General features: G+C 43.8%; 3 protein-coding genes across 12 annotated transcripts; 1 reads left to right on the forward strand and 2 right to left on the reverse strand.

Moving 5' to 3' along the window:
* Nucleotides 1–19,083: 19,083 nt before the first annotated feature.
* Nucleotides 19,084–28,492, reverse strand: LOC116656832 (cold-regulated protein 1-like). 8 transcript variants are annotated; one of them, XR_004311823.1, is made up of 3 exons: nucleotides 28,182–28,282; nucleotides 20,872–21,262; nucleotides 19,084–19,677 (listed from the first exon to the last, which is right to left on the reverse strand). XR_004311823.1 is itself a non-coding variant. In XM_032457767.1 (2 exons), exons 1-2 carry the CDS (start codon nucleotides 28,464–28,466, stop codon nucleotides 19,663–19,665), a joined length of 300 nt encoding a protein of 99 aa, XP_032313658.1. In that variant the 5' UTR covers nucleotides 28,467–28,492; the 3' UTR covers nucleotides 19,084–19,662. The 8 variants fall into 8 exon arrangements, 1 of the variants encoding a protein (XP_032313658.1); XR_004311822.1 differs by lacking the exon at nucleotides 20,872–21,262 and adding an exon at nucleotides 26,553–26,608 and having other exon boundaries at nucleotides 28,182–28,261; XR_004311824.1 differs by lacking the exons at nucleotides 20,872–21,262; nucleotides 28,182–28,282 and adding exons at nucleotides 26,553–26,608; nucleotides 27,395–28,169.
* Nucleotides 28,422–32,977, forward strand: NXPH3 (neurexophilin 3). Its single transcript, XM_032457766.1, has 2 exons — nucleotides 28,422–28,818; nucleotides 31,195–32,977. The coding sequence occupies exons 1-2, from the start codon at nucleotides 28,765–28,767 to the stop codon at nucleotides 31,897–31,899; spliced, it is 759 nt and encodes a 252-aa protein (XP_032313657.1). The 5' UTR covers nucleotides 28,422–28,764; the 3' UTR covers nucleotides 31,900–32,977.
* Nucleotides 32,978–48,830: 15,853 nt separating this feature from the next.
* Nucleotides 48,831–111,414, reverse strand: SPOP (speckle type BTB/POZ protein). Of its 3 annotated transcripts, XM_006174952.3 has the most exons (11): nucleotides 111,222–111,412; nucleotides 78,977–79,022; nucleotides 68,305–68,448; nucleotides 67,562–67,683; nucleotides 65,504–65,655; nucleotides 65,256–65,383; nucleotides 58,676–58,853; nucleotides 55,885–55,940; nucleotides 55,264–55,386; nucleotides 51,528–51,670; nucleotides 48,834–50,098 (listed from the first exon to the last, which is right to left on the reverse strand). In XM_006174952.3, the coding sequence occupies exons 3-11, from the start codon at nucleotides 68,380–68,382 to the stop codon at nucleotides 49,954–49,956; spliced, it is 1,125 nt and encodes a 374-aa protein (XP_006175014.1). In that variant the 5' UTR covers nucleotides 68,383–68,448; nucleotides 78,977–79,022; nucleotides 111,222–111,412; the 3' UTR covers nucleotides 48,834–49,953. The 3 variants fall into 3 exon arrangements, with proteins under 3 accessions (XP_014406310.1, XP_006175014.1, XP_006175015.1); XM_014550824.2 differs by lacking the exon at nucleotides 51,528–51,670 and having other exon boundaries at nucleotides 48,831–50,098; nucleotides 111,222–111,414; XM_006174953.3 differs by lacking the exon at nucleotides 78,977–79,022 and having other exon boundaries at nucleotides 49,954–50,098; nucleotides 111,222–111,413.
* Nucleotides 111,415–124,938: the final 13,524 nt, after the last annotated feature.

Here is a 124,938-nt window from a genome sequence, read left to right on the forward strand (position 1 = left end):
ATTTTTTGTAGATATTCTTTATCAAGTCGAGGAAGTTCCCTCTACTCCTAATTTACTGATAGCTTTTTTTTTTTTATCATGAATGGAAGTTGAATTTTTGTAAAATGCTTTTTTCTGTACTTATTGATAAGATCATGTGATTTTTCTTCTTTAGCCTGTTGATGTGGTGGATTACATTCATTGATTTTCAAATGTAGAACCAGCTTTGCATATCTGAGATAAATCCCACTTGTTCATGGGATAAAAATTCTTCTTATACACTGTTGGATTTGGTTTACTAATATTTTGGGGGTGGGGCAGGTAGTTAGGTTTATTTATTTATTTTTAGAGGAGGTACCGGGGATTCAACCCAGGACCTTGTGCATACTAAGTATGTACTCTACCACTCAAGCTATACTATCCCCCCTTGATTTGCTAATATTTTGTTGAGGATTTTTGCATCTGTGTTCATATTGGTCTGTAGTTCTTTTTTTCTTGTGGTATCTTTGGTTGGTTTTGGTATTTGGGTAATGATAGTCTCATAGAATGAATTAGAGAGTACTCCCTCAATTTTTATCTTCTGAAAGACTGTAGAAAATTGGTATAGTTTCTTTAATAGTTATAGGCCTATTCAAATTGCCTACTAGTGCTCTTTTCTTAATTGATGACACTTCTGCCCACACTGGCTTAGAATCTTGGCTATCATTGACTCCATCTCACCTCAATTTCTAACTGCAAACCAAATGGCATCTACTAGTTCAGGTCTCCTTCCCTCTAGAGTAACTGAGGGTTTAGAAGTCAGGCTCCAGGAGACTAAAAGTGTTGTCCCAAATGACTGCTCACAGGCTGTGTGACTTTCAACAAGACACTGAATCTCTCTGATCTCAGTCCCTCTATCCATAAAATGATGAGGGTTGGTTGTCACAGTCACATATCATAGCGCACCACTCAGGTCTGCAGTGAACAATATTTACATAGTCAAATGCTGCTTTTTAGTTGCTTTTGTTTGTTTCTATTTGTTCTTGTAAACAAGGATCAACTTTTAGGCAAATCATGAAAGACTTGTCTGTCATTACAGCCTAGAAAATAAATGTTAATAACTTGATATCAAAAGTGTAGTTCACAGTGGCTGAGAGGTGGAAGCAAGAGAAGAGAGATGGGGACCAATGTCCACACTTCCAAAGTGGAGAATCACGGTGGGCTGAGCAAGTAATAGAGTTCTTGATGTGTTATGTTCAATGTTGCAGGATTGAGGAGTGAAGGATCTGAGGACAGCAGAGTGTAACTACATTTGGGAGGAGAGGAGGAATTGGGAGGTTGAGAGTCAAATCCTTATCAATCCTAAAAGGCGACCAATTAATAATGTGTAATGTTAATACGGCAAGGAAGAAATATTTAAAATATTTAAAATAACAGTATAAACACTAGAGATAAGAAGACAATCACCAGAATATCGAAAAATAAAAATGATTAAAATTTTCCCTGGAGAGTAGGACCCCAGATGGGGACAGGGAGAGTCCTTTTTCACTTTAATCCCTTTAGTTTAATTTTTAAACCATATGCATATATTACTTAGTTAAAACTAAAATGTTTAAATAAATTATAAATTTCAACTGAAGAATTTTTTACAGTTTTCTTTCAATTGTTTTCTTTATTGAGGTATAATTGACATATAATAAGCTGCAATTGTTTAAAGTGTGCATCTTGATAGTTTTGACATATGTATACAAGTGTGAAACTCTCACTATAGTCAGGATAGGAAATATATCCAACACCCCTAAAAGTTTCCTTATGCTCTTTATTTTTTAAATTAATTTATTTAAGAAAAATTTTATTTTATTGAGTTATAGTCAGTTTACAATGTTGTGTCAATTTCCAGTGTAGAGAACAATTTTTCAGTTATACGTGAACATACATATATTCATTGTCACATTTTTTTTTCACTGTGAGCTACCACAAGATCTTGTATATATTTCCCTGTGCTATACAGTATAATCTTGTTTATCTATTCTACATATGCCTGTCAGTATCTACAAATCTCACACTCCCAGTCTGTCCCTTCCTACCTCCCTCCCCCCGGCAACCACAAGTTTGTATTCTATGTCTATGAGTCTGTTTCTGTTTTACATTGAAGCTCATTTGTCTTCTTCTTCTTTTTTTTTTTAGATTCCACATATGAGCAATATCATATGGTATTTTTTTTTCTTTCTGGTTTACTTCACTTAGAATGACATTCTCCTGGGACATCCATGTTGCTGCAAATGGCATTATGTTGTCATTTTTGTGGCTGAATAGTATTCCATTGTATAAATATACCACTTCTTCTTTATCCAGTCATCTGTCGATGGACATTTAGGCTGTTTCCATGTCTTGTCTACTGTAAATAGAGCTGCTATGAACATTGGGGTGCAGGTGTCTTTTTGAAGTAAGGTTCCTTCTGGATATATGCCCAGGAGTGGGATCACTGGGTCATATGGTAAGTCTATTCCTAGTGTTTTGAGGAATCTCCACACTGTTTTCCACAGTGGCTGTACCAAACTGCACTCCTACCAGCAGTGTAGGAGGGTTCCCTTTTCTCCACAGCCTCTCCAGCATTTATCATTTGTGGACTTTTGAATGATGGCCATTCTGACTGGTGTGAGGTGATACCTCATTGTAGTTTTAATCTGCATTTCCCTAATGACTAATCTTTGAGCAACTTTTCATGTACTTATTTGCCATCCATGTATCTTCCTTAACAAAAAGTCTCTTTTAATCTTTTGCCCATTTTATATTAAGCTAAACATGAATTTATACTAATGTCTCCAATTCTAATCCACAAATCATTCTATCATTCTAGCCTCCTCTCCTTGCTTACCTACACTACTACACAGTGAGAAACCTGGCTCTTACAATCCACTATCCATTTACTTAGTTGTTCAATTCCAGTATACACACATACCGGTATCAGAATTGTGAACCTGTACCCCTCCAAGAAATAACTATCAACTAGAGTCCAGTGCTAATGTAAAGTTCCTTCTGACTTCAGTCTTATAGATGGGACTCACTCCCAAAGTTCCCAGTGCTTTTTCTCCCCATCTCATTTAGTGAGGTTGTTTCATACCATTTGTAATATTTTGTCACATTCTTCATTCTTTCCTGACATTTCTCAACTTCCTAAATGATTTTCTAAATTTGCATGCATTATGGCTTTCTCTTTGTGCTGTAAAGTTCCATGGGTTTTGACAAATGCATAGTGTCATATGTCCACAATTACACCATCATCATCCTAAAACAAAATCCCCTGTGCTTCACCTGTTCAACCTCTCCTTCCTCCCTACAAACTCCTTGAAAACATTGATCATTTTTGAAGGTTTTATTTTAATTTTTTAAATTCTTATTTTTTACCGAAGTGTAATCTATTTACAATGTTAGTTACAGGTGTACAGCAGAGCCATCCAGTTATACACACATATATATATATATTTTTTTTCAGATTCTTTTCCATTACGGCTTATAACAAGAAATTGAATATAGTTCCCAAACATTGATTTTTGTTAAAAAACAACAACAAAAAAACCCCTATTGCAATAGGTTTATCTTTTCTAGAATCATATAATTGGAATCATACTATATGTAGCCTTTTCAGCCTGAATTTTTTTTACTTAAAAATATGCACTTAAAATTCATCCATGTCTTTTCTTTCATCACTAAATAATATTCCCCTGTGGATGTACACAGTTTGCTTATCCATTAATCCATTGAAACATCTTGATCCCTTCCAGGTGTTGGCAATTATAAAGAAAGCTGATAAAAACATTTGCGTGTAGGTCTTTGTGTGGACATAAAGAGTTCAAATCAGTTGGGTAAGTACTTAGGAGTGTGAGTGCTGGGTCATAAATTTAGCTTCACATGAAACTGCCAAGCTGTCTTCCAAATTGGCTGTACTGCTTTGCATTCCCACCAGCAATGAGTGAGAGTTTCTGTTGTTCCATATCCTTGTCAGCAGTTGGTATTGTCAGTTTTTAATATTTTAGCCATTCTAGAATTTAATTTGCAACTCCCTAATGGTAAATGATGCTGAGTATGTTTTCATATGCTTATTTGCCATCTGTGTATTTTGGGGAGGACATGTCTGACCAATCATTTGCCCCTTTTTAAAACTGGTTGGTTTGTTTTCTTATTGTCAAGTTTTAAGAGTTCTTTGTTTTTTTTGGATACAAATCTTTGTTCAGAAATGTGTTTTGCAAATATTTTTTTCCTAGTCTGTGGCTTTTTTTCCCCATTTTCTTAACAGTGACTTCTGAAGAGAAGATTTTTATTTAATGAAGTTCAACTTGTCAGCCTGTTCTGGTCCTGATTTTGGTGCCATATCTAAGAAATCTTTGCCTAACCCAAGGTTATAAAATCAACAATATTTTGTTAATAATTAATATGTTAATAATAAAGTTAAAATCTTTTCTGTTATGTTTTCTTCAAGAAATTTTATAATTTTAAGTTTTCCATTTAGGTCTTTGACAAAGTTTGAGTTTATTTTTGTATATGATGTGCTATATGGTCAAAGATTTTTGTGTTTTGGTTTTAGAGGGTTGTTTTGGCATATGGATATACAATTGCTCCAGCATCATTTGTTTGTTTGTTTGTTTGTTTATTAATTTATTTATTTGGGGGGGGAGTAATTAAGTTTATTTATTTATTTAATGGAGGTACTGTGGATTGAACCCAGGACCTCATACATGCTAAGCACAGGCTCTACCACTGAGCTATGCCCTCCCCTGAGCTATACCCTCCCCTCATCATTTGTTGAAAAGACTACCCTTTTCCCACTGAATTGCTTCTGTACCTTTGTCAAGATTCAGTTGGCCATATATAGAAGTGTGGGTTATTTCTGGACTCTGTTCTGTTCCACTGATCTATTTGTCTATCTTTAAATAATACCATATTGTCTTGATTACTACAGCTCGACAGTAAGTCTTGAAATCAGGTAGTGTTAGCTCTCCAACTTTGTTCTTCATGCAAAAGCAAGGCTAGCGCAGTACTCCGTCTAGGGCTAATCACTCCCCATCACTGAAGTAAGACCTTCCCGGGTAGTCTGCGTGAATTATGAGTTTGTGCAGTCTGGCTGGTGGGAACAGGCACTATTCCCAAATGGACACTGTTCTCTAATCCTCTTGGATCGTCTTTCCTGGCCGTGGGTAGTGTTTTCACTCCCATGTGCTGATCGGTACTCTAATCCTCCAGGCGTCTCCTCTGTAGATCTGGGGGTGGCCTCGGAGCAGATGTCTCCTCTCAGGTACTCTCTCCTGCTAACTCTAGATGCCTTGCTCTCCCCGGGCTGTCACCGCCACTCCTCCTTTCCAGGAGACCCTCTGGCTCTGCCTCCATCTCTCTCCCCGTGCACGGCCTGAAAGCCCTCTCCAGGCAGGAGCTGGGGCATCTTGGGGCCTGACTCATTGTGTCCTATCTCTCAGGGATGGCTACCTTCATTGCCTTATGTCCAGTGCCTTGGTAATCTTGTTTCACATAGTCTGTCTGGTTGTTTTGTGTTGTTTTGAGAGGGAGGGCAAAGACAAATCTTGTCACTCCATCCTGGGCAGAAGCCAAAGGATTTTAAAGTCTCTTCCAGCTTTAACTCTTGCTGTGTATTATGACTTCTGGATGATCTCCCTCTCCACTCACGTCTCCTTGCTGGAGGGGGGACGGCAGGCAGGATTTGGGGGCTCATGCCAGCAGAGAACGTGAACTCAGGGGGACAGAAAGTCACATGGCTTGAGCAGAGCAGATGGAAGAGGGGTGGGACCCAGGGAGGAGCTGAGGAGAGGAGACCTCGGGGGCCCGGGGAGTCACCCCAGGCATGTGGTGCAGCGACGGCTGAATCTGGCTCTGACTGACCCAGATCTGTCTGAGCTCAAACTCTGACTTTCTTGCAACCCTGCCTGCTCAGAGGGCCTGGCAAGAAAGATTAAAGGGGAAGAGGAGGGTTTGCATGGGGCCCAAGCCAAGGGATCCTGCCTGAGGCTCGAAGCCCCGGGGAGGAGCAGAAAGGGAGGCAGACCTGGGTTCTCCTGGGCCCAGAAGGGCCTCTTCCCTCCAGAAGACTGAGGGGAGCCCCTGCTATGTGACAGGCTTAGTCCTGAAGGTCTCCAGGAGTCTAGAGCGCCTACACAGTACCCTGTGTGGTGCTGGAGGCTGGGGGCTGGGGGGCAGGTGTCTCACGGTAAATACCTTCTTGTGCCCCCGAAGATTCTGGGGGTGGGAGTTGGTGTGGTGTTGTTGTGTCACCCTGGCAACTTGCTGAAAGGGCAGATGCTCAGCACCTCCACCTCCACGCTCCCCCGCCGGAGATTCAGATTAAGTGGGGCTGGGCCTTTGAGCCCCAGGTGATGTTGTGGCTGAGATTGGTCCAGAAATCCATTTTGAGAGGCGTTGCTCTATGTGGTGGGCATCTTTCACCCAAAAGAGTGGCTGGGGAGTCGAGACCAGGTAAGCAGGCAGAGGTGCACTTGGGAGGGGGCAGCTGTCAACATCCCTTTAAAGTCCCTCCCTGGGCTCCCTCCCATCCCAGATCTTATCTCTGGGTGCTGTCCCTGGATGGAGCTTTCTCCGGGGCACCTCAGGATCCCTGGGGCAGGAGGAGGGGGCAGATCAAAGGGCAGGCGCCCCAACAAGGGAACCTGAGATGGCTTCTTTGTCTGCATCCTGAAGAGGCCCAGCCTGAGACAGGATGGATGGGAGCCCTGGGCCAGCAGGTGGGGAGGGGGTGTGAGTGGAGAAACCAAATCCTGGTGCATTCACTGTGGACAAAAGGAAGGGCTTGGACAGAGGCTCAGGCTCCTCTCACAGCTGCTCTGGCTGGAGGCTTCCGGCAAGGTCTGGGGACATCTGGGTCAGGTTCTCTTTGGGGGCAGGAAGAGCCCAAAGCGGGTGGTGGTTTGTACATCTATTGGTTGGGGACCCAGGTCCACTCGCTAAGCCCTGCTTTTAGCTGATTCCAAGTTACCCACACCCAGGAGGGGGCCTGGGAGCAGAGCTGGGGGGGAGACTGGATTAGGAAGTAGTCCCTCCCAGATTCTCAAATCCCAGACACCCCCCGACATCCCCAGCCCCCTGGGAAAGTAGACTAGCCACTTGGGTGTAACACTATCCCCAGGCTCGGGGCTCCCCCACATCTGGAGCCCCAGCTGCTGACCCTCCATGGAAGCTGTGAACTCTTCCCCCCAAGCCTGCCTGCTCCCAACAACAGGAGCGAGGCCAAGGGAGCAGCAGCTGTCTGCTCGGGGGACTGTCTGGGCCACACGCGGGCGCCGGGGACTTGGTAGGGGGGTAAGGGGGGAGGATCCGTGTTTCACCTGCCTCTATGGTAATTTGGGGCCTTCCAGTTGGTGTTAGGGTTGTGGGGTATATTTAGGGGTAGAATTAGCCTTAACCCAACTTTGGTCTGAATTCAAGGGAACCCAGAGATTAGGACCCTCCAAACAGCATACTCCGCCAGGTTCCCCACTGAGACCAGTTGGGTCTATGTAGACTCACTGGGCCAAGCACCCAGTGCAGCCAGGCCAGGTCTGGAGGTGAAGGTGTTGGGGGCCGGCAGGGGAAACCCAGCAGCAGAGAGGACGCGAAGGCCCCAACGGAGCCTCCTCTTCTGCAGGGTTCTCTCGCATCCCTACCCCTCCCCTCAGCATTCTTCCTGAGGCTCGTTGTTCCCAAGCCCACCTAGACTAGTTGCAGAGTGTAACAAATTACCACAAGTTCAGTAGCTTAAAACAACACATATTTATTCGCTCATGGTTTATCGCCCAGCTTAGAGTCCGGGTCCAGCCTAACTGGATACTCTGCTTGGGTCTCGTGGGCTGCAGTCCAGGTGTTGGTTGGGGTGCATCCTTTCCTGAGTTTCACTTTTTCTGGGCTCTCATGGTTGTTGGCAAAATTCAGGTCCTGAGGCTGCAGGACTGAGGTTCCAATTTTCTTGTTGGCTGACAGCTGGAGGCTGCTCTCAGCTCCCTGAGGCTGCCTGCACTTCCTGCTCTCCCTAGAGTGCAGGCTACTTCTTCAAGGCCAAAAAGAGGCTCTCTCTGATGTCAGGGAAGGTCTCAGTCTCCCTTTTAAGAGCTCTCATCTGATGAAGCTGGTCCATCCAGAATCAGCTCCCTTTTGATAACTCATAAACAACTACTTGAAACCTAACTATATCTGCAAATCCCCTTCACCTTTGTCATTTTCTATTGGCTACAAGCAAGCCATAGGTTCTGTCCATGCACAAGAGGAGGTGTCCCCCTAGCCCTGCTTCTGCCAGGCCATCCACTGGGGGGGGGGGGTCTTTGAAACACGACTGCTCTTGGTCTACAGAGCTCTGCCGTCTCTGGTCTGTGGCAGTGAGAGTGCTGATGGCCTGGTCAAAGCTGATGCAGACTCTTCTTTCTTCTGCTTCCAACAGCAAAGGGCTGCAAGTGTACCCAAGGCATGCTGGGGGGAAGAGGTGAGGCTGAGAACTGGTTGCTTGGACCTTGTCCTCAAGGGTGAGGTTAGTCCCATAAAGAAGTCACTTTAAACCATTAGAAGAGTTCAGAAAAGCTGCTGGGGAAGACATGCTCTGAGCTGGCCCTGGTGGGATGTTGAAGGCTATCAAAATTGGCAGTGGGTGGGGGAAAGGCCCGCTCTGGTTAAGCGACAGCCTGATGGAGGTGAATTTGGGAAACAGTGTGGCTGTTGGCCACAGGGCTTTAGATGGAGAGATGAGACCAGAAATCAGAAGAGGGAGGGCTGAGACCAGCAGGCAGGCTGAGGAGGCAATGGGGAGCCACAAGCATGAACTTCTGAGAGCAGGGGAAGGACGCAGTGATGTCTTGCCATGGACGCCTCCTGAGAGGCTCGTCTCCCTCTCTAAACTGAGCCCCCACACTAAGAGCCAGATGTGGAGTTTTGCACTATGAACGCAACACTCAATCAGCAGAGAGGGGATTTCAAAGATCTTAGAGACAAGTCAGGGATACGAACATTAAACAAGGGACACAGACATTAACCAAGTCATCAATTACATCTAGAATATGAGCCAGGGGCAGAGAACAGGGCATTGTACGAGCAAAGACCTGGGCCCCAAAATAGTCTGGCCAGTTGGTGAAGGCCCAGGGCATGGCGTGTCTGGGATGTCACACCCCAGCAGAGGAAAGAGAAAGAACAGGAGAGAGCCTCTGAAAGCAGCCTCCCTGTCCCCAGTTCTCATCCTCTCTCAAAGCAAAAGCCCCCAGCAGTGCTCCTCCAGGGTGCTCGGCTTGGAGCCAGCACACTCCCTCTGCCTGTGAAGCACCTGTGTGGACCCTCCTGCCCGGGCGCAGAGTCCACAGCCTGCTGAGGGCACAACCATGTGTCCCCAGGCTTTGGGAGCCCCTCTGTGTGACCATGGCAGTCTCAGGGGCCCCGCCTCACTGCTCGCAGCTCCACACATCCAGCCCCAGATGTTCCCATGCCTCATCGCCCCAGACAAAGCCCAGACAGCTGCACAGCTGGTCGGCCTGCGGGACAGCGGGCCTGCCAATAGCCCTGGGAAGGAGGGCGAAAGGGGGACACCTCAGACAAACAGAGCTGGCTCCCTGCGCTAAAGCATACACAGGTCGGAGGCCTGAGTGAGCAGGCTGGCCCGGGGCTGGGCTTAACCCTTTCTCTCCCAGCAGGGCTCCAAGGAGTCTCCTATCCACTCATCTCTGCCATTCCTCTGCCTCCAGCCAGGTTCCCCGCCCCTCAACCACCCCAGCCGACTCTTCTGGCTGGACAAGGGAAGTTGTTCCCTGCTCCCTGGGGGCAGGTTCATTCATTTTCATAGCAACAAGACACAGGTCTCTTCCCTAAGGAGTCAAGGTCTGGAAGTTCTTTCTGTCGTCTGACCTTGCTCCCACTCTCTGACTCGGTGACTGCTGTCCACCTGCTACAGCAGCTGCTGACTGCCACCCCCCACCACCACCAATCTCCAGTTCCCTGCAGCCTCCAAGCGAGAAGCAAGAAATAGGTCCAGGAAGAGCAGGAGAAGCGATAGAGGCAGTGTTGGAGGAGGCTCTGGAACCTGTCCTGAGGGTGTTGCCTTGCTCTGGAGGAAGCAGGGTGCAGCAGGTGAAGCCTGGGCTCCCATCGCAGCCCCCCGCCCATAATAATGCGGCCCTAGACAAGTCACCGAGGTCTCTGTTAACCTGTTTGTGAGACGGCAGTGAATGTCAGAGCTGCCCTCCTGGGGCTCAGAGAAAGAAAGAGTTCAGTTTATGCGAAGTGCCTAGACTGGTACCAGCACCCAGGAACTGCTCCACCAGGGCTGTGTGTGACTGCTCGGACAACAGCAGTGCCAGCACGCTCCAGGCAGACTGGTAACCATGCTGGTAGCTGAGGCAGACACTGAACATGTAAGCAATTAGCATACGAGACCCTCCCAGACTATGAAGGTGATAGGAAGGCACTCAGAGCGGGGCTATTAGGGGTTCTGGACAGATGGGTAAGAGGCAGCATGGGGAGGGCTGGGGTGTTAGAGAGTGGCCATTTGTCCATCTCTCTAAGTCTGTGTCCTGGTGCCCGAACAGAGACTCAAAAGTGAGCAGGCACCAGGCCCTGCACCCAAGACCTTGCCGTCCTGACAAATGATCAGAGAGACGCAAGTTACAGGAGCGCAGAGCAGGCCTCCTTAATCCCTGGGCAGGCAGAGGGAGAAGAGAAGCTTGGGGCTATTGGAGAGAACGTTTGAGGCTGGGATGAGGTAGGGAAGCCCTGTGAGACCAGGTGTGAAAGGCTCTGAATGCCAGACAAGGAGTTGGGACATTCTCCTGGGGCAATGGGGAGCCATGGAGGGTTTGAAGTTAAGAAGTGACTGTTCAGATGTGGGTTTGGAAGGACCACTCTGGCTGCAGTGAGAAGAGATTGGAAGGATTGTCCTGGGGAGAAGCAGGGAGCCCAGGCAGGGGCCAAGCCTTTGCTTTTTGGAAGAAAATCAGTAGCTCCTGGCGACTGACTGGACCCGCAGAAGAGAAGAACTGGGTTTCCCTGAGCTGGACTACAACTCACCCCGCCCTGTTCAATCCAACACATCTCAACACATCTGCTGGGGGCAAGAGACAGCCGTGAACAAACTAAATCAGGATCTCGAGGAGATCCTAGCCGGTGGGGGAAAACAGACACTAAACAAACCGCACTGGGAGTGGTGGCTTCTGAATTATTAAAGGAAAGCGGGACGGGCTGTCTGCTCTGGACCTGAGCTCCCTGAGGGCAGGGGCTGTGTCTCCCCCTCACACCGGAGATGCCTAAGCTGGGAGCAATGCTTTCTCCATGAGTCTGGAGGCTCCCTAAGAGATAGCCTGTTTCCTGCTGGTGCCGGTGCTGTGGTCCGGCAGCCAGGCGCCTGCCCGCTCCCCACACCTCCCTCGGGGCCAGGAACAGAGGGAGCGGGTCATGTCATCCTGAAATACTCTCCAGCCGCCCACCATTTCCTGAACTGAGCCCACTGTTCCCAGGGTGGCAGGGCCACCCGCTCTGTCTCTGCAGCACCTCTCAGGGTGTGACTGGGCCATGGGAGGATTGGCTCCCCATGGAGAGTCTCCGCTGGGGCTCTGCCCCTGCTGCCCTCTGTCCTCTGTCAGCTCCAACCTGACCTGCCTGCTCTCCCCCAGCTGTAAGCTCACTCAGCTGCTGACGTCAGGGAAGATGGCTGATTGGGTCCAGACGGGCGCTGGGCAGAAGCCAACGGTCCACGCTCATCCTCAGGAGGGGCCTGAGGGCAGGACCAGGTTTGGAAGAAGACCCAGGAGAGGCTGCTAGAACAAGGAGGGTCTAGGAACAAGAGCTGGGAGACACAGCCCCCAGCCTCTGTCCTCAATTCCCGTGGGTCTTAGGCAAGCCCCTTCCCTTCTATTAGCCTGTTTACTCACAAGGTGATGGCCTGGGATGGTACCACAGCCCCTCGGACCTCACTTTATTTTTTTATTCCAACAAGGGCAATACAGCTTGGAAAACTGTAAGGTCAGGAGACTGCATGTGAGAGCCCCAGGCAGCTAGATGAGAGGAAATGCCATAGAGAATGAGGGATTTGAGGCTGACACTGAGACAGATTTTTCTGGAGGGAAGGGGGATGAGCCCCTGGTCGGGCCCTGTGTCACTGCTTTCCAAGGCTCCAGCAGGAGGGACCTGTGGCCAAGGTAGCATCTGTGGATGCCTCCTGCTCTTTTGCAGGGATGTCAGGACTTCGTCCTGGTCAGGCTGGATTTTCCCTTCTGGCACTCATGAGATTTGACCTTCGACCTTCGGCTTAGTCATGGGGCAAATCTGACTGCCCACTGACCCCACACTGATAGGATTGTGCAGACCCCAGTGCCGGCTCTGAGCAGGGCGGGCAGTCTGATGGGGAAGACACAGCCTTCGCCTTCAGGAGCCAAGTGGAAGGGAGGAGTCAGCCCCTCCCTCAGGGAAGGGACCTATCACACAGAGAAATGACCTAGGAGTCAGGCAAACACCAAACCCCCCTCCTCTGGCGGCAGTTGGACCCCCAACTGCGTGTGAATCTGAAACTGGATCGCGGAAACCGAGCTGGCAGCATGCCCAGCAGTGAATGCCATGTGTTGGGAAGCTCACTGGGGTGAGGAAGTCCCCGCGCATCCCCCTGCCCCAGCCTGTCTGCGGACATGTGCTTGGGTGTAAGGGCTGGGTGGGAGACTGCACGCGCCTCTGTGGGCAGATGTCCTGGTACCTGTGTTCAGGCCTGGGAGATGGATGTGCTGGGGGCGTGGTCCCTCAGTGCTGGGGAGTGTGCTCCACCCAGAGGCTGACGGAGGCTCTGCAAAGGTGTGAGGTGCAGGTGTGTGCACGTGGCATGAGCCGGGGAAGCAGATTCCCAGGGGAGTGGGGAGCCTGGGCTCAGCGTCTGTCCCATGAGGTCACGCTGGGTGATCTGCACGCCCTCCCTGGACCTTGAGCCCCCTGAACTCAGGGAGGCGTCGAGGGCTGCGTGAGCCTCCCCCAGCTCCATCAGTCTGCGCTCTGAGTGCTGAGGAAAGCCCCAGGGGCCCTGCCCACCCACTGCCAGGCCTCCTGTCTGCCCTTGATCTCTCGCCTTGGCGCCTGAACAACTGCGCCTGACCAGTGAATGCAGGCTGGGCCAGCTGTCACTGTGACATCCATTCTCCGCGGCGGGCTTTGGAGCTCCCACCCAGCTCCCCAGCACCTCTCGCCCTTCTCCTTCCTTGCTGCACCCATAGCTGGCAGTCAGGCCAGGGGCCATCTGGAAGCCTCTCTGGCCATGGTGTCTCATGGGGTTCTAAGCCTTAATCCACGAGCTCAGAGGGACCAAAGTGATAAGGAGTTCTGCTCCCAGCACCCCCAAAGCCCCACTTTCAACTGCCCCTGAGGATTCCTGGGGCCCCAGCCCAGACCAGGAAGAAGTCGGCTTATTTGCGTATCACTTACATCTGATTTGCATGTGCCTCCGGGTTGGCCATTTCTAAGCAACCCGGGAATTCAGATCATTCAGGATGCTGAGCCTTTTCTAGGGACCTGCTTCTCTCCATCTCCCCTTGACCCAGGTGTCTCCTAAGGAACAGTCACTCCTACACACACACATGCACACCTGCACTTGTACACAGGCACAAGGGTATACCAGCCTCCATCTGCATGCAGAAACCCAGAGTCCTGTGTCCCAGCCCTCTGCACTCTCACCTGTGCCCCATGGAAGATGCACCGAGTATGTACTCGTATGGGCAACTGCACAGATGCTCACATTTCTGTTTTCACACAGACTCAAAACTCACATTTATATACATTTGTCTACACGTGTGACCCCACAGCTCCACATAGGGGCCTGGGGGTTGCACACAGTCTGTGTGCCAAAGCTGGCAGCCAGTGAAGTGCTCTAAGCAACAGATCTCACCTAGACCCCTAGATGGGCACTCCTGTGTAATTGGCTGGGAGGAGGCAGCTCTGGTAAGGTGGCTGTTTTTAGTGGCTTTACCACCAGTGGGTCCCTGGGATACCACAGTCAGAGTAGCAGTCCTTTATTCAGAGTTTCATCTCCTCCAAAATATGGCTCCAGACTGCATTGTCTGCATTGTCTGCATTATCTCTTTCCCGCAACCCAGGCCTCCTGCCCTTATTGGTCCCCAAACATGGCTTCCTTGGGTGACCCTGTCTTCAGACTTTATTCACCCTGTTCCCCACCAAGAACACCTCCCTGCTTCCCTCCACCATAAACATTCACATCTTTGCTCTGCTGTGCTGTGCTGTTCCCTCTTCCTGGACAAGCTTCGTTCCCTGTCCACTGAGCACACTCCTATACATCCTTCAAAGTCCCACTTGGAATGTCACCTACTGGGTGAATCCATCTCTAGGATTACTTCTACCAGGCAGAAGTAAGCTCACTCCTCACTCTGCACATCCAGAGGCAGAACAGTGGGTTGAAGAGACGGGGTTGGCCCTGAAGATCTGTGTAGGGGATGTTTATGGGCTTGGGGGCTGCAACCCACCATTTGAAACGAGGGACAGGGGACTTTTTTGAAAACTCAAATTACATGGTGAATGCTTGGGTTTACATTATATTTTGTGTTTATTTTGAGGGGAAGAGCATAGACACCAGATTCAGACAATGTGGCTCCCACCCTTTCTACTGTGTGCCTTTGGGTGAGTGTTACAGCTTCTTGGGGCCTCAGTTTCCTTGTCTGTAAAATGGACGCACTGCAGGGGATTATGAGGACTCAGTTAGAGCTTGAACATTTATGGCCCAAATTCTCATTTTATTGAACAGTACAGACTAATTTTGCTCAAAAGGTTTTTGCTCACTTCTCAGTCTCCCCACTGCACTAGAAGTTCCTTTATAGCAAGAGTTATCTCTATCTACAAAATGGGGATAATAATAGGACAGACCTCATTTGTTTATAGTGAGGGTTAAATGACTTAGCTCACGTAACATGCTTAGAAGAGTTCCCTGCACTACTCAGTGTTCAGTATTATAGTTCTTACTGCATACTCTATCGTGTAATACTTACAATAGCCTTGTGTTTTTGGAGCTACTGTTATTCCACTTTACAGGTGGGAAAAGTGAGGCTCAGAACATGTAGGGGCTTCCTTGCCAAGGTCACACAGTGAGCAAGTATCAGAATCTAGATTTGAATCTGGATTGGGCAGAGTCTTAACTGCAGGTCAGGATGTGACAGTTCTGGACAGACTGATCAAATGTCCAGCCCAGGACTTCCTGATACAGCTTATTTGCATATGTCCACAACCCTTACTGTGTCCTATAGCACATAAGCCTGTGCTCCCTCTGGACTCAGCAACTGATGACAGCGTGGGGCACCGGCCGACGGAGGCTCATAGCTACCACTCTGAGAACAAGATTCCACCTGAGGTGGGGGAGACAGGGTGATGGCCCGGGTGAGGTCTTTCTCCACACTGACCCAGGGTGATGGTCATTTGGCCCCTCCCCACATCTCCACTCAGCTTCCCAGCCCAGAGCACCTGGCTGGAGAGACACTCTCTATCTACCCCAAATGTCCTATAGTGAGTGCCAGGACAAGGGTCCTGGAAAGTTTGCCCCGGAATGTGCTTCCCTACAGCTCTGAAGGCCAGGCCTCACTCACACCACTGCCCACTACATACTCTGATGCAACAGCCTAATGGGGGCCCCCAGTTCTGTTGCGGAGAGCCCTGGGAGCACAGAGAACCAGGGAGGCAAGGACACATGGGGTTCCCCTGTGGCAACTGGATTCTTCCAAATCATACAGCCGGCTCCCAGAACCAGTGGGAACCTCTTTCCCTGGTCTGTTGGGGGCTTGGCCAACAAGCAGCCAGTGTCCTTGGATATCCTGCTGAGGACCTGGTCCCACCCATGTGCCCCGTTAGCTCCAGAGAGGATGGCAAGGGTGGCCCAGATGGCCAGGATCCCAGGAGGGAAAAGCTAGGCTGGGGCCCAGCCAGCTCTGGGTTTGGGGGAGGCTACAGGGAGAGAGAGGGGTGGCAGAGATTAGAGGCAAGGGCATGGAAGAAATGATTTCTTGAATCTCTTCAGGCTTCCATCCAGCCTGCCCTCTTCAGCCCAGGCTTGGAGAACCGGACACTTGAATCCTGTGGACACTCTGGCGTGACCAGGGCTGTAGAGAGAAGGATCCTGTGGACCGGGAAGCAGTGGACAGCGGGGCACGTTCAGGACCTCAGCGTCAGCAAACGGCTCAGGACCGCGCTGAGCCTGGCCAAGTGCGGAGCCGCCGCAGCGCCCTCTGTTGGCCAGAGGCGGAGGCCGTCTGTTCACAGCTCTGCAATGGTTGGGGGATAGGGGCTGTGGGAGGGACTCAAGACCAATACAAGGTCCCTAGTGTCCCAGGAGTCAGCGCCCATTGAGGTGATCATCCGAGCTGGGAGAACCTTGGAGGCTCCTGCTTCAGTCCCTGTTTTGTTGCTGGGAAAACTGAAGCCAAGAGAGGGGAGATGACTGGCCCCCAGGGGGCTGGGGCCCTGGGGCTGGCTAAGTCCCAGTGGGGGTGCCATGGAATGGCCGGGGATTTCCCCAGTCACCCCAACAATGCGCCTCACCAGCTGCCCCAAATCAACCTACTTCCAGGCCACTCCAAGCTGGTCTCCCAGCACCACCTCTGCCTCCCACCCCTTCTACCCAGAACCCTCTTATAACAATTCTAGAACCTTCCTGTCTCCCCACCAACCCCCTCCTCTGCCGCCATACCCTGTAGTCTTCTTCAGCCCCCTCACCCCCCCGCCTCAAGAGACTACCCGTGCTCCCCGACAACCAATTTCCGACATAAAGCCGCCTGCTTTTCTCTCATTATTTTTCCCCCAGGAAATGAAAACTTTAATTTCTTTCTTTTCTTTTTTTTTTATTATCTTTATTGGATTTTCTTTTTAATTACAAACCACAGTACTACATGTTCTTTGTAACAGCTAAACAAACCAGAGGTATCTAAAGAAAAAGTTGATAATCTCCTCTCTCCCTTTGCAGCCCCACACCCCCGAGATCACTAATGAGCTGAAGGAGTGTTGTTTAACCTTATTTCTCTAAGGTTGTCCACCCAACAGGTAGGAAGAATTGCAACCTACTACGTATTGGGCCCTGTGCTGAGCCTGGGTTGCTGGGGAAAATAAGGCCACGATGGCAGCCGCCCTTATGGGGCTTACATTCCAGTAAAGGGAGGAGAGGCAATAGGGAGTAAATAAGAATAGTTCAGAAAGTGATGAATTCTTTGGGGTGGGGGGAATGGTGGGGTGATGGGATGAGAGTGATGGGATATGAGGCAGGGACCAAGCTGCCAGGGAAGGGCTCTCTGAGGAGAGACAGTTGATTTGATGTCCAGTAGAGGGCGCTGTAGGCCACTGTGAAGCGTTTGAACCTTATTCTAAAGGCACCGAAACTGAGCATAGGAAGGGGTGGCACAGGGACCCCTTAGGTGTTCACTGGGTGGAGAATGGATTGAAGGTGGGCCAGTATAACTGCCTGGAGACAGAGAGAGAGAGAGAGAGAGAGAGAGAGAGAGAGAGAGAGAGAGAGAGAGAGAGAGAGAGAGAGAGAGAGAGAGACAGAGACAGAGACAGAGACAGAGACAGAGACAGAGACAGAGATTCCTTCTTATATAAAAATGGGCTCAGACTACATAAATTGCTCTGCCCTTGTTCTTTTTCCTTCCAGGCTTCCATGTCAGAAAATGCATCCCCAGTTCCAAAGGGGCAGCAGTTCACACTCTGGGCAGCCAGCACCCCACAGCCACCGCCACAGCCCTGGCTGTTAATCAATCTTTTAATTTTTCCAACCCAGAGGGTAAAAAATACATCACAGCAATTAGAGGAGCAACATTAATAAAGTAGTATTGGCTGATAACCCAAAATATAGAATAAATATCCATGAGGACATATGGATTGAAATAAATTATTGAATATATTAATAAATGGGGGAGAAGAGAGAGATCTCCAGTGCAGAAGAATTCCAAGAAAATGATGCAGCTACTTCATCTTAAAAGAAGGGGCATATAATCCCCCACGCCTTAACTGCAGGCTGCACAGAACCACTTCCTTCTAAACAGTCTGGTATGGAACGAGGCAGGCTAGGGAGTAGGGGATAATTTTACAGGGAAAAAGCTTGACAAACACGGCTTGAGTCAGGCGATCAAGGTCAACATCAGCTGTCACAAGTCATGTTGACAGTAGGTACCCTTGGCATGTGTGATGAGAATGGCACTTTACCACTGTGGTAATCCTCCCTGAAATTCACAGCCCCAGTCGATGAGAAAAAGATCAGACAAATGCCAGTAGAGGGGCATTTGCAAAAAATCTGACCAGTATTCCTCCAACTGTCAAGTCATCAAAAACAAGAAGAGTTTAGAGGGGTGGGTATAGCTCAGTGGTAGAGTGTGTGCTTAGCATGCCTGAGGATTCCCCAGTCACTATTTTAAAAAAAATAGTCCAGATGAACAAGTTTAATTGTCATAGAAATATGTTTCTTTTTAAGGCTTTTCTTCCATTAAAAAGGGATTTAAAAAAAAACAAGAAAAGTTTGAGGAAAGGTCACAGCCAAAAAGACTAAATGCAATGAAGCATCTTGGATGGGATCCTGGATCAGAAAAAGGATATTAGGTAAAAACTTGAAAATTTGAATAAACTGTGGACTTTAGTTAATAATAGTATGTCAGGGGGAGGGTATATCTCAGTGGTACAGTGTGTGCTTAGCATGCAGGAGGTCCTGGGTTCAATTCCCAGCACCTCCATTGAGTAAATAAATAAACCTAATCACTTCCCCCCCAAATAATCATATATCAATATTGTTTCTTTAATTGTAACAAATGTACCATACTAATGCAAGTTGTTAATAATAGGGGAAACTGTATGGGGTAGGAGGTGGTCTATGGGAACTTGCTGCTCAATTTTTTTCTGTAAGTCTAAAATTGTTCTGAAAAAATAAAGTCTACTAATTAAAAAAATACATATCTCATTGTTGTTTTAAATTGTGTTTCCCTGACGTCTGCTTAGGCTGAGTCTCTTCTCACTTCCATGTTCTGTCAACCGCTTGTTCATACTTCTGCCCATTCTTTATTTTTTACCTTTTTTCTTACTGGCTTACAAATTTTTTTCATAGTAAGGATACCAACCATTTGTCTGTTACACATGCTACAACAATTTTTTGCAGTCTGTTGTTGTTGGCTATTTTATTTTATTTATGGGAACTTACATCACTCAGAAATCTTTTTTTCCATAACCGAATCTTTCTTTTGTATGGCTTCTGGGTTTCCTGTCCCCACAAGTTTCAATAATTATTCTTCTGAATTTTCTTCTAATATTTTTAGCTCTTATTTTTCACTCTAAAACTTTAATCCATTGGGGATCTACCATGCAGGTGGTGTCAGGTAGGAGTGGAGGATTTGACTTTATTTTCTTCCAGATGGATCACTGATATGGCAGCATCTTTTATTAAATAAACCAACTTTCTCCCTAAATTGACATTCCCCTGTGACAGAAAATAGATCCTTAAATCTTCTCCTGAGAGACTGTTCTCTGTGGTTCTCCATGCTGTCATCAACATCCAGCTCAAAAGCCCCCACACACCTTCTCCTTAAAGGCTGTAATCCATTCTTTCCAGCTGGAATCAACTTTTTCCCCACCTGGCCTCCCATGAAATTCATTCATTCAATTGCACGCACATTTATTGAGCTCCTCCTGAGTGTCAGGTGCTGGACCAAAGAAGACTGTCCCTGGCTTCTAGGAGTTCACGGTCTGGGGAGAAAGGGGGGGAGAACAACGTGAGGACAAGTGACTCTGGGGGTACAATGGTGGGAGAGACAGCAACTCCATTTCAGAAAAGCTTCAGGAAGGAAGTGATGGCTGAGCTGGTGAAGTGTCTAATGGTGAACAGGTGTTCTCCAGACAGCCAAGGTGGAAGGTGGGCAGGGAGGCAGGAATAGCATGTGCAAAGGCACTGAGGCACGACAAAGCCTGGTGTGTTTGGGGAGCTGCAGATGATTCAGAAGCTCCAGAAAAGGGATGCAGGTAGGGAAGAGAATGAAAGGGGCAGGCTGGGAAGGTAAGCAGAGCCAGAGGACCTGCAAGGGGGCCGCAGAGTCTGCCCTCTCTCCTGAGAAGCCCAGTGTTGCAGTGAGTGTGCCAGCTCTCACCTCCTAGCTCCACAGTCCACCTGGGCTATCCTTGACTTAGTTCTTTTCTTTCAGTTAGCTACTTTTTTCCTCTATAAAATGAACTCATTTTAAAGGGACACTTTGTATCACTTCCATAAATGGGAAACCAGTATCCCTTGCTAAAAATAAAAGAAAATAGAAGAAAAGTCTTAAAAAGAAACATATTTCTATGACAATTAAACTTGTTCATCTGGACTTTTTTTTTTTTTAAGGAATCTCCCAGCCAACACAACAAATACCTCACTTGAGGACACGCTGGTGTGGTGGGCAAAAGCGTGCACTCTGCAACCCGAGCCACCTGCATCCAAATCCTAACTCTGAAAAGCACCAACTGTGAACCCTTGGGGCAGTCACCTTACCTCCTGAAGCCTCAGTTTTGTTGTACAATTAAATGAGAAATTTTGGGTACCATTTAGTGAGTGTAAACAAGATGCCTTGGCTAGTTTGGGGCTGTGGGAAGCCTTCCAAGCATTTGAAAAGGAGAGGGACACCATCTAGTTTGCATCTTAGACATCAGTCTCCCTCTGGCTGTGTGGGTGGGTAAGGAATGGCTGGGAGAGACTAGTCCTGGCTGCCGTGGTCCCGGTGAGCAATGATGGAGTCCCGAAGCCTGCAGTAGGATGGAGGAGATGCCACTGGACCTCGGGAAAAGAGACTGGAGGCAAGACTGGCACCAAGATTCTAATGAGGTGGATAGTGGGGCCCTTCAAGGAGTGGGGAACATAGGAGGCCTTGGATCTGTGGGTCAGGATGTGTTGAGTATGAATTTGCATACCTTGAGTTGGTGGAGTCTGTTGAATCCTGTGTTTATAGTTGGTTGACTTCGGGTCTGGTGATCAGGAGTGAGTAGGTTATGCCTTTGGGCTCAGGTCAGACCCCCTACACACATCCTCCCCACCAGGCCTGCAAGGGTCGGGGCAGGGCAGGCCAGTGCTGAGTCTGCATGAGTGTGACAGCTATGGTGGTCCAGGGCAGAACACCAGTCAGAAAAGCGTCTCCAGCGGCAACCTTCCTGCTGCCTCTCCATGTCTTCTGCTGGTCCGTTAGGCCTCCATGGCTGCAGCAGACCCCTCCTGGACGTCACTGGGATTGCAGCCCCTTTCAGGCTGTGGCCATTCGGAGGCTCATTCTCCCCACGTACATTGAAATACTGGGGGTCTGGGGCACTAGAGGGGAAAAATGACAACCCCAAATGGGGTAGAGGGAAAAAAAACGAAGGAAGTCCTCCTCCTGAACTCTCTGGGGTCTCATCTGGCTACCACCCCAACCTTGCCCCTTTCTCAGGGCCCCTCCTTCCCAGGGTCCCATTTCAGATCAAATCTGGAATCGGAAGGTCTTGATTCCATCCCCTCAACAGAAGTCCAAGTCAGTGCGGCTCTGGGAAGCCCTCCAACCTCCCGGATTCCCCTGGCGGTGTCTGCTCTCCATGCTGCTCTCTGCCCTCACCCATCCCAACAGTGCAGGACTGGGAAGAGAGAGGAGTTCCTCCAGTGGAAGTCGCGGTTGTCCTTCCCTCCGCCGCCAGGCGTCACCACCGGCTTGGAAATGGAAGGCTCAGCCAGGCCGTCAGCCCAGCCAGCCTTTACTGGGAGGTGGGGGTACCCTGCGGGATGGAAGCCTCGACCCTCGGGGTGGCTGCCACTGGATGCTTGGGACTCAGTGTCCCTCGGGGGTCCGGAGGGCCGCACGCCCCTGAATTCGGGAGAGTGCGGCCGGGAGTGGAGGCAAACCCGAGGGCCAGGGTGCAGGTGAGCGTGGGAACCCCGGCTCGCCGGGCCTCTAACGTCCTCCAGGCGTCCCTTCTGAGAAGAGGTAGCGGGAATTTCTCACTACAGACGTTATACAGACCCTTTCACAAATAAAGCGTCTGAGGCTCCGTTTCCATGCCCCAGGTGGCACGACCCCTCTCCCCCTCTCAGTTGAGGGGGTTTCCACACAGACCTGCCTCCCTGCAAACTCCTGGACCCAAAGGCGACGTGTGAAAATCTGGTTGAATGAATAGCTGAATGTGAATATAACAATAGGTGGCATTTACCGAGCACGTACTATGTGACAGACGATTTTCTCAACAAGCCTGTACTTGGATACTGTTATTATACCCATGGTGGGGGGGGGGAGGACAGGCACAAAGAGGTGAAGTCATTTGCCCAAGACACGGTGGCAAATCCCAGATTGGGACCCAGGCGATCTGGCTCCAGAGCTCGATGGTGCAACACCGCCTCTGAACGGCACACGCCTTTCGTTGTCTCAGGGCGTCTTCATCAAGCGCCTTGGCGCCAGGCACTGGCCAGCAGAGAGGGGGCACCGGGGGCGGGGGCGGCCTCGCCTTCCTAGCGGGGCGACGCGCCCACCGGCGGCGCCGCAAGTGCCCAGCAGGCGGCGCGCTGACCCCACTCGCGTCCCTCACGACACGCCCGCGCCGTCTCCATCGCCCCAGCGGGAGTCGGCGTGGACCACGGCGACCTGGGTCCAGCCGACAGGTGGAAGACAGATGAGCTGGTGCCAGCTGCAGGCTCCCTGCCAGGTGCCCTGCAGTCTAGCGGTCCAGCTCAGGCCCTGTTTTCCCCCCTTCGCCTCTCACCTGGGAAGATACTGACAGGTAGCAGGAAGAAGCTTGGCCAGTCTTCTTTTGTTCAAGTGCTTCGCTGTTCACAAAGCATTTCCCACCAGCTCAATGCAGACAAAAGTCCAAGGTGCACTATGTGTCCAGAGGAGAGCCAGATGTCCTCACACTCACCCAGTCCTCACCCCATGGAGGGGCAGTGTGGTCCCTCTTTATAGACAGGCAGCTGAGCCCCAAAGAAGACAAGAGGTTCCCCCAAGATCTCCCAGACAGCAGACCTCAGAGCCAGCCCCCGAACCCAGGGCTCCTGGGCTCCACGTCCTCCCCTTTTCCACTTTGCAAGAGCACGTATGGGAGCCTTTACAGCCAGAGTGAGGTCCCTTCTGGCTGGAGAGTCCTTTGAGAGGCAGGGATGTTGACAAAATGAGTCCTCAAAGCCTGAGGCAGGAGGCAGGCATGGTGTGGGACTTGAGTGGGACTCCGTCCCCTGCCCTATTCCCCTCTCTCTTCTGTCACTCCTCCCTACATGACCGGCTCTGGCAGCCCCATTTTGCACTCTCGCTGTGCTCTGTCCTTTGCAAGCTCCTCATACTGTCACCTCTGGTAACCCCTGAGCCTCCCACACTTCCCAGTCCTGTCTCCATCTGACCCCTACTCTGCCCCCAGCTCTCACTGCACCTGAGCACGTGAGACACCTAACTAAACCTGTCCAGGACCGGGTGCTGCATCTCTGCCTGCCAAACTGCCCTCTGTCCTCTGTCCCCCAGACTGGAATGCTGGGTGTCATCTTTGATGCTTCAACCCAGTCCTAGAGTCTAACTCCTTTCCATTCCACCCCTTGAACATCTTTTGAGGCCATCCCCTCCTTCCCATCCCTAGGGTTTCTGCCTTAATTCAGGCCACCATCATTTCCCAGCCTCCCGTTTTACCCACTCTCTTAAATCTCCTGCCACTCGAGTGGTCTTCCTAGTAATTGTCCTAAAGTGCAAATCTGCCCCCTATTCAAAACTTGTAAATTAAAAACTTGCAATAAAAAACAAAAATAAAAACATCTTAATCAGGGGGAGGGTATAGCTCAGTGGTAGAGTGCATGCTTAGAATGCACAATGTCCTGGGTTCAATCCCCAGTACTTCCATTAATAAACAAACAAACAAACCTACTCCCCCCCATAAATAAATAAATAAAATTGTACAAAAAAAAGTCTTAATCACAGGATGAAGCCCCAAACCTAGACCCATAAAACTAGACCCATAAAGCCCTGGGCTATCTTTCCAGCTCTCTGCGTCCCCTGCCCCACGACTACCCTCCCTGCCTGCAGTTCCTTCAAAGTGTCTGGGTCTTAGCGTGGCTGCTCCCTCTGCCTGGAAGGCCCCCCCCCCAGCACCATGGCTGACCAAGGCCTTCAGCCTTCAGACCCCAGCTAAACCGTCACATCTCACAGAGCTCTCCCTGACCCCTTCCAGGTAACCCAGGACCTCTCTTTAGTTTCTCTCTCACTCAGAACTGGCTCTTCTTCTTCCTTCATACCACCTGCCAACATCTCAAGATTTTGTGTTTGCATATGCTTAGCCATTTAATCCCATCTTTCCCAGAGCCCCAGTTCTCCACGAGAATAAGGACTGCCATCCCTCGTTCACCAGCTGTACCCCCACACCCAGACAGGGACCCGACATAAAAGTAGACATCTGATAACTATTTGTGGAACAAATGAGTCTTTCATCTTGTTCTCATCAGAACCCCATTCCCAGGCTTGCTTTCATCTCTGGCCTTTGCATGAGTTGCTTCCTCTGCCTGGAAGGTTCTTTCCTTCCCCTCCCACCTGGGCTGATCCATACATCACAAGGCTAACTTCTCCGGGATTCGTCCTTGGACCCCTCTTTAGAATTAGGGTTTCCCTCTGGGCTCCCCTAGTCCCAGATACATAGCATTCTACCATAACATTTAAAAATGGCAAATGCCCAGGTAAACATGAGAGATTACTAGCAATGATGATCTATTCCTGCCTCTCCCCCGACCTCTCCACCCCACCTGGCTCAAGGGCACCTGCTCTCTGCCTTTCAGACCAGCCGGAACCCCATTTCCTATTCAGTCAAATAGGAACCTAGGCACCCCTGTGTTGTTTTCTTTCCTGCAGCACTGGGGAGGCAGGGAGGAGGGGAGGGAGACAGATAGGGTTCTTCCAAATATGAGACTGAGGCAGGTGAAAGCATCAGAGGTGCCAAGCAAACGGCCAGCCAACCCACATCCAGGGTGCGCGTGGGCACCAAGGAGGCTGGGGGCTGAGGGGTGGGGCTACAGCATTGAGTTCTCCCCCTTCATTGAGCATCTGCCGCGCGCAGGGTCTAGTCCAGTAGAGGGGTGGGGATACAGAAAGGAGAGCCTGAAGGGCAGACACACCTGGGGTTACCTCCAGCACAGCTGTGCACAGAGTTTACTGAGTCTGTGGTCTCTCTTCCCATCCTGGGAGCAGCTGGAAGGACCAAGGTTGGGTACAGTTGCACAAAGAATCTTTGCCAAACCCAGTGGTCACTTTTACGTCACCACTTGGCCAGGCTGCTCTGCTCCTTTGAGCTGCTGTTCATTCCTTCTTTCCTGACACTCCCCACACACCAGTTTATCAAAGGGAAGTCCAGAGACCACAAACATCAGAGTTACCTGGGATAGTGCAAAAATACATGGCGCTGGGCTCCCATCTGCCGACCCTGGGGTGGGACCCTAGTGTCTGCATTGTACAGTAACCTCTGCTGGGTGCACACAGGAGTAAGAGCTCCATTGCTCCTGCTGCTTCCAGGACCAGCCCACCCACCCTCCTTGCCCCTGTCTACTGGTTCCTATCTGGAATCCTTTGGGGCTGCTTTTCCTCTGGCCACCTCTTAAATGCCAGGGTGCCCAGGGCTCCTCCATCCAAGCCCCTTACTCTTTTTTGTATATCCATACCTCCAGTACCCCAGACGAGACTTTCTTCTGCTCTTGGTTGGTTAACAGCACACAGATTTGAGCGACCAAAGCTGACCCCCACCACTCTCTCCCTGGAGCCCACTCTCTTCCCCCCTGCCACCTATAGCACCCATCACAGCGAGCATCCTGCCTATGGCCCAAGCCAGAAACTTGGCTATCACACTTGACTCCCTTTCTCCCTTCCTCCCTTCTTTCAGCAACAACTAAATCCTGATTTGCCTCCTAAAGATGTTTTCAGTCTCCCCCTCCTCACTCCAGACCACTGCAGTTATCCCCTAACTGGTTCCCTCCCTCTCGTCTTTCCTCTTTCAAGTGAATTCTCCAAAAGCTTTCTAAAATGCAAATCTGACTATAATCACCAGCCTCCTTAAAACCTTTCAGAGAATCTTCAAGGTCCTAACCCATTGACCCGCACTGAAGACCTTCTATCAGCTGGTCCCCGCTTCTGGCTCCAACTTCCTCCCCTCTCCTCTGATCTCCAGTAACAGCAGACTGCTCCCAGTTCTAGCCTCCAGACCTTTGACCCTTCAGTCTTTACAACTCGGGCATCACCTCCTCCAGGAAGCCATCCCTCTCTGCTCCTGCCTCCATGGTCCTTGGTGCATCCATAGTACCTGGTAGAGGGATCTGTGATGCCACTCACCACACTGAGTTGTAATCATTGGTTTTCATGTCTCAGTTCTGCACTAGCCAGTGAGATCCTTGAGGGCAGGGATGGTGTCCCATTCATCTCTGTATCCCAGCCCCTGGCCTGGTGCCTGGCACCGAGGACAGGCTTGGCCAGTGGTTGATGGATGAATGCGGAGGGGAAACTTGAAGGAAGTGAGAGCCAGGAAGGGCCGAGAGGGCAATGAGGGCAAGCCTGGCAGGAGGCGCAGCCAGAGCAAATGTGTGGGAATGAGAAAAGCAAGCTTCCCTTTATTGCATGCCTTACCTGCCCACCAGCCCTTGTGCCTGTGCTTTGTTTGCACATTCTGTCTCATTTAGTCCCTGTAGCAACAGACCAGGAAAAGGGCATCAGAGAACTAAAGCAACCTGCCCAAGGTCACACAGCCAAGCCTGGAGTGGAATCCAGGACTGTCTGGCCTGAAAACCTGTGCTCTTTCTGCTGGGTCACCCTGCTCTCCTGGGCACAGGACCTTCTGGAGATGACCAAGGAGTGGGCCCAGCTATGCCTCTGCCTAGCCGAGCACCGGAAACAGCTGCCCACGCTCCGGCCAACAGCCTCCTCCTCTCAGCTGGACCAGAGGTTCAGAGGCCAGGCCAGGATTTATCTGTTCCTTCCTCTCCTGGCTTAGTGGGGGGTGGGGGTATTTGACTCGACAGGCACCCCGCCGCCACCACCACCACCAAGGAAGGGCTGCTGCATCCTGTACCACCCAGGTGCCTGGGGAAGGCAGGGGGCTCTGTGATGCTGTCTGGGTTCTGCAGAATCTGTCTCCCTCATCGCACTTGGCCCAGGCTGATATTAAGATTCATCTGCATTCCCCGCGCACCCGCCTGGCAGATGGTGGGGGAGGAGGCTGGGTGCGTGCTGGGGGCTGCAGCCAGAGACCAAGCTGGTGCCTCGAGGGCCAGAGCAGAGGGCCCACCCATCGTGCCCCCTGGGCCCAGCCCAGGCTGGGACCACTGCAAATGCTGGGGTACCTCCTCAATCTCACAGCCTCTGAGGGGGTGCTAGGATCTGACCTTTGATTTTTTTTTCTAGGGACTAAAGAGGCCCTGCAATTCCAGGAAGAAAACATGGAGATATGGGGTGTGGGGGATGGGCCCCACCTTTGAGAACCTCAGATGAGGGTCTTTTTCTTTCTTCTTGCCCTGGAGGTTTGCAGAGACCAGAGCGAGCCAGAGACCCTGCTGGCAGAGGAGCCCCATGTCCCAGCCTGTGACTCCCTGAATCACAGGGAGGGCAATAGTGAAGAACAGAGAGGGTCAGCCTCCAGGGAGGCCTTTCCCACCTCATTCCCCAGCTTCTCACGAGGCTTATCCCCAACCCCAGCCCCAGAATCCGGCCTGGCCTCTAGAAGACTTTTCAGCCCAGGGCTCCAGTCAAAAGTTTGCTGTCACAGCAACTCGACTGAGAAGTACTGGGGGGGGGGGAAGGGAGGAGGGCTATCCCAGCCCCTCTGAGTAAAGTAGAAGAGGAAACTGACATGATAACAAAAGGAGTACAAGCTAGACACTTAGAAGAACTTCCCTCAGCACAGAAGCAAGTCTTGCAGAGAGGAAGTGGACTTTGGGGTGTGGGGAGAGGCTGCAATAAGGAAGACGTCCTTTTCTGGCTCTTGGAATGGGTTTGGAAAAAATGATCTTTCCAAATACCAAGTCTCTTGGGGTTCAGGGCAGGGCAGCAGACTGATATCCCCAATGCCCGCTACCGGGGACAGACGCCCTCCAAGAGGGGTGGAAAAAGTAGGGTTCCCTATCCCCGGGCCACCACCCTCTCCCTTCCTCGCCAAGAGTTACTCCGCCCCCGCGTCCTGCCCGTTTTGTCCTAAGTCCCCGGGCTGCGGGCCGGCAGGGGAGGAGTTAACTCCGGAGGTACCGGCTGGGCTCACAGTACCTGCCGCCGCCGCTGCCGCCGCCGCCGCCGCCGCCGCCGCCGCCGCCGCCGGTGGGAGGGACGAGGAAGCCGGAGCCGCCTGGGCGCCAGGAGCGCTCCAGTCTGGCGGGGCGCTGCGCCGGGAGCGGCGGCGGGGCTCGGCGCGGCCAGGGGCGTCCGCCAGGGGGCGCGCCGCGACGGGGCGGGAGGGGCCGTCTGGTCTGGGGAATTGGCACAAGGACGAGCGCGCGCGCGGGTCCCCAACACATCTGGGAGACAGCGGCGACACTGGAACCGAAGGTGCATATCTGGAGCGGCTGAGCCATCGCGCAGCTGGGGCCCTTCGAGGCGCTAGGGGCGCACATCTGGGACCTCGAGAGGGGGCAGCGCCGCGCGCAACTGGACCAGGGGAGGGGGGCGGCGGCGGCTGCACAGCTGGACCTAAGGGGGCGGGGTCGGTCCTGGGCGGCTGGCAGAGCCAAGGGCCGCGGGTGGCCGGGCACTGGAGCATGGGACGGCGCGCCTGAAAGAGCAGGGGTGAGGAAAGGCCTGGGACCCCGAAGGGAAAAGAGGAGAGAAAGGGGCACGAGAGCAAAGAAGGAAGATGCAACTGACTCGCTGCTGCTTCGTGTTCCTAGTGCAGGGCAGCCTCTATCTGGTGAGTGGTCCGCGGGGAGCTGCGCGGAGGGGCGGGGGCCCAGAGGATTGGGGGAGAGCGCGGGAAGCTTCCGAGGCCAGAAACTTTCTCCCTTCCCCTCAACATCCCAGGGATGGAGGGGAAGCCTGGTGGCTAGGGGAGAGGGCGGGTCCGAGACCAGAGACTGTACAGAAAGGGTTAATTGGGGCGGGGAGAGGGTGCTGGGCTGGCCCACCCACTCGGCTGCTGGTGGCGGGAGGTGCGACGGGCACGAGGGAAAATACCCGAAGCCTGTCGCCAAGGGTTACTCGACCCCTTTCCCGGCCTTGGGCCGCGGGGCTGGGTAGTTGTGGAGCTGATGACCTGCCGGGGCATGGGGCGTGGGCTTTTCTTCCCTGACCTCGGGGATCCGGAGGGCCCCGGGCTCTGGGTCCCCCAGAGCACGAGCGGGTCCAGGCGGGGGGCGGCCCCCGCGTCCCTCGCTCCCGCCTTCCCTCCCGCTTCCTCCCTCCCCGCCTGTTGTTTTCCTCTCCTCTCCCGGCTGCGCGCAGCCCGAGCCCCACAGGACCTGGGCAGGCGGCTCCCGCCCCGGGCGCCCGCGGCAGCTGAGCGGAGCGCCCAGAGCCCGCTCCCCGTGCGCTCGCTCGTGCCTTCCCGGCGGCCCAGGACGCAGGGAATCCACCCCGACCCCAGCCCAGGGTTCAGCTCCCCCCGCCCTCGACCCAGCGCCCGCCAACTGCCACCTCCCAATCCTGTCGTGAAGAAGCCTCAGCCCCACATCTGTAGCTGCCCCTTTCCTCAAAACAATAATCCCCCTTTGCCACTGTGTGGAGAGCCTTCCCCTTGTCACAGCCCCAGCTGGAGCCCTTCTCCCCATCCTCCAGCCATTTAGCTGTGACCCCCGGGGCCAAGTACCACAGGTCTGCCGCCTTGAGCCCACCTCCCAGAGCCTCCGCTCCTGCTGTCCCTCTACCCTACCCTTGGGTCCTGACCCGCAGGGCCGCCACACACAACCTTGGGCATGGCCAGGGTCAGAACAGGGGACATCATCTTGGTGCAAACTTCTTTGGAGCCCTTCAGACCCCAGTCTCCAGCATCCTGCATCCTCACCCTAGGGTGGCCAGCAAATCCAGATGCTGCCCAGCTGAGAGGTGGTGCCCCTGGTGCTGATAACAAGACACATAGGGCAAGTACTCTTTTCAAAAGCTGAGCAAACCCACACCAGGTGGCTGTCCTCAGGAAACCTGGTCCGTTCCCTGATGCCCTCCTGAGCTGTCCTATGTTTGAGCTGGTCAGGCTGCCCAGCGGGCGCTCCCCACAGCGCCTCCAGGAAGCCTACCCAGGTGTTGCCTGTCACTAGAGTTGATGCAGCAAAGGCCAGCCGAGCCTCTGCGGAGCTTTACTGGAGATTCTGGGTGGGCTTGGGGATTGGAGAAAACCCCTAGAGAAGGACCCATCTGGTCCATGAGTCTGGGAGTTCAGTGGGATGGGAGGGATGACCCCATGTGACTTAGCCTTATAGTGATGTAACCTTTGAGTCTAGTGTCCCCATCTGTGAAATGGGAATAATAAGAACTCCTGCCTCCTAGTGTAAGTAATGTCCTAGCGTGTTATCATCAGCGGTCCCTGGAGGAGTGTTTGGCCTTCCTGGGTGTGGGGCTCACCCCAGGTCTCCCCTCTAGTCCTCCTACCAAAATCTAAACTGCATTTGTACTTGAGAGAGAATTTCAGTGGGTTCTGTTTTCTTTTCCATTGTCTGTTAGTTCTCTCTGAGGATAGAAACCATTCCAGGGTGGGGATGGTGTCTCATCCAACAGACTAGGAAGTCCCAAAAGGCAGGGGCTGCACCTGTGTCCAGCACAGAGATGGAGCTCCCCTATCTGTCATGGGGCTCTTTGAGGGCAGAGACTATGCCTCCCTCATCAGCCTGGGTATTTCACAGAGGCAGGGATTCCAGCTCTCCCATGACAGGGGTGGGGGCTGGTCTGTCAGCACAGGGACATGCTTCTGCCATCAGATGAGGGCTCCCCCAAGATCAGGAGCTAGGCCTCCCCTAATCAGACTGGGGACTCCCCAGGAGTAGGGGCCTTGTACCTCTGCTGCTGTGATCCACTGGACAGAATTCTCTGCCATCCTTCCAGACTTTGAATAATGGCCAGAGGCAGGGCAGTGGGGAGAGGAGGTAGGGGTGACCTCCATGTCAGAACATGAGATGGAATCACGACACAAGCCAGAGTGCAAACCCAGCCCCCAGCGTAAGTGGGCAACATGCAGAGGCCCCAGGTCAGAGTGGAAGAGGGCAGAAAAATGATGCTGGCAGCGAGGAGCAGTGGACCAGAATTCCTGGGTCTTCTGGGGAACCAGAGCACTCACTCTTCCCCCCAACTCCCTCCATAGGTCATCTGTGGCCAGGATGATGGCCCCCCTGGCTCGGAGGACCCTGAGCACGATGACCACGAGAGCCAGCCCCGGCCCCGGATGCCTCGGAAGCGGGGCCACATCTCACCTAAGTCCCGCCCCATGGCCAACTCTACTCTCCTAGGGCTGCTGGCTCCACCTGGCGAGGCATGGGGGGTCCTTGGACAGCCCCCCAGTCGCCCGAACCACAGCCCCTCACCTTCAGCCAAGGTGAAGAAAATCTTTGGCTGGGGTGACTTCTACTCCAACATCAAGACGGTTGCCCTGAACCTGCTCGTCACAGGGAAGATCGTGGACCACGGCAACGGGACCTTCAGCGTCCACTTCCAACACAATGCCACGGGCCAGGGCAACATCTCCATCAGCCTCGTGCCCCCCGGTAAAGCTGTAGAGTTCCACCAGGAGCAGCAGATCTTCATTGAAGCCAAGGCCTCCAAAATCTTCAACTGCCGAATGGAGTGGGAGAAGGTGGAACGGGGCCGCCGGATCTCACTCTGCACCCACGACCCCGCCAAGACCTGCTCCCGAGACCACGCTCAGAGCTCAGCCACCTGGAGCTGCTCCCAGCCCTTCAAAGTCGTCTGCGTCTACATCGCCTTCTACAGTACAGACTATAGGCTGGTCCAGAAGGTGTGCCCGGATTACAACTACCACAGTGATACTCCCTACTACCCCTCTGGGTGACCCCGGGCAGGCCACAGAGGCTGGGCCAGGACTGGAAGGACAGGCCTGCCCACACATGAAGCCATCTGTCTGGGTACTGGGCAGGGAAAGGAAGAAGCCTCGGGCGGGGAGCAGGGGTGGGTGGAGAGGAGGTGCCAAGTGGGGCCAGGGCCAAATCTCAAGTGGCAGGGAAAGGGTCCCAGCAGCTGGCCCCAACCTGATGTTGCAGAGTGACCCAGCACACAGGAGCACCAGCCATGGAGTGGGTTCTCCGGGCAGCCTCACAGGCTGACTGAGGGACAGGAAGATGCTGGGTGCAGGAGGCCCGTGGGGCAGGCAGACCAATAAAGTCATTGAGAGGAGCCTAAAACCTTGGCTCCCTCCCCTCCATCCTGAGAAAGAACAGCAACAAGGAGAGGGTTATTTCATCAGTGTGGACACCAAGTAGGCGTTGAAGGATGGCTGACACTGGGTGTCCTGGGAGCCAGCATGGGGTGGGGGTGGGGGGCAGGAGGAACTCTCCAGCCCCACCCAGTGGGCAGCCCTAAGCCTTTCATCCTGGACGGTGGACTGAGCTGGGCTTGAGGCTGAAGTGGTGATCCTTGGAGTCTGATATCTTGACAGATAGACCATCTGCCCAAGCCAGGCCACCCTTTTCCAAACTTTCTTCTTCTGCCATTGCTCCCCACCCCAACACTCATGCTGAAGGGACACCAGTCCTTAAGCTGAGACAGAGGGTGATGGTGGATCTCCCAGCACCAAGGCCACAGGCGGAAGCCCACCCGTGAGCCACGTGGCCCTCCTCTGCCCCATCCCTCACTAGATCCTCTGGGAGCTTCCTTGTTCAGCGCGTGATCCTTCCATAGCCAGCCTTGCCCATCAGACTGGGGCGCGACCGGATAGATGCCTCCCTCGTGACCGGCGGGGCCATCAGCAGCTCTGGGCAGGGTGAGGCCAGACTGCAGAGGGTGCGCCGGACCTGTTCTGTAGTGTCTGTCTGTGGGTGGGGGGAGGGGGGAGGTTTTGTGAAATCACCTGATTGTCGACTTCTGTGTGCAGAATCTTGTTCTTGGAGCAGGGAATAAAGCTTTCCCAGGGCGTTGGACTCTGAGTGGTCTGGGAGGTAGGTTGGAGGTGGGGGAAAGGGCCACAGGTACCCCTGTGGTCCAGCAGGCAGAAAGACAATACCTGGAGGCCAGAGTCGCAGGGCTCCAACAGCTGCTGGGGCTGATGCTCAATGATGGCTCCAAGGCTTCCCTCTCCACCCCCCTTCCAGCCACGAAAGATGGGCCAGTGCTGTGCTGGTGGGGCTGGGGGTGGCATCTGCAAAGCAGCTGGGAAGGAAGAGCCAACAGGCAGGATGGCCACATCAGGGTGTTCCTTGTTGCCTTCCTGGATCCGCCATCTAGGTGGGCCCAGTGGGGTGTCAGCTCTCTGTCAGTAGTTTGCTCTGTGGCCTTGGGCAAGTCCATTCCCCTCTCTGGTTCTCTTTTCATTTCTTCTCTATAAAATGAGGAGCTTGTCCAGCCCAGAGGTTCTGAAATGTGAGTGGGCCCCTGAATCACCTAGAGGGCTGTTAAAACCCAGATTTCTGGGTCCCACCCTATAGTTGCTAATTCAGTAGGTCTGGGGTGGGGTCTAAGAGTTTGCTTTTCTAACAAGTGTGCCCAGGGAGATGCCAATGCTCCCTGCCCAGAGATCGCACTTCGAGGACCACGCAGATGTCCTCTGAGTTCCTTCCTGGCTCCGGCTTCCTAGGATGACACGACCCCTCTGATGCTCTCCTCAGCTGTTATTCCCAGCTGCTTCTCCTGTGGCAGTCGCCTGGGAAGGGTCCCTTCAGAGAACCATGAGCACTGGGTTTCTGGTGTGGTGACATGCTAGGGAAGGAACAGGCCAGGGTGGAGTGGGGACAGAAGCGGGCTTGAAAGCAGCCATCGTCCTGCCCTGCCCTGCCCTGCCCTAGCCAGTAGAAGGGCTTCAGAGTGGCTGCCTGGCTGCCTGGCTGCCCAGGGGGAGGGGGACACCTCACCTGGGCCTGAGCTGGGCCCTTCGGGGCTCCGTGAGGGGAAGGCTGGGCTCCCACTACCAAGATCACAGTACCTGCTCGAGGGGGCCATTCAGGATCTGTATTCTTGGGAGGGCAGCACACAGGCCCCTGGAGTCCCTTTTGGCTGAGGAGCCAGAGTGAGGGGAGTCGGGGCGTGAGGTAAGGTGCTCTCACCACCCCCAGCCCATCTCCCCTGCCCACCAGCACTCAGCGCAGATTGGTACCCTCCCACTGCAGAGCAGAGCTGCACAGGGCCTAAGAGACCACCTTGCTGTAGTCCCACGTTGTACCAAGTGACCCAGGACGGTGAGTGACCCGAGCCCACACTCCTATTCCAGCCTCTGCCCTGCAGTGTGCGTCCAGGGGCCGGGCTGGGTCTCCGGAGCAGTCTTGAGACACTCCCTAACTCCTCCATGCCACCGTCTCCGTTCCCACCCTGAGGACAGGGCTTGGGCCCTGCCATGGAGGGCGTGGGCTTGCTGAAATCTGGTGCATGGTCCACCTGTGGACACACCCTGGACCCCGACTGTGACTGTGAGTGGCTCCCACAGCCCTGTGGGCAGGGCGGGCGCCGGAGAAAGGGAGGGAGGGAGGGAGCGCTGAGCGCGCCCCAGGCCCCTACTCTGTCTGGCCCTGGCCTGGCTGAACTGTCAGCGGGATGAGGGGCCACTCTGACCCACCCCCTCTGGCTCCGCTGCTCCTCCTGCGGAGAGCCAGATGCTGCCGACAGCTGGAAGGCTGGCCTGCCTGGCACACAGTTCTGCCTGCACAGGGGGTGGGTTCATTTTAATAACTTCATTTCACCCTCACGCACACTCTGCCGCCTCATCCCTCCTTTTTCACCTTCCCCAGTAACGCGGCGGTACTTCTCAGTTAGGATCGTGCCAACATATTTCCTCCCGAATCATAATTCTTTTAGAATAGCCCTATTATAATAGCCCTTTGTGCCCTATTAGTCTTGCCATCACCAGATACTTCCTCGTCCGCTTAGTCCCACAAAGGTAAGGGCTCCATCAAAGCTTCTGGCTATGGAGGTGCCAACCTCTGCCCCCTTGACGAGTAATGCTTGGAGCATCCGCCTGGGAGATGGACCCCCAGTCACTGCCAAGTGCTTGGACCCCCACTCTTGCCACTGGAAACTCACAGGAGAGCACATTGCTCGGGAACAAGCCTATCTCCTCTCCCAGAGGGAACCTCTAGGTCCCACCCTCACCCCCAAACCTTTGGCGTTCCCCAGCATCATCACCCTTCAGATCTAGCTTCTGGTCCTGAGGCCCTGCTCCCCTGCCCGCTCAACCAGGCTGGGGAGCTGGCCCAGGACAGGGTCCTTGTCTCCTCTGTTACAGTGGCGCCTCTGCGGCATGCCTACCAGACTAGGGGCTCTTTGGGGACAGGAGGCCCTGGGGCCAGGTTCTGTGCCTCCTTTATCAGATTGGGGTCTCTCTGAGGGCAAGAACTGCAAAATGGATGGAGAGGGGGAAGCTTGTTCTTTCTAAGCATTGGAACACCTGGAGGTCGCCTCTGTCCTCCGTCTTGTGTACATCTAGGCAAGCATTCCCATCTGGGCCTCAGCATTCCCATCTCTATGGGGGGGTAAGTCTTCCCAGCAGCCTCTGATGCTAGCAAGAGGAAATACATGTTAGGTCAACTGGCACTGATGACATCTTCCCCTTGATGGACCTCAAGTCAAAGCAAATGGGTGCCTGGGTTCCTCCTCCCTCCTCTCTCCTCCCTCCCCTCTCACTCTACTTCCCCGAGATGAGCAAGCAGGAACTGAGTCACCCCCTTTCCCATCCTTGGCAGAAATGCTAGTGACCTTGCATGTGGCAGACTTCCGTGGCAAGGCCCATTGCTCAGAGATGCTCGAGGTGGTAGGTGGGGAGGGAAGCTGGTGGAAGGGTGTGGTGGGGGATGGAGGCAGCTGAAGGTCATGTGTGAAGCGACTAGGGTGCTGGATTATTGAGTGGGTATGCATAAGGGGTTGTGGGAGACACAATGAACCAGTTGCTCCATGTTGGGAAGTGATCCAAAGTCATAGCTGGGCGTGGGAGAGAGAAACGTCACTTCTGAAGACAGTCCTGCCAGAAGAACCAGGGGCTGGGTGACAGGCAAGGAGAGGAGCTACTGGCCCCACTAGGCAGAGGCAAGATCGGGCGAGGGCAGGCAGCACCTGCCCATTATACCAAAGTCCTGGAGTGGCAGCTGGTAAGCTGTCCCCAAGGCACAAACGCCAGAGTAGAACAGGCACTCAGAGGCTGGGGGCTGGGCTCTGGTTCCACAGGAGACCCCATTTTCTGTTGGCCTACCAAGCTCAAGGCTGAACTGGTAACAATCCAAGCTAACGTGTCTAGTTCAAATCCTTCCAGTTCATCATCTCTGAGCCACCTGGCTAGATGATCCTAAGGGGCACATTAGCACCTTTGAGCCACAGAAGCTACCAAAAAAACTAGCAACGTGAGTGTTGCAGGAAGATACATCTGGATCCCAGTTCTGGGTCTATAACTTATTAGCCTTGGACAAATGACATAATCTCCCAGAGTTTCCTTACATGAAAAACTGGGGATCTATTACCTGCCTTGGAGCATTGTTGGGAAAATTAAATGTTACTCCCTCCTCCTTGTTTCTGGATGTGTGTTTCTGTTCACGTCAGGCTTGCTCCTGGTGTGGGTAGGTGGAAGTGCCCCAGCCTGGAGGTAGGAGACCTCGTTTCCTCCCTGGTTCTGTCCCTTAATTCATGTGGCAGAGACCACTAATAATCCATTTCCCCTTTCTCCATAGTAATGGAATTCTTAATTTTTAGCTGAGCACATGACTGCCTGAAAAAAAAAATTTTTTTTTTGCTTCTCTTGCACCTAGATGTGGCCATGTGACTTAAAATCTAGCCAGTGACATATAAGCCAAGGAGTTCTTTGGCAACTTCCGAAAGTCTTAAGATCGTTGATGTACACGTGTGCCCCTTCTTCTTTGTTCCATCCTCTGTCCTGCTGCCTGGAATGTGTATATGATTGCTGGAGCTCTAGCAGCCATCTTAGACCATGAGGGATAAGAGCCATACCCTAGAAGCTGCAGAGCAATGAACTGGAAGAAATCCTGGCCCCTGAAAAATTTGTGGAATAGAAATATCACCCCAGTCCTAGGCTCCTACCTTCACTTTTTATGTGAGAGAAAAATCGAATTTCTTTCTTACTTCTATCAAATTTCTATCTCATTGGGTCTCCGTTTCTAGCAGTGATGTCTAGCTCCACTTGATTCTGTCGATGTGGTTGAGTACTTCAGTTCTGTTGACCTCAGTTTCCTCACCTGTAGAAATGAGGAAATGCTCACATATGTTGCCGCACGTCAGAGAGGTTACACAGACTCACGGGCAAGAAGGTACTTGGGAAAGCGCTGGTCCTCTGCCCCCTCTCTGGCACTGAGGCGCCATTTGGGAGGCAGAACAAGTTGCTGCTGCAGTGCAGGGGGCCCCTGAGAGGCTCAGAAGCATTCACTACCCCTGTCTGAAAGGCCTGCAATTCCCCAATTGAGCCCCCACACGTCTGAGTCCCCATCCACGTTCTGATGTTGGTGACACACAATCCTCGTTAAGGGCCTGACTGATCCCAGCCAGATGGGATCCTAATTTAATTAAAACCCTTTAATTACCTGCAACAACACAGCTTTGGAAGTCCAAGGCAGAAGGGGGCCTGCGACGGGAGGGGGATCTTTGACAGGGCAGAGTAGGGGCTGCCCTTTCGTCACTCTGGGACCCTGGGGTTGTAAGGCGCTCCTCCTACCAGGGTGGGCTCAGGCTGTGCGGAGCAGCCGTATGGCCTGTGTTTCTGGCTTGGTCCATTGCCAAGCAGGGGAGCGAGGCAAACCAGGCACTTGGGAGCAGAGTCCCAGGCTCTTGAACATGAAGCTGTCAGTGTTGGGTTTGTGCTTACACTGAGACTAACAGACTGTCTGAGCTCAGACCTGAGCCCCCCAAGACCCTGGGCCTGCCGTGGACACTCTGATTCCTGGTTCTGATCCCGCCTGAACTGGCCTGGCTTAAGAAATAGGGGTACCTCTGGCTCCACCAAGAAAAAGCTCTGCCCCTGTGAACTCGAGGTCTCACTACCTGGGGAAGGAGATGAAAGGGAGTGACTTAGGTGGACCGCACAGGGACCATGTGGTTTCTTGGGGTCTAGTACGCAGCCTCCCCTGCCCCCCCCCTCGCTGGCTGGTCCCCATGAAAGCAGAAGGAAGTAGCCCAGGCCAGGCTGGAGCCTCCAAGCCTGGGCGGGGCAGACTCGGAAGCCTAGACCCGGTGAGCTGGGCTATTTCTAAGCCTCATGGACATAAGATGTTAATACCCTTCTGTTCTCCCTTAGTACTTATTCATCCAGCAAATATTGTTTAATAAAGCCTCTCAAAGTCCCAGCTGGTCTCTACAGGGCCAGATCATCAAGGGAAGAGGTTTCAGTTCACACTTGAGCCATAGCCTCAAAGGAAATGTTCTGTTGGGGTCAGCATGATGTCAGTGGCTAGAACTGAAGCAAGAAACTCCAAGAATGAACTCAAGGGGGAAAAGTAAGAGCCATGAGGCCACACCACTCCACACCCCAAAGGTTGTCCTTCCAAAGCTGAAGCTGAGGGGCGCTGTAGTTCGCTCTGATGAACTCCACCCCCCCCACCCCCTCACCCCATACTCAGAACTTTTGGCTCCCACCTTCCCAGCCCCTTCCTCTCTTCCAGCATCCGGCCTCCACTCCACACTCCACCTCGCTTCCTCTGTTATCTCCCAGCATCCACAGTCCTCTCAAAACAGCCTACTCCAATCTCTGACTCAGATTGAGTCTGGAGTGCTCTGTAACCACCAACTTGGGGGCTGTCAAGCGGATGTCCCCCCAGACTAACTAGAGACTTGGATGCAGGAGCTGTTGTTCCCCATCAGATCGGACACTCATGAGGGCAGGGGCTATGTGTCCCTGTCCAGCTGGCCCGGAGGCTCCTCAGAGGCAGGTGGTCCTTCCTTGGCGGTTACATCTGAACCCTGGTGGCCTGCACACCAAACTCTCCCCAGGGGGGACCATCCCTGATGGGCCTCATTGGATGGTGCGCTGAGGCGTAATCTCAGCCTTCGCTCTGCCAGCTTGGGAGAGGAAGCAACAACAGGGGGACAAGCTGCTACACCGTTGTCACTCCAGCCTGCCCAGGTCCTCCTGGCTGGAGGAGACGGTGGGCAGGAAGTGGGAGGGCAGCAGAGGGGGAGGGCAGCATGTGGGTTTGGGCACACTCCTCTTCCCACCTGCCCCAATACTGTGTGTTGTCTTCTCTAGAATGGTCTTCAGAGAACCGGGTTAGCTCCAAGGGCAAAGTGAGAGGCACTGAGCATTACAGGAAAAGCCTGGGTCTTCTAGCTCCTAACCCAGTACATGCTCTTTACTTGCACCAGTCTTCCTTGCTCCAGATCCCCTTCAGGACTTGCGGGGTGATCCTACCTGGGGACAGATAGCCTGCTAAGTCATAGGGAGCCTGGGCTCTCCTCCTTGGGGTCAGAGCAAGGCCATCTCCCAGCTGTGATGCATTTGGAGAGAGTTGAGTTTGAGTCTTATTTGCCATGTGATCTTGTTCTAGTCTCCACCCCTCCTGGCCTAGATGGCAGTTCCTCCCCATCTGCTCACACGGTCACTGCGGGAACAGCTCACTCTGGCAGTGGGGGCATTGTGTCCATGTAAGGCTATTGCCATGTAGCTGGCGCCTGGCCCTCCCCGACCCGCTAGGATTCATGAGCAGGGGGAGAGGGCTGGTTTCTCTTTCTTTGCGGGGGCGGCCGTGGAGCACGGAAGTTGAGAGCACGGATTCTGCAGCCAGGTTGCCTGGATTCAAGTCCTTGCTCTGTCTGTTCCTAATTGTAGACTTTAGGCAAGGTATGGAACATCTTTGTGTCTCAGTTTCCCCATCTGTAAAATGGGGGTGATCTTTACCCATCAGAGGGCTGTTGAATTGGAACGTGTAAAGCCAATGGAACTCTGGTACAGAGGCAGTACTCAAGGGGAGCTGCTCTGAGTACAGCCCCACACTATTGCCCTCTCTGATCCTGGCCAAGCCTGGGGGTGAGAAGAATGGCCGTGGGCACTCTCATTCCCTGCTGCAGGAAGAATGGGCAGAAAAAAACATAGGGAAGTTCAGAAGTCTGTCATGTCGACAAAAGATGATCCACACAAAATAATCTATGTTTGATTCTGGTCAAGAAACAGAGTCCTTGGTTGCATTCCTACTGCTCCCAGAATCCCACTTTTGCACTCCAGAAGCCCCTGTGGCACCACCCCGTTCCCCACCCGCCGAGACCTCTACTGGTAAACAGAACACAAAGCTCAGGGAAAGCAAGTGGCCAAAGGGCCTTTATTTAGAAGCAGAGCTAAACACCCCAGGCAGTCAGCCAAGTGTACTCCCCAGGCTGAGGCAGCCTGCAGGGGCCCCTCCTGCCCTGCTGCGCCCCATCCCCACCTCACCTGTCTTTATCACCTCCATCCAGCAGATCAATTTCTCATCCGCCTCGATGGCCTGTGGTCCCTTGCTGGTCCCCCTGGGAAATGGGTGTGTGAAATATGCCCATCTCGGACTGTGCCTCTGAGGGTGAATCCCTGAGGACTGGGCCTTGTGGGACAATTTCTTCTACATTTTGAGAAGGGTCAAGGGCATGGACTACACACAGGGCCTGGCAGTAAATCTTGTTGACTCACAGATGAACTCTGAACTCTATCATGGGAGCCTTTCGCAGGGACAGGGAGGAGGAGGAGAAGGAAGGACACAGGTCAAGAGGCAGTTAAAATCCTGCCGGGCGGCATCTGCAATAAATGAGAATGATGTTGTTTGGGGAGATCGGGGGTAGGTGGATACAAGAGTGTGGAAAGGTATATAAATGCCCCATTTACCAGTCCCAGCAGCTCCCAGGTCTGGGATAGGAGGGGGCCTGCTGCTGCTCAGTCAGGCTCTGCCATCTGCCACATCTCAGCGGAGATCAGCACTGGAGGGCTCGTTGTAGGCAGGGTTTTTTTTATTTTTTATTTTTTTATGTGGCAGGATCAGGCTCAAGATGTCACTCTGGTGAGCGGTACTGGAGACAGGGGAGAGAAATGTCTAGGAAAACAGGGGAGAAATAATGGAAGCTTCCATGCTCCGGGAGGAGGGAAGGACTGGGAGCAGAAAAGGAAGGAAATAAAGGAAAGAAGCCAAAGAAGGAAAACCACGTAGAAAAGATGGGCTTGGCTTAGCAGGTACGCATCATCCCTCTCTCCCTGGCCACTTGGGAGGCCGCAATTGCCCAAGAAACAGGGTTTCAGGATCCCAAAGTTACTTACATCTTCTCCCCAAGCCCTATTTTCACACCTACAAGCCGAAGTGCTTCTGCCCGGTCTCTTACCTTTCTCTCTAATGCCGAATGTCAAGCACTCTTAGCTTTCGGAGCTTGTAACCACGATGACAGTGATGATGATAAATGAAGAACAGAAGAGCTATTCCAGGTGACTGAAAGATCTGGCAAAAGCTGACTCTGTTCTGAGACTCCTCCACACATTACAGCAGGTGAGAGTCTCCGAGCTCGCCGGACACCGGGCTGGCCAGTCCACGCGGGTTTCTCTCCCCACAGGTAATTCTGCTTCAGGAGATCCCCCACACTCCCAAAGGTGCCTATTTCAGGGTCTTGTCGCAGATTTACATTCCAACCCAAGAAATCATAAAAAGAAATGGACTCAAAAGGCTACACGTGGCTTAGGTTAGGACCAAAAAGAAGTCCACGGCAGTAACAGCAGCAGCAGTTTACCTTTCTGGAGCCCACACATAGCAGTCACTGTGTTAAGGACTTGATATGTATTTACTCATTAAGGACTTGATATGTATTTACTCATTAATTTCCCACGAGAACCCTGAAATATACCCATTTTACAGATGAGAAAACTAAGGCTTACACAGCAGGTGCTTTGGGCAGGATCATGAGTGGTGGAGGGAGGTCACAGCCAGGCTCCTGGACTCCAGATGTTGTCCAAACACCACCCTTGGGTGGACCCTCAGTGCTGCCTGCACTCTCACTAACTCCTCCCCAGCATCTCGCTCCCACCACTCGGCCAACCCCCAACCCTTACCCATGAATTCTTGGCCATTGACCTTATTTCCTAGTTAACACTGAAAAACATACAAATCACCAGATGCAAGCTTGCTCAACTTCCCACTAGAGGCGAATTCACTTTCTGCAGGACTCTCTTCACACCCAGAGAGGGCGCCCCACCCATTCCTCCCGATGCCCACCCACTGCTTCTCCTCCCTGCTGTCTCAGAACCTCACAGCATTCTGCTGGTCCTTTATTTTTTAATTTAAAAAAAAAAATTATCTTATTTTTTGGCAGGGGGAATTAGGTTTATCTGTTCATCTGTTTATTTAAATAGAGGCACTGAGGACTGAACCCAGGACCTTGCACATGCCAGGCAGGAACTCTACCACTGAGCTATACCTTTCTCCATGGACGTTGGGACTTTTAAGTGCTTCCTTTCTACTTGATTCTGCCCATCCACTTTAAACAGGCTCATGTCTCTTCTATTCTATAGGAAAAAATTAAACTCCTCCCTCCACTCATTTCCCTCCTCCAGTCACTGCCTGAACTTTCCCTTCCCTTCACAGCCATACCTCCAAGACCCGCCTGTCCTCTCATTCCTCATGTCCCACCCACTCCTCACTTCGCCCCTACTGGGGTCCCTTCACTGAAAATGGCCCTGGCTAAGGTCGCTAATGACGCCATGTTGCTAGTTCCAATGGGCATTTTTATTCTGTCTCTTGTTCTACAGCGTCGGACACTTTTTAACAACTTGTACTGGCTCTCTGACATATGTCGTCTTCCTACCTATCTGGAGTCACTTCCCCTCCTCCTTTGTGGCTTATCCTCCTTTACCGGCCCTACAATGGAAGAGTTCCTTAAGGTTTAGTCCTGGGTCCCCTTCTCTCCTCACTCTATACTCCTCCTGGGCGATCCAGCACACCACAGAGCTTCCCAATTACACCTATAAACCAGTATATCCCAGAACTTCTCTTCAGTTCCGACCTCTCCTCTGAATTCTAGACTCATAAATTCAACAGCCCACATGACACCTCCATTTGGACTTCTCAAGGCATCTCATAATCTACAAACAAAATGAACTTAATGATCTGATTTCTCCGTTTATCTTCCTATTAGTCTCTATTTTGGTGAATCCATCCTAGTCACCTCTTTGTCCTTACTCTATCCAATCTATCATCAAGTTTTGCCACCTTGCCCCCTAAATCTCCCCAGTTGATCTCTTCTCTAGCCCTGTCACCTCTCTACTTCAAGTTCTGTTATCTCTTGTCTTCCTCCATCCCCACTCTCAACAGTAACTTTCCTGCACTTTAGCTAAAGATTTTATTAAAATGAAAATCTTGTCACCCCCACCTGCTTAATAAAACTCTTCCATGATTTCCCCACTGTTCTTAGTATAAGTACCCCAGTTCTACACGTGACCTGTGCAGGTCCTGCCAGATCTGGCCCCTAACTTGCTCTCACACTTCTCCACGCTCCAGCCACCCTGCCTTCTCTGGGCTCCTGGAACACACCATGTGCCCTCCTGACTCTGGGCCTCACGTATGTGATTTCTTCTGTGTGGAACGTGCCTCTCCAACTTTACCAAGCTGACAGCTCTTCAACCTTCAGCAATCACTTCAAAAGCTGCTTTCTTTGGGAAGCCTTTCTAGATCCCCCAGATGAGATGAATTCCCCACTCCAGGCTCTCACAGTGCCCTACACCTTTCCTCAGAGCACTCAGCATGGCTTGACATCGTGTATTTGTGAGATTATTAAGACACTCTCTCCCCATTAGACTGTGAGGTCCAATGAGGGCAGGGGGGCAGTTCGTTTTACTCACTGTTTATCCCTAGATACTAGCACAGTTCCTGGCACAACATATATGGAATGTATAAATGAATTTTCAGTAAAGAAAACAGAAAGAGCTCTAAAAATTCATTCTTAAAAGGCCAAACCAAGGCAAGGTTCTTAAATATCGGTGGGTGTAGGAGACCCTGGGGATCACACATTGTTATGTTCATGTTGATCATGCTCAAATGCCCTTTCCTTTAGCTTTTGCTCAGAGGTAATGGGGGCATGAAGGATACACTGTGGAGACCATGTTCTCTGGAATGACTAAAGATTACACGGGATAATGTGTCAGAGGATATGCCTATTTTTCATTAGTGTTTCAATGAAAAGAAACACTTCCAACACTAGTAAGAGATAGAAATAAAAATGTTTATTTACCCAGAGAGGTTAAAATGTATGACTACCGGTTCATGTATCAATGTCAATCTACCTATAAACTTCCAAAAAGGCAGCACTTCATTTCACCATTAAAAGTAGTGGGTGCATTTTAAAGTGCTGCCAGATAACAGGAAATAATGAAGCTCACAGATGTTGGAGGACAAATGTGAAACCACACCTGTGGTGTGCTGGGACCGGTTCGCACTGGCTCTACAGAGCCAATCGTTAAATTTCCAGGAATTTTGAGAGCTGGTTGTTAAGTGGCCAATTAAAAATTAAATTGTACCAGTGTACAATTAACAGCAATGGTAATAAATACTCAAAATTCATCTCTTTCTAGTTATGCTTTACTACTGCCTGTGGCTTGAGGTTACACCCATCTTCTGTATCTGTACGACAGAAGTACTAGACAATGGTGAGCTGCAAATCCCCTTCCAGCTCTGCACCCAGTTAATGTCATCTTCAGGTTTGGCATGGGCCATCGTAGGAGTATCTACACCATGTAAACTGGTAAATGCTCCCCATCAGGACTTACATTTTGAGGAACTGACCGCTATACCTTTCGTAGCACATCCCTGAACGAAACCACTGCCCACAAAAACATTTCAAGCATCTACAGTAGATGTGAAGCAAACTTTTTTTTACTTGGAAGAGGGATAGGTTAAAGTGCAGAAATGTGTGTCTGTCTTTAGGAAATCATTCTCAAAATTGTGTAAGGGTTGAAGGTGATTGCTTTCTTTCTCAATTTGAAGGTACAATTATTATACAAACATGACTTATTACAAATATCATGACTTATTACAAATATCAATTACTAAATGTCTGGTTTTATGGAACAACCTGTACACCATTACTTCTAGACAAAAATAAATATGTTGACTAAATTGAGACATAAATTCTTAAGAGTGGGTGGGAGAGAGTCCCTTCCTCTCTGCTCGCCAGACTTCCGGAAAGAGGAGCTTACACTCAAGCTATGTTTGCTTACTTTCTCATCAGTTTGGCTTTGGCCTCCACTCTTTGACAGAAACTGCTCTAAGGTAACCAGCCACTGACCTCCTTACTACTTTTCAGCCTTCAGTGCTGTGAGCTCTCAGCTTTGTTTCTTTGGGCCACTCCCCGGCCTCATCTGTGAGACCAGGGTAGGAGAGTGGAAATACTACTTGCCGCCTCAGTCCTGACCTAGCACAGCGTCTGCCACCTTCTAGGTGCTCAGGCATCGTTTGCCCAATCGGTGGCCTGAGTTTTAATCTCCGTGACCTGGATCAGTCATCTCTCTTCTCTGGATGCCTATTCTCTGAGACATGAAACCATGAACTATGTGGGGGTCCCTTTTTCCCCTTCAGTTTATCAAGAGCTCGCATGCTAGGGTCTTAATTGGGCTAACGCTCGCCCCTTTTCAGCTCAGTGCTTTGAGCCAGGGTGTCCACTTCACTGTCAGGCAAACTCTTCGATTTTCGCTTTCTCTCTGGTCCTCCAGCCTAAGCCCCAAAGCTATTCCTTTGCCTGCTGTTGCTTCTTGGCTCAGAGCCAGGTTGAGTGACCTTGAGGATGATACATTATCACCTTCCCAAGCTGTACAGTTGAGGTGAACAGGAGCTGCACAAGACAAGGCGGCCAGCATTCAGAACTCCTGTGAGATCTGTAAACTACAGGTCCTGGTGCGACATTCCCCTACCTGAGTTATGCATATTTTATCTGCAAAATGTTTTTTCCCCTAGAGTTGATCCCCTTCAACTCCTTAATCATTTGTGTTGCTTGTACTGAATTCCCCCAAGTCGAAAATTCTTTTTCCTCGAGCGGCAGGAATCAGAACCATTCCAGATGCCACCTTCCACTCCAGCATGACAGGATTTACAGAGGGGGAGTGATCATCTTGCTAATAGCTCAGCGGCATAAAGATCCCATCAGTCAACAACATTCAAGTTGCCACCCTCATCCGGAGGTCAAAGCTTCTGGTTCTCCCAGCTCATTATCCCAAATACTGATCATCCTGCACTTGCTTCCTTGCTCACTGTCTCCATAAGGCGTCCACCTATGGGGTCAAAGGCCCCAATGTGGCGCAGTCAACCTCTGAAATTAAAACGGGGGGGAAACACATCCACATTTGTGCATCAACATACATAAAGAACAGTGTGACAATACTCACCTGAATATTGGATTAGCAAGCAAGCCATTAGAAATGAATCTAAATGCTGTAGGCCAGAGTTCAGTGAAAAGTCATGAGATAAAGGAAACACATGGGGCTCAGGCTGATTAAAAAGATAATTAGTTGTGGAAAATATGGTTGGGCTCCAGCCAAGAATTTGTCTTTAACAAAGATAAACTGAAGGATCCAATACAGTCATGTTGCGGGGATTTAGTTGCTGTTCTTTTGTAAGAGTTGAAGAGCCAGAACAAAGCAAGTCAGTTTCAAAGTGCAGTTCAACGTCCTCCGCCGCCTGCCCCCATTTGTTGTTCTGCTCATAAACACACAAGCTGTTTCCTTTCATCTGCACAGGCTCACACAATATGGAGAATCCACAACAGATTTAAAAAATGAATGTGGAGTGGTGGTCAAGCCAGAAATCTTTGGGCCTAAGAAATAATCTTGATGTCCCTGGCTGGAATCTAAGAAGAAAAAAAAAGAGGATTCTCTTCAAAGATCTAAAAGGCCAGCAGATTTAGCAGTGATAAGGAAAAGAGAGGCATCTCTTACTTAAATGGTTAAACCCCATAAAGGTGTTTAGAGGCCTAACAACAACACAGAAGAGGTTCACTCTACATAAGGAATGGGAAAATTTCTCCAGGGATGGCCAGATACAGGGGGGCTGACAGTACGGAAGGAGGGGAGCTGGGGAATGATGCCAGATATGCTATTTGGACCTGGAACTGCAACTCCAAAGGTTCTGTGAAACTACTTGCCTGAAATATTGTTTTGATAAATAAGCCATATCCTTGTGGAATTGAAATCTCCAACTGTTCCACTGGCACGGACATCTCTGCAGTGACAGCACATGCCCCAGATTGTGGAGTTAACTTGAATTAAATTTCAGATGTGGGGGAGCTGAGGGAGGGGGTGGTGGCAGTGGGAGGTTTATGAACAGTATGCTGGGGCTCTGATGTTGTCATAACCAGATGGCTTCAAATGTATCATTTAGACAAAAACAAACACATCCAGAAAGAATATAGTAATGACAGGAGAAGCATCGAACAGCTTCACCTGTACCTGGAATCCTAACAGCTTTGTACCCATAGGAAAGCCCACGTTGGAAATCTCTTAAGTAGAGGAAAATTCCAAGAGACCTTCATCTTGTCAGAAGCTTGGTGCCAGAAGTGCTACCCTCCTGAGGATATAAATTCCTTGGACCCACAGCTTTCTGTGAATGAGGAAAAGCAAACCTGAAGCCTGGTTTGTCCTCCTGCACCCTCTGAAGAACAGTCCAGCAGAGGCACCTTTCCAGAGCTTTGCTCTTGCTATTTCCACAGGAAGAAAGTTTTACCTTTTCTTACCTAGACACTTCAGAAATGGAACTTTTTCCAGTTACTTAAATAATCTTTCCAGGGTATCACGTTGGAAGAACTGTTGCTCAAGTTGTGTGACCTGATGCATGTCCCTCTGAGTTTCAACTTCTCTCATCTATCAGATGGGAAGATGCTAGCTACCTATCACTTGTCCTACCAAACTCATCAAGGTGTTGGCAAGTTCAAATGAGATACTGCGTATGAAGGTTTGCCGAAAACCCAGACGTGCAGAATCAATGCAGTTACCTAAGAGACAATACGGGCAGAGGAGACCCTGTGTACGTCCTGGTCCCCATGCTTATATGCAAAGTGAGGACTCAGGAGGCCTGGGACAGCAGCCAGAACTCGGAGAACTGGGCACTTGCTGACATAGGTGACACTTAGGAGGAAACTGAGAAGTGCAATGGAGTGGCTTCTCATGAGGAAACCCTGTCTTTGATTATATTGATAATGGGTCATATCTACTCCATTCTAGGGATGGCAAGATAAATGAAAACTGGAAAACTGGCAAAGGCTAAAGTCACTGAAGGGAAATAGAAGGTGAAATACTTTGAGTATCCATCTAAGGTGTCAAATAACACACACCTTGGCCTCATGGCCAGGGTACCCCATGGTCCTGTCCCACACTGCTATAGGAAAGGCAGAGAAGCCCCGGAGCATTCTTCGAGCTCACTGGGAATTCAGACATTAATTCTTCTAAAAACACATCCAGTCAGTGATAGAACCAGTCAGAGAGAATAATTTCCCTTTATTGAATCTCCACATTCATGTCCCCTTGATATTTTTATATTTAGCTAAGGAGAAGGGAGATCAGGAGTTAGGTCTTAAAACACGTAGGGTGCAGCAAAGCCCACTTCCATTACCTGTGTTGGCATCAGGAGCCTGACCCCTCATTAGGATGTGGGCTGTGAGAGCCTCAAGAAGGACAAGGGACTGGCGATCGCTGGTAGCTCACAAAGGAAACTCGAGATTAGGGAGATGCAATAAATCCCTACTGCCTAGACATTTCGAGCATAATCTCTGCCAGATCAAGGATCAAACGAGGCCTTCAAAATCCCTTAAGAACTCAGACCCAAAAGACAAGACAGGTGAGTGAAACAAAAGACCAGAGATACCACACAGTACAAAATAGTAATTATTTATATTTTCAAAAAGAAAAAAAATTAACATTTGGAAGTTCTCCCCTGCAGGAAGGGGGCAAATTGGAAGGAACAGGACTGGCTCCTATGCAGGCGGCAAGTCAGGTACGGACAGCTGAGCAATCTGGGCTGGGAGTTTTTTCATACAGCATTAATAATAAAATTTCCTTTTCTCTTCTTTTTGCTGTTTTTGTTTTGTGTGTGTGTGTGTGTTTTGTTTTTTTTTTTTTAGAAAAGGAGGGGGGAGAAGAAATAAAATCAGAGAAAAATGCCAAAAAACATTTTCCACAATATCTAAAAACAGAGAATCATAGTTCTTGTCAAGACAGTATGAATTCTGGATGAATTATTTTTTCCAGTTTTCAACACCAATAAAGACTTTTTTGCAAAAGCGACCACATCAGAATATTCATCTTCTGGATCAAATAACCTCCTTCCCCTTTCACCTCCGCTTGTCATTTTTCATAAAAGGATAACAGGACATATGCTGTTCTTGCAAACAATAAGTGCTAACAAGAGAGCTCTTCTGATACTTGCATGGTGGTGAGGAGTTTTCGCAAATATCCAAGTTTTAGCACAGCTGGATGGACTAAAATTTCTCTCAACATAAATACTACTGGTACTGGAATCCACAAATTGATTTTTGAGAAATTCTGCAAAAATCCTTTCTTCTTTCCTTTTCCCTTCTCTTAAAACTAAATGTCCTTTTTAAATTTTCTTTTTGCTCCAGGCACCTGATGATTTGTTCTGCTCAGTCAGATGCAGACAGGTTTCTCCAAAGTACCACCGCAGGGATGTCCTCAAGGCCAGCGCCTAAGCTGAATCCCCACAGTATCAAACTCCGCCAGGCCAGGGGAACACAGTGACGCAGCAACAGGGTTTTCATTAGGTTGAACAGCCCCGAGTCCCGGCCCCTTCCCTTCCCCCACCCCCATATCCCCCAAGTTTATTTAGTGCTGTTTTAAAAGTCTGGGGCTACAATGCAGTCTTTTCCCCCCACAACAGAGTAAAAGCTCCACAGATTGCGCTGTCTACCTGGTGGTCAGGTCAGTGCAGCAACGGTGGCTGCTGCTTCTGGAAAACGGAGTCTTAAAACAGGCAGGACCTTAGGACTGCTTCAGGCGCTTGCGCGGGGGTCCCAGAAACGGGCACTGTGCCGAGGCCAGAGAGCGGTATGCCTCCGCCACCAAGTGGGGGTGCGACACCACCATCGACTTCCACCCCGAGGTCTCCAAGACATCTGAAGCATGACTGGGAGAAATGTGGAGAGACGGGTTATCAAAGGCGGAATGAAGGATGGACTAAACAGCCTCATTTCCCAGAGTCTGCTGTAACGGGTGTCAGTGCAAGAAACACTCAGACAGAACCCTTGATACACATGAGAATTTGTTTGTTGGACAGTGTGCAGACAGGTGACCAAGTTATGGCTGTCGTAACTCTGCAAACCAGGACTCTGAGCCACTACAGTCTCAAATACAAAACATGACATGTTCCTCAGGCTCATGTACATCATCCGTGCTCTTTATACGTACGCACTGGTGACGCCACTGAAGAGAGAGAGGGGTTCTCTGGGTCAGACAGCTCTGAGCTGCCGTCCGGCTTTGCCATTTACTAGTCCCATAACCACAAAGCAGATCATAGCCTGGGGCCTGCTTGATTATCAAAAAAGAGGATAATAACCACACTTCACTGAATGGTTAACATCTAAAAAGCACCAAGCAGGCGTCCAGCACTGAGTGAACACTCACTACAAGGAACATTATGCCGGGGGAGGGGGGGAGGATATAGCTCAGTGGTAGAGTGCATGCCTAGCTTGCACAAGGTCCTGGGTTCAATCCCCAGTACCTCCACTAAACCAAATAAACAAAAAAACACCTAATTACCTCCCCCCCAAATAAAAAGAAACATTTTGCCTCAACTGGTAACTTCTTCGAAACAATCTCACAAACGGACTTAGAGGACACTGTTTCCTGTTTCAGGGCATTTTCGGTGTTGAATAATGTTCACTCATCTACCGAGCAACCTCTTAGACCCGTCTCACCCCAGAAGTGCTGTTGTGAGGGCTTCATAAGGCCTGCTCTCCTCCTGGGGCTTTTGCCAACTTTCACTCCCCAACAGGCAAAGGAGTAGAACACATCCCACTGAGAATTATTTCAGAAAGTGATATGGCCAGGTCACTTGTCAATCAGGATGAAGGAACAGATCTACTGGAATGAACATTTCTCTCTCAAAACAGTATTTAATGACCTCATTGACTGACTTATTATGCCTTCTCTTTGCTCCATTCTGCAATCGGCTGTTGGACAATTTTATTAACTCATAACAATCATACTTCTGTTCCCCAGACATCTACATGTCTTTTTTTTAAGCCAGTGACTGTGAAGTAAAGGTGCTATCATCTTAGGGTACACAGCTTTTTCAGGCCAGCAAGTTATCATTTTCATCAATTCCAACCCTACAAGGTAGTAGAACACCTCACCCACCAACCAGATTAGACTGATGTTAAGGAAAACCATTTTCCAGATTGTCAAGCCGAAGGGAAAAAATGATTAACTCTCTACTTATTTCTAAAAGGTTAATGAAGCTGCTTGCCTGTTTTACTCACTAATTCAAAGTCTTTCTCATTTATTTTTCTAGCTCTCCCAACAATACTGAAAGAACTTTGAAGATGCCAACTCACTAGTTGATGAAATCCACTGCCTGAGTTTTCAACTGATCTGCGCTGTGGAGGTCAGCCAGGATGAGAATTTCTGCGGCATTCTCCACGGAGAGGTTACTGCAGAGGGCATCCTCACACATGACCTTTAAACGCTCCAAGGCATACTGTAAAACACAAGCACTGCTGTCGTCAGCGCAGGAATGGCTCTGGGCTGACTGCTACTGAAGCTGTTTTCTTCAGCTGCACCGTCACGTAACTGGATACTGGAACAAAACTGCACAGACCATGAAAAGGCTAAACGGCTGCAATTACAAAACATAACCATACTCTGAAGGCCGACATGAAGACACCTAAAATAACCTGCAGAGCTGCCATTCAAGTGCTAAAGTCTATTAGAAAAATAGCAATTACAGAACAGATCCACATCTTCAAGTTTTACCTACCCTGACTATGATGGAAGTGTTTTCTTAAACCGTCACTACCTACCCTTACAGTGAGGCATCACTCTGCTTCAAGTCAACAGGGACATCACATTCTAAACTTCTGCAGTCCTTTTATTTAGAGCCAGACTAGGGTGAAGCACAGTCCTTTCTACTTAAGCATTGTCTAGTGTCACCAGCCCGGCAGGGTATTCCAACTGCCCATCAGGCTGTAAAAGGGAGCCCCGTGGCGACTTTTACCAGCATCTCTGCCACTAGTTGTTCCTGAATGAGGGTCAACCAAAGGCCTCCTTTTCAACAGAAAAGGATAAATAGAGACTGATTTTATTGGCGTGAGGTTAGGATTCTTAGAGTAAAAGAACAAAGCAACAGAGACCCTGGATCCAGTTTCAGTCTAAAAACTTCCTATTTTCCAAGTAAAGGGTTCTATATGCTCTGGAAACAAAGGTCCAGGTTAATACTGGGCACACTGGATCTAGCTGATTTGTTTTGACGCAACTGTACTACTTGCTCTCAGATATATTATGAACTTACTAAGGAACTTTTTAGGGATAAGGAGGAAGAAGGGATAAAAGAAGGCACAAAATAAAATGTCATAATTAGTTCACAGGAGAAGGGTCTGCTCTGAGGGTGCCCACAGTCTCAGTATAGGTACCATCCTGGGAGCCTCAGAACTCAGTGACACAATTCTCCTCCAGGCTGAATCATGACACTCAAACCAGGACAATTTTATTTTTATGAATTCTGGGTGAGGAGGCATATCTGCTGGCACCGCGATCTCCTACAGCAGAAAAAGAGTTTTATTGGTTTCAGTGCAGCTTTAATTTTTTTACATTTGAGTAACTGGAAAATAGTTTCCATGGAAAACAGGAATGACAGTAGACAAGCAAGAAAGTAGGCTGCCGTTTTTGTTTTAAAAGGCTGGAAAAGGTTGAGTAAATGTTCAGTCTTTATCCAGCACTGCACAGAATATTCATCTTATCTTTTCTCAATTCATTCTTTTAAAAGGACTTTTACTGCGAATAGCTCCGATCCCTACTGCATAATTAGACAAAAGTAGCCATTTTTCTCCCTTGGGGAGAAAGTTTTTTTTCTTAATTATGCTTCTGAAAAACCTGCCTAATGGCAGTACTTACCCCAGAGGTTGAAACTGTGTCTCCCAGGCCTGGGCAACGTGTTTTGTTTTGTTTTTGGTCTAATTATGCATGTCCCCAGGAGACTGGAAAAGCTCAGAAGAAGCTGTTTTAGCCTCTTGGGTGAATTCTAGATGTTTAGATCCTTCCACGAAAAATTTCTTGTTCTGTTTTCCTGAAGCTCACCAAAAGGTGTAAAGGTAAAAATGTTTCAAATAAGCTTAGAGCAAAGACTAACGGGAAATTCTGAATGGAATTTGATAATGCGCCCTTCAGTTACTTCTCATTCATAAATTTAAAGCACTATTGTGATTCACATGCTACATCTTTTAAAAAGTAAGTTAAGACATTGTACTGAAAAATACCATCCCTGGAATGTCAGTGGCTGGTCCCCATGCTGTGTACGTACAGTAGGTTCTCAGCAGGTTCTCTGAGGAGCAGTGTTTAGCCCTGGCTCTGAGACGACCCAACTCTGAGCCTTTCTATTTCTGTCTAAAAACTGGACCTTATGGTACTACTCATCCTTATGGGAGCTAGAAGACGAGGCGGATAAATGCCTGGTATGCATAATTACAAGTGACTGCTTCACTGAAAATCAGACAGCGGGATGAGGCAGAATCATTATAAACTCATGTTTATAAAAAGCAAGCACTGGGCTGTGTCTTCTACTTCCTCGGAATTCACAGTGAGATTTTTCTTACTGTCTCCACTGAAACCAACTTTACTCTGTCAGAACTGAGCTAGACTGGAAGCGTGTAGGATGTTCGCTTTGCTTCACTGTACTAATAAAGTCCTGAAAGGTGATAAAAAGGATACAGCTATCATTCAATCCTTTTCACCTGTAGCACTGACTGGGTTTATGTGCCTCATCCTCTACAAACACTCCAAAAAGCTGATCAATAAAGATAAAACCTCCACTGTAAACACAGATACTTTCCCCGTCCTCAGGGGTGCAAAGGGAGGAGGAAGGAGACTACTCCTGGGGGCGAATCTCAGGAAGGCTCTGGTGCCCTTAGTTCAGAGCCAGCTTTGACCCGCAGATGGGGGCTGCAGCCTCACGGCGGGAAGAGGAGGCACCTCCAGCAGAGAACCCTCTTCCTCACAGGGTCTATTGCTGACTGGGTTTAAGCCCTTTAACCCCCTTGCCTCAACTGCTCCCCAATATGAGAAAGATTCCACGGCGTAAATAGCAATCCTTTCACCCTCCCCACCCCCAAGCTGTGTCTCCTCAGATCACAGGGCCTTGGAGGAACAGGTCACTGACCTCTTCTGGTGTATCCACATAATGAAAGTCAGTTTCCTAAAGTGTGTTTTGGGGAACACTAATCCCTGGAGGTGATCCCTGAGAATAGTGATTCCAGGGTTACTTAAACAGGAGAAATTGGTCTATCATATTCTCTTTTAGGAAACTCAGTGCACACCGATACACTAATGGTTCTGAGAAATCCTGCTGTGAAAGAGCAACACAAAAACCCCAATTTGACTTGGCTAAACTCAGTGTTTCATTAACCTTTTCCCCTCAACCTTATTTTGGGAATCCCTGGCCTGTTGTTTTAGGTAATCACCATTTTTCCTTGAGTCTAAGACCCACATTTTTATTTTCACGCTTTAACATTTCTCAAGTTGAAAAGTGTCTCAGTCAAAGTATACACTTAGTGCAGCAGCACCTCTCTTTCCCAGAGAGCTAGTCACCATCTTACAATTTTGAATGTGGCATATTTCAATAACTTCTTAGGTAAAAGTTGAAAATGCTAATAACCAGGACACTCGGTAAAAGTCATTCTCTTATTGACAAAGTTTAAAAAGTTAATGAACTCAAGAACATTCTGTAAATTATAAAGCCAAATTATAAATTATAAATCCAAATGTTAGTATTATCTAAATCTTTAATGTAACTGTGGTTAAATTTGAGATGGTGAAGAGAAGAGAGGTAAACATCAAACTTACCCTTCTTTTTCATATTTAGGGTGACCATATAATTTACCATTCAAAGCAGGACACTTTTGAAAATGCAAAGGGTGCTATTAATAACTGTGTTGGAACACAAGTGTTAACCAGGACTGTTCTGGCCAAACTAAGATACACGTTCATCTTACCCACAAAGCAACATAGAAACCCTGTCGTGAAACTCAAGAGGTCACAAAACCCCATAGTTTCGTAGTTATTTTTCTGTTCTTATCTCACCTTGTCGGCAGCTGCCAGCAAATCATCAGCCATTTTGTCGAGGTTCGGAGCCTTCCCCGTATAAATGAAGCACATCATTTCCTTAAAAACTTCAGGCTCCACATCATTGATTTCAACTCGATTCTATGCCAGAAAAATTAAAAATGAGAAACATGCCAAAGAACAAAATCCCTAAACGATTTTTGTGATTTTAAGCTCTAGTGAAGAGGAGCCTGTATCATTTTAAACCTAATATGAATGGAAAATTTCTCTTTGCCCTATTTGATTATAATAGCCTTTTCTCCCATCCTACATACCACCTTTGTTTTCTTTAGTACAACAGCAAGACAACTATAACTTTGATTTTTCACCATTCTTTTCCTGAGTAGAAACATGTCTAATATTCTCACCCAAGACTGTATGGATGATCTGCCTAGAATAGTGAGTCTGCTTTACCTAGAATGGTGGCTTCCAGACCACTTCTCTCTGCTCTCAGGAAGTGTCTGTCAGAGAACTATACTCCATTTTAATAGTACAATAAAGAAAAAAAATGGTCAGGAAAATAAATTTGCTGCCAAATTGGGAAATCATCTGATTCCAGTCACTTAGCTAAAAAGACACATCTCCATTCTGTTAACATACCTTTTTGCTCTCTTCCATTTCATGTTCAAACATGGCACTAAAAACTGGGGAACGAGCTACAAAGTGAAAAGGAAACAGGACAGACAGGGTTATCACACCAAAATCTCTTGGTTCTGTTATGAAGAAGAGATCATTTTCTTTCCTAGCCCATTGCTACAGAAATGGTGTTTTATATCAAATTATACCAGAATTGGAAAATTCCTTTCTTTTTATATTTACTGATAAGTGAATAATTATAATACATATGGGGGAAAAAAGAAATCACTCCTTTCAAAATAATTTCATATTAGTTCCATTCCAAGCATTCATCTTTCAAGAAAATTACTCAAAGTACCTATGTCAGATGACAATGGTATCCTCTGGGTAGATCTGGGGGCTCGAATGAAAGGTCCTTCATGGTCTATGAAGGGTGTCCTAATATTCGCATTTTTGCCTAGAACAATGACACCTACTCTCTCCACTTCCAGGGACCACACAGCAAGGAGGTCAAGAACAGGGCTCAGTGGCATCCACTAAACTAGATGAAGTGCAGGGTTGTTTACGGCAGGCTCTCCGTTCCTCCAAGCCCCATATTATCAACAGAGATGATAACACCCCCAGGAGGTGAAACACAGTGAGATATCCTAATCATCTGTGGCCCTTCAAAGCTCAATGCTACCTGACAAATTCTCGTTCCTTAGTATTTAACATCTCTTAACTTTTTTCCCTGGGGTGGGACTAATGAAAGGACGTTCTTCTAAGCCATGCCCATTCTAGTCTAACGAACACTATGAAAAATAAGTAAACTTAATTTCAACCATGAAATTAATAACATGGCTATGAACTAAAATTTTATCATGCTGCCCAACAAATCAGGGGTTTTGGTAAAAGTTGAGACTACCAATCTCTACCTGAGAGGGAGAACAGATGGAACACATAGTAGGAGTTTGAGCCAACAGGTAACTGGAACTTTGACCTAGTTGATGTAAGAAAAGACTAATTTTAGATCTGCCATCTTCTAACCACATAATCTTGGGTAAATCACTTAACCTTCTGAGCCTCAATATTTTCATCTATTCCAAAAGGATATCACTTCTCATTGTTCTTCCCTCAGAAGGGTTATAGACTATAAGGTACTATATAAATACATTACAGAAGCTGAAGACTAAAGGGCTGGTGCATATTGTATGCCTGCAACTTACACAGTATCGTACAGTATCTACAAGTCAATAAAAAATAAATAAAAATAAAAGGCTGGTGTTTTTAACAAAGAGGGAAGGGTCTAAAGTAGCAATATGCTTAGAGGGTTCAGTGCACAGATAGAAGCTGATGTTATGAAAATAAATAAAATCACCTAGGATAATAAGCAGAGTGAAAAGAGAACAGAGGCGACCCTCAGGGAACACCAGTGTTTAAAGGGATGGGAGAAGAAGAGGGAGGCCACACACTAGAAGCAGCCAGAGGACCAGAAGAAAGGAGTCAAATAACGTATGATCTAAAGAGTCCCTCAAATTTAGGAACCAGCAGGTCATATAACTTTGGAAAACTGCTTCTGTAGCATGAAGGCAAACTGAGGATAAGCAGGAGGAAAGGTTATAGAGAGGGAGAATATGCCAAATCAAGAAATTTAGTTCTGAAAAAAAAAGAGACAATAACCAGGGGGAAAAGCTTGCAGGCCGAGGGTAAACAGGCAACAGGAGAAAGAGAGATGACAAGGGTGTAATGGGCAGAGTAAGACTTCTGAGAAGGCAGCGTGAGATGTGAAACAGAAGCAGAAAGCACAGTCTGCTCTGGACACGAGGAAGAACTCCTCCGCTAGAATGCGGGGAGAAGCAGGCGAGGTGAGAGGCAGGCGCTGAAGGAGAAGGGCCTCGGTTTTCTCGTGGAAGAGTAGCAGGGCCATTTTTGGGAGGTGGAGAGTGGCAAAGGTTTGAAGTATCTATTATTGAGAAAAAGAAAGGGAGCTGACTATGTCTGCAGAAAGAGTTCTCAGCAGCGCCGAGGGCCTCGCTGGGCGTGGAGACACTAACCTAAGAGTTAATGACTTCCTTAAGCAATACTCAGTAACACCTACATGAGACAGGGAACGGGAAGGTGGTTAGGCTGAGCCAGACTGAGGTTTTGCCAGGTAAGTACTTTAGAATGAAGGAGCTGAGGGTCTTGGTAAGGAATGTGTTGTTGCCTGAAGGTTCATGCAGTTTCCCCTTACGTCTCATGGCCTGAATAGAAGAGTGTGGCTGAATGCTATGCTTTCACATGAGGTAAGGCTCTCAGTCCTGCCTTATCACTTCCTCCTGTGTGTCAACCTCTCTGGTCTTAAAGACTAAGGGCCTATTACTAGAACAAGGTGTGATCTTCCATGTTACTGGCAACATTTTCAATCTTCTAATACATTTGTATGGAAAAGAGGGCTAAGACCTCCAGCGCTGGGGACCTGGCTACGTGATGGTTTAGTCCTGAGTCCGGAATCCTCTCCATTACATTCTAAGTCCCTGTCTAGGGGCTGTTAACCTGCTCTTAATCAGGGTTTTAAATTCTGATCTCTAGGTGCAAAGGCATTAAATACATGTCATCATCCACTCCTTGAAAGTGGTGGTCTAAGTCCACTATAGACAGAAAAAACAGAAGTACCACTTTTATGGAGTGTAGAATTTTTGGTTATGATAACTAATATCACTACAATATAAAAATACGTTTAGTTGTAGTTTTTCTGTACTAGTTCAAAAAGTTGAAGTTATTCAAAAGGTGATTATGCACCCACTGTTTTTCCTTGTTTAACCAAAACTAAAGCTCCCCAGGAATAAATACCAACCTGCTAAGATGGCTTTGTGAGCCTGGAATTCCTGGCCAGCAACACACAAACAACAGTCTGTGAACCGGGAATTCTCCCACAGTCCTCCTAACTCATCTGCCAACCGGCACTCAGGAACCTTCACCATATTCATGGTGTTCTGGCCAGAAATGTTGACGGAATCTTGCACCACACTCACCTGTGAAAGACAAGAAAACACAATCCAAAGCTCTTGTTACCAGGATTTTTCTTCCCAGCAGGAGGAGAGATGACTTTTACCTTGTTGTTACAATACATTCAGATACTGATGTTAGTCATATTCTCTTGAAACCACCTCCACAAATCAAGGCTTTATCCTCCGGATCAAGTAATTTCCAAATTATCACAATCACACTTATTCTACACCATCTCAGGACAATGAGGAGAGCGCCCCACAAATCTCCTTCTCCTCCAAACTTCTAATAAGCTCTGCCTCCTCTGCCCTGAAAACCTAGGCCAAACCACCAGAGGGAAAAAACAGACAGAAACAAATATTAAGCCTCAAGTATTCACCTTATGAATATGCCTTAAGCAAAAAGTTATTTACAAAGAACTCCTATAGAAACTACCACTTAAATTAAACTCTCTAGAGAAAAGAATCTAATAAGGCTAAAAGCACTTCACTTATTTCAGTTAAGTCTGGAACATAAGAATAAAATGCAGCTTCTATAGGTCCTGGTGAATATTTGGCACGTCCTCACAAGTGCTAGTTTAATGAACAGGACTGGGCTTGGAAGATCTTGGCTAGTGGTTACTGGGTGGGTTTCTCACACACTTACATCCTTACTCAGTCATTTGTGACAATGACATACAAGACGACTGGCTCCAGCTAGACATGTACTTATTACAGCTTTGGAACAGAATGATTACAAAGGGTTTAGAGTGGAATTCAACTTGCCACTTGGCTTCAAGCAGCAGCATGTTTTAGCTGGTTGAATTAACTGTTTGATCTAGATAAAAACCCAGGTAACTTTTGGGTGGGTTAGTGAAACTGAGATGAATATGCTAGGATATGAAATAAAAGCGTTTATAAACCATACAACATTATAAAATAAATGTTAGTCACCAGACTGAAGAAAAGACCCAACAGATCAGTCTTCTGCTTAACAACCCTTGCTGTTTCCTCTCCTACATCATATTAGGTTGAAGCATTAAAATCAAAGCAGAATTCACAAACCTTGAGAATCAGCTCCCTATTCTTGCTGTTCCCATGAGTTAGATGAAGAAGATAGCTTAGGAACATCCTAAATGACCCAAATCTCTTTTAACCTTCAAGATGCAAGTCATCCCTTAAATGCAGTCATAAACCCAGAGGGAAAGTTAAAGCCCCATCCAAATGACCTGCAGCCTCTTCTGCGTAGGAGTCAGATATTTACTATCAGGTCAAGAAGTTTATTCATTTGTTTAAAACTAGCTGTTACGGTCTTGAGCAATGAAGCAGCCAAGTTAATCAATTATGAATGTGCTTAGCATCAGTAGCACATTTATCAGAGCCAGAGTATAACATTATTTTAATAGCTCAGGACCCAACACAAACCACCCCACAGAGACTGTCCTGTGTAGATCTCTAATTTGGTTCAGTCACTTTCTTATATTAACACCCTCACTTCTTTGATATAATATTAATATCAAAAGTAGAAGGTGCCTATTTCCAGCTGTAGCTTCAAAATATTGCCGATTAAAAAAAAAAAAAAACAACAACCAAGGAAAAGACCAATTAAACCCAACCTCCTCATAGGGAAAGGCAGGAACCTCTTGGGATGGCCAATGAAGGGAATGGAGAAAGCTTTTGGCACTGGGTTCCTAAGCTTGAATTAAACCAGGTTGACAGGAGCCCAAAGTCATTAACACTTGATGACAATTAACTAAATGGGGTAAAATGAACTGGCGAGAGCTAAGCTAAATTTCAAACAGTTGTTACTAGTGAACCCTGTGCTAGTTATATGTGCACTTGGTAATAAGTGAGGCCCAAAGACTGTGACTCTTCTCACTGGGGCAATTCCTCTCTCTAGGCACAGACAGGAACACAGCGGGAAGGAGAATGTACCTTTACTGTCTGAGCCAGGCTTGTTCTGCAGATATATGGATGCCTGCTCTGAATGTCTGGCACCTCTTACCACCATTAAATACGCTTAATTAAAAATAAATTTTAAATGGCATTCACAAATGAGTCTTCAGAGCCCAAACTTTTAACTTAGAAAGGGATTGTTTTCCTCTGCAAATGATGATGCTAAGACGATACCATTTTGAGAAAAACTAAAGATTTTTTTAATGCCTATCAAGTTGACTATAGAGACTCATTCAGAATTGCAGCTGTGAAGATGATGTGACTGTGACATTTATGTCGTCTTGGAAATGACTGCATGAAAATGTCTCAGGAAGGCAGTACAACCCTCTAAATTTCAAGTTGTAAAACGGCCTCACTTTTAAACTCAATTCCTTTTCTTAAAAAATTTCATAAAAGACATAAAATTTCATAAAAGATTGTGCCATTTCTTGTATATTTTGTCTAAACATAAAAAGTCAAGGTAAAACCAATGGAAATATATTTGTAAATTCTATATAATTAAAACAATCAAGAAAAGATAAACAGACTGTATACAGATTGTCTATGGCAGCAGCACTATTTCTAATCAAGAGACTAGCAACAATCTAAACGTCCATCAGCAAGGGAATGAATAAACTGATCAACTGTTGTTGAATATATGTATGTATATGCATGACTGGGACACTGTGCTGTACACCAGAAATTGACACATTGTAACTGACTGTACTTCAGTAATTAAAAAAACAAAAACAAAAACTTGTTGTGTAAATATACAACAGACCATCATCACACAGCACTAAAATTCAGTGAACTATAGTTACATCCATAATATAAATTTTAGAAACATAAGGTGAAAACAGCATGTCCTGGATGACTACATTCATTTTCACACCATTTTCATAAAGCTCAAAAACAAGCAAACCTAAACAATATACTGTTCAGTCACACAGATAATAAATAAGGGAATGATAACAAACAATTCAAAAAAGCTATTTATTATCATCCTGAGTAAGGAGACATTAGCTCTAAGGGATAGGGGACAAGCATATACAGGTCAGTTCAAAGTTACTGGTGATGCTGGGCTAGGTGGTAGGTTTACTACATTATCGTGTTTTATAACCTATAATGATGTTACATATTAAACCACCCTTTCTGTAGGTCAGGAACAATCAAACATTAGCATTTTCATACAGTTCAACTAAGATATCCAAATAATCCATTAATAAAGTGATAAAAAATTAACAGACACACATATTTAAAATTTGGCAAAAATACATATATTCCCAGGTTATGAAGGGATATTCCATGTTTGATAAGGAAAGAGATGTTTTAAGAGTTAACTAGTGTCTAGGTAGTTCATATTTGGTATTTCATATTTGAACTTTAAGGGCAGCATTACAAAGAGGCACTGGAATCTACTACCTGTCAGAGGCATATGCGTTGAAGGTGAAATGCACACATCTTCACTGCTAACTGCTACTTGTTTTCAATATAAATAAACGGAGAGAAGATCAATAGAAGCTGAAACATTTCAAGCAGATTTTCTGTGGTCCAAATTATTAAAGAGAACGTGAGAAGTATAAAGCTTTCATGAGCCTCTGTTTCATTACCGAAGTAAACTCTCTGTTAAGAAAACTTGGTAGAGCCCATGCTTCCTTGGGTGAATGGCATTCAGCTCCACTCAGGGTAGCACAGCAGACTAGAGATGGAAAACGGAGAGCTGGCATGGCCCTGACACTAATCTGCTGCACAATGTTAGGGAAAATTACCTGACCTCTCTAGGCACTGCTTCTCTCCCCTGTAACGTGAAATGAAGAGAAGAGAACCAACCTAGCTCAAAGGATTGTGCTAAGAGACAATTCAGGGAATGCTTTGAAAGTGCCTCCAAATATGTTAACTAAGGAATATCAACCTGGAGGACTCGCCACATTTCCTAGCAGACAAAAAGATCACTGAGAATTGAAAATGGTGTATTAACAAGACCACCCATTTGGCATTTGTCAGAGTTTGTGATCTAAACATACCACTTAAATAAAGCCCTAACGCACAAATGTGTAAGTCTCAGTTCTTTACCTTAGGATTCCCTCTTGTGGCCTCTGGGAACAGCAAAACAAAAACACCCCAAACCTACAAAACAACTGTACTTATTACATCAGGACAGGACAGAAGTGCCCAAGCTGAAGGCTGAGTAAGGAATAGAACAGTGGAGTACTCATAACCTAAACTTCTATGTGGATATCAACTTCATAATGCTAACTAAACCAGTAATGAATCAAATACAAATATAAACAAAATAAACTTGTTTATAAATAGCCCGTCGGATAGGAGGGATCAAAGGTCAAAGGGATAGAATTTGCACTAAAGAATGCTCTAGTTTTGAAAAGTGCTAAGAACTTAGAAGAGCTGCAGACATTTTAAAAACCCACATATCCAACCCCCCCCCCCCACGCAACTGTCTTGCGATGCTGAATGCTACTAAGTCCACAGAGAGTCTTGGAACAGAAACGAGTCTCACTAGGCACAAGCCCAAGAATGAGAAGCAACACTCAGCACCTGTGGCCAACAGAGAAGTGTGAGAGGAACAGATGGCACACCTGGTCCGATGGTAAGAAACCGATGGCATCAGCAGAACCCAGCAGACGTTTCCCTGTTCAACATCTCCTCATTTCCAAAGTGTCATCTCACTTCCCTTCTAAGTCACTAAGGCATTTCTAAACTTAACCACAGGATTTCTCCTAAGAGAATTTCATATGGGGAAGCGAAGGGAGACAGTGCCTCGGACTTAACCACAGGATAAGAGGTTGCCAAGTGAGGGCAGACCAATTGGTTTCCAAATCAAGAATGTCAACACAAGGGTTGGGGCAGATGGAATGGATTTGGGGGTGGGGGGAAGCATATAAGAAAAGTCTGGACCCAGTGCAGACCTGAAAATGCTGCAAAAAGTCTACGGTATTGCCTAAACCATCAAATGCATTATTTAGAGGCGATTTCGCCTCCTTTAGAGAATAGTTCAAAGACTGGCTTTCGTTTCCAACAGAAACTAGAATTCTATTTAAAAATTTTTTCTGAAATATAGGATCTCTAAGAAGGGTGAATATTAAACTGATGGCTTGTTTATATAACATCTAACCTCACACAAAACCACCTGTTTTCATTTCTTCACTTGAGCAACTGAGTGTGATCTGTATCTACTTGGATTTATGTAGAATTCAAATTCCAAGTCCATTAGATAAAAAAACAACTGCAACCTTTTATGTATTTTATAGACATTATCACCCTAGTATTTCCTTCTTTTACTTAGCAATTAAAAAAGAGAGAAGGTAGCTATTATGCAAACTATATGTTATGTATTCAGTGTGATAGTTTAATAAAACTAGACCTCCCAAGTTTCCGAATCACCAGCAACTATCCTGTGGAAATGTTCAACGAGCTGTGACTTGGAAAAGAAGCCAGCTACTGCTTGCCAGGCCTCTTCCACAAAAGGGCAAGATTCCTAAGGGGCAGCTTCCCTGCTGTCTAGATGGTGACATGCCTTTGGAACTGTTATTGAGTTAACTTGTTAACTCACGATGCACCCCTATTATTTGACAGAGCACACTGGCAGTTGGGGAACTTGCCTGCACCCTCCCCATGAAAGCACAGCAGTCATTCTCATCAAGTCATGCTGCTCAGGAAGTGGCTCCTTGACCATGCAATGTATAGGAACACCAACATCCTGGCTGACTGGAGGTTTTACTCATTTCTTACAATGTGAGCTTATGAGTAGTTATAAGTGTATTGATAACAGCATGAAATGACTAATTAGTATATACTTACTAAAGAAACTACTTTTAACTCACTCTCAGTTTGGGAATTTTACTGCAAGGCTTCTCCTATAAACCTGAAAAAGGCTCTTTAGGGAGCCTCTCACTGGGGAGAGAAGGACTCTCCTGACAGATAACTCTCTTAGCTAGCAATGAATTAGAGAGCTTTACATAACCTTTGGTCTAGAAAAAATGTTTCTCACCCTCCTATTTCACAATTACTCCAGCAAGACAAACTGGAGACACTCAACGCCTAGTAACAGTCATCCAGTTCAAAGAGCAGAAAAGGAAAGTGATCTATCAAACACACATGGACTTCAAACTCAAGGAGGAGCCAGAAAGCTTAAGGAACAAAAATACATATCTAGCTGCTGACCAGTCTCCTCAGCTTAAAGTAACAGTCCTTCTAAATGCTTTCTGAAAAGATTTCTGCAATGCAAAAGCCAGAAGCCTGATCAAAACAACTAAAACATCACACATAACCAGGACAATGCACAATCTTTGCTTTTAAGAGCAACAAGTGGAAAGCTGAGATGTCCAACAACCCTGAAATCATGAGACAGTTTTCAATCAGGCACATAAATAACATTCATGCAGCAGCACTCCACTTGGGGATCTTTCTCACTCTCTGTCCTTGATACCAAACAATTAAGTCTACGGATACCATTAGGTCTAGGAACTGCCACTTGCACAGCAGGGTAAAAGGACTCACCTCACAGAAGAGGGTAAGCTTGTCATCAGGGAGAAGCCCGTTGGCCTCGTCTAAGAGAAAATCTCTACGGATGAATTTCTTGAATCCCCAGTCTTTGCCTTGCACAAACCTATATGCCCGTTGACTCTCTGGGGTTAAAAAAAAACAGTTATATTTAGGGTTACTCAAAAAACCAGATCAAATTTACAACGTGTCAATGTATAAAGTTGCTAGATGTGAAAATAGAGTCAAACAAAGATAGCATTTACCCATAGCTTTGGTTTCTTCTCCCTTGGCATTCAGGATAGAGAATTTGAACTTTGCTCGAACTTCACTCTTTGGACAGCTGACCAGTAACAGGTAAAGTGACAGGTAATCTTTGCTTTCTTCATCTAGCCCTTTTGGGTTTACCCGCAAACACCTACCCAAAACAGGGGAAAAAATGTCGAAAGCATCCATGTTTGTAGGCTTGAGAAGTGACAGGTGGGAACTAGAACATCAGCATCAAGAGAGGGAGATGTTTACGAAAAACAAAAACCCAGGCCCCATACCAGGAGATTCTGATTCAGTAAATGACTACTCTGGAAATCACAGTTCTAGAGCAAACCGAGGCACCTTTTAAAGAGTAAACAACAAAAAGGGTTATCCTAGAATCTGACAACACATCCCTTGTATCTCTGCCTCTTTCCTCATAATCTCCCAAATCACTCTTTTTCCCCCTAAAATACTTTACCATTCAGCCTAGACTCAGTCTACTCTAATCCTCAGTCTCAGGAAAGGCAGCCCCTTATTTTGCTAGGACTGTAGCAGAAGGAAAAAAAAGTCAATGAGCCTTTCAATACCACTTGGGGAGAGAAAAAGAGTTCTAGAGAAATATGTGAACAGTAAATAATCTTTTATAGATATGTTATCAATCTGGCAATAATATACTAAGATTAAAATAAAGGAGGCAGTATGGAGGAAGCAGAGACAAAAGTAAACCCCCATTACACAGGGTAGAGTTCCAAGCTAGACTTCTAAATAGAGGCAGAGATGCCAATCTGTTACCAATGGATCAAAACAAAATTCAGACAGAATAGGTTCAACTGAGTTAAGTTGTAAATGTCATTAGCTGAACTGCATGTGATTCAGACACTGCTTCTACCACATATAATACATAGGCTGTATGTATCCTTAGGCCTTGACAGTGTTACGGCACCTCTCTCAAACAGGTGGCCCAATTCAGTGCTTCTTTAGGAAGTGCATATGCCACATACCTCACTGTATGTTGTGCTGAAGATATGGATTTAAAAACAATGCCTAAGAATAAGCCTCCTCTCAGAACCTAGTGGTACACTGCTTAATGTATGTGGCCAAGAAATACTAAATGACTGGAGAATTGCTAAACTCTTCAGTGGGTCATCAAAGGTCAAAAACAGTGGTTCACAGACACACATTCTGGTCTTTGCAGTGAGCACATGGTTGTATTCTTAACTGCCTGCTCTCCTCAGGAGATCACATGGTTTGGATGGGGTTGACACCTACTACCAGATCCTATTCCCCTTGCCACAGGGATCAACTGAGGGAACCTATACCTAAACCAATCAGGGCATGTATGACATACTCTTGGCCACACAATTAGTTCAAAGAAAGTTCAGACACTTTTGTTGGATGGTAGTGGGTTATGCCCATTGCTATTGACAGTCATTCTTCAATCACAAGAGAAGCTAGACTTGAGATGTCAAACAGTGTGGAAAGCCGGGCAGAGCACAGACAGATGGGGTCCTCAATCTAACCACTGGACTACTGGATCAAATTCTCTCCAAACCTAGCCACACCCTGGGCGCTCCAGTTACATAAGTAAATAAATCTCCTTCATTGTTTAAAAACAGATAACCTAAAAGTCAAGAGATTTTTACATTAAAATCTAGATTTCTTGCTTTTCTTGAAAAATGAGAAAATCTGGCAATGGTTAGCATTTATTTACACATAGCTAAAGTCAGCTGGAGCTGAGCAGACACCACATCTTTTAGAAGGATGCTCACTAGTTCCATTTTGCCAAGTGGTCAACACTCACACCAGGTGTGGGTATTATTTACAACACTGGCCCTCTTCACTTGTTTACATTACCCTACAGCCATTTGAGTTTGCTGATCCCTGATATACTCATCAAATTCAACAAATATGCAGTAAGTTTATCTATTACATATCAGACACTGAGGAGTACATTAAGAACAAAACAAAGTCCCTGCCATCAATGAGCTTACATTCTAGTCAGTCTCCTGGGAAACCAAGAACAACAGGCAACTTTCAGAAAAATGTTTAGAGCTAGATGTTTTCTTCCTCACCATTTCAGTTTATCATTGGCTCCTGACGAAAAGGTTGAACTTTTAATGACTTCACCCATTTCCTCCCGGCAAAAGCTAAAGTTATTGATGGTCCACATGTAGGAGAATTTCACTACCTTGATCTGTTGATAGAAAACCAGGAAGCAATTAAATAGGAAGTGGGGAACCTGGAAAACAGGCTGGAGTTCAGAAAATCCCTCCCTCTCTCTGCATGATCTCACAGGGAGACAGCACTACTTGGCCAGCATGAAGGCCCAGCCTTTTCTGTCCTTCATCCACATTTTAAGAAATCTCACAGTGACCAACTGATTTTATAACTTTTCTCAACTTCTGAGCAACACTGGATGAAAAGTGAGAAAACATGGACAAGGTTGGCAAAGCAGATGACTAAGCCATACCTAAAATGAACCTCTGTTCAGAGTAATGTTTGATGATTTAGATGTTGATGCCACAGCCTAGGGTTGGAAATCTCAGACTTGGTTTCCCCTGGAGTTTCCCAGCAGAGGAACACACTTCCAACAAGGGGGATGTAGGTGGATCTAGTTTCAAAGACTCCCCCCTTTCAACCTCTAGTGAAAAACAGCAGCCGAGGGCACTCAGATTCTTTGTGGATACCCAAGGAATGGAAAGCTGACTAGTACTTTATCTCTTTGTCAAGCATATCCCAGAGAAAGAAGGAAACCCAGTGTAGAAAAGAAATCTGATTCCTTTCATCTACCAAAATCCTCCCAGGATACACCTACCTGTGTGTAGCACCAACTCTCAGCTACAGGGCCACTCGACATTTCTGCCGGAGGTGGAGGACTTGGAACCCTTGACATCGCCAGTTTGAAGGTTAAACAAGATTTCCAAAGTCAGGGGACAAAGACTTCTGTTCTCTCTTCACCCTGGTTGACCCAAGAAGCAAGAGGATTTTATTAGATTAATGGTATACTATCCTGCTACTTCCATTTGACCTTCCAGAGACTGGAAACTGTCTCCAGCATGGAATGCTCTACTCTTATCATTCAAATGGTTCCTCAGTATTCAATGTTCACCTCAGAGTGGATAACCTAACCTAAAGCTGTTTCCTCCTCACAATATCACCCTATTTTAATCTGCATAATACTAGTTAATATTATCTTACCAAGTGAATTTACTCAAAGGGTACTTAAAGTAAATCCATGAAAAGGCTTCCTAAAGAGGAGACAGCATGGTGAATATCACATACGACTTCACCACTGGCTTCTTTCCTTGGGGTACAAATACTTCACTCCGAAAGGCAAATGACCTTGTTACCTTTCCAACTACTGTCTCATCTTCTCCTACACTTCAGTGCAAACTTATTATTAAGAGTAGTCTTCTATTCCTCAACCCACTGGTAGCTGCTCTCTGGAAGGGCAACACTTACCCCTTTCTTAGATGTAGCATTAAAGATCTCTCCCCATTTACACTTCGTCAGTATCTGATTTTCCAGATTCTTCGCCTTGCTTTCTCTGTTTTCTGATCATTCCTCAATCTCTTTTACTGGATTCTCTTCTTTCATTGTTGTTCCCATGGTTTAATCTTCAATCATTTTCTCAATCTACATTCTCTTTTGCGGTAATTTTATCCACAATAGCATCAAATTTCTGCTGCTATACACGTTCCCCAAATCTCTAACTTTGACTTCTCTCATAAGCCTCAGACCATTTTCAAATAACTGCTATACATCTCAACAGGGTGTCCCAGTAGCAAATCAAATCCAACTCAAAATTCTCCCCTCCAAGGCCTTTCTAAACATAAAAGCCATTCAAAATATTGGTGAATTTGGTTACAACTTTTAAGTACCATGAACAAAGTAAGAAACAAACTGAAAAAAAAAAAAAGCATGCAATGTATGGCAGAGATAATTTTATTAATACATGAATTGACATATAAATTGTTTCTATAAAATAAATAAGAAAAAGGTGAACTACCCTATAAAAATATTAGTCATAAATAAGGAAATAAAATAGCTCTAAAACATTTTACACCTGCGAGACGAGCAAGAAAAAAAATCAACCATACCATTATGTGGATGTAGGAACTCCATATACTGCTGGTAAGACTGTAAGTTAGTTAAGTATATTTTGGATAGGAGTTTGCCACATCTAATAAAGTTGAACATATGTATACGCAAGACTCAGTAATCCTACTTGTAACTACACATGCACTAGAACAGCAGTTCTCAAACTTCAGGTGCAGCAGGATCACCTGTTAAACAGACTGCTGGGGCCCCAGAGTTTTTGATTCAGAGGTTTGGAATGGGCCCCCAAATTTGCATTTCTAACAAGTTCCCAGGTGACTCTGATGTGCTGGTCCTGGAACATTTTGAAACCATTGCCCTAGAAAAACTACATGGGCACAAGCAGACACAGGCAAGGTCGTTCAATGTGGCATTGTTACAAACAAAAAATGCCATTAGGAGGGAAATAGATAACTAAATTGGGTTATTTCCATATAATGAAAAACATTTCAGGATTTAAAATTAATGAACTAGATCTACAGCACCAAGGAGATGAGATCAAACACAATGCTAATGAAAAAAAAGTTTTGGAATGTCATGTGCAGTACATCATTTACGTAAATTTAAGGTTTATATATTATTTACAGATAAATGCATAGAGTACTAAGTGAAAAAAATCACTGACAAGCTATGTATCAGATTCATGACCGGAGAGCAAGAAAGAATAAAGCTGGGAAAAGAACATGAGACATTTCAAGTTGACCTCATGTTTGTTTTAAAATTAGGATGACCTGAAGCCAGTATGACAATACAAATATCTATTAGTTTGAAATGACAACTACGTTAGTGTATACTATCCTTTGTACTGTTCTACTTTATTTTTAAAATATATTTTACTAATTGTAGGAAAAGTGTAAGGATGTACTTATTCCATTCTATCACACATTGTCTGGTTTATAGTATACAAGAGAGAAATTCTTCCCTGAACACCTGGTTTGCTTTCAGCTATGGACAGACAATATGAATCTTGTAATTGATCATGTTGCCCTCTCTGCTTGGCTACTTGGAGGCAAATCTGTGACCCAACTCTTGAAACTATAGGCTCATATACTCATTCTATATGCAAATATTCTATACAGACTCATATGATCATTCTATTATGGTTTTATTATTTTCTTAACATTGTTATTCACTGTTTTAATTCCCTCAATTGTTTATTTTACTTTTTGATATGTTAAGTATTTCTGGGAAGTGCCTCAAATCCTTTGTAGAAAGAGGTAAAAATAAATAAAAACAACAACAAAAATCACTCAACTCACACATTCACTGGCCACTTAAGTCATAAGCATGGAGGAAGATTAAGGATATAGTTGCACCCTCACAGAGTAATACCATGGGTATTACCAGAGCCCCCATTGGTTTTAAACATTACCCTACATGCATTTATAATTAAAGCATCCCGTGCAATCACAGATGAAGTTAACAATCTTATAAATATGATGTGCTATTTCACTTAAGCTAGCAAACTAAGCACTGTAACAGCATTTAGGCCTCCCTGGTTTGTGCAATTCAGGATTCCACGATAATATCAAGAAAAGAGCCCTGTGACTGAGGTGGGCTTGCATTTGATGGAAAACACATTCTCACAGAACTGTTTATTTGTCTAGTAGTGAGTAAATGTAGCTTAGGCAGTTTTACAAATCCCAGTTACCATTACTGCCAGGAGGCGCCAGAATGAAATTTCAAAATTCCTAATTAAAACTTCCTTTTGGGCAGGTTGGCAATGAAGATGTAAATTTTGCATGTTAGTTAGGAGCATAAAACTTGACTCTGCAGGTGTGAGGTGCAGGCTCAGCTCTACACTGATCGATCTTAAAATACTAATTTGAGTTTATTTTGAAGTTTAAAAAAATACTTCAAATTTACCCCACAATTAACAATTTAAGAATTCTCTAGGCCTAAGATATAACTTTGGTCTTAGTCATTCTCCCCTATCTTTTTTGCTTCTTACTTATTTTGTAGCCAAGTCTTTTTTTTTTTTTTTTTAATAATATCACCCACCTTTCAATTTTTTAAAAATGTCCAACCCAGCAGCCAGTAGAACTGGAGAATCAGCTTTAGACTCTGAGGAGCTCTAACCACACAACCTGCTGAGAGGGAAATTGAGTAGGATAGCACAAGTCTAATTAATTTCACTCATAGCAGGCACCATGGGCAAAGTGTTCATCAGCAAGGTAGCCTGGTGTTACATGAACTCTCCAGCACTTCATGCGAAATGCCACAGATGCCCAGCAGAAAAACAATTTCAGAAAAGAAGAGGTCTATTTTAGGGTCATGACTTGAGAACTTTGTAGGAGACAAGTAGCACCAAAATATACTGTTCCTGGCTTCAAACAAGATCATCCAAATTCTCTAATGAGAAATTTATTTTCCAAAGCTTAGCAAACTTCCCAGTCTGCTGACAACTGTGAGGCTGAACATATCTGTTACATACCACCATTTATTTCTCTAGTCACTCTTTTAAACCCTGACCTGTGAGGCTATATCCCCTCTGAGTCACACCAAGAAATATACTTCAAAGTATATGTCAACTGTAATACTGCTCAATTTCCAGCAAAGATAGTAGTATCAGTTATCAACTAATAGTAATCTCTAACAGAAAGCTTCACAGTAGATATTATGGGACCATGAAGCTGTTAATCATTTTTGACAAGAGATTCAAGTCCATCAATATGATTTCTAAGTAGAATATTAAACTTTGGAAAATAGACAGAAGTAAGAAAGAGAATGTACTAATACTGCCATGATGCAAAGATAATGCTTCCAATTGAAGCTACAGAATGTACTTCTTTTCTACCTTATTTTACACTTAGGAACACTTCCATTGACTCCAGTAGACTTTAAGGAGCTTCAACTATTCTTCCTTGTACTCCCTTACCACCTAGCACAGGCTGCCTAGAACAGGGCATTCAGCAAAAATACTTTGATGACTGAAACATTTATCCAGTTGCATTCAAGTGCTAAATGTATTAGATTTGCAAATGTAATGAAAATCATTCATTTGTTCTTTTGGATGAGTTACACACAAAGCCCAAAACTCCTAGCCTGGCACTCTCAAGTATCAGCTCTGGTAAAAGTGAATTTTTCATCCAGTTATCAAGTATATCTTCATTCTACAAGGGGAGAAAGACTGGTTATTACTTCTTTCATTCTGAAAACATAAATCAGTAATTTGAACTAACCTCTTACATAATCAAGATACTTTCAGGATAGAAGATGAATTCCCTGTATAATAGAGAGAAATGTCCCAATATTTTAAACTGCTGTATATGCAGACAGGCTAGAACACTCTCTGGAAAGGGTCATATAGACAGCTTGTGCATTTCTTTAATCTTTCTTTTATTCCTTATAAGCATTCCTCCATCTTTAATCTAATCCGTTCATACAGAGAATTAAAATAAAAAATCAACAACTGACACAGTCATATCACATATATGATATCAACAAGTCAGCCTTATATCCATCAAGTCTTTAAATTACAGGATAAAACTGTGGACATATCACATTGAACCATGAAATTGTCTTGTAGGCCAAAGACAGTCGAAAATAGGCAATTTATGTGGTTTAACATAGTACACACACATATACGAGCTATGGCTGGGAACATGGCTTCTTGCCAAAGAATGGTTTGCTAGGGACTTTTTAAAAGCCTATAACATTTTTTTCTCTTGGTTTAAAGCCTTGTACAGTTTCCAAGTAAGGAAAAATCCCAATGTTGTAACTATTTTAAACCTGAGAGACGTCTGCATTTTCCAAAACAGGAGATGCCAAAAAGGCTGTTGACAAAAGACAAAAAAAAAAAAAAAAAAAACCAACCTATAGAAAGACTTAGGTATATCCACTTCTGAGAAACTTCCGTGACTTCAAAAGAGCGTTTGTATTTCTCCTGTTACAGTGTCCTTAATCATATACAGCCCAAGAGGTAACAACTTATTTCTCATTATCCCAAGGACAGATTATTACAGGTCATACTGACTTCCTCTGTTGCTAGGTTTGAATGACTTTTGAATATTTGTTACGGGTAAATTTTTTGCAGTTCCAGTCTAACAAAACACTAAGTGTATTTTTTTTTTTTTTAATTTAGAGACACTTCTGAAAATGAAACTAAGGGCAATCAAGAGCAACCTCAATCAGCAAAGGAAAGATTGGGGTATCTCATGTTCCTTGTCAGGTTCATGTTTGGTAAAATTTACAAGCTAAAGATGACTGCTTTTTTAAAAAATTGAGATATAACTGACATGTAACACTGTTATTTTTTTTTTAAATTCTTTAACAGAGGAATTTAGAATTGAGTGAATCTAAAGATTAAGAAGAACAAAATCAACAGCCAAACAGAAAAATAGGCAAAGGACAGTCAATGGTTTACAGACATAGAAGTAGTAATTGTTCTTAAATATGTGAAAACAAGTTCAACTCTCATTCATAATAAGACAAATGCAAATTAAACCACATATTAATTCATCCAGTGAATTGGCAAAGATTAAAATGTTTGATAACACTTACCTAGGGTAAGGAGAACATTTCTGATTAGAGTATAAATTGTTATAAACTCCATGAAGGGAAATGCATATCAGAATGAATAAGAAATGCATACACCCTTTGAGCCAACAATTTCATGTCTAGAAATTTACCCTACGGATACATTTAATATGACAAATATAAGAGGTTTTCACTGTGGCACTATTTGTAATCAGGAAAAAACAATGGAAATAACCTAAAAGTCCATCAACAGAGTAAATTATGGTACAGACAATAATAAGAATCTATAAAAAAAGGAAAGTGGAAGAGGCAAAAATATTTATTTCTATGTATATGTGCATGTCTAAAATATCTCTGTAAAGTTACACAAGACTCTAGGGACACTGGTTACTTCCAAGGAAGGAAACCGGGTACTTGGGTGGGAAAGAGAATTTCCATCGTGTTCCCTTTTGTACTTACTGAATTTTGAACCACATGAATATATTACCTTTTCAAATAATAAGTTAAAATATTTTAAAAGGAATTAGCAGCCTTCACAATTAATTTTTCTAAGTTATGAGATGGCTTATAAAGCAGACCCCTATGAGAAGCCAGACAGGAATTCTTCAGTGGCTTCTACTGCTGTCCAAATAAAATCAACTTTTGTCATGACTTCCAAAGAAAGCCTCAGTGCACCTCACTGACCTCATCTAACACCCTGCTCAATCACCACGTGTTAGTCACTCAGCCTTTAATTCTATCTGTTAAACACATCAGGCTCTTTCCTCAGCCTGGAAAGCTCCTTTTTCTCTCAGATATTTTCATAGCTGGCTCCTTCTTGTCATTTAGGTGTCCTATCAAGTGTAATTTCCTCAGAGAGGTCCTCCCTGACCACCTGATCTGAAGTAGTCTCCACTTTTAGCCTGACTCTTTTATCTCATTACTCTATTTTAATTTCTTTTTTATCACCACTAGTGAAATTATCTTGTTTTTATATTTTCACTTGTCTACTGTCTTCCCCACTAGAAGTTAAGCACAATGGGAAAACAGCATCCCCCTGTGCCTAAAATGGCATCATAATAGGCACTCAGTAAATATTTGTTCAATGAAATTGCTGTTGACTAACCAGACTCACTCTCTTTGGGGATCGTATTTTTCCTTTAATGAGCTCCAGTTAAAAGGTTAAAGTTTGGGAGTTGCTGAATGAATAACAGCTATAGGAAATTCAGGCATATTTTCAAAACAATAAAATATTTTAAAAAGAGAACTATCAGTTCATCTCCAATTTTAAAGAACTCATTTAATACATTCCAAAACTACATTCCTTTTTTGATTTAAAGAAAAAAAAAATCCAAGAAAAGCTGGGAGAAAAGAGAAACCTACAGGGCTAAATGGGAAGTTCCTGAACCCACAAGACAACAGTAATACAAGCACATCCTGGAAGTACCATTAGAGAGGCTAGACCTCTAAGTTATTTCAAGTCGAATGCTATATAATAAAATTCTCATACATTGATAAAAATGAGGCAGATCCTTAGCATTTACTTAGATTTGACCTATAATTTTCATATTTGACACAAGGTTTGAGTCCCTTAAAATTGACACGTAGAGAAAAGATAATTAACATTAAATAGATACACATGTAAACATGTGTACAGATACAGATATAGAGACAGAGAGACAGACATACCTTTAAAACATGTCTAGACACATAACCAAGTTTTTTCTATACCAAGCGAAGATGTAGAACAAATTTTCTGCCATAGCTGAATGTTTATCTAATTAAGAGTTCAATTGTTCCTACTACTGTTGTATGTAAGGAAAACTTAGAAGAAACTACTACATAAAAGGAAAACTCAGAAACAAGTACAGTATTACATATGCACATCAGTACCTTTAAGATTTTCCCAGTTTACAGATTTCTTAGGCAGCACAGACTCTGAAATGATTGTAAGGATTAGATACGCTTTTGTACATAAAAAGGCTATTTTTTCCTCCTCCTCAATCTAAGTGTTATAACAGAGTTTTATAGAAATAGGCTGGCTAGTAAGCCAAAGTCAAAATGCAGATGAACAAGAAGGCACATGAAAGAATCTCAAGTTGTGGAAAGTAGAGGAATAAACAACAGAATGCTCCCACTGACTCCCAAAACTCAGTGTGTGCTGGCTGTTGACAGCCTTACTGCCCTTCTCTATAGGTTATAAATAACTTCAAAGTGTCCTTGTCCCCAGGGAGACCTTAGCAGCCAGCTCAAAGGTTAAAATATGGAATAGTTCTCATTCTGGATGGAACTTTTCTAATTAACAACAACAAAATACCAAAGAGCAGAAAAACTCCATGCCAATTTAAGTTAAGGGCTAGGGCATCATTCCCTCCCCCTAAAAACTAGCCATTATGTAAGAGTTGTTGATATGGACATATTAGCATAATTCTCTACCCCCAAAATATATCCAGGAAGAACACACTCTGCTCCAAACGTAGTCTGTCCTGGAAAAGGGTAGGTGTCACTCAACAGCCTTGAAGGACTAAATCTCCTTAGACCTTAAAAAGACTTATTGAGCTTTTGTTTTGCTTCTCAATTTAGGCACAAATGACATAACAACATCGAAGGAAAAAATTCCTGTCTCCACTTGGATGAAAGATCCTGCAGAATAAACCATGGCTGCAACAAGCACAGCTTTCACAAGGTCTGGGTTATTTTCATCAGGTGATGGGCTGCTGTTGTTAATTACTAATCTCCTGCTAGGAAAAAAATAAATCAACCAAACAAAGAAACAACCAAACTCCTCCAACCGCTTTAAAAAAAAAAAAAGGCAGATAGGGTTCATCAGGTTAAGCTTCTCCACACATCACTTTCAAAATCCATCATTGGGGGAAGTCTCAAATGGAACGACATGAATCCAAATCAGCAAACAAACCTGATTATAAAGGGGCTATTTCACTTCAAAGTGGATCTCAGTTCCAAAGGAAAACACCTTCAGAAATGAAGTTAGATAGGCAGAACCAAAAAATCAGCAACTTCTCTCTTTTCACAAATTATAATAATGTGTTGACTCCACTGAATGGCTTGAGCAAAAATCTCTAGGGCCACAAAGAGCAAACTTAGGAAAGATGAAGATTTTAGCACATCCCACATGTTATCAAAGATTTCTCCTCTAGGGTGAGAAAATTTATTCTAAAACAAGAGCTGGAACAGAATTTTAAAAAAGAAGAAGGAAGAGGAGGAGGAAGAGGGGAAAAAACCTTATGGCTACGAAGATCCTATTTATTATATAATTATATTCCCAAAGCTGTTTTGAGATTTGAGAGGTTATAGTTTTTCACCTTCTCCCCTCAACTACAACTATGAAGAATCTTATAAAATCTGAACAGTAAACAGATGAAAAGCTTGGCCATAATACAATTTAAGCATGTCCAATTTGCAAGGAATTCAAAAACAGAAGAGTCATTTCATGAAACAAATAGGGAGAAGTTGCATAACCCCACAGGGTCCTCTGGCCTTTACAGGAGCCAAACTCAGCACACAGTTCTCTTTGGTCATCGATGCTTTAGTCAAATCATGTAAAAATATTTCTTGTTTATACAATCTGGCTACAGAAAGGGCCAGAAAACGTATCAAAGAAGAAATTTTAAATTGGCCTTAGGGTATACAAGTTGGAATAAGTTCATTAACTTAGAAGCTGAAAAGACCCACCTCCTCCAGGGGATTTGGCCCACAACAAGGGTAGCCAATTCTCTTCGGCATTAACTACCATGTACTATCTAGCAGCACGTAGAATTCAGTGTTCTCTGGAGACACCTTTTGAGAGACACCTAGACTTCCCGCTAACTATGAAAGAGAGATCAAGGCACATGTATGCTTTAATCTTCTCCTTTAGGTATGGTGTAGAGAAATCTGATGACTGTTTACATGGACCCATATTCCTTACCTAGAAACCACCTACAGAAAATAAATTCTCCCTTCTTTTAAAATTATTAAAAATAAGCTAATTTCTATGTTAATATTAAGGTTCCAACTATACTAAATGGAACAAAGGATGGGCCGGAAGTTCTTAGTTTTAAGTGTTCATTCCAAAATTCATGACGCAAGGAAAAAGTAAAACCACACAGGCAGACAAAACAGGGGAAAGTTAGCCAAGAATGTCTGTCTTAACACAACTTCCTGGCTCCTCATGATTTGTGTCAGGATATAAAAGATTAAAATGCAATAACACCTGTTTTACCCAATAAAACTGTGTAAAAACATACATAAGCATTTGAGGCAAGAATCTCATACCACAAAGCAAAACTTTTAAGATGCTAGACAGAATGATAGAAAGATTTACCTAAGTTACCCATAGACAGATGAGCTCAAGGTACATACACAAAGGTAATCTACTCAGAATCAAACTTCTTTTATATAAAGTAAAATGAAGCCAGGAGTTGCTTTAAGGCATCTCCTTCAATAAACTATAATTTTGATTTCCCTGATTTCTAGGGAGAAAAATAATCTTACTCTAATCTAAGGTCTCCAGATCATGTATTAACAACCACTGCTTAAAAATTTAAATCTCAACAACTTTTCTCCTCTCCTTCATTAGTGGAAAGCCTTATCCTATGTACAGTAGCCACCAGAGAAGATCTGAATAAATAATTATGGTCTGCTCCAGGACAGAATATTTAGAATAAAACCTCTTTTGAAATCATTTATGAAGAATGTTTCTTTAACACTGACTGTAATGCTCATTACTTTAAAAAAAATTGAAAAAACAACTTATATGCTTACCTTATAAGACTTCTAACTTTACATACTATTTGCACTGAAACGGAACAGTAGATTGCACTCAAGATGTGCATTTTTTAAAGTCATGGTAAATATTTCTATGCATTTCATTCCACTTCCGTCCTTATGATCTTAAACTATGTTTAAAATAAAACTATGTAAAAACTCACCAAGTCAGTAGGAAGACTCTAATTTGTCTTGTCTAACAGGAAATCTCTGTTGGAAATAGAGATGGTGAATCAGACTTAACTAGATTCTGAATCTCATACAAATCGTTACTTACTTTGGCCATTTCTGAAAAAGGGAAAATCTTACTAAAGCAGGTGATACATTTACTAGGATTTACTAGTCAAAATTACCATTCTTATATCTCATGTCTATTTCTGGGTGCTCTATTTTTTAGTCATCTCTCAAAAAGACTGTATTTAGAAATTAAAGTCAGAAAAATTCAAGCTAATTCCTCTAATTAACTGACCTATGAGTACAGCAAAAATGAAATAAGTGGCCTGCCCTGTATCAACATTTACAAGAGGGGAGTGATCACTTTTGCCAGCTAATTCACAAAATGTTGAAAGAATTACTATAAAAATTTTATGTAAAATACCCTTTATAAAAAGTGCTCTGTGGGTCAGTTACACCAAAGCAAGACACATTTAAACAAAGCCAGGTATCCTATGGTTTTAATAAACAGCTGCTGCACTGAGATTGCTGTTGAAGACTGGTGAGATATTTTAGCTACCACCACCACCCTAAATAATCTACCGTAACCTACAAAGCGACTCAAAACAGAAAAGGGACAGGAGTGGTTGCATAGCTTCTAGGAGCATAACCTAGGCAGAAAACTGGTGCTATCTTCCCCTCTGTGGGAAAATGAGTTAAGCTTTTCCTGAAATTGTAAATGCTATCTTTAACTGGTACACTGGTTCTCTTATTTTGGTTAACCAAGTCTAGTTACTATCAGTAATGGAATGAGCCCTCGCCAAAAACTGTACTACAACCACCGACTCTAAAACAGGACAAAGTCTTGATCAGGAGACTTAGAGTGACAAGAGTCAGGTTGAATTCATTTAACAAATATTTACTGAACAGCAACTGTGTTTAAGGTTTTGGTATCTCGGTTAATTTGTTAGAATGAACACTTGTAGACCTAGTGGATTGGCAAAATTTAAAGAGTCTGACAATACTGATAAGGACTGGGAGGAACAGGGACACTTTCATACTGTCGGTAGGAGGACAAATTAGTACAGCCACTTTGGAAAACAGTTTATCATCTAATGAAGGTAAAGATCCAGCAATTTCACCCCCAAATATGGCCCAGGGAAACTCCTGCCCACATCCATCAGCACATAAACGAGAACATTCAGAGCAGCACTGCTCCTAACAGCCAAAAACATCATCGACAGTAGAATGGATGCACAAACTGTGGTATACTCATGATAGGATGCTACATGGCAACAAAATTAAACTACAGTCCTATTAACACAGATGAACTTTACAAACATATGGTTAGGTTCTGAAAGAAGACATAAAAGAACACATACAGTATCATTCCATTTAATGTATATAAAATTCAAAAAAAGACAAAAGTTAGTTATATTAGTGTGCAATGAATCCTAGGTGGTAAAACCACAAAGGAAAGGAAACAATGATCAGAAATGTCAGATTAGTGATACCTCTGAGCTACAGTGTGGGTCAAGATCTAGAAGAGACAGCCAACACAGCATGCTGTTTCTGGGTGCTGGCAATGATACATTTCTAGGTCTCAGTGGTGGTTATCAAAGTACTTGCTTTTTATAATTAATCTTTAAACTATATAGGTATGTTTTGTGTATCTTTCTATAGGTTATATTTCATAATAAAAATGCATTAAAATAATACCACAATAAAATGCATATAATATCCAGTGAAATAACCCAACAGAGGATGTGTGTATGTGTATGTATGTATCTCCTCCAGCGCCTAAGGAAGAATACAGTGTCCTGCACAGAATGCACCGCTGGTTTTTCTTCCAAGACAATTCAGGATGAGAACTCAGTAATAAAGCAGAGCCACCCAGGAACAAATACCTATAGATAGGCTTTCTTATTATACTTCCTTTCTCTGAATTTAAATGCAATACCTAAGATGTGTATTTCTGGGAAGTTTTCAGTGCTGACACAAATGTTTAAATCTATGTATGACTATTCACCAGGAACCATTTGTTAATACTCAAATTACTATTAGAAGCAAACAAAAGCTCCTGAAAAAGCAAAGCCAAAATACAAGTATTTTGGGGTATTACCTTTTTAGTTTAATCATAGCCTCTGATGGAACCTCCAATGATTTTCCATCTCACTCAGAGTAAAAGCCAAAGTCCTTACAATAACTGAAAAGGCCCTGAACAATCTGGACCTCATTACCTCTCTCGCTCTCATCTCCAATTAGGTTCTCCTGAGCTCACCATGTGCCAGCCACACTGCCCTTCTTTGCTGTTGTTCCTCAGGCAGAACAGGCTCATTCCTGCCTCAGGGCTCGCACTCACCCTTTTCCCTACCGGGGTAACTCTCCCCCGGATACTCTCTTGGCGCACTCCCTCCTGCTGCTGGTCTCTCCCTAACAGTCATCATCTCTGTGAGGCCTTTCCTGACACCCTTAAACATGTCATCCTCTCCCGCCATAGCCACAAACCTATTCCTCCTTCATTACTTCATTTTTTTCTATAGTACATAAAGTCATCGACCATACTTTATTTGAAATATAAGCAGGCAGATTCTTGTCTGTTTTGTTGCTAGACCCAGACAGTGTCTGCCACACGGAAGGCCAGAAATAAATACCTATTTAATAAATGATTGAATTAATCTCCTTTTGGATTTCTGTCCTTGAAAGATTAGACAATAATTCTACACAATTGAAAAACACAAGGTTTCCCTTCTCTGACATCAAATTTATTAACAAAGTTTGTTTACTAACAAGTTTCAGATTTATGCTCTTATTAGTAATGAGTCACAGGTAAGACTTATAAAAATTGGTACAAAATAAATTATCTTTCCCCCTAACAAATGTGCAGTGCCTGTTTTAATGATGACAATGCTGGGAGAGCCCAGAGAGACATTCCAGAGAGACAAGAACTCTCCTGTAGTGCTCATGCGAGCATGCCATGACCACTGGGAGAATGACCCGACAAGATGCAGCAGGGAGACTGACTGACTGCTTCCTTTAGCTATACTTATCATTATTTTAAAGTTTTTAAGAATAAGCATGTTTTACTTTAAAGTCAGGTAAATGGGTGTTTTAAATAAAGAATTATGCAAACAAAATATAATTTTAAGAAAGTTCTTTATATTATACTCTGACTCCCACAGAAACAATAAAGTCTTCTGGTACAAATCCAGATGAAATATCCCAAGAAGGTAACTACAGTTAGAAGAAAAAATTATTTTTGACTTAGGAATTAACATTTTTTATAGCAGAGTTTCCAGAGTGGAAGGGAAAACAAAACTCCATGGTATTAGTGTTCTATATAAGAACATAATTTTATTCTAAAGGAAGATTTAAAATAGGAACATTTCTCCACAGCATAAAACATGGGCTTGATGTGATAAAGAGCAGGTAATGAACTCCATTCAAACTTAGTGATTACAACGCAAGGAAGATAATTCACTGAACAAACCTGCCTACCAGGTGATCTGACAGGTACTTCTGAGCAAACAGAGCTTATACTTTTGGTGGACAATTCACCTACGTTAAAGCCAGAATAAGCCTATATCCAAAGTCTGGTTACTTGCCAACCACAATAACTTGTGATCTGAACTATAACCTAAGACAAACAAATCTGAGAGAAAATATACAAGCATATGATATTCTACAGTTATATTTATTACCAAGATTTCCATTTTAAGGTCTTATCAATTGTTTTTAAAAATACTTAGAACATAAATTCTTAAAGATAGTTGATACATTCAAGAAAGGACGTTCTACTCAGACACTTCAGCAGGTGGGTGTATTATTAGAGAAGAGTAACAGTTTTCCTTTTTAACACTTCAGCATTCCAAGTGCTCAAAGCTCTGAATAGGATCCACCTTTAAAGGGGAAAAAAAATATCCCTGGAACATAAAACTTAAAAATACACTCAACCTCACAATAATGACTAAAGTATAGTGGATTAAAGATTCCAGAAAAAAAATCATAAATGAAAACCATTGGTCATTGAAACATATGGTCCTTGAACAAAATTTATGTGCAATAATTCTAATCTAAGGTAAAGGCCTATACTTTTAAAATGTTTAATTTGGCTAAAAATGCTGCAAGAAATTCTTTTATAAATATCAGTTGTTTGGATCATGCTGAATTTATAAGGTAATACAAGAACTGCATGAACTGGATTGGTCACTAAATACTAATCTTACATTTAATGGGAGGAAGTATTCTAGGAGGTAAAAAGTAATAAAAGGGGGAGGGTATAGCTCAGTGGCAGAACACATGTTTAGCATGCACAAGGTCCTGGGTTCAATCCCCAGTACCTCCATATAAACAAACAAACAAACAAAAAACCAAATTATCTCCCTTCCCCTCTCCCTGAAAAAAGTAATAGAAGATAACTTATAAGGAAGAAAGGAAAAAGGTGAGTAGTTACTGACGTTTATAAAAAACAGCTATTGAATATGAGACAATAAAAATATAAAATACTAAACACAAAGGTTGCCAAATTTATCAGAGCCCAAAAAAGAATCCACTAGAAAAGAAAATTTCAGAGCCTCTGACCTTAGTAAAAGAAAACTGGCGTTCCAAGTTATGCAAGGTTTTCCTCACCCCTCCCTCTCCCTCAAATGATGATTGTGAATACCAAAGTAGTGAACCAAATGGGAGAATTCAAATAAGATATTTAGGACAAAATCAAACCACCAAAGCAAAAACAAGGAATAAGAAGGAGGAGGAGTAAACTATAAGGGATATCTGTAAGGTGGCTGGTCACTGAAGTTTTGTCTGTAATGGCAAAAAAAAGGGGAACAATGTAAATATCCATCAAAGGAATTTGGGAAGACTGAAATATTTATACAGAGAAATAAAAAATAAAACAGCTAAAATGACGGACCTAGATCTATGTGTATCCAAATGGACAGATCCTGAAAAATGAAAATGAATGAAAAAAGTGACTGCCATAGAATTTATTTAATATATTCATACTCACACTCTGCACTGGATGCACACTAAATTCACAGCAGTAGGGTGTCTCTGGGGAGCGGAGGTGGGAAAAAGAACTGAGAAAGTGAATGGAGAGGACTTCAGCTAAAAGTGTCACAATCTCTACTTTTTGTTTGGCTTTCTTTCTTTCTTTCTTTCTTTTTTTTAAATTTTCAAAAACCTGAATTCAGAGGGAAAAGTACACTAGAAAAGCTCGAAAAGACATAAGAGCAGCATTTTAAATACAATAATGTAGCCTGAATTAAACCAAAAAAAGCCAATGAAATCAGTCCAGATCTTCTCAGTAACAAAAAATCTAGCTCTTGGTGAAATATTTTCCCCAGTTGATGGGTGCTTAGCACAGGGGTTACTTAAGCAGAAGGAGTAAAGAGACCGACTTTGTATACTTCAGTAAGAAAGCACATTTTAAATAAAAATAATTCTTGTAACCCAGCTTATCTTCAGGGAGACTATAAATCCTCGAAAGGAACCATGTTTCCACAGAGCACCTTCTCTTTCTGCACCACCATCCACCTTCTAACCTCCCGAAAACTTGTCCTCCATCTTCCCTAATTTTACTCATTCCCCTCCAAGGACCTCTTCAATCACCTCAAATTATAGTACCTAACTCAATGACAGGGTTCTTTTTTGGAACTCAAGCCCAAAAAACTTGAGACTTGGAAACAATTTAAATGCTTTTTCTCCTCTTTCAAATCTGTTTTTCCTCCCTCTTGCTTTACATTTTCCAACCCCAACCTGTTTTTTCCCTCCCATTTTCTTGCTGACAACTGCTAGCAAGCCTCTGGCATGTTTACACTTTTCCTTTCTTAAGGGAAAGATACTCCAAGTAAGCCAAACAAAATCTCACTCCAAGGCCCAAAGATCAAATAAAAGGAAAAAAACTTAAAAGTAAAAAATACTAACCATATTTTGCTGCTTTTCATTTTGGCATTATGGCTAGGAATAAAGTTCTAACTACCAAATAAGAGCATAAAGCCAAACTTACTTGTACATTTTATTATCCTTATGGCATTTACATTTATCCGGGGTCCTCTGTTTTACAAGTGGCTTTGGTTAAGAATTATAAGGTCACTGTGATAGATACTTAAAATGATGAAAAAGAAAAACTTACAACCAAGAATACTCTATACAGCAAGTCTCTTATTCAGATTTGAAGGAGAAATCAAAAGCTTTACAGATAAAAGCTAAAAGAATTCAGCATCACCAAACCAGCTTTACAACAAATGTTAAAGGAACTTCTCTAGTCATCAAACCATTAAGAAAAGAGAACAAAAAGAAAGAGGAGAGAAAAAAAAAAAAAAAAAAAAAAAAAAGACCTACAAAAGATTGCTTTGGTAGTTCGGGGTCTTTTATGGTTCCATACAAATTTCGGAATTGTTTGTTCTAGTTCTGTGAAAAATATCGTGAGTATTTTGACAGGGGTTGCACTGGATCTGTAGATTGCTTTGGGTAGTACAGCCACTTTGACAATGTTGATTCTTCCAATCCAAGAGCACAAGATATCTTTCCATTTCTTTGTATCATCTTTGATTTTCTTCATCAGTGTTTTACAGTTTTCAGAGTATAGGTAACCTACTTGGTTAAGTTTATTTCTAGGCTTTTGATGCAATGGAAATGTTTACGCCAGTTATAATATCCTGGTTTTTGAAGTGAAAAAAAAAAAAAAAGTAAATGAAGGGCCGCAAATGGCAAAATATCTTTCTTTCTTATGGATGAGTTGTATTCCATTACATACACTGCATCTTCTTTATCCATTCATCTACTGATGTGCACTTAGGATGCTTCCATATCTTGGCAATTATAAATAATGTTGCTGTTAATGGTAGGGTATATGTATCTTTCTGAATTAATTCCTATTTTGTGGTTGGCTTTATTCCTTTGATAACTATGGAAGCTTATAAAAAGCTAAATCTCTAAACGTTCTTAGAAACAATGAACCATACATATATGTAAATTATAGAAATATGTGCAGTATATTGTATATATGTATTTACATGCAATATATTGTATATGTGCAGTCAAATTGTAACAATTCTACCTAATAAAACTGAAAAAAAAATTTTAAATTATAAGGCACTTAGAAAAGTTCTGTAGAGTTGAGTACATAGCCTAATGGAAGCCATAACCTCAAGTTTCACAGTGGAGATACAACTGGAGCACTCCCACCCCGGTTTTCCTTGTCTTCTTTAAAAGGACTTGTAAGGTCCTTTTGTGGTAAATGCTTTCAGCTATATAACCATTCCAGTATTCAATTCTTCAAAGTCTTCAAAGTGCTTTGACATTCATGATCTTATTTGGGATTTTTAACAGCTCTGTGAGGCATGCAGGGCAAGTATTTTACAAATAAGGAAAACAGAAGCTCAGAGGTTACAATCTACCATGGTCACAGGGCTATTAAGGGGGCTGGGTTCAGAACTCAAGTGTTTCAACTTCTAATCCAATACTTTAATGCCTGCGACTAAGTGATTCTTAGATCAGATATGGTCTTCTATTCAACATCGAGGAACTGGAAAAATATCTGAGGATATATCTGTATACCCTAGTTTTCAATTTGATTTCATTTTCAAGTGGCAACTCTATTGAAAAGTATGCTCTACTGTTCTAACAAAATCTGAGCACCATTATTAATGAGATCTGGGCAAACTGTTGATAAACTCACTCCTACTTTCAACACTGGACCCTGGGAACAAATCATATGTCCTAATACTTTTTAAGTGACTTTCCATATTTTAACACCTCATCATCAGTAATTTATTAAAATAAAACGTCTACTGTTTTGACATGCCAGAGTAATTTTCTGGTCTGAGTTCACAAGAAACCAGTGTCTTTCCTCAGGAAATCTCTCCCTTTCTCCTTTTGCCACAAGCTTATAGAATTAAAAAGCACAATTTCTATCATTCCTTAATTATATTCATTTGAGATGTCTAACATGACTAAAATACTAAATGGCACCATCTTCTACCCAGCTGCTCAAGCCAAAACCTTCTCTTTTCATATCCTATCTATCAGCAAGTCCTGTCAGCTGTCCTGCTTCCTAATATATTCCATATTTATCCATTTCTAATTTTATCCATTTCTGTGCAGTTTTCTCTCACCTGAACCAGTGTTAACTGGTTTCTAATTGATCTCACCCAGCTTCCTCTGTAGCACAATTTATTCACCACATAGCAGCCAAAATGAACTTTAAAAAAGTAAATCAGATTATGTCACTCTTCCATTTAACCACACTTAGAAATAAAATTCAGTCTCTTTTATCTGACTCTATACGGTCCTATAAAAGCTGGTTCATTATGCCAAATTCATCACCTACTCCTCTCCCACATCACTAACCTCACTGCAAACACACTGACCTTTCTGTAAATGACCCAAAGCCTGTATCCATCTCAGGACCTTTGTACTGTCTTCCCTCAGCCTGGAAGACCCTTCTTCTAGATATTCACTTTGCTTGCTTCTTCTTCTTTACATTTTAGCTCAAAAGTCACCTCTTTAAAAAAAGGCCTTCTATGATCACAGTCAAAAGTAGCAGGCCCATTCCTATCCCTTCCATGAATTTGTTTTGTGTGAATTAATCTTCTACACTGTCTCTAGTTTATATAGACTGATCATCTTCTGAGTGCACGTATAGTATTGACATTCTGGTCTTGCAAATCTGAAAACCAGAACCTAGACAGTGGGGGCTCTGCTGAGATAATGCCCAGTTCAAAGTCAGAAGCAGTTCCCTGGTCTTTGCATCCAACAGAAACTCTATTAATAAACTTTCTTTTTCTTTTGGGTATAAAAATTTTTAACAAAGCCATCCTTAATCTTTGAAATTTTTCTTATTGTATCCATTTAGGCTTCTCTTTTTAAAAATTATAGTATCAAGCCTGCAGACTCTGTATTTTTTATTTGCCTGAAAGAAATCACTAGTTTTTCTGACCACTAAGCCTTACTCTCTGGTACACAGTTTATTTTCTATCAATTAAAGAAAACAAGTGATCATAATGGGACCGGGGAGCTGATCCGTTTTCTGAGATGGGAAATTGACTTACAAATAGAAAAATAAAAGGTAGACATAAGAGCACTTTGGAGATGGAGATATAAATAAACCAAAAGTGGTAACAAATGCCTTATAGAGTGATAGTAAAAAGCAAGAAAATTTGCTAATACTACTTAATTCTTCAGGAGTAAAAGACTGAGGTGATCTGAGTAAAGTGAAGGGAGTTCTTTGATGTTAGCCTGAATACTCTTTGACAGCAAAGGACTTATACCCAGAGCATCCTATGTTGTGCCTAGCACACAGAAGGTGCTTCATAAACACCCAGTGAATAAAGGCACTAGCAAAATATTCTAGACATATAAAAGGACTTAATGAACACCCAGTAAAATGATTTTGTTTTACAGATAAGGAAATTGAACCCCAAAGCAACTTAATGGCTTGCCCAATGTGATATATTACACATAGGCAGACAGGAGCAGGGCTAAGACCAGAATCCAGACTATTACAGTACCTCCTTATAGTTATGTTGGAAAAAGTATATGGTGGGCTCAAGAATTTCAATGCGGGTAAATGGAAGATAATGTACTGGTGAAAACAGTCAAACTATAATCACGGACGTTGAGTTCACTAATGATTTAGAATGCAAAAAAGAACTTGACGAAGCACTATAGTTACCCATTATGTAGAGTGCAACTGGACCAACTAAATTCCATTCATTTTCATAAAGGATGTTGGAAACAAACCAGAAAACACATGCCACATTGACATCCCCCAATCTAGCTTTCCAGTCTTACCTAATGCAGCTGCTCAAATTAAGTCAACTGTCAGGCTACGATTCCATTGCTCAGGATACCTTCACACCAGAATTAAAGTAGCTATAGAAACGGGATTCCTCCCGAAGGATGTGGGGTTACAAAGACAAATTTGCAACTCTATTTGTTCCTGGCCCTCTATAACCTTTTCTTCCTTTCAATTAAACCAAATCTTAACTGATTAAAACAGCACAGCCATAATTTGACTCTGATTCTCAAGATGTAAAAAGGCTCCTTTACTCTATTTCCTAAAAACCCTGTCCTTGGAAGAGTCATCTTATCAGCCAAATCTACTTACTATCACATGGTGGCAGGGGGGAGATACAGCTCAGTGGTAGAGTGCATGCTTAGCATGTACAAGGTCCTGGATTCAATCCCCAGTAAATCCATTAAAACAAACAAACAAACAAACCTAATTATCTCCACCTGCCAAAAAAAACCATTTTTTTAAAAAGAGAAAAAAGAAAAAAATATTATCAAATAGAGTGCCCATTTTGAGAAAGGCCTTTGGATTATTTAAATTTTGGAAGAGTTTCCCCACTTATACAAATAGTAGAATCATAGCAAAGATAGGTTTTTGCCCTAAGTCCAACAACTACTCCTAGCATTAATAAATGTGTTTTCATTCTTGAGCCCTAAAGTCAATCAACCATAAAAACTACTCATTGAATGCAGTGTGGACATCCAGTCCCATGTTAAACAACCAGCCTCACTACTACCAATTTCTTTGCTTGGTTTCAATTAAGAGAAAATATTTCTGGCCTTGAAGAGCCAGGAAAAGATTCACCTTATAAAGAACTGCTCATATTTTCAACAACTGAAAGTTCCTCCTCAATATATAAATTTTCCTCCTTCAAACAATTTTCCTATCATCTTTTACAGTATACTTGGTCTTTAAACAGCAAGCCATTTATAAGTAACAAAAAGTATTTCTCCATCTATTCATCCCTGGAAACTAGATGGAATAAAAACTCAGTACAATCAGTTTTAAAAATCTAGAATAGTCAGCTAGCATTCAAATCAAAAAAGGAAGCTTTGGATTCTAGACACAAACTCATTTCAAATATTAAAAACTTACAGAACTCACAAATAGATTCACTTTTAAAGAACTGAGTCTCCAAAGTTACAAAATGTGGGTAAGAGTTAACACTACCATTTCACTTTTATTGCCGGAGGTGAACTGTCTTACATTAAGAACTGTCTTACAAAGGTCAACATTTTATTGGGTCTTCTAAAATCAATTCTTCAGAATGAGGATGAACAACAGTTAAATAAATTGTTAGAATAAGAACAGAACAAGTCAATATATTCATAAGCTTTTGCTGTCCTCAGGACCTGAATTCCAGTGTAGACTTTGCAGATACTTTCTCAAATCTAAGTCTTCTCATCTTTAAATTGAGGGAAACTGTCCAAGGATCTCTAAGGTCCCTTGTAGAGCTAAAGTTTATGCCCCTTTGGAAAAACTTTTAAAATTATATCTGCCTTTCTTCGTATATGCTTTTTAAAACTAAAAGCAATACATATTCAGCATAAATAATTCAAAAGTTACAGGAAGCTATAACTGAAAAGTAAACATTACCTTCCAGACACCCAAATCCCTCTTCCTAAGCCTAAAGACAATTCCTGTTTTCTTCTCCTTTTTAGGGGGGAGGAGAGATTAGGTTTATTTATTTATTTATTTATTTATTTAATAATCATTATTATTGTCGGTAGAGCATGCACTCTACCACTGAACTATACCCTCCTGCCCCCACAATCACTGCTGTTTTCTTTTGTATCCTCAGAAACAAGCAAAACAAACAAACAAAAAACACACAAAAATGTATGTACTAGCAAACACTCTCACTCACACACACACACACACACACACACACACACACACACACACACTCTCTCTCTCTCTCTCTCTCTCATATTCCCTGGAGGCACACATATATTCTTTCTAAGGGTTGCAAAGAATTCCACTGTACCCTGATGTGTGGTTTCTGGGTTTCTGCTACTGCAGATAATGTAGCAAACAGGTGTATCTGCATGCAAGTGCAAGCAAGCCCAAGAGCCTACCCATTGTTTATTTTGACAGATAATGCCAAAAATTACTCAACAAAATGTTGTTCCAATATATACTCCCCAGGTGACTGACTGCTCTATTCTCCCATACCTCTGAGTACAAGAGCGCATAAAGAGTAGGTGAGAGTAAGTGAGCAACTTGTACTGAAGAGTCTATGAATCCCAAGGAAACTCAGTTCTGCCCTAGATCAGGAGGTAGATTTAACAGCACGTACGGCTAAATTCCTCCACATATAATCTGGCCACTTTCACCCAGAGATGGTTATCAGCATATTGAAAAATCAAGTTTCTTATCTTTGTCACTGGCAAAGGACCCTTTAATAGGGATCAGCTGTTTATCCCCAAATTAAATGGGATAGTGTATGATCTCAGAGTTGATTAAAAAAGGTGTTTACAGAGCCCATAGGAAGCAACTCTTGGTGTATTTTTAAAGTGTTTTTATTAAAAAAAATAATTGGCATAATGTCTAGCATGGAGTAGATACTCAATAAGTAACTTAATTAAATTAATATGTGTCATCCACTTTGAAAACGGTCATCTTAGTTTAGTAGGAAGTATTTGTAGAGGACCATGTAAACATCAGGCAACTTCAAGAGCATGCATATGTGTATACATGGGTGGGATGTGCATGGAGAGGGGAACATATGGGTTTCTAAAAACAAAATAAACCTATACCAAAGCTCTCATTTTATTTTTCTATAATTTGCTATTATAAATATTTATTACATCTTCAGTGTTAGTATGCCATCACATTGTGGCAGGGATGAGGGAGGGGTGGAGATTACTTTGGTCTTACACTGAAATGTGGAAAAAAATGTTTTTTTAAACATTAGAACCAGGGGAATGAGGTACATCTACATCAGTATGTTTGTTTTCAGCAGAAGCTCCCTCTAATTTTACAAGAAAAGTAGGAAAATATAATTTAGGTACATCCCCTATGAGATTATTCCCAACACATTCTTTCCTCTCCACATGGAACAATAAATCGCTTAAGAAAATTGCCCCCAGTTTCTTCTATTATCAGGGGAATCACTGAAAAATAAAAAGCCTTACAATTTTAAGCATCAACAGGAAGCACTCAAATCAAGGCCAACCTTACATACACCTACACGTAAAACTAACCAAACACAGCAAGTCCTATTCTAAGGGCCAGAAGCATCTCTCAAAATAAGAACTTCTCTGACCAAACTAAAATTATCAGTAGGGCCCAACTCCAGACATTGGGCTCAGAGCAGATAGTCGAGGTATCCAACAAGGCATCAACTGGGAAAGGGAGGGGGAGCTGAACTAAATGGGACACAAAGTTAAATATAATGGTTACTTGACAAGGGTCCTGCCCATGATACCAAAAAATCATGTGGGAAGTCCCCCAATTCTACCACTAATTAAAAAACCCTTACCTGCAGGCCCTTTAAGACTGCTTGCAGCTGAAGAAAAACTAGGTGCTGGCACATTCTATCTAATGGAGTTCAATGTCCTGTCTACCAGACTACAATCCGCAGATGAGCAGATAAAATTTTTAGGTTAACAGTTTTCAAATAAAAATTATTATCTCAGAAATAACAAAGGTTACAATCACAAAATCAAAGAGATGGGTCTCAGACTGAGATGAAACAATCATGCCCTTCAATACAGTCTTCTGTTTCCAAGACACACTAGAATCTGTTTTTTGGACTTGAGATTGGTAGTTAAGCGGCAATGGATCAAGCAGAGAAAAGTAAATGACTACTTGAAATTAATCCAAATATCAAATCCAAAGACACTCAATTTAACACCGAGCTTGCACATACTTTCAAGAACTAAAGCATTATTTAGTTGGGTTGCTATGCGAAATGGCAAACTACTATGACATAAAAGAAAACAATGGGTTATAACTGGCTGCAGACATTCTGATAACCAAAGTGAGTATTTATCGGTTACTGCCCATTCTTGACAGAAAAGTTTATCCAATCAGATCATGCAATGTGAATACTTCCAAAGGTAAGGAGTAGTTTGGGTTTTTTCCCATTGTATGTGCTTTTAATGAGCATGCACTCTATACAAGGCACAGAAGTCAGGCACAGTCCAGTGGAGGAAATTTCTTGGTTTTCTATTGCTGCATAACAAAGTACCCAAAACTGATGTCCAATGTCTTTAAGACTTCCACATAATTTATAATTAACCCAATCACTCCTATAAATATCTCATGTCTATAAACTTAGACTTCAACAAAGTTAATGAGCTAATTCAAAATATCTTTATATTATAGTTGGCAATAAAAATACTGTTATCCTCAATCTTTATTCTAGAATAAAATTACAACCTTTACTTCAATTCCTACCTTACTTGAAAGAGATGAAAACATTAAAAAGAAATTTAAGAAAAAATTTTAATACCATAGATACCTATAGTGAAAAATCATCATAATTTATTGGTAGAAAACAGACTGGATTGGAGGAAGGGTATAGCTCAGTGGTAGTGTACCTAGCATGCACAAGGTCCTGGGTTCAATCCCCAGTGCCTCCAGTAAAGATAAATAAATGAAAGCCTAATTACCACAAGTAAGTTACTAAAGCACTTAATTTCAAAAGACAAGATTTCTAACAAGTCAAAAGCAGGCAAAACAAAAAAACAAAAGAACAAAAACCCCAAAATTTAAACAAGGATTTACTGAAAACAGAGGAATACTGGCCCCTCTCTTTTTGCTCCTGCCTACTAGCCAATCCAAATCACTACAGTCACTCCCATTTCATTAATTTACATGGCTTCAGTTACCATATACATGGCTGGCTGCCTATCTCCTCTGAACTGCAAACCAACTTCCTGCTATGGACGTTGGCATCTAAAATGGAGCAAGTCCAAAATGGAAGTCGATCTTTCTCCAAAAACCTAATTGTCTTCCAGTGATCCTACCATTCATCCAAATATTCAAACTAGAAACTTAGGAGTTAGCCTTAACTTCTCATTCTCCCTCAGTTACCCCACCTCCACTTCCCATCCACTCCCAATTTAGTCAACCATCATATCAATTTTACCTCAGAAATACAACCCAAACTTGTCTCTCTTCATCCCCGGGACCAGCTTAATTCACTCAGGACAACCACCAGCTTAATTCGCTCAGGACATTAGTATACTGCAATATTATCTTAATTGCAATACTTTCTTGTTTCATTGCTGCAGAGTAAGCTGTTTTTATGCCATGGCATCTTTGCATGTTTCCTTCATCTACTCTAATCTCGTCAAGTAGAATTAAATACTTCCTTCCTCTTCATTCTCAATGTGTAGATCTCTTGCTGTTATAATTATTTGTCTTTCCCACTAGACTGAGAGTCCCAGGAGGGCACTTAACTGTGTTATATTCACCTTGGTAAGCGTAGTGTCTAGGAAATGTCTAGCAAATAGTAGGTGCTTAACAAATGTTTGAAAAACGAATGAATGAACAGATCATGATCCAGATAAAATGGCCTCAAATACTTTTACTTTCCTTTGTTAAGATTCATGCTTACCAAGTGATCTTTTACTTAGTACAACACAATAATTACTAGTTGTCTCAGCCAAGTTATTAAAAAAAACTCTGTGCCGCAGACTCCTCACCTGTAAAATACAGATAAGGATGCCTTTCTCATAGGTTATTGTGAAGATTAAATGAGTTAAATAAATGTATAATGCTTAGAGCAGAGCCTGACACATAGCAAGTGCTCAGTAAACATTAGCCATTATTATTATTTCTTTAATAATACTGACACTAGGAGGGGAATGGACTGAGTAGGTACATGTTTTCTAGGTCATGGAAAAGATTGTCCCTCAATGTATCTTAGTAAAATGGCATTCTGATTTTCATCTGTCAGCCCAGTATGAGTTTGGCTAACCACTTTTCTCTGAGACCAATCAACTCTGGTGCACTAAAGAAACAACTTTAGTGGAGAAACTGAGGAATGGACTCTAAACAGTGAAGACCCCAACAAGTTAACAGCATCCTGAGAAGGCCTGTCATAAGAGCTAGTCAGTCACCTTACAACCTTGGTTCCCTCTAAAGGTAACACTGGTCAAAGGTAGTATACTTTAGGTGAAAAGAATGTGATACTAGGAGGGAGATACTTCAAGTATACCACAGATTAGCTTTGAACATGATTGCGTACTTTAAAGAGAAAATCTGAGTTTAAAAAAATACTAGTCATTTCTCAATTATCCATACTAAAGGAGGTGAAAACATTTTACTTTGGAATGTATTATGTAATTTTTCCTATAGATTTATATCCAAAATTATATCTGGGCTGAACTAATAATAACATATATTTACACAGTCTGGCTATATATTAAAAGACATCATGGGAGTGAATTCAAAATAAAAGAAGGAAGCCAGCATGAGATGAATTCCTACAGATAATTTATATGAGGATAATTTAAAACTGACTATTATTATGTACTAGTTCCTCTCAACCTCACAGTATCCTCGTGAGGCTCAATCTTAGCCACAAAATTCTTTCAAATGAAAATTTCTAAATGTCATTTAGAAATAAAAGGTGAGTACAAATGAGTTTCCAAAAGTGAATCAATCTAGACCTGGGAAGCAATGAATCATCCAATTGGAGATTTTTGCTCCCACAGATACGGGGGTGCCTAAGAAGCTAGAGGTGGGTATCAGACTAACCACAGGCCAATTTATTTCATAAAATCAAGGTATCTTGAAAGGTTATGTAACAATCTCAAGTGCCAGGAAGGACTTCAGCAACCACCCTGTCTAAACCCTTTGATTTTACAGAAGAAACTGAGATCCAAAAAAGCTGCAACATGTCAGCTTTTATAAGTTAACTTATATAATAAAATGAATATCTAAGGGTTAGGAAATTCATTTTTTAATATTTTCATTGAGATATAACTGACATACAACACAAGGAGTTGATATACATATATATTGTGAAATAATTACCACAATAAGTTTAGTTAACAACCATCATCATGCACAGTTACTAAAAAAATTTTTTTTCTTATGAGAACTTTTAAGATCTACAGGAAGTTCATTATTAAATAATTAACTTATATCAATAAATAACCTGTATTTCCAACAAAAAAGAGACTTTAATGTATTGTTTGCTTAAACTGGGCCACAAATTTGCTTTACCTTATAGTTCCCTACTGCACAACTTAAGATGTACCAAAAATAAAATCAGTCCTCTGGAACATAACTTAACTCCCATAACAAGCCTCTCCACTACACCACAACAAGAACTCTCCTTTCCAATTAGTCTTGCCGCATACTCTAACCTATTTGTCAGCTCATACACACAGATCATGTGCCTTCTTCAAATGTGTTCATACCATTCTGAAGGCCATAGACGTTCTCCTACCTCCTATTTGAATACTACTCTTCTGGATCCAGGTCAAGTTCCACCTTGCCTTGAAGCGTTTCCTAATCACCCTAGTCTACTCTGAATTCCCATCATACTTATTGTCACTTTCTTGGCAGTTAATAAATGTTACTCAGAATTCCTTACCTAGTAATTAATATAGGATGCCCAGAATTGTAATTGTTCTCTGCATATGTTTTTCCCTACCCCTCAAACTCTCTTTTGGTAGGTCCAGTGAGACCTAGGAATAGGTACTTTAAAAACAAAAACAAAAATACTTAGATGAGAAGAGGAAAATGGCTGATAGAAGAATAAAATTGATTTTTTCTTTATTAAAATATCCTTTAATGTTGTTTAAATATCTTTTCAACTATAAAGATACTAAAAGAATAATTAGGAGAAATGGAACATTGCATACCCTTTAAGACAGCAATTCTATATCCTAAGGAATCAATCTGATCAGTGTATAAAGATTTATGTATAAAGATATTTATCACAGCATAATGTATAAGCAAAAACAGAAAAAGGCAGTTCATTAGTAGAAAATTCGCCAAATAAAATACACACCCATACAACAGTTCTATGTAGTTACTTTAAAAGATTATTTTTAATGACATGAAAAACTTTAAGTTTTTTCTATTTTTCCATTTCTCCATGATTTAATAATCAGAAAAACCAAATATTTTTTCTGAAAAATTACAGTGTAGATTTGAAATAATACACTCTTTATCACTTAAGGAGTGACACACTAGCTCATGAAGATAAGTATAACTTCCCTGTTGTTGTCATGTTGTTTCTTCACGCCAGAAGTTTCTGAAATAATTTACCAATAACTTTCACTGAAGGAAATTTTCACTTATTCGTAGGACATTTCCATAAGCGGTGACAGAATGGCAAAAATGAGTCAAGTCATCATCAAGTCAAGTTATATTCTAAAGATTAACGACCATGACCACCACCACCATCCCATCATCAAACCAACAAGGCAGAGGGGAAATCCACTGATTTATTATCTCTGGTCAACAGATTTGAGTAAATGAAGATCAAGATGCTACTGTATCTTTTTGTTAACAGGATTTCAACTTCAATGGCTCCCATGGCCGTTCTACTTCAGATGCTGATCCACGGTCTCATACCTTAGTAAGGGTCTCTTGGAATTCTCTTTACTTCCCAGATGTGAATTTCTGAGTTTTTCTCTCTGAACTTCTATTCCCTCTACCAAGAGGAAGGGAAGACTCAAGATGAGAAAACACGAAAAAAAAGTGCAAAAGCCCTGAAGGAGGATCTAGCTAGGTATGTAAGAAAAGCCAGTGCAGCTCGAATATAGTGCACAAAGGAAAACACTGTACAAGAAATAGGCAGGTACCACATCACAGAGAGCCTAACAGGTCATGATAAAGACTTTGGATGCTGGGGGAGGGTATAGCTCAGTGGTAGAGTGCATGCTTTGCTGGGTTCAATTCCCAGTTCTGCCAATTAAAAAACAAACAAATCAACCTAATTATCTCCCCACCCACCTGCCAAAAAAAACAAACAAACAACTTTGAATGTTGTTATTTTCATAAATTTTTCCACTCCCATGGTGAATCAATTTTATATGAATAAAACCTAGATCTACGTTTCAAACCTCACCTGCTCTTCCAAAACCCAATGCAATAGATTTAACTGCCTGCCTGCAAGGCAGCCTCTCCTAAATGTCAATACATACAAAGCCAAACACTACCTTTTCCCCAAACCAGCTCCTCCTGACCAATTTATTTCTGCTAACAGACTGATCATTCACCTAGGCTTCACATCTCAAAGCTATCTTTCATTCCTTATCTACTGTTCATCTGCACAGGTCCTCAAATCTCAACCTATCTTTTTTCCCTAGTCCCAGTGCCACTATCCCAGTTCACACTAGCACCAATTCTTGTTCAGATTACTGGAACAGACTAACCAGTTCCCAGACTTTCAGTTCTTTCTCCAACAAATGTATCCTATATGATGTCATTTAGATACTTCTAAGACCATCAATAAGCAGATAATATACAAATTTATTATCTCAAGTTCTAACTTTACTTCAAGCTCCACTCATATACCTGCCTCCTTAACATATTTATACTTAGCCTCACGCATATCTCAAATTTAACATGTCTAAAATTGAACTTCTGATTTGATCTTCCCTCCCAATCCCACACTTACTCCTCCCATTTCTATCTCCCATTCCCATCTCAGTAGGTGGCACCTCTACCCATCCAATTGCTTGAGCCAGAAATCTAGGAGTCATCCCTGACACTTTCTTCTCCCTAAACCCCCATATTCAATCTATAATTAGATTCTTTAACATACTTCTCAAATAATCTACCTCTCTCCATCACCTGTGCCACGGAGGCCCACCTGCAAAGATTCTTATTTAAGTGGTACAAATGCAGCCCAGGCGTCCGTTGTTTTACCAGCTCCCCAGGTGATTCTAACATGCGGCTAAGGTCCTGGACTCCTATGAACCTCTCTGAGCTTATTTCTACTACTTTCTCCCTTGCTCACCTAACTCCAATCACCTTGGCCTCCTTGCTGGTTCCTTGAACATGCCAGGCACATACATTCCTCCTAGCTTTTGTCCTTGTTACTCTCTCTGTCTGGAGTTCTGGTTTATGCCTTCACCTTCTACTTCTACAGATATTTACTCAAATACTACCCTTGTAGTGATTTAGTGAGACATTCCCTGGCCATTCTATCTAAAATTGCAACACCCACCTCCACCCCAACACTCAGTATCTCTTTCTCCAGCTTTGTTTTTCTCCTTGGGACTTACCACTTTCTACCATACCATATATTTTATTTATCCTGTTTACTGCCTGAATATGTACTTCAAGAAAGCAGGGATTTTTGCTGGTTTTGTTTGTTAACTATATCCCTAGCGCCTAGAATATCATCTGGCACAAAGTAGGCACCTAATTAGTATTTAACTCTCAGCAAGGCCTTCCCAGACTCCCCCAATTAAATTTAAGCTCCCCATTATCCCCCAATAGTAACTTATTCCTTTCCTTCATAATATTTACAGTAACTTGTAACTATATTTCACTTATTCATTGAAGCTCCTCTCCTAGAATGTAAATTCCATGAGAATAGGGATTTTCTGTTTGGCTCATCATTATATACAGCATTCCTCATGCTTAAGTGGCACAGAGCAACTATTTAAAAAACAGTTGATGAATGAATTAATAAGTGAATGAGGTCAAATAAATTTTCTGAAAGCACACTCTGATGTTATTTTTTCAGTCCAAATCTTTCAAAGTCTCTGCATCACCTAACACATTAAACCCTGCCTGGCCTTCGTATAAGACCTGTTCTGGGCCAATTTACTTTCCTGCCTTATCTCCCATTATCCCATGTGTCTTCTGCATCAGCTACACTACACTACACTATTCATTATTTCCAGTACACACCCTATACTAACTCTGCACTTCCCCACCTCCACATTTTTGCTCATGACATTCTTTCTGTCTGATTTTCCTTCCTACTTCTGCCTATCAAAATTCCAGTCTTTATAAAATACCTACTCTTCAAAACCCAGCTCAAATGTAACCTTCACAGAAAGTCCCTCAACTCTAACTTTCCCAGTTGAATGATCTCTTCCCCTTTTAAACACCAAAATATATAATACTGGTGTAATTCCGCACTCATTTCAGAACATACCCCTCCTCAACTTTTACAAAACCTTTTGTTTATAGTCACTCAATAGATATTTCTTGAAATGAAGTTGGTTAACACCACTACTTCCTTCTCTGTCATAAAACATATTTAAATTGGGGGCTGGGGGCACTATTCTCTTCAACAAGACTCTTTAATGACCAAAAGATGAAAGCCGAAATAGCAGATTTCCAGCCTTAACTTTCCCTTCTATGCCTTTTCTGAAAAGGTAAGACCTTCCCAAGTACAATTTTTGGAGCTCAGATTTTTTAATGAATTCAACTGCTTGGAGAAAAAAGTTAAGCTGCATGTGCTACTATGATGACATAAATTCCATAAGCTATCTTAAAATGGGTTCCCCTAAGATTATGACATATTTGAAAGACTACCTCGTTGAAAATCTGAATACCTTAAATCCTGTTGTTTGAAAACAATACTAAGAAAATACTTCTGTTCAACAAGAAATCTGAAACTTTCTATGATCTTTTAAGTATCCCATTTATATCTACATCATGTTAAGTGATATTAAGTAATGGTACCAGCAATCCAGTAAAGTTCCATCATGAAACACTTGTCGTACCTCAAGTAACAGACCTTTGTTTCCCTACCTACATCCTCTTATAAGGTTGTGGTTCCCAAAATGTAGTTCACAGATCCCTGGAGGTCCCTTTGAATGAGTCTGCTAAGTTGAAACTATTTTCATAACAGTAAGATATTGTTTGCCTCTTTTGCTGTGTTGACATTTGCACTGGTGGTACAAAATCAGTAATAGGTATAACTGTTGCTGCCTTAGCATAAATCAAGGTAAACGCATCAAACTGCTAGAGCTACACGTCTTTCACCACTATGTACTGGCGATTTTTTTTTAAGTCAACTTCACTTAATGTTTTTGATGAAGCAATAAAAATTATTAATTTCATTAAATCTGAACCCTCATACAGGTCTTTTAAGTATTCTGTGTGATGAAATGGGAAGTATGTAAAAAGCACTTCTACAGGACACTCAACTACAATGGCTGTCTGCAGGAAAAGCACTTGTGACTATTTGAGTTGCGAGCTAAACTAACTGCTTTTTTCATGGAATCCTACTTTTACTTGGAACAAAGGGCAAACTGTGGTTATTCAGACATGAATATTCAGCAGACATTTTCTTGAAAATGAAGTGATTTCTCTCACTTCAAGAAAAGTAAGTGACAGTGTTTGTTGCCAATGATAAAATCCGAGGTTTTAATAAAAAACTAAAATTTTGGAAATCTTGTAGCTGTTTGATTCCCAATACTTACAGATTTTTCTGATAAGGATGGTGATAATAACTTAATGTGGTTATTTTGATAGTGCATTATGAAATGTGTCATTTGGAAGAATGAACCAACATTGCCCAAACAACCAATGTATAACGTAAAATCATGTATTGGTAAAATGTCTATTTAAAGGACAAGAAAGACAGAAGGATTTTAATGTAACAGTGACATCAATATGATTTCAGATTCCACACTGCAACCTAACTTATAAACTACTAATTGTCAAATTTTGGTGTAGTATGAGAGAATAATATGCACAATTGTCTGAAAATACTCCTTTTTCTAATTACATGACCACAGAGGCCATATTTTCTTCATACATTTCAATCAAAACAATCTATCACACCAAAAGGACATAGGAGTATGTACACATTTCATCCATGTTAAATTCTGCATTTTGATATTGTTCTATAATTATGTAAGATTTTACCACTGGGGGAAACTGGGTGAAGGGTACATGAGATCTCTCTGACCTGTCTTTACAACTGCCTGTGAATCTGTAATTATTTCAAAATAAAAAGTTAAAAAAAAAATCTATCACATCAGATTGAATTTGGAAGCAGATATGAGAATCTAGCTGTCTTCTATTAAGCTGGATGCCTAAGAGATTTGCAAAAATGTAACAAATGCCACTCCTCTCACTAATTTTTTGAAAAGTTATTTTTCATATAAATATATTATTTATGTTAACATGAGATCTTTTTTAGAGTAACTAATATTTTTTAAAATGTTTTCTGTTTTAATTTCTAATTTGGTAACTATCGATAGACATACACCACACAAAAAAAAGATCAGTAATTTTTTTAAGAGTGTAAACAGTCCTGAGACCAAAAAGTTTGAGAACCACTGCTTAAGAGAATCTGCCTCTGGCTCCAGCCACCCCCACAATTGCGGTTTGTACCAAACCCTCCCTCTACTAACCTCAACCAGAGTTGAAACTGGGGCAGACATCTTGTCCGGGGGAAACCAAGCCTTAGACTGACCAAATCAGATATTGCTCAGGAATCTGAATTAACCTTCATGGATACTGAGGTCCGCTGAAGGTGGAACACTAGAGTGCATTATTAACTCTAACTGCTGGAGCCCTTGGAACTATTTTGGTGCCAGCCCTTTCTGAAGCCTGGTTGTCCAGCTTTTCCTTAGATTCTATGACATATAAATCTTTTATATGAGCTATTCTAAATAGGCTTCTTTTCCTTATGATCAGAAATCCTTGACACCATAAAACCTCAATGCCATTACCAAAAGTATTTTATTTGATGTCCTTATCTGAGACACCAAAATACAACAAGGTTCTCTTCCATTTGAATACCATATCCCTATATAAAAATAAGTATCGCTCCAACAAAACTAAGAACTGAATGGAAACTGTGGGCTTATTCAGAACAAGAGACAAACCTAATGACCAGCTGCTAAGATAAGGGAGGCTGGATTTTTTCTAACTCACTTTTGGAGAAGGCCATTATATATCACGTAAATAAAATTTAGATAGCAAATGGCTTCATTAAAATATACCAATCTGACAGGGTTTTTCAGGGAGGATGATGAACTGAAAAAGAACAAGGTAGTGAGACCTGCCCTACCAGGTATGAACAATTATTATAAAGCTATGATAATTACGGCAGTGCAGTACCAGCACAAGATGTGCAAACAGAGTGATGGTACAGAATATAGAGAATACAGATACAAACCCTCATATATTTACAAACATGTAAGTGGTAATATAAAGTAGGAAGGGGCAGACTTAACTTTTCAATAAATGATGGTGGGATACCCAGCTAACCTTATGGAAAGAAAATTCAATCCCTACTTTGAGGTTACTTATGAAAAAAATTAGATCCCTACTTAACACCAAACGTCAAATAAATTCTAGGTGGATTAGAGACCTAAATGTGGAAAGCATAACTGTAAAACTTGTAGAAGAAAATTCAGGATGTAACTACTACCTCAAAAAAAATATATACACCATAAAGGAAAAACATAATAAATCTTACTCTGTCAAAGTTTAAAACTTAGTTTCAATAAAAGACAAAGTTAAAAAACAAATTTAAACACACCCATTAGGATGGCTACTATTGAAAAAAAAACAGTAAATAACATATGTTGGTAAGGATGTAGAAAAACTGGAACCTTTGTTCACTGTTGGTGCAGCTACTATGTTAAACAGTATGGAGGTTCCTCAAAAAAATAGAATTACCATATAATTCAGCAATTCCACTTCTGGGTATATACCCCAAAAAACTGAAAGCAGGGTCTCAAATAGATATTTGTCTACCCATGGTCTACCCATGGTCATAGCAGCATTATTCACAATAGCCAAAATGTGGAAGTAACCCAAGTGTCCATCAGTGGATGAATTGATAAACAAAATGTTGTATATACATACAATGGAGCATTATTCAGCCTTGGAAAGGAAAGAAATTCTGACATGCTACAATCTGGATGAACCTCATGGACATTATGTTAAGTGAAATAAGCCAGATACAAAAGGATAAATACTACATGATTCCATTTAATGAGGTATCTAAAGTAGTCAAAATCATAGAAACAGAATTACCTATTTCTAAATGTCAAGAAAAAGATTATGTAAATCAAATTAAGGAGATGAATGATTACATATATATATCTTTTTTTCCCCCTACAAATAAGTAGATTGATAGGAGGAATTAGAGGCTTTCAGAGAACTATTGCAAGACCTTCTTTGACATTGCTGGTGCCACAGCAGGAAGATTTATGCCAACACCTTCTTAGAAAGCAACAGTCAAGAATAAAGGTCTTATCTAAATGTCCATCGACAGATGACTGGATAAAGAAGTTGTGGTATATTTATACAATGGAATACTACTCAGCCACAAAAATGATAAAAATAATGCCATTTCCAGCAACATGGATGTCCCTGGAGAATGTCATTCTAAGTGAAGTAAGCCAGAAAGAGAAAGAAAAATACCATATGATATCACTCATATGTGGAATCTAAAAAAAAAGACAAGTGAACTTACATATAAAACAGAAACAGACTCACAGACATAGAATACAGACTTGTGACTGCCAGGGGGGAGGAGGGTGGGAAGGGATAAACTGGGAGTTCGAGATCTGCAGATACTGACTGGTATATATAAAACAGATGAACAAGTTTATACTGTATGGCACAAGGAAATAGATTCAATATCTTATAGTAGCTCATGGTGAAAAAGTGAATATATGTGTGACTGAGGAATTGTGCTGTACACCAGAAATTGACACAACATTGTAAACTGACTATAACTCAATTAAAAAAAAAAAGAATAAAGGTCTTACAGTGACCCCATCACTCAGACCACACGGGCTCCACCATGGCCCAGGTGTGCCAGAAGTTCTTCTAGTTCCTGCAGGCCAAGCCATGCAACTCACTTGTCAAAGTGGCCCGGGGTCTCAGCCTCATGCTGCACAGCCTTATGACCCCTAGCCTCCCTTAGCTAAGCCTGCCTTGCCCAAAGGTGGGGTGGCACTGAAGGCCAGCAGACAGGCCGAGGCCAAATCAGGGTCATGTCTGCCTTTTACCTGCTCAGGCTCCCACTTCTGGGGTGTTTGACAGGTGTAGCCCTGGCTATGGTCAATAGGTTGCGGACGCCAGCAGGTTTAGGCTGGGCCCAGATTGGGTATTCCACCTTCTTGGGTTCTGCCATGCCTGGAGCATGACCCCCTTCCAAGATTGTGACACCATCCGTGTTAAATTTTTCATGTTCTTTTTTACCTCCGATTTGAATCTTTTTGATTTTGAAAAACATTGAGAAATTCAATTAAATGCTTTTGGAATAAAGAGAGGAATAAAGGTCTTCACGGTCAAGTAAGAGTTACTGTCTGAATGTTTCTTACTCTGAGGTCTGCATCCAGCTCTCCCAAAGCAGCATGACCAACTCTGCCACACAGAGCAACTAGATGACTCCTGCCAGTTCTATTAAAACATGACCATAGTTGTAAGAATGAAGGCCCCAGTGTTTCCTAAAAAAGCTAAACTTTAGAATCTTTTTTCCTATAATGAGGGCTTGTCAAAAACAAAAGTAAAAGAAGCTACTGGATCTTAGTAGCAAATGTGTCAGCATAGCCTTTCAGAGTGATTCACTGTGACTAAAAACAAACACAAGAAACAGGTGTGCTTCCCTGAATACACAACCAGAATTTAATATGGAGTCAGCATTGTTATGAAATCAGGTTGAGAATAACTTTTATAAAAATCTGGATGTAAATATTGACAAGATGGTAAAAAGTAAAGTGAATTTCAGATGAATATCAGAATACTGTTACCGTCAGGCTTTGAGTAACCTGAAATCAGTAAATTACTCAAAATACCACTCAATGGTAAGAGTCCTAGAAAACATTTTCTGCTAAGGTAGGAATTAGTCCAGTCCCTAAAACAGCTTTAGAATGCAGTTGCACTGTATCTTTCATTTATATTAACCTTCATTAGTGTGACGGATTTTCAAAAAACACTGTGGATGTACCGACATTTTTGAGTCTACAGTACATGACAGAAATCCACAAGATTCAGCACTGTTCGAGACCCTGTGTTAAGACAGCTAGATATCAGAGTTCATGGCCTGTCTGAAATTTTTCCCTAATTAAGAACAATTTGTCTCTTTTTTGTGATGAAAATCTAGTGATAATGAAAAAAACATGTTATTACAGCATAATCTTATGTAACACTCCAAATCTGTTGGAGAAATTTGTGTAAATGAGGAAAAGGGAGGAAAGACAAACACATCCTTGTGCGTATATACACAAAGACGTTTTTACATAACAATCAAAACCTCACATCTCCAAGATAATATATACAAATTATCAGTCTCTAAGTTTTATTTTCTGTACCTTTCATCTCAGAAAAAAAGCAAGGTTGCTCATGAGAGAAGAAATCCCCCAGTCTCTTCTATAATTAACCTTACACTCAGGGTGTGGGGTTGGACGTCGGGGATGTGTGGGGTTGGACATGGTGGGGGTGTGGGAAGCAATGCTCTCTTCAGAAATACTACCTGTATTTCACAAAGAGTATTCAAGGTAAGGAATCTGTGAGATCTAAGATCCAGAATCCAGCAATGGCACAGAAATGTCAAACACTAGGTGCACTGTGTTCAAAGAAAGGCATCTTTAGTTTTTAGAATTTGGTTCCAGAAGCTCTGCAGGGAGATGAACAACATAATTTATTAAAAGGGAAGAAAATGTGATATATATAAAGGTACAGACATGAGGGGACATCTGGGACAAGAAAAATACAAAGTGATCCAGGGACTTCTTGTACCAGAAGCACTCATACACCAAGCTTAAAGGGCTCCCACAGGTCAAATATAGGACATTTTGAGCATCAATAAAAAGGTCCGTAACTGTTAGCAAAAAAAAACCAACCCCAAAACAGACTAAATTAAAATCCATGATTTTATAATGCTACTAAAACAAAGAGAGCAAGAAAAAGAAACAATTCATTTCCTATCATTAGAGGTGTTTATTACATATCCTTATTCAGAAAAATTACTGAAGGGAAAACTAAGAATTTACTTTAACTTTTGGGAAGAAATTATAATTTATTCCTGATTGATGAGGAAAACCTTAACAGAAGATTAAAGGCTAATCAATGTAAAAAAAAAAAAAAGCAGAATTAGAAAATTACCATTTTGTAATAACCAAAGAAATAACCATCCACACAAGGATGGTCATCAGGTGAAAGGCTGCTGGAGAAGTTTAACAAGCCACTCTACAGATTACTTGCAAATTACAAAAGGGAAAAACGTCTTTAAAGTGGAGAGATCTGATATTTATCATTTTGAACAAATGATCAAACAAACTCATCATCATTACATTATGACATTACGTTTCTCTTATTGTGATGCGACCTGGAATACAGAGCATAACCTATGAAGTATTATTACCAAAAATGTTTAACCTGAATCTAACCAAGCCTTTAGACTTCACTGCCAGTTTGTAGGAAATACAGGGATATGGAACAAATTAAATGAAACTGTGAGGGAACAGTTAGAAATTCCAGAAGTGGCATATTCTACAAGACAAATGGCCTGGTCTCTTCAAAAAGGCAATTATCATGTGGCTCCTAAATAAAGTGTTCTAGATTTAAAAAGAGACTAAAGAGACATGTTCGGAGGGGAAAAAAAAAAAACAAACAAAACCAATAGCTAACAAGTGTTATCCTAGAGACAACTAGGAAAATCCGAACTGGATATTAGGGTTAGTAAAGTATTGTTAATTGCCTTAGCTATGATAATGCATTGTAAGAATAATTAAGTAAAACAATGTCTTTATTTTAAGAAGATGCATCTACCTCATGGAAGATGCAACTAAAAGGAAATGTAAGTACACCTGGGCTAGAACACCCCCAAATTAACTAAACTGAAATAAAAAAATTAAAACAAAGAAGATGCATCTAAAATATTTAAAGTATTAAAGTATTAAGGTGTCATGATGTCTACAACATAAACATATATTATATACAAACACACATATAAAGCAAATATAGCAAAACAACTGTTGAATCTAGGGGATAACTGGTATAAAGGTGATAACTGCACTATTCTTTCAATTTTTCTGTATGTTTAAAATTTTTCACTTAAACAGTTCTAAGAAAATGGGGTGGGAGGGCTCAAAAGGCACTTCCTCCAGGAAGGCCTCCAAGATGAACTCTCCTCTAACATTATTCATCTCTTTACAAAGTCCTCTCAGCATAGAACACAGTATATTACTGTTCTTATTCTGTTTACTATTTGTTCTCTTATTATTTCATATATTCAATAGACTTGGTTTTCCAACAAAACTGTAAGCTCCTTCCAGCACAGACATCTTTTAATTCTTTTCAACTTTCTCACAGCTTATAGTGAAGTATCCATTTTGCAACTAGCAGACTTTTTTTTAAAGTACCAGTAGCAATATTCTGTGCAGGCACTCAGTAAGCACCTTAACTAACTGGATTAGCTTTTCAATTCCTCAACAGAATGGCAGTTCACTTGTATAAACAATTCTGAGTCACAGCTATCAAAAGGATATCATCAAACATCACTTATGGGCTTACAGAATTTCATACAGAGAAATTAGTATCAAGAGTTAAAGGAAGAAATTAGAAAATAGGTTTTACATGTCTTCCTAGCACTGCTAATGGATTTGCCGAGTTATCTAGGCATACGACTTTATTCTCATGATATTATTCTTCAGTACTACAATATCTTCCACCACCACCTTCATCTGAAAATAAGTGACAGTATTTATCCATAACCCCTGGGTGTAATGAAGCTTTATAAGCTACAAAATGAACTTTAAAATCTTAGATAAAAGAATGCACAAAGATTTTAAAAATCTGATAATACAATGTTGGTGAAGAAATAGGAAGACTCATACACTGCTGGCAAGAATGTAAATTAGTACAACCTCCAAGGAAAGCAATTTAGCAGTATCTAACAACATTAAAAATGCATATATCAAAAAAATGCATATATCCTTCCACTAGGAATTTATCCAACAGACACCCATGTGCATAAAAAGTACAAAGAAGGAATTAATTGTAGCACTGGAAACAACCTAAATATCCAATAATAGGAGCTGGTTGAAAGATAGCACATCTATACAGTGGAATACCTGCCATCTTTCAAAAAGGGAGAGGTACTCTACATACTATATGGAATGATAGCCAAGATATATTAAGTGAAAAAAGCAAAGTGCAGAATAACAGATATAGTATCTTACCATTTGTATAAACAACAAATAAAAACAAAAATACCAAAGCATAGTGTATATGCTTGTTGAAGCACTATCTCTGGAAAGGTAAACAAGATACAGGTAACAATAGTTTCCTTTGAGGGAGGTAACTAGATGGACGAAAGGAGGACAGTATTAGAAAAATTTTTCCCTTTCTGAGTAACTTTTTAATTTTATTTCATATGTATGTACATGCGTTACTCAGAGTTATTTTTTAAACATGGCTCTACATCAACTCGAATTATTTAATGAATACTTATCTTAATCCCAAAAGCATCTCATGCCTTCATACCATAAAAATTTTAAATAAAACCAGTAAATTCAACCAGATGAAGTTTCCAGATAAAAACAAAAGCATCTGAGATGACAGAAGCCTACTGAGAAGAGAAACGGACATTTATTACCTCCATAGTTTTACTTCAAGGTTTTATCAGAACCTGATGGGAGTGTGGATACAGGCAACATTAAACATCTCCAAGCACCAAAGCAACTACTCTGAAGACCTCTACAAGGAGAGGTCCCAGAGTACCAAATGGACATCAATCACTCCCACCCTAAGTGTCGGGTTGTCACAATAACTTATACTCAGTCTTCACACAGGGAAAAAAGAAAAAAAAGATGAGTCTCCAGCTCTTTTCCAAGATACAAGAAGATATATGCCCTCCAAATTCCTGTGCTTCCTCTGTGTCATCTCTTGGCTCCAACTGTAACCATGGCAACATAAAACAGCACAAAAGACAGCTGAACCATGCAAAGGCCAGAGTAAAATGGGGAAGTGAAAAATATATATACTTTAAGGCCTAAGAACATAAGGTCCTAAAGTTAAGAATGAGACCAAAAAAAAAAAAAAATTGAGAGAAGAATATCAAAGAAAGAATACAAAGGAAAGGGAAGAGAAAATAAGGCTTACTAATAATGTTTCCCATCCCTAATTATCCAGATAGGAGACAAGGTTGGCAAACATAACTGAAAAACAGAAAATGTGCCTCTACCCCCAACAATTCAGCTATTCATTTCAATGCTATTCAGCAAACCTTTTGCTTGTAAGAGTTTATCATTTCTGCACCCTTTTCTGATGGCAGAAGCAGCAGCAAGTATCCGAAAGAGTGGCAACACAGGAGCAAACTAAGGGACCACATATAATCTGCCAACTGAAAACCCAGGTTGTAGATTAGTGAAATACCACTGTACCTTAAGTTCCTCTTTTAAAATTGCTCTTTGCAAATGTGAAACAAACATCACTCTTGTTACTTAAAATTAAAACTTCCACTGGGTAAGTTACTGTCCACCAATAGTTTCAGACTGCTTCTGTTTTCATGTGCTGAGCATATAATGTACAGCTAAAACAGAAGTGCTAAGGAAGTTCTTTTTACAAAAAAAAAAAAAAAAAGAGGCAAATAGGTCACAAAGTAGGAGGGCTGGAGATGAGAGAACTCTGATGTCTTGATTTACAGTTACTACTCTAAGTCTTATACTCTTTGCTCTTTATCTTTACCTTAGCTAGTCCTGTGAGGATCATTAATAATTTTACTAATAGGAAACTCCCCTTACTTTCTTTTTTATGACCCCAGTTCTCTTTAGAAAGGCTACCAAAATCCCCTGCCAGAATAACTGAATGGGTTGGGGCACCTACTCCTATATCAGGGAGGTTTGCATTAAAGATACAGCATGACGGTGGAAGTACTCGAGGAAAAAAAAAGTAATGCTAGAACAAGAAGTTGCAGTGACAGTTTCAAAAGAAGGGTCAGCATGGGGCATGTAAGCTCTGGGAGGCGTCTGTAGCCTAGGAGTCTCTAGGACAACATCAGATGCGAACAGTGCTTTGTCAATAACGCACTCAAAAACTTAAATTCTCCCTTTGGGGAAGGAGAACCAGGCTCACTACATGGCAGCAAGTCTAGCTTACTGCCTAGGAAGAAGGAGGGCGCGTGGTCAAGGGGCTCTTTATCCCGCAGGTCCCTGCAACATAGCGATGCGCATGCGCCCCGAGGGCAGCGAACAAGCACCCCTAGCGCGTTCACACTCGCGCATGCGCAGTCACCCATCTCGCCGCAGGCGACAGCTCACTATTTGGCAAGGGGGATGGGGCTGGGAAAATTATGGGGGTGCGGAAGGCAGGGGGCGCGTTTGTGTCTCCTGGATGCTTCGGATTAGGAGAAGGAACGGTTGATTAGGCTCTGGCATTCGCAGGCCACGTAACCCGGGATGTGGGAAATGGGGCAGAGAAGAGTATATGTGTGGCGCGGAGGGGAGGAGGGGAGGACTGGGGGGGGTCAGTCACCTCTAAGGGAGACGCTCCCCCACTCCGACAGGACAACCCTCTCCCTCGACTCTCCTCCCCCCACTCACCTGAGAGCGGCGGCGACAGCTGCTGGTCCCCGTCCCCCTGCGCTCGCCTCATACTGTCCGCAACATCCGGGACCTGCGGGACCGCCGATACACAAATACACACACACACTCGGAGCGCGCACACTCACACATACACACACACACCGAAACACACCGGCCGGGGCGTCATGGCGTCAGCACGCCGACGCAGCCAGCGCGTACCCGTCGGGCTCCACCCCGCGCGGCCTCCGCCCCCCTCTACTCCCCTCCCCTCCCCTCTCTGGTTTCTCCTGCCCCTCCTCCCTCTTCCTCAAGACTCCGCCTACCTCCCCTAGTGCGCATGCGTCCCGGCGTCTAGCCTGGGCCCGGAGATTTGGGTGGAAGGAGGGGCCTGAGAGGAAAGAGGCGGGAACTCGGAGGGGGTCGCGTGTAGGGCGCGATAGGCTGCGTTGAGGTGCGAGGACCAAATAGAGACACGCCAAGGGGCTGGGGGAGTCTTGGTGGGCGTAACAATAAAGGCATTTAACAACGGCAACTTAAATTTGCAAGCAGTATATGGATTACTAACAACTTTTATATATATTACCTTATTTTTCTAACCCACTCTGTCAGTAAAATATCTTGGGGGTCTTACGATAATGTTAGAGACTCTTAAGAAACTTTTAAAATTTAACATTTGGAAACAAACAAGACAAGACGGACCATCCTGAGGGAAGGCGAGGATATGGGCGGCTTAATTGAAAGGAAGCTGATTCAGCGACAATTTGTTTTGGACACCTGGTTCCCAGTCAGCCTCACATCCTAGCTTCCAAGGGCTATCACTGGTTCCTGAGTTGAGTAAAAGAAAAATGTCTCAGAGCATCTTCGTCTTGGGAGAAAAAAGCCATCTCCACATAGGAGTAATAACGTCAGTGATGGGACATTTGTTATTGCTACAATTCTTTCCTTTGGCTTAGACTTTAAAAAAAAAAATGATTCTTACTGAACCAAGCAAAATAATCCCAAGCAGGCATTGTCTCTTTTCCACACTGAGATTGTATCGTTACGTAGACACGCACACAAATCCGAGAGGAGGCGTTGCATCCAAAAGGGCAACCAGATGAACCTGTGGATCATGGGGTGACAAAGTATGGACCCTGCCTTGGGGACAGCTACCGGAAGCTCTGCTTCTGTGGGACTGTCTCCAGGAGACAGTGCTCACTGTCTCCTGCCACATGCGTCCTGGCGCCAGGTGGCTGGTGAGTCTGTTCAGCAGGGAAGTCTGGAAGCCCATGAGCAAAGCCATAGGGGAGGCTATGACAGTGTCAGGCTGCCTTCCACTTTCAAATACACATGCAGACCCTATAATCTCACAGCGTTAAATGTCCTAGGAATCACAGACAAAACACTCCAAACTCCTAAAGCTTACCCAGCCGATATTTCAGCCAAAATGATCAAGAAATGGAGATCCTAAACTCAACAGCATCGTGGCTCCTGTGCCTGCCCCACTTGAAACAAAAAGTGTTTTTGTCACCTATTGGGCTGATGCTTGAAACTTTCCAATTAGATTTCACTCAAATCATCAACAAACATTCATTCCTTTAGCTACAGCCAGCAAGGTTTTTGTCCTTGGGGAAATTCAGAGTGCCCCACAGGTAACCCAGTAACCAGTTACAAGTCACTGATTGTTAGTGTCACTGAGGCTGTTCAGTTCCCATTCTCTTGACTTCAGATTTCACAGGATAGCAGGGAAGAAAGAAAAGGGGTACCCTTAGGAGGAAGGAGCATGGAGGTGGGGAAGGGGAACAGAAGGAGGAAATTAGAGGCATGAACAACACACTTTAGGAACCTCACAATCGGGACTAATCATTACAGTTTAGTCAGATTCTGACTGCGACCTAGGAAGTGACTCCTTGGAGCTACTGAATCTGTGCCAGCGGCTCCTCCATGCTGGCCCTGACTCTCCAGAGATCTGGAAGGATATGAGTTCTATCCCCATCTGTAGCCTGGTGTGATAGATAGCCTGGTCTACTGTGGGGACCATACCGCCCACCTGAGATGTGATCCCACCAGCCTCTGTACAAAGGACTTTGATTTGATGTGGATCTGATTAAATGACTGTAGATGTCCTTGGAAGCACTGTGTGGAAGAATTTTAAACAGCTTCTCCTTTTTAATATGCACTTCCTCTTTGGTTTTAATTATTTTGTTCCTACATTTTCCCTTTCAATTTACTAAAATCTAGAAATGTAATTAGAGCAGAGGCTAGGCTCAGCGAAAGCTGCCAGGATTTCTACAGCATGATTAAATATACTAGGCATCCCTTTAGTGTGGGCCTGAAAAATAGGATTCTCATTATTATCCTTCCCTTATCCAGGAAAGAATCAGCACCATGTACAGATATGGATTTATTGAAAATGCAGCACTAATTAAAAACTCACCCAGCCTCTTGACGAGGTTTGGGGGGAAAAGTGCAGTTATTTAATTATTTCCTCCATTTACTGCTTTGTTGTTTTAATCACAATAAGCAAGAAGCCCCCCTCATTCTTCTGTCCTCAAAATAAAATTCTTCCCTCCCCTCATGAGAGAATTAATGAGGCTTTTATCTATGCAACAACAGTCAAGCTTACAATGGCACCAATTCAATTCACTGCTCTTTGTGATGGTAGGAAACATTCAGAACTCATTTTCTTAATCCAAAATACAAATGACTAAGTGTTCATTGGCCATCATGAGCCAGGTCTGGGCAAGGAATCTGTCCCAAAAGGCCCCTGGACGTCTGGTATTTATTCTGCCAACGAGGATCTTCAGCTCCATGTTATAGTCCGATGGGCAAAGGCATAGTTTCCCTTGAAAGAGTAGGGGAGGTAGAGGCAGGCAGGAATAAATAGATGATGGATATATGGATGGGAGATGGATATGCAAGAAGGAAGGTCCTTAGTAGGGGCACAGTCCTGTCTAGAGGAACGGGGAGAGATGACACAGCCTGGGACACAGGTGTAAGACCATACACAAGGAAGCATGCCAACAAGAACATGCTGCTCAGGTTATGCTAGGGCTGCGATGGGGTTAATAGAAAATTGGCAGTGAAGAATATTTATTGACTGATTAAATTTCGTAGTGAAGCAGCTGTGGCTTAATGAATGAGCTCCAGCCTCCTTGTCTGGAGACTCAAGTTCAAACCCAGCACTAACATTTAACTACAGTATAAACGTGGGCCAACCGCACCCAGGCTCAGTTTTTCCATACAAGCAATGGAGAAAATAATGCCCACCATAGCATATTACTGTGAGGATTAATTGAAATAGTATTTGAACATAGCACAGTCCCTCTACATAGAGGAGAGTAGACTCCACTTATTTGTGGATGTGTTTCTGAACTTGGATTTGGGGGTAAGTGTTCATATTCCTGCTGCTCTTCAAGCTCTGCTCTAATCTGTGTGCCATCCTTGCTCCTTTGCTCTATGCCTTTCTTTAGAATTCTTCAAGAAGCATGGAATCAAGGCAACAGCACAGATTTCTCAGCCAGAAGACTGACACTTGCTAGCCAGAGTCCCTGAACAAGCTCTCTGATCTCAGAGTCTGTTTCCCCACAGATCGGTCAGATTTCTGTTTGCAAGAACTGCCCCAAAGCTGGCTATATCAGCCCAAACTGGAATTTACTGAAGAAATATTTCTGGTTCCTAGAATTGACAGGAGTTGAAGAATCAGACTTGGAAATTCAGCAGAAACCAAGAGCTAATGAAGGAAGAATGACAATCTTCTTTAGCAGGACCTTCTGGCTGGGAAGCCTAATTGCTGGGCACCGCTTTGAAGTACTACCAGTAGATGCATGGTCCCTGCTGCTGCCAATGCAAAGGACATCTAACCTTCCACCCATCTTTGTGCTTCATGCTGGAAACCCAAAGTCCAAGCAGCAGCACCCTGTTGACCAATCCTAGACTACATCCTGGGCCCTGACCATCATGGGAGGCAGGGGTGGTGTAAGGGGCAGGGGCAATGAAGAAAGGTCTCACTGCCATGGTGTCCACCATGTGACGGTCGGCACTCCTCTCACTGGCACTATCTGCAGCAGAATACTCATCCCAATCAGGAAGCAGATCAGATGCTGGATGGCAAACACTTCCATTGTGAAAAGGGGCATTCTCCATAGAGTAATAAGCAGCATTTAATGACATATTTGTTCAAAAGTGCTTGGCATACAAGACATGGAAGCAACCTAAATGTCCATTGACAAATGAATTATATATATATAATGGAATATTACTCGGCCATAAAAAAGAATGAAATAATGCCATTTGCAGCATTACAGATGAACCTAGAGATTATTATCAAGTGAAGTAAGTCATAGAGAGAAAGACAAATATCATATGATATCACTTACATGTGGAACCTAAAAAGAAATGATACAAATGAACTTATTTACAAACTGCAATAGGCTCACAGACATAGAAAACAAACTATGGTTACCAAAGGGGAAGGAGATGAGGAGGAAGGATAAATTAGGAGTCTGGGATTAACGTATACACACTACTATATATAAAATAGATAAACGACAAAGACCTACTGAATTTGACACAACATTATAAAATGACTGTAACTCAATAAAAAAAAGTTAAAAAAAGACAACAAAGACTTACTGTATAGCACAGGGAACTATATTCAGTTTCTTGAATCTGAAAAAAATGTATTTATATGTATAACCAAATCGCTTTGCTGATACCTGAAACTATCATTGTAAATCAACTGAAACTAACATTGTAAATCAACTACACTTCAATAAAAAAATAAAATTTTTTAAAATAGAAAATAAGGATTCAAGTTATTAAAATACCACAAAGAATTTTTTAAAAGATAAACAATAAGCCCTACTGTATAACACAGGGAACTATATTCAATATCTTGTAATAACCTATAATGGAAAATAATCTAAAAAAAACATATATATATATATGTATAGCTGAATCACTTTGCTGTACAACTGAAACTAACACAACATTGTAAATCAACTATAATTTGATATAAATACATAAATTTTTAAAGTGCATATGAAAGACATTCTGTTACTTCACTTCCCTTTTTTATGAAACAAAAGGCTTGGAATGGTGTACATATATGAGGATTTGATCAATGTGCTTATAGATCTTGAAATTCTGAGTTTTTCACCTGGAGAAATGGCTGGGAAAGATGATGTTTGACGAGTGGAGTACCAGACAGAAGAGAAGCATAGGAAAGAGGGAAAGGAAAAACAGCAAGTTTGAGTCCAGCTTGTGTTTGATTTTTTTTCTTGGACTGGCCACACAGCTCCATCTCATTCATCTTTAAGACAGGTCTAAGAATTACTTGAAGTCATTGTTTCAAAATAAGTTTTAGAGGGTCAATATTTGCTTTCAACAAGAATATATTACCAAAATATGGATTATATTCACTGTTATGAATTATTTTCAGTGGTTTCTTGGTTCTATTCTAAATGGACTTAAATACCTGTTGGTATTTGCCCTAAAATAACATTTACAAAATGTAGATAATTTGTTTAGCAAAAACCACATTTGTTTCCTCTGCCTCAACTCAAACAGAAATTACTTTGGATTTTACAATTTTAGATTATCCTTGCCATGGCCCTGCTTTATGAAGGTGAATTGATTGCAATTGAAAGTTTATTCTACATTAGAATCCTACTTTTAAAAAAGAATTTAATCTAAAATGCAATTATGGAAGGTCTGTGCACAAATGAATAGTCAACTAGCACTTACTGAACGCTCGCTGGGTACAGAGCTCTAAAAAGGTAGGGAAAAGGATAAGGCAAAAGAATTAGAAAGAAGAAATAGAAATATCATCCCTATTCACAGAAAGTTTTCAGCTTAGAATTTTTAAATTTCAAAACCAGTGGTTTTTGAACTGTGCTTGCTTCTCAAGCTCTGGGCTTCTGAAGATCTGCCCCAGGGACTCCAAGGAAGGGGAGAGCAGCAAAGGGGGCTGGGGCAGTCCAAGCCAAGCCCGCCTGGTTCTCCTTCCACTCATTCAGACCAGAAATTAGGCATCATCCTTGGGTCGTCTTCCCCTGGATACCTCACATCTAATCCATCAGGAATGCCCATAAATTCTAGTTTCAAAATGTCCCTTGAATCCTTCCCCTTCTCTCCATCTCTCCAGTTCCATTCAAGTTCTAGCCAACAGCTCCTTTTGCCTGAACCACACCGAGACGGTCCTAATTGGTCTAACTCTTCACTTGTCCCTCAATTCGGTCTTCACTCAGCAACCAGGGCTATCTAATGAAAACTTAAGTCAGATCATGCTGCACCCTTGCTTAAAACCTTTGAATAGCTTCCACTGTACCAAGAATAAAATCCAAACTCTGTCCTCTGCCTTGAAGAGTCTCACATTCAACTATGTCTCATGTCACTTTTTTTTTTTTCTCATCTTCATTTCAGCCACACTGGCCATCTATCAATTCCTAGAACCCATCACACTCTTTCCCTTCACAGGCGTTTGTGGTTACTATTCCCCCACCTGGAACACTTCCCCTCTAGCTCTTCACATGGCTGGTTCTGCCTCCTATTTCAGGTCTCAGTTTAATTTTCACATCCTCAGAGAACCTCCTCTGACCACTCACCTTATCCAAAATAAGGACATTCTTGGTATCATGGTACTCTGTTTACGTCCTTTACAACACTAACAATAATTTGTAATTGTTCTGTGTGTTTACTTGTGTATTATTAGCCTCTCCTAATCAGTTGTTGGCTCCAACCTGTCTATTTTGCTCTCCATAATGTTCCAGCATTCAGCACAGTGCTGATACATGGACAGAAGTTGCTTAGTACATACTGAATGAATGGATGTATCACAGAAAGCCCTGGACTTGTCTGGAATGTTAAAGAAGTTTGGAAGCGTGAAAGGAAGGTTAGGTAAAGAGTATGGAGAAGGGGAATGAGGAAAGGAAAGCCGGCCAGATAGATAAAGATCCTAAGGCCAGAGAGAGCATGGAGTTTTTGAGAAGCTCAAGGAAAATCAGTGTGGCTGGAGTACAGAGAGCAAGTGTGAGGGCTGTGGGAGGTGGGTCAGAAGGGTTAGGTAGAACCAGCCAGTATCTCTCCCCTGTGACCCAAACCACAGGACTGACAACGGGAAAGGAGTGAATTCCCGAAACAAAAGTCAGGGCCCTCTTGGCAGAAGGGGGAAATGAATGCTGGAGGTCAACAACAGAAGACCATTCATTACTGCTGGCACTCCTCAGTCTCCTTTACAGGCTCTTCCTTTGGCCATCCTTTGAATATTGGCTCTCCTTGGACTGTGTTCAGTTCCTCTGCTCTTCACGCTGTCCTCACTTGCCTTGAGATGGTTCCTTTACTCTCACAGCTCCACTGCCATCCATCTGCGAAAGAATATTCCAAATATATCTTGAGCCAGGCCTTTCTCTTGAGCTCCTGACTTCCACATCCAACTATCAACCTAGTATCTTCAGTTGGATGGACCACAGGCATGTAATACCGAGCAGATGTAAAACTTACTTCTCCTCTAGTATTCTCTTAGCTCACTAAGCAGCTCAAGCCTGAGAACTGAAAAGTATCCTTGACTTCTCAAGCCAATTCCATGCTGTAGCTATCTCCCAATTCTGCCTTCTTCCTTCTACCTTCACTGACACTTCCCCGATCCTTCCCTAGATCACAGCAGCCTGCCCCCCGGCCTCCCAGCCACTGATCTTCCCCCTTCCAGCTCATTCTCTGCTCTGCCTCCAGAGTAAGATTTCTAAAATGTCAATCTGATTGAATCATTTCTTTGCACTCCATCCTTCATTGCCCTCAATATGAAAACCATACTCCTTAATAGGGGTGAAAGGCTCTTTACCAGTGACCCGTGCCTTTGTCCCCGGGCACCTTTTACACTTCCCGTTGCACCTTGCAATAACATTTCCTGTCATATGAAGAGCCACATTCAATTCCCTGAGTAAACCAAGTTCTCTCTTTTTTCATATACTGTTACCTCTTCCCAGAACAGTCTTCTCCCCATCTTTCCCTCTCCTTCCCCCACCTCCCTCTGGTTAATTCTCTGCTGATTCTCCGGGGTTCAGTTTATCCATCTGTTCCTACAGGAAGCTGTGCACATTCCCAAACCCTGAGTTAGGTCTTCCCATGTTTCTCCTCCCATCGCATTATCCCCCTGTATCATGGTTGCCTGACTCCCTCTTTGTGTCCCTCACTAGGATGGTAAGATCCCTGGGGGAAGGGAGTTCCTTTTTTTTCTCTCTACTGTGTTTCCAGCACAGAGCAGCATTCCTAGCATGTAATAGGTATTCAGATAAATGTTCGTGTGTTGAATAAGTGAATGAATTCGTGAAACAAACATTCCTTTCAGGAACTTGAATCCTGTAGTTCCAGGCACAGAAGCCACCAGCAGCTTCCTCTTCCTGCATTCACTGCTTGGCCACAGGCTGGTCAGCAGCCTGTGAGAACCGTGAACATCCGCCTGAGAGGCTCCTTGACTCACACCATCCGCTGGGAGCCCAGTCTTCCCTAAAAAGGCCACCTTATCGGAAAGTGCCTGTGATGGCATTTATGAGCTCTATTTTTATCTATGTTGGAAGAGTCTCAAAGTTAATTCCCAAGCCAAAGACATTAAACTCAGGAACGTGGATGAGCCAGAAAGCATCTACGTGATGCCTTGAGTCACAGCTTTGTTTTCTGTGGCAAGGCTTCCAGTCCTCCCAGTCACTGGGCCCTTGTTCTTAAGGACTGGCTGACTCTAAAAAGCTTTTTGATCCCACATTCATTACAACTAGATCGTGCAGCCCTTAATGGTTTAGGAAATGGTGTCTCTTCCTTAAGATTCTCTTAACTCTGCTGGGGCCCTCAGAGCATAACACAGAATGGATTGCCAAACACCTCCCAGTTGATTCAAACCAGCTTTCTATCCCCATCCCCAAATGGAAATGAAATCGTGGGTGATAGCATTGCTAGCAGCAGGAAGGAACAAGGCAGTATGGCCAGAGGAGAGGGCTCCCAATGAGCTTGGCCAGAGAGATAATTGGACAGAAGCTACAGAAATGAGGAGAGTAACCCAGCAGGGCTGGCAAGCAAGTTGGGGGCCTGTGCCAGGGAAAGATTTCACTGTCAGAACAGGAGGGGGAGAGAGAGAGGGAGAGAGGGAGAGAGAGAAGGGAGGAGTATGGAGAAAGGAAAATGACATGGACTGGAGGGAGGGAGGAGGGCAGCAAGGCAGCAGGAAGCAGCAGAGACGGGAAGAATCACAGGCAGTTTGTAGAGAATGTAAAGAGGAGAGAGGGAGCATGAATTTCCCTTTAATCCGGGTTGGGTAATTTGGGAAAAGAGGATGTTGGAGAGTCAGGTGGAGGCCCCAGAGAGATGGTCACGCCTGCCGCAGCAGATTAGAAGTGAGAGCTGGGACCAAGTCAAGGAATAGTCTCACTCCCAGATTCAAGTTACCGAATTTACCACCATCCCTGCCTCTGGAAATGTAGGAAAGATAGGTTTTGTCAAAGAATGCTGGGACCGGAAGAACTCAAGCAACTATTTGAGCCCTGTTCTCTTAGCAAAAACCTAAACAATTCAGGGTCCATGCCCCACTGTCTCACACCCCAATTTCCCCTTCCCAGCAGCACACACACAGCCCAGGATCACAGCCCCCTGTGAGCCTCTGCCTCTGCTGGCTGCTCTTGGACAGGGACCACACTGGGCACTTGGGGTCTGGGCTGAGTCAGCACTGCCTGCAGGAGAGATTGCTTCCTGGAAAGTCTTGCTTCAAAGCTTCTGGATGACTGAGCACTGGGAGGAAGGAAGAGGCACGCTGGAGGCTGGCAGCATCTTTGGCTTTCAAGATACCTCTCACCAGAGAGACAATCATGGGACAGAAATTTCCATAGTCCAGCTTAAAGAGTCACTCCAATGTAGTTCAGGCTGCCGTGGCACCCTCCACCCTCTTTGATTCATGAATCACATTTTCCAAGCCTGAAAAGATTTCAGGACCAAGATGGAAGTTCTGACTCCTGATTGATCTAGTTCTTCTCCTTGGAAATTAGACACAATATACTTTCTGAGCCTCAGACGTCTATTTTCCAAAGATACGTCCTTATCCATTGGGGCAGCAAGAATTCATATGGGGTGCTCCGTGTGGGTGCGATGTAGCATCCTCTCTTGATAAATAGGACAGCATACCATTAACAGAAGTCAGCAGACTGCTCCAGTGGTCAGTCTCCTGCTCTGTCTCTGGGGGGCTGTGATAGAGAGGAGAGTCTAAGCCATCCCCACTCTTCTCTTTAACTTGGGAGTTTTGATTCCCCCAGTGCAGGGTGAAGGATCATTTTGATTATCTCACTTTGGACAAGTGAGAAGAGAAAGTCTTTTACTTTGACCCCCACAACTGCTTGCTATGCAGGGGGCACTCTAGCGGGTAGACAGTAGGTGGCAGCAGCTGCCAGACACCTTCCCCCGAGGATGTATCAGTTGGTGCCAAAAGCCTATATAAGCTCTTTCTGATCTCTGTGCCAGTGACTCCAGGTTCTGGAAGGAAGCCAGAAGTCCACCCTGAGCCCTGCATTCTTCTCCACCCCCTCATCCACCAAGAATGAGGAGGAATGGCTTGGGAGCTCACTGAGAAAGGAGCCGATGGTTCTTAGACACATTTTCCAGCTGTCACACCTGCTAACATGGGAACTCACACTCACGGGCACACGTACACTCAGCAATAAATTGTTTTGAGCTTTCTTGTTCCATCTGTCCCACGCCCAAAGCAGTAGTAATAACTTCCATCAACAAACTGTTGTTCCCAGGCTGTATCCTTCTCCCTCCCTTCTTTCCACCCTTCCACAAACATTTATTGATGTTTGACTGGTGCCTACCCTGTGCCAGTTGCTGTGTTATAGGGGCTAAAGACGCAAGGACAGTCTTCAGGGAGAAAGTATAAATACTAATCAGATACAAGACAGTGATATAGTGCTGCAATATGGTAGGTGGCAAACCGGTGACTATGAGCCAAATCGGACCTGTAGACATGTTTAACTTAGCTGGTAAAGAATTTTTAAAATTGACAGGGTTCACGTAAAAATCAGTATTTCCATCTTTTTTTGAATTAACAGATCTGGCAGCAGTCCAAAGGAGGTGAAAAGTCTCTGTCCCCTGTAGATGGGACATGCCCTCTTGGTTTGTCATAGGCTACATACACCCCCAATCTCACCCCTCTCCCTGTTGAGTTAAACTTGCTCATTTAGTTCCCCCATATTCTCTATGACGATTGTGCAGGTGTTAGAATTTGGGATCTTTACAATGAAAAGCCATCAGAGGACCCAAAGGAGGGAACGATCAATTCTGCTCAAGGGAGTCAGATCAGAGTTATCCCTTGAACTGAGTTCAAGTACCTTGTTGATTTGATTACTTGTTTATTGTTTCTTCCCTGCCCCCACCGTGAGATGCATCAGGGAAAGGCTTTCGGCAGCTGCCTCCTCCAAGCATCCCCAGCCCACAGCTGAGTGCATACTTGTGAAATATACTGAATAAATGGAGTCGCTAGAAGCATCGGATGGAAGATGGAATTCCAAGCAAAGGGAACTACAGGAGCAAAGGCATGACAGTAAGTAGTGAAGTGAGAAGCTGCAAACAGTTCGTGGTGAACAGGGAGTGCCAGAAGGGCAAGGAGGGTGGGGTCAGGTAGGGTGGAAGTGGCAGGGACTGAAGAAGGGAACACAGACTCCAGTGGGATCCTGAAGGATTTTTTACAGCGAATTAAGAAAGTGACGATGGGACCTTGGAAGTGATTGAAGGAATGAAGTCACAGGATCAGATTCTTGTTTCCCAGAGAGAATTCTGGCGGGGTGGTAGGGTGGGGAGAAGTGGGACGTTCCAGAAGTAAGACAGAAGCAGCAAGTACAAACTTCAATGTTTCCCTTCCCCTTTCTACCCCTGGAACCATCACTGGGGATCTATTTTAAGAAAATGGTGCCCCCTGCTGACTAAGTCTGGGCTTGCATCTCTGCTTGGCCGAAAGGGAAATTATAAAATGTTTGGCCCTGAACAAAAGTACCTGGAAAACTTGTGCACAGAATTGCAAGTGGTGATGTATCTGAGAGTGCCTTCCTTTCCAAGGAAAAGAGGAGCCCATGAGAATGGGTGACAATGACTAATTCCACAAACAGTGCTGCCGGATAAATACAGAACACCAGCTAAACCTGAATTTCAGATAAACAAGAACTAATTGTTTGGTATAATTATGTCTCAAATATTGCATGGGACATACTTATACTAAAAAAGTATGTGCTGTTTATCTGAAATTCCAATTTAGCTGGGCATCTTGTATTTTTATTTGCTAAATCTGACAACCCTAGATAAAGTGTGTTAGAGAGGCCAGGAGACAACTAGGAATGAAATTGGATGTGTTACTCCTCTTGGGTTTCTCTGCAAATTCAGTGTCATCTCTCTATCTAAACATAAGTGGAAATGATCATATTTTCAGTGGTTCCTAGTCACACAACAGCTCTATTTGGGAAATCACTTTTAATTAAATGAGCCCATGACTATCGTGATCCTGTATATGGACCCCTATGAGACTCTAAAGAGATCCCTGGACCCTTTTTACAGAAAAATAAACCTACTAGCTTGACATACGTGTGAACACTTGTGTTACACACACACACACACACACACACACTTTTACATAATATTGCAGGAGTTCTGAGTGTTCGCTCTAGGGTTCTGGTCTGAATGTGCAGTTCCAGGGTCTTGAGTAGGAGGAAATGGTGTCTAGCCAGCCCCTAAGCTGAAACCTGATGCTTCTGCTAGCTCTGGCCACCCACACACCATGGCAAAACACACAAGTGGGCAGGAGGAACTATCCTGTCCCTCCCCTTGGAGAATGCCCTGAACCGCTTCCTTCCTCCGCCTCTCCCAGAAATGATAGGAGTCAAGCATCTTTGGACAGAAAACCCACCGGCCTTCGTGGACTTGTGCCTGAGCTGAGTGGATGACTCTGAATGAAACCACTCCTCAGTCCAAGACCTTTGTTCTGCTTTCCAGCCTTCCTGCCGTGGCCCGCATAGCCCCCTGGCTCCTAGTCTGACTGCGCCTGTCAGAAATGAGCTTTCACCAGTAGGGGGAAATCTCCTGGAACAGTTTCTGGGCGCTCTGAGCTGGGTGACCAAAGCCAGGGCTGAACACCCCAGGAGCAGACCTTGGAGCAGAGGTGTGGAGTCTCCCTCCCACAGCCCTTAATGGAAAGCCTTCTGGCCCCCACAGCCTGCTCCCCTCCTGGCCCTGCAGAGGGAAGGCAGAAGCGGCCCAGGTCAGGCGGATGTTGTTTTCAGACTCTCTCAGGATGTTCTAAATGGTGTCAAACCTCATTGCATGTTGCTGCCATCTTTGTCAGCATGCTTATGTGACATTCAGCTCCAGCAGATTGCTTTAGGGAATGCAGGCCCCAGATTGACCAAGTGGTTTCAGGCAAACAATCGTAATGATATACCTGCAATGTATTACCACAGGATAACATTTTATGTTGAACATTTTCTGCAATTAATCAGTTTTTTATGACCTATATAGTGGTATGATTTCCAACTACCATTTCATTGAAAGGATTCTTTATTTTGAGGTGGATAGCTTCTCCTAAAATTTTGGGAGTTAAAATCTCCTTTTGTAAGCCATAATATTAGATTTTTTTAAAATGTCCTTACTTTAAAAAATAAAAAGCCAGCGTATCTACGTCAGCCCCCAAATTATTTGGAAATTCTAATGGATCGTGAAATCCAAAAGGCTGGGATTC

The sequence above is a fragment of the Camelus ferus genome, chromosome 16, assembly GCF_009834535.1.
Source record: "Camelus ferus isolate YT-003-E chromosome 16, BCGSAC_Cfer_1.0, whole genome shotgun sequence".
NCBI lineage: Eukaryota > Metazoa > Chordata > Mammalia > Artiodactyla > Camelidae > Camelus > Camelus ferus.

What these genes read in the sequence shown, in the direction of transcription:
- SPOP (XM_006174952.3), bottom strand. Translation starts at nt 68,382, where the DNA reads ATGTCAAGGGTTCCAAGTCCTCCACCTCCGGCAGAAATGTCGAGTGGC. An exon ending in AGCTTACCCTCTTCTGTGAG is followed by an intron (nt 58,854 to 65,255) that starts GTGAGTCCTTTT and finishes TGTCTTTCACAG; the next exon opens with GTGAGTGTGGTGCAAGATTC. An exon ending in TCACAAAGCCATCTTAGCAG is followed by an intron (nt 55,941 to 58,675) that starts GTTGGTATTTAT and finishes TTCACTTTGTAG; the next exon opens with CTCGTTCCCCAGTTTTTAGT.
- NXPH3 (XM_032457766.1), top strand. Translation starts at nt 28,765, where the DNA reads ATGCAACTGACTCGCTGCTGCTTCGTGTTCCTAGTGCAGGGCAGCCTC. An exon ending in TGCAGGGCAGCCTCTATCTG is followed by an intron (nt 28,819 to 31,194) that starts GTGAGTGGTCCG and finishes CTCCCTCCATAG; the next exon opens with GTCATCTGTGGCCAGGATGA.
- LOC116656832 (XM_032457767.1), bottom strand. Translation starts at nt 28,466, where the DNA reads ATGCACCTTCGGTTCCAGTGTCGCCGCTGTCTCCCAGATGTGTTGGGG.